Source organism: Mya arenaria, chromosome 7 (assembly GCF_026914265.1).
Source record: "Mya arenaria isolate MELC-2E11 chromosome 7, ASM2691426v1".
In the NCBI taxonomy this organism is placed as follows: domain Eukaryota; kingdom Metazoa; phylum Mollusca; class Bivalvia; order Myida; family Myidae; genus Mya; species Mya arenaria.
Genome location: NC_069128.1, coordinates 58367646 through 58511824, shown reverse-complemented (window position 1 = coordinate 58511824; position 144179 = coordinate 58367646). Strand labels below are relative to the sequence as shown.

At 34.2% G+C, this 144179-nt stretch overlaps 1 protein-coding gene and 2 long non-coding RNA genes across 3 annotated transcripts; 2 read left to right on the top strand and 1 right to left on the bottom strand.

The window, feature by feature from the left end:
• Positions 1–42428: 42428 nt before the first annotated feature.
• LOC128241293 (cadherin-7-like) lies at positions 42429–60278 on the top strand. The gene is made up of 6 exons (XM_052958229.1): positions 42429–42576; positions 42800–43098; positions 58197–58450; positions 58767–58894; positions 59604–59672; positions 59934–60278. The coding sequence occupies exons 1-6, from the start codon at positions 42429–42431 to the stop codon at positions 60176–60178; spliced, it is 1143 nt and encodes a 380-aa protein (XP_052814189.1). The 3' UTR covers positions 60179–60278.
• A 7546-nt stretch (positions 60279–67824) lies between these two features.
• On the top strand, positions 67825–110171 carry LOC128240609 (uncharacterized). The gene is made up of 3 exons (XR_008262219.1): positions 67825–67950; positions 69667–69720; positions 110004–110171. It is a non-coding gene; the product is annotated as an uncharacterized LOC128240609 (long non-coding RNA).
• An 11375-nt stretch (positions 110172–121546) lies between these two features.
• Positions 121547–132330, bottom strand: LOC128240605 (uncharacterized). Its single transcript, XR_008262215.1, has 4 exons — positions 132063–132330; positions 128667–128740; positions 123390–123512; positions 121547–122983 (listed from the first exon to the last, which is right to left on the bottom strand). It is a non-coding gene; the product is annotated as an uncharacterized LOC128240605 (long non-coding RNA).
• Positions 132331–144179: the final 11849 nt, after the last annotated feature.

Genomic DNA, 144179 nt, shown 5'->3' with positions numbered 1-144179 from the left:
GTTTTTCGGCCTTTCGCACTAATAAATGATATTGGTCCACAAAATATCTTCAAAGATTGTAATCTAAATATATGTAGTTTGTTGAGAAAGCCTTGTCTGGTGCATGTATCATCTGCCTGTATTGTTTTGGGTATCAGCCTTAGTTTTGAGCCTTTGAAAACGGTCCGATAACTGGCCTATAGCTTCTATTTAGATATTATTGTAGCAATACATCAGTAAAATATTAATTGCATTTTTACGGTTCAAAGATTTTAATTGATTGCATCAGTACAATGGAATGTGAAAGTACAGACCTGACAAACAAAATGCTTCACTATAGTCAATACTAAATGTATATAAAATAATACTGAGGTAAGAAACATACACCTATTTTGATATTACCTTCTTGATGATTATTGCTATACAAAACACATATGGTTTTCATGAATAATAATAATAATAATAATAATAATAATAATAATAATAACAATAATAATTATTGTTTTTATTATTATTATTATTATTATTATTATTATTATTATTATTATTATTATTATTATTATTCTAGAACTTTACTTTATTAATAAGAGACTTATTTAAGCATAAGGTATATATATATTTACCTGGCTGTATTTACCCCCATATATTTATCTTGTGTTTGCTCAGGTGCTTTGGCAAAACCGCCGGTGCAGGGCACAACCTGTACAGCGCCTCGTTATAAATGAATCGTGGTAACAATTCAAGATGCATCGTACCAACAAATGTTTTGTTCTGATTTTTTTTGTCAAAAAGGCATTGAATTAGTAACAAGCTGTGTGTGTATTGCATTTGTCATTAAAATCCCCGGGGACTGTCTGCAAATCTAATTGGTCCCTGGAACGGATAACAAAGTGTTCTTTCAGTTTCTTTTCAATGAAATATTTCCGGATACTCCGGTTTCCCGAACAGCACAAGTCCACACTCTCGTGGAACATCGTGCCGACGAGAGTGATTAATATAAGTTGCAAAAACTTGTTTCACAATCGTTGTAAATATGAATAAGTTTAAACAATATAATCATCGGTTCGGAATAAGGCGCCCGAACAAGCCATATTTCGGGGATAATTTAAGATTTTGAGAAATGAAGGATAACACAGGGAGCTGTAATAAATTGCTTTTGATTAGGCATGTGGGCATTCTTTTATAAAGTTTGAAAAGACTCTGTTACTTAATCCGTACAAGTACAACACTATCAGCATCGCTAAAACATTTTAGCATTGTTACTTGACTATTATCCTCCTTGTTTTCAATGACGTATTTAGCAGTTTCTAAAAAAATATGCTTAATTCAAAATTTCGATAATGCATTTTGATGTTAACGTTTACTTATACCGTACTCCTTCTCAAACATATTCCAGATTCGTAGATTGGGGCATTTGCTAATATCGCCATACTAATTTTATTTTGAAGTCACATATAGATATACCATGCTTATGAATCCTCACAAATAGAAAGTGTTATGTGAGCATTTTCGTTTATCTTGCCAGAGGCAGCTGTTAGTGGTTGGACAGCTCCAGGAGCTATAAGCGGCGCAGATGGCAGTTTTACGATTGTAGCCGCAGATGCAATAGTAGAAGACAGTCCTGCTGGGACAGCCCTCTTTACAGCTACAGCAACTGTTAGCGGTACTGCCTCCTATGTTCTCACTGATGATGCGAGTGGTAAAGGAACGATAGATGCAGCCACTGGCGTAGTGTCCTTGGCAACCGGCCAGACGCTTGATGTTTCAACGGCTGCAACCCATGTTTTTATAATTACGTACGTATTTTTTATAATTTCATTTACTTAAGAGTGCATTTTGCTTAATTATTTTATCATACTGTTATAATGATACGAATTCAGACAAGCGTGAGGTTGAATTCTCAAAAATTAGGGGACACTCTACGATAATTTAGTTTAGTTTAACCTGAAAAAAATGAAAATACATAATCTTTTTTAATTCCTTTAATATAAATTGATGCCATATGTTATACTTTCAGGGCTACTGATAGTGCAGATAACGCTGTTGGAACAGCCACCATAACCCTTCCTATTTCAAACAACATTGCACCAGCCTACGCAGAAGCACAATTCACTGCATGTGTTGAGGACAAGTCTGGCGCGGGTAAAGTGTATTCCGACATGAATTAACTTTCATTATGCGTCCTTTGTGTGGGGTTGTTTATAAAATGATGCTTAAAAGTACATACGAGCCGCGTCGCGCGATTTCAGGCCTTCGGACATATATTTGCTATTACACTGTTTATGGCATTTGAATGAAATGATATTTAATGTAGAAAACAATCTGAAAATTTCATGATGATATCACTTAAATTGCGTAAGAAACGTGATTACAAGTGAGACTGTGAATTGCGCATTTTGAATAATAAATTTTACGTCATTCAAATGACGTCTTAACGAAAGCACATTATTCAAATAACGTGCAAAATTAACGTATTAATATTACAACTACCTAAAATAATTCTTATCACATACTCTTTAAGGAACATAAATTAAGATACAAATAATGAATCATTTTGTATCTTAATACATTTTGCCGTTTTAAACTCAGGCTATTAATCCAGTTTAAATATGGTGGAACGAAATCCATGGTTGCTATGGAAACATGAGTAAACCAATGTTCATAAAGCGTCGAGAAATTGATGCACCAATGACCACATTTTTAAAGAAAGAAGACTGGAAGAAACTGATTTACATAGAAAAATTCATTATTTTGGGAGTTTTTTATCCATGATTATTTGCAAAAACGTGTCCGAAGACCCAAAGTCGCGCGATGCGGCTCATTACATGTGACAATGACGTCAATATGTAAACAATATTTGAACCATGACTTCGTGTTTCTGTCGGCCGAATATGAGAATACAATGATTCAATCAACTAAGAAACAGTAACTGGCATATATTGATTATAAAATATTAAATAATATATATAAGGATTGAGTCGGTAGCCAGTAGCTGATATTTTACCTCCATCCTTTACTGACGCCTTTCAGCAAAATATATCATTTTCTGTCAACAATCATAAACCATAGAGGTATATTTTTAAACTTCCGATAAAGTCGCATCCTTGTATAAAATCCATATTTGATCAACTAAAGCGTGAGCGGGCCCTTTACTGTTTGCAGTCAAATTTAAATATAGCGGCTATAGGTTAAATATTTCAAAAATGTTATTAGACTTTAATTGTTTTTTTAATGAACTTGGAACCCTGTATTTTTTGAAATCATTTTAATGGTTTATAACGATTGTGCATCATTTCAGACACGTTGGTGGGTACATACACAGCTACAGACGCAAGCAATACCATCACATACTCCATTAGCTGTAAGATAAGTTTTCAAAACAATTTTAAACTCGTATTTCTTTGTTTAAATATTTTGTTTTATCTTAAATTTTTCTAACTATAGTTTTAACTATGTAACTTTATCAAGCTCATTGATTAACATTGTTATTCATGCCGGATTAAATAACAAAAAACCTTAGTATTTCAATTAATATAATGTTATATCCATCATACATCTGCAAGCAAGTCATACTGCAACGTACGGTAGCTGTATAAATCTTGTTGCAATGAGGCCGCATATTAATCAGCTGGAATCTCGATGATGTTTGCAAAAATATACAGAACTCCCCTCGAGTCCATTAAAATATCGCGGTCAACGTTAAGATTTAAACACTTACAACATGTGTTTATTTTCAGCTGGAGACACCAACTCTGACTTCGTTTACGGGACAGATGGTACACTGAAAGTGGCGACCAGCAAGACGCTTGAAAAAAGCACAATGGCAACCTACACGTTGGTGCTTCATGCCGCTGATGCCGAGCCCCTTACTGGATCAGCAACGGTGACGTTGAGTGTCGAGTCAACATGCAGCGGCGCGGAAGCCTTCGGTGCCATGTTTGCGTCTGTGCTTCTTTCTGCGATTGTTTCTTATCTGATATAATTAAGTGAGTTTATAAGTTACTGAAGAGAATCTCTTTCAACAAAGCTGATATTTAAGATTAACGTATTTATGTAAAGAACTAACAATTATTATAATATTATGAAATAAAACAAACATAACGACCACAATTAAATTACACATAGGCCCATATTCCATGAAAATTCTAAAGACAAATCGATGCTTAGTTTTTTTTAAATTTTAAGCTGTTATTTTGTTAAACTTTCTGCTTTAATTATATGTCTGTAGTGATCAATGTTTTAAATTTGCATCTTATTATAAAACCTTTAGCAAATACCATTGGTTAAGACATATTTTTAAATAACAGTTCTCTGAACTTACGAGCCAATGTAATTTAAGCGAGGTTGCGAAACGCTCCGTCTACGTACACGAGGTTGCTTCTCTTCAAATGCTATACCTTCAAGTCATGGGCACAATTGATAAGTTATAAACGTGAAGCCGATATGAATCTTACTCCCATTGGTTTGAGAAAGTTAATGTAAACTCAATATACAAGGAACGCGCATCGATGTATTTGAGCCTACACGTACAAACAACTTTAGACACCAACTGCAACCTTAAGTGCACCTACACGCAGTGTTTCGCAAACGAGTTGTAAACTCTGTTTTATCTGAAGTGATGTGCTGCATACTTTCAATTTATGCTTTTATTATTATACCTATATATATATATATATTTGTGATCTTTATACAATGACAGTTTTGTTTCTTACGCATATGGTAATTGCATTTTGTTAAAAATTGTACCGTTTAATCTATTATAAGATCATATGATTCAGAGTTGTAAACATAATTTTTCATTAAAACTTAGTTGCTTAGATAGCCAGCATCCAAAATATGTGCTATAAAAAAGACAAACAAGTTGAATTCAACCGTTTGGTTTTGTACAACCGATTATGTGTTATATAACCCTTATTTCTTCTATTAAAGTGTGTAGTGTGTATATCAATTCCGGATGCCAGTCAGATTTACGGAAATTGTTCGATTAAAAAACATTCAAAAAACTTCTTTTTTTTCACAATGTAATGATTTTCCATTAAAGAGCCTAGGTACATCCAACATGAATTACTGACACAGTAACGACACTTGGATTTCTTAGAGTAGGACTTCAACATTTTGGTCACTCTCGAGACAATTTCTTCAGTGACAAGCTACCGATTGTGTGATAAAAATAAATGATATCAAACGCCATTGAACTTTGTTTTTAAAAATCTCATCATTATGTTCTTCCATAGAAAAAACGGGTATATTCCGACAGGAATACAGTGCAAATAATGGGCACTTTGATTTAACATCAAACTATTCTGGGACAACTGAAGATAGAAGTGCATTCATTGTATGCTTTAAAATGGCAACGAGTAGTGAAATTGGTACTCAAGTACTCTGACAATCTTCGGGTCGAGTACTCGGGTACTCGGAAAACTTGAATTGGTTTTCAAGAAAGACAAGTTCATGTATGTATATATGTATATATATATTGGCCATTTTCATCTTTCAATATGTCTGTCATTGTGTCATTTACACTCAATGCTGAACATAAATGAAATTTCATTGAACAAAATTGTATAAACATACATTAAAATTCAAGATACAACGAACATGTATCCAAAAATAATAAAAAAGCACATACGAAAAACTAGCATTCTCTCGACACCTAACAGCGTGCATTTCCACGACCCTGTCGGCTGCTCGTAATTGACGCTGATGGTTTTGCGAGCTGCATAATTGATACTACAATCTACTGCGATTGATGTTCAGTTGTTTACTATACACAATTTTATTACTAAGGGACAATTCGTCACATTGTAATACTGTTGTTAACATCATTACTATTCATAATTCCAAATTAAAATATCCACCAGTCAATTGTGCTGATCATTGCAAAATTACGCCTTTTAACTAATTAATGCTCCTATCTGTCGTTCCTAGTTCGCTTGTCAACATACATTGTTTGGAATAAAATAGTTGGTAAACAATACAAATTGTTTATACAATACAATACAATACAAAAAAGCTCAGTGCTTATTGCAAATTAGGTCCCTTTTTGACACTTTGTTTACTCTCACACCTGTCATGTAATAGTTAGATGATATGAAGTCCATTTATTAAGAAATTACTTTAGGTCATCTAACTGAATTAGAATACAACCTAATTCGTTGATACATTGACAGCGCAAAATCTGACGCAGGGAGTGTGTTTCGGATGAGTGGCAGTAGGCGGACCTTTAAACACTCGCGAAAGGTGAAATTCTTAATGGTTAAGTCTAGTACTTAATGATAGCCTATATGCAATGTCATTGGGTTAAAATGTAGGTTGTATTCTAATTAATAGTAAGGGTCAATTGTGTACATAGTGGGGATAAGAGGGACAGAACATTGTCCTATAAGCAATGCGCCAATACTGATACATAGTATGTATATCATGTATTTCGTGAATTTCAAACATTTTTTCCGAGTACTCGAGTAGTGAATTAATAGTCGGGTACTCGTTGCAATCGCTAAGTTATATAATAAAAATTAATAAGATGTAATGAAGATAAAATCAATATTTGACTCTCTTAAGCAATTAATTTTATGAAAGCAGACGAGCGCCCGTGCTAGCATTGAATTCAATTATATGAGAGCAGAAGGATGCTTACAAAAAGGAATTGGTGCTGCTACCTTGAAAAACTCCATAGCTAAAACCCTTTTTATTCTGACATAACCAGAATAATATGTTGCAATATTCCATAAGCTTCAAGCTCAAACGCCTTTACACTAACCACCGTGTCACCAATATACATACTAACTTGTACAAACGGATGTTGTGGTTGACCCTCACCATTGTCAGCGGCCTTATTTTACACAATTAAGAGAAGCTTCACTTCGTTCAGTCGTTTATATTCTTTTGTTTTTGTAGGTCTACCATTCCTATCAGTTCGTCGGGAATAGAGCACGAAACGAATAAAAAACCGACCCCTATTCGGGAAAAACATTCTTTAACCAAGAAAACATAAATATAGAAGTTCACTTGTTGAAGTACCTGCAATGTTACGAATGCTACAAAGGTGATGAATCATGTGCATACGCAAAACAGTTGTAACGCCTTCTATTTTTACATTGAATTACATCGCACTAAGGTAGCGAACTGTATACTTTGATACACACTAAACGATAAAGGCAGTACTGTCGTTTTATTGGGGATTAACATTGAATTATTACAAATTTTGTATTTGTATTTTGTATGGTCATAGGGTCTCAAATAATAACAATGTTTATATTTGAAAGTCACCAACAAGCTTTGTTCTTTTTCGATCATTTGATGGGAGTCATATAATAAATTTCATTTGTAATTCAGATCGTTTTCAAAATTTAAAATATGTTTTAAGCTTTTGAAAGTCCAGGAGCTTTTATTCACTACCTTGATTTTCGGACTAGCCATTAAAGCATTTTATTTAATCTAATTTGTATTATCGATCAATATTCTCTATGTGATTTGGAAAGTGTTGGTCTTTCAATTTGTAAGGCAGTTAAGTAAGGGAAAATACTCCAGTGAAGTCCACTGCAGAGTGTGGAAATGGTTATCATCAATTTAACAACCGTGATGATATGAAAGATAAATCGTTATTAGGTATTTTTAAGATTTGAGTCATGTTAAAAAAAGAGATCATTACCGTAGCCATTGGAATGAATATTCCTCATTACTGGGACTTTCGATCATTGGTCTCGTGTTAAAAGAAGTGACCACTAACATATGTTGAAATGACATCCGTAAAGTAATACAGAAATATACTTTACAGTCCTCGAAAGAAGTTTCAAAGTATCATTATTACAGAAAATCTAGTGATGACTATTTACGTAAGTTCATAACGACAAATTAACGGCGGTAGGTATAATACTGCTGATTAATAATTGGCATCAACAAACAAAAGAGTAATTATTATCCATATCGGTTATGACACAAATATCTGATTTGCATAGCTTCTTTAAATCAGCTCAGGTGTAAATAGCTGCGACAGCCGAGGTATTTGTTCCACGGTCAGTCGGCTTCACGGTACTCATCATGTTTGTCACGAAATACATCTTAACTGTACAAAAGAATGTTTTGTTTGACCAACAACCATGAAACGGGCTTTTTCTGCACATTTAACTGGAAACTTTTAAAGGTGGATACGTCTGCTAAATTTATGTAGGTTAACATGAAAATGAAAACTATGTTTGCAAAATTAGACATACCATTTACTGTCGTTGATATAGATAAAGGCATATCAGAATGGAATCTGGGAAAAAGTGGAGGCCCTGATAGAATAATTAATGAATTCTTGTATTATGGTAAGAATATATTTACTTTAGTATTAACAAACCTTTTTAATAAAATATTAGAAGTAGGCTATTTTCCTAAATCATAGGGAGAAAGCCATATAGTGCCTATACATAAGAAAGGAAATATTAGTGAAGTTAGTAATTTTAGAGGAGTAACCTTATTAAGTGTAATAGGAAAATGTTCACCAAAATTATTAATACTCTCTTACGTCGAAGCTCAAGCCGGTTTTAGAGCAAAGATGGGCACTGTTGACAATGTTTTTGTTCTAAATGCATTAATAAATCATTGCTTAAATAATAATGACAAGCTATATTGTTTATTTGTGGATTATTCCAAGGCATTGGATTATATTGTTAGGCCAAATATTTGGCAAAAGATATATAGACTAGGTATAAGAGGTAAATTATTTAATATTATAAAGTCAATGTATAATACTGTTAGCTCACGTGTTAAATTACTAGGTAAAACAGGTGATACCTTTGAATGTTTACTCGGTGTCAGGCAAGGTGAACGTTTGAGTCCATTTTTGTTGCAATGTATGTAAACGATTTAGAGGAAGAGCTTATGACAAAAGGTGCGAATGGCATTGATGTAAACACACTAAAAATATTCCTGTTGATGTATGCAGACGATATTGTTATTTTTTTCAACTACACCAGCAGATATGCAATCAAATTTAGATATTCTGGAGCAGTATTGTAAACGTTGGAAATTAGTTGTTAATAGAGATAAAACAAAGATAGTTTTGTTTAGGAAAGGCGGTAGACTGCCTAACGATTTGAACTTCCGTTATGAGGGTGGAAATATTGAGATTGTTAACAAATATTGTTATCTGGGTATTGTTTTCACGCCTGGTGGCTCGTTTCAAAATACATGCAAGACATTAGCTGGCCAAGCTCAAAAAGCCATTTTTAAGCTGAAGAGATACTTATTTCATTTCACTAATATTTCCGTAGAACATATTTTAGATCTTTTTGATAAGCTGGTTAAGCCTATCTTATTTTATGGAAGTGAGGTTTGGGGATTTACAGATGCATTGTGCGTAGAACGCGTACATACTTTATTTTGCAAATCAATATTGAAAGTCAAGACATCAACGCAGAACGATTTTGTATATAACGAGCTGGGACGCTTAGACTTTGTTCATCTTCGTTATGTATCTATTCTTAAATAATGGCTTAAAGTGATAGAGTGCTCGGATAGAAAATTTATTAACAATGTGTATAAAATGATGTTAAGAGACATTGATATTAGACCAAGAAAAAAGAACTGGGCCGCTAGTGTAAGAGACATGCTGTGTAATTTTGGGTTCAATGAGGTATGGTTAATACAAGGTGTTGGTGACATAAATCTATTTATCAGCTTGTTTAAGCAAAGAGTCAAAGATAATTTTATTCAAAATCTTAATAGTCTGATAAATTATTCATCTAGAGCAACGTTTTATAGGTCTTTCGGTAGATTTGAATACCAAGCATACTTGAACATTGTTAACGGAGGAAAATATAGAATTGCTCTGTCACGGTTAAGACTTAGTTCTCATCGTTTGCTTATAGAAACTGGACGATGGTCAAATGTACCAAGAGAAGATAGGATCTGCATTTTATGCCAGGTACTTGAAGATGAATACCATTTTTTGATGGAATGTAATATTTATAATACTATTAGAGATAAATATATAAAACGATATTATAGACTTAGGCCTAGTATGCATAAGACTGTACAACTTTTGCAGTCCGAAAACGTTAATACTGTAAGAAACTTATCAGCATACATATATCATGCTTTTGAAATAAGAAAATTAAAGATGCACTATTACTCCCAAATAAGATTTATCACAATTAATAATATTGTTTTAGTTTTTCAAAAGGGATGAATAAATGTCGAAAACAATGGTTCTTTTGAAGGATACTGAGTTTGATTTGAAAGAAATGAACATAAAACACGGTATTTCTACCTTATGAGACTATTGTAAATCACAGTAAATCTTTTAGCATTTACCAATCATTTAATATTTTTGCACTTTCTGCTTTTAAATACACGGTTACAATCTTCTTATCAGTTATATATAATTTCCATAAATGCATTATTTAGTATGCAGTTAAAGGTTTATAAGTCAAGATTTATGTTTGTTACACGTGTGTATGTATTGATTTTGAATAAGGGTGCCACTTTAAGTGTGCGTGTAAACACGACTTAGTGTACGGTTACATTGTATTTGAATAACGGTACTCTTTATGCTAGAAGTACAGTGTATATATGAAATACAACATATTAATAAATTATTCGAAATAAGTTGACACACATTAACCGGATAGTTGCGATGCCAACCATGCATATTTGTACGTACAAGCCTGATTTTTGTATTCCATAGACTATCTTTCTGTTAAAACCTTAGTCCAAACTAGCAAAACATTCCTGAAGTTATCTGTACATAATGAGTATAGTAGTAACGTTTATTGCTAATCAAAATTCACGATATCATTGTAGTGTTGTGCATAAGCCATGCGATTGATAGATATAAAGTTAAGTCATAACTCATAATCGGTAAAGGCAATTATATTAAATTGTATGAATAAAGTTGTTAAATCTATGAACCTATAAATCTAGTTAATCAATCTGTTCCGCCATATATATATATATATTAGTGATTGTATTACATTGATTTGATCACGGGTCATGTTGGCCTTTTTCAAATATGTATTGTGTGATATATTTCTTTGAATAAACTTTTTTCTTTCTTCTTTCTTTCATCTTTATCTGACCAATACATTTTGATAAACACTTCCTCGGGTTTTGGGGCACAAAACATGAATTTTTCGAATCCCTTTTCCATAAAAACGTAAAACACACAGGTACATTATTTAATGCCACATTGAATCACCTGAAAGTTTCAGGGTAGCTGCCCTTTTCAAACTCTACACACGTGTCGATTCAAGTCAAGGAGTTTCCAAGTAAATTGCATTCCATATGTTACATAATTAAAGCAATCCTGTCGTTTGAGTGGTAATAAAAGTTGATAAACATTTACTGTGTTTTATTTGACATTTCCACACGTATTTATTACAGTATGTATATGCCTTTTTATGCCTAAAGTTATGTTTATACCTTGCTTTCGAGTATCCCATTGCAAAAAAATGATAGGTTTCAACATTAATTTATGTTTTAGATAAAATCGTTTTCAAAATTCAGATTTTGCTTCAAGCTTTGAACGTACAACATCTATCGTTTAACTACCTTCATTTTAAGGACCTGTCTAATGCTATTGTTATTGAGCGATCAATAAACTCAGTGCCATCGGGAACATGTGTTTATAAATATTATGGCCTTCAACTAGTTCGGCGGTTAATTAAGGGGAAATACTCTGGTTTAGTCAATGGAAAGGATTGGAAAGGATTATTCTCACCTTCTACTACCATCACAACGGCTAATAATCTGATTAAATACCATGGTTATATGAATGACGATTCTTCGGTATAGCGCGATTTGTAAACAGCATTTTAATTCTGTCTTTTTACCATCACTATACCACCAGTTTAACTAATTTGTATGAGAAAAACATCACAAAAACAACAGTAATCGTAAATAAAAAAAACTTTACCAGGACAAGTGGGCGTGTGGCAGCCAAATGGAAATTCCACCTAAGTGGTGAAGTACGTATTTGGAAGGAAGGATTTCGGATGAAAAATCGACAAACCGTAAAAAATGACCTTTGTGATTTGTATAAATTTTCACTTCTATTAAACGGCGACGTTTCGCTTAACATTGGACCTTCTGGTAACAATTCGATTAATAATTGCAGTGTTTGCAAATATCATCATATTTATCTTAACTCTACCTGTTGTCACAGGATTTTTAAAAAATGTTCCCAACTAAAGGAAAGAAACAATCAAGATCTTAAATCAGTATTAAATAATAATCCATCTGATAACTCATTTACATGTTCTCCGTGTGCCATATGCCTGGCATATAACAATTGCTTTCATTTTTAAGACTCATTTTTTTATCCCTACACCAGAGAAAATATCACCCCCAGCGACGAGCTGGACCAGGATTATCTGCAACTGACAGTTGCAACCAGTTTTAGGATATAAATGACTCCCTTTTTCATCCTATTCCAGATCCTGAAGAAGACTGGCTACAACCTGGCGAGGACACAACAGCGGACACCACAACCCCTATGACTAATAGTTCTGTTTTATCTTGCTGCACAAAGAGCGACTCTTCAGATTTATTCGACAATCTTAAAACTCTCAAAAATAAAAACAATAGTCGTCCGGTAGGTATTTAATCTACCTAAATATTAAGAGCATACGGTACAGATTCCATGAAAATTCGTACAATCCTTGATGATAAACTTTCAGATCTGCTCGTAATTGCTGAAACCAAACTTGATGAGAGTCTCAACAACAACTTCCTCAATGCAGACGGATATAAGTTAGAAAGACGAGATCGCAACTGCCATGGTGAAGGACAGATGGCCTTTACCCGTGCTGATCTCCCCTTCAAACGCCGCAGGGACCTGGACAATGATCAACTTGAGTGCCTGTGCTACGAGGCGGAAATGGGGTATTCTGTGCTTGTATCGAAAACCGTCGATGTCAGATCCAGACTTTGAAAATTATACTTCCTAGTGTTTGGACAAAATGTTGATAACGTTTGAACATAATTATTATCTGCATATGAATTATGACTTACTCAACAGAGAAAAATGTAAACCTCTTCATAACATTGGTGATAACTTTAGCCTGGAAAATACTATCTCTGAATCTGTTTTATGAAAAATTGCAGACCCACACTTATTGATGTCATCGGCACAAATGCAAAGTCTTTCATGTGTAAAACTGTTAACTTTAAATGCGGCCTAAGCGACTATCCCAACCTCATAGCTACTAATTCAAGGGTACCATCTGAGCCATTTATGAAAAATAAGGTCACTTTCATGGCATACAAGAACTTTGACAAAAAATCATTTAATGAACATCTTTCTCAAGTACCGTTCCTTCTGGCCCATATCTTTGAGGACATGAACGATATTTATTGGGCTCACGAACACCTATTGAAACAATTTATCGACGAGCATGCCCCAGTAAAACAGAAAACCCCAAAAAGGAATCCACCACCTAATATAAACTCTACGTATTGTAAACCAATTTACAAGGCTCGTCGAGCAAGAAACACCTATAACAGAAATCAGTACATTGCCAACTGGTTAAACTACACTTATTTCAGAAATCTCAAAACTCAGGTAAAAAGAGAATCTTTAGCTGTTTATTTCCAAGAACAGTGTAGTGGAAGACCCAAATCTAAGGACTTCTGGCCGACAAGTAAACATTTTCTCTCACAGAAACCTACAAATAAATCACATTACCCAATTCTACTCAAAGACATCATTGGGAATTAGGTTCCTGATCAAAAGCTGGTGGCCAATAAAATTAATTCATTTTACATTAATATAGCAAAAAATATTGGATTATCTTGAACTCAGCTAAAATATAAACACTCTAGTCTTGACAAAATAACGGAGAACTGCAAAATATCACCTGACTTCACTTCATCCCGGTCACCGATAAAGATATTAAAAATACATTGACAGGTTAAATCCCCAAAAAGTTACTGGTATAGATTTGACTCCTGCCCAAAATCATCCTTGCTGGCAAAGATACTTTACAGGTTCCCATCCGAAACATGGCCAATGAAGTTATTAGCCAAGGATCATCTCCAAATAGTCTTAAGCTAGCACAAGTTTTCAAGAAAGATGACCCCTTTATTTAAAACAACTATAGACCAGTCAGAATTTTACCATTAATGTCCAAATTATATGAACGGGTCGTAAGTTATTAGTCATTTTCCATCCTTTCCTGGCAGCATTCAAAACAATTTTTGTATGTTAAACTACCCTGTTAAGGCTGTGGAAGACTGGAAAAGGGTCCTTGATGAGAACAAATATGCAGGCGCAGTTCTTATGAACCTTTGAAAAGCATTCGACTGCCTGCCCCATGATCTCATCTTAGATAAGTTAAATGCATACGATCTCTTAGCCCCAGCATGTAAACTTATGCACACCTATCTTACAAATAGAAAACAACGTGTCAAACTTGGTCAAATTACCAGTGAGTTGGACTCCATCCTGAAAGGCGTTCCACAAGGAGCAATATTAGGGCCTTTAGTTTTCAACATCTTCCTAGACGACATCTTCTACTTTATCAATAATGCAGCTCTGTATAATTATGCAGATGACAATACTCTTTCTGTGTGTGATAACAATCCTGATGTTGTTAAGACCACTCTTGAAGAAGAAAGTGTCATTTTGATTAAGTGGTATACTTCCAATCAAATGCAGGCTAACCCTGACAATTTTTAGGCAATTTAGGTTGGCTCAAGGTATGTAAAAGAAATAAGTTTAATAACACAATTCAAAATAATTAATCACACCATTGTCTGTGAAGAGAAAGTGAAACCTTTAGGTGTTGAGGTAGATTGTTTATTAAATTTTGATGCCCAGATTTCAAAACTGTGCAAAAAGCAGCTAAGCAATTAAATATTCTTCAAAGAATAAGCACATTTTTGACAACCAATACTAAGCTCAGTATCTTTAAATCTTTTATCAGATCAAATTTCAACTACTGTCCTGTCGTTTGGCATTTTTGTCCAACACAGAACAAATGGAAAAGATTCAATACAATGCTTCAAAAATGTTTTTAATGATTACACCTCATCTTACGAAAATATTCTTCATAGAGGTTAATTGCCAACAATACATTTGAGCAGGGTAAGATACATTGCTATTAAAACTTACAAATGTCTGTATGGTATCTCACCAGAATTTGGTCAAAACCTTTAACTTTTAAGACATGTAATATTAATCTGAGAAACGAAAACTGTGATTAACTAAATATGTGAAAAACTCTTTCCGCTTTGATGCCAGTCAGGTGTGGAACAGCCTTCCAAAGGAAATAAGGTGCTCCCACAACTACCTGGATTGGTCCCTCTTGTAAATGTTCGATGTGCAAATATTACCATTTTGCTTAATTTGTTTTTAGAAGAAATTGAAAATTATAAGATGTTTCACTGAATATCTTATATCCTTTGTCTTAACGGAAAAGGAGTTTTGTTTTCAGTTGGATGGCTTACACCCACTGAACAAGATATGGCATTCAAATACCAAAAAAGATTTTTTTATAAAAATAGCAACTTATTAAATTAAATAACATGGGCTAATATCTATTTATGATTGTTTCAAATTTGTATAACATCTGTCGAACACATTCGACTACTTGTGTTTTTCTTTCGGCAAGTATTCTGTTTAGGTGTTACGACTTTACCTTTTCAATTAACATTCTTTTACAGTGATAGGTGTAATATCAAAATAACATTATAATTATCATACCTCCTCTTAGCAATACTTTCCAAAGATTTTTCCTGTCAAGCTAAATAAATTGTAATTGTTTTTTACGAATTACACATCGATGAACAAAGCGGTTATTCCCTTGTATATCTTGCTACCTACAATTGTTCTATTCTAATGTATTTGATTACCCTTTAAGTTATACTTTTGAAACAACAATCCATTTCACAGTGGTATATCAACTAGTGGAACCGTGTGTGTGGACTGGCCGTACAGCCGGGAAAACTTGTTGATGTTATCACTGTTTTCGTTGCTATATTCAAATTTTCCTAATTGTTTGTATGCATGAATATGATAACAAACGGCTTTGCAAATACTTGGTCCAGTATGTGTTCATTTTAACATATATACTTTTATTTCCAGGTCACATGCTCATTGTTATTTATTGGATATGTCATGTATGTCTGTTATTCATGTCGGAAAATAGCTCATTGAGCTAAGGTTTCTTGTAAACACATAACCGACATTAAATAAAGATTCTTGTATCTTGTATCTTGTACTGTGATCTACTATAGTCCCATAAGGTAGAAATACCGTGCTGTATGCACATTACTTTCAAGTTAAACTCAGTAGCCTTTATAAGAACAATTGTTTTTGACATTAATCAGTCCTTTTTGGAATATTAAAACAATATTTAAATTGTGGTAAATCTTACTTGGGAATAAGAGTGCATCTTTAAGTTTTGGTCTCGTTTTAAAAAATGACCATATTTTGTTTCACTTTCATGGCAATAGGAGCTACTTTTCTCTATAATCTGGATAATGACCTTAGGAATGAATACTTATTATAGCCACTTTTGTCTTTTCGTCTCATGTTAAGATAAGTGACTGCATTCTATTTTAATACCATGTTAAAAGAAATGATTGTTCTTCATAAAGGGACTTTTGACCGTTGGTCGCATGATAAGTAAAGTGACAAAAAGCAAATGTTTCTATTTTGATAAAAGGACTGACGGATTTTTATAACTGGGAATTTAGACCTTTCGTCTCATGTAAAAGCAGTGACCACAATCTGTGTAACTACCGTGCTAATATAAACTAATATAAATGACTGTTATTTTTATATAGGACTGTTGACCTTTGGTCTGGTGTTAAGAGAAATGATTTCAATCTATGTAATTTCTATTTCAAGGTTTAAAATAAAATACAAAGTAGTATATTATATTAAATACATAAACAGTTTGATAATAATCAATAATTTCTATGAAATCAATCTAAACTATCAGGATTTGTCAATAGTAAATGAGTCTTTTTGGAACTGTGTGGCATGTTGACATTTCTCAAACCAAGGTTTTATTTTGCAATCATTCCATTTTCATTTTGTTAAATATCTACTTATAAAGGCCAGATGGCCAACTGTTTAAACATCAGAGTTAAAAAAACGCACGTACGAAAACATAACGGAGAACTTTACTTACCTAAGCAGCTGTTTAGCAAAAGCGTTTTTTATTACGAAAGAAAAACAAATATGCAAAAAGTGCGGGAAATGTCAAGCCTCGACTTGGACAAGGCCAAGCTTTGTTTATTTTTTATATAAATTTCAATTCAACAGCACGTTCACGAATACCCCTTTCTCGAAACAGCACCACAGAGAGTTAGGCGGGGCTTTTCTGTAATGACGCAGCAATTGATTTATTCTTCTGACTAATTCAACACAAACTGTATTTAATACCCCTATCGACATTCACACCAATTGTTTTACATGCAGATTTGATACAATTTAAAGCATATCATTTTTACCAATATTCTTTAAAACCATGCATTTTTCGAAGTATATTCTTTTTGATTGCATTTTAATCCATGATACGATTTATTACAATACAAGATACAAGAATCTTTTAGAAGTCGAGTATATGACACACAAAAAAGATAGACTTCCAAAAACATTTCATTTTGGTTCATACAAAATGTAAATTGTAGTTCTAAAATGATTACTGTGTTTTTTCTGTAAACTACAGTTTTCATCATTCCTTTTAATTCGTTAGTATATACTCATGAAATGGCTTGTCGATGTCAAGTAGAAACAATTTGACCGAAGTCGAGGAAAGAAAGAGTGACCGAGGTCGAAGGAGAACGAGCTAACTTTTGACATGGGTCGAAAAAGGACGAGCAAACTATTGCCTGAGGTCGAGAAGGACAAGTATACTATTGCCCGAGGCTGTGTTTTAAGTATAACTTGATATTTGAAAAAGGTTTCCGACTGTTCTTGTTAATTTATTGAAAAATAAATTTACCCGCACTGAAACATGAGAGTGTTGACCGGCAGACAATCTTTTGATCAGTGATTCAAAACGGACGCCATGTTATACATTTACATTATACAATTACAGACCCTCAAGGTGGAGCAAAATTTAAGAATTTGAAGGTCTGCCCGCTTCCATTGGCTACGTTATGCCCCGACCACATCGCAAAGCTATGTTAAAGAGGAAGAGACGTATATATGGTTGACATTTACCATCGCTAGCGGATGACGGCACATTCAGAACTCCTCAGCCATTATCCGTTGGAAACAATTGGAATCTATATGGACGGTTTACAATGTCAAAAAGCGTTACAGTTTAACTATGCTGCAAGTGTATAGCATAGAAATTTGGGGGTTAGACTTAATGAATTAACTCTTGGCAATGTTAATTGTTTATGCAATGATACATCTCACTGACAATCAATTTAAACTAACAGATACAAAATACACGTTAAACACTACACTTAATCAATGCAACTATTTATGTTTTATGAACCACCCCCACAGATGTACCCGCATACATCCGAGGTTGTTTTCCAATGGAAAATGGCCGATGAGTTCCGATTGGAAAGCGTCATTATGTACTCGAAGAGATAAAACACTTCTTTCAAAAATTGAGTAGCCAAATATTACCTTTGTGTCATTTCAAATTGGAGTGAAAATAAGGTATCTGTGTAATACATATAATACATAACCAAACCGATGCAAAGGACTATTCGACACTGTTAATCCATCTGTTTTATGTTAAATGCAAAGGAAACATAAATTACAGATAGACAAGACTAGACATTTATTTATGATTAAGGCCTCCAGCCCCTGACACAGTTATGCACACTATTGCAATATAAACACAGTACAGTGTTTTAAGTGAACATTTACACAAACATATATATATGAATGTACATGAACATGCATGACACACCTTTTAGGTTTTTCACTAAGACAGGACATCAAGTATATACTGTCGTCTCTTAAATGCAAGATATAAATAAAGAGCAATATTTTGAATAATACTCTCATTTCTAGATGCTAGTAAGATATGCATCTTATGGATATTTGTGTTAGTCCTGTATTTACTCGGTATAAGTGACACTCGCAAATCATCATACACCGGACACGAGAAGAGAAAGTGGTACTCATCTTGTACCTCCTGTTTAATATTACATAATTTACATAGTCTCTGGTTTCGAGGGGTGCCGGAATAACGTCCTCTTTCGATTTCCAACATATGGAAACCACTACGAAATTGAGCATAAGCATGTCTGTATTTTCTTAGCAAAAATATATCACAATATGTTTATCTTTCATAATTGCATTTGATGTTTTTATACACTATAAGCTTTGGTGATATTTCTAGATTACTGAACCATCTCTGAAGATGGGTGTCTTTTAATCGTTCGGTGAACTGATGCAGGAACAACTTTTCATTTACAACATCTTGGTTTATCCATATAAAGTTAAAACCATTATTTTGCAAAAGCTGCCGCACACAGCTTACCCAATTTACATATCCTACGTTATCTAGTTGTAATAACATATAATAGCATTTCTTTGGATATCTCTCATTTGGCATTCGAAGTAATCGGAGCCAGTATTTTACAGTCCTTTTCATACTCTCAATCCACATTGGAAACCTACCACAATTCCCTAACACAGATGCATTACATGACTTTATGTTAGTACAACAGGCGAAAAGCAAAATATTTTCAAAAGCATGTCGTTCACAAAATCCCCACAATTCCGAGCCATACAACATAATTGGGGAAATTTTTACATCAAATATTTTAAAAAAAGGTACTACTGGAAAGCTGACCATACTTATACAAACTAGAAAGGATATAATTGAGAACACGTTTCCCCTTTATCGCCTGCTCTGAAGTCATACAGTCAAGTGAAAGTTTAGGTGGGAATTCTGCACCCACATATGTAAATTTATTCACAACCTCAATGACAGTTCCATGGTAAGTCCAGCTTTCTGCCCTTGAGAGATGCCCGCCATTTTTAAAAACCATGACCTTTGTCTTCTCTGTGTTAACACACATACTATACTCAATACAAAAATTAGACAATATTTCTAGTTTTCTTTGTAAATCGACAACGCTATCAGCTAACAATGCAATGTCGTCCACAAACATGAGTAGTAATATTTCTAGTTCATTTGGTCCTAGTTGTATACCACTAATGGCACCATTTTGCATCATAAAGTCATTTATAAAAAATGTGAAAATATTTGGAGAAATTAGGCACCCTTGTTTCAGCCCAACTTTCACCTCAAACCAGTCACTACATATACCATTTGAGCGGACACATGATCTTACATGCGCATACATTGATTTAATTGTTTGCGGTAATCTGCCTTTAATATCTGCTTTTTGTAAGACTTCCCATAATTTATGTCTTTTGACCGAATCAAACGCAGTTTTAAAGTCAACAAAACAGACATATAGTTTCCGGCTCTTCATACACTTATACCTTTCAATCAAGGATTTCAGTATGAAAGCACTGTCTATGGTCGAGTAGTTTTCACGAAAACCTGACTGGGATTCTTCTATTTTACTAAACACATTTAAATGAAATCTTCTGTTTATTATATTTGTATATATTTTCCCCATTATACCCAATAGGCTTATACCTCGATAATTCTTTGTGATATAGGTGTCACCTTTTTAAATATAGGGACGATGATAGATTTGCTCAACGCCTCCGGAAAATATCCATCACTAAAGATTCTGTTAAACAGTTTTACCATTAGTGGGAGTATGTGGTTTATAGAAATCTTAAAGAACTCAGGTGGTAAATAATCTTCACCTGCTGCTTTTTCATCCTTCAGGGATTTCACACTTAGTAATACCTCTTCTTCCGTTATATGGGAATTAAAAATGCAATCCTCAATGTCACTTACTTCTTGTTCTTCAACCATGTCTACATAATCAAGATTAACTTTAATATCTGTTTCAAAAAGATCTTCAAAGTGTGTTTTCCATGCACTCAAACTAATATCATTTCCCACTGCAGTCATTCCTGAAATAAATCTAAGTTTTCTCCAAAAAGACTTTGGGTCATTATGTTTTGAGATAATTTCATCCAACTGATCCTGATAAAATCTACTGTTAGAAGACTCACATTTTGATTTAAACAATTTTTAAGACTTAACATAATCACTCAGGCTTTCATCAGATCTCCATTTTCTGAATCTTCTTAAGAACCTCAACATACTCTGTTTAAGCACATAACACTGGTTGTCAAACCATTTACTCTTCTGCCATTGTGATGCACATGTTTTAATGCATGGTTCTAAACAAGATTTAAAAACTGTGATCTTTCTCACAACATCATTTATATCAGTTTCACGGTTAGATACATCAAGCAATAAGTCGTTCATTACACTCTCATCAATACAATTGTGAAGTGACTCCTGTAATAAGTCCTCATTCCTGCCTTTAAGGATATACTTATGGCTAATAGCCTTTTTGTCTGATCCCCTAATAACTTGATCAACTTTATCAACTCTCAATTTCAAACAAACTTGGAAATGGCTTGATTTTGTTCTATCACACACTTTAAAGTCTATCAAGTTTCGAAAGAGATCTCTTGCTACAATGTGATAATCGATAACACTACATCCATGTGAACTTGCATATCTGAAGCGACCAGTGCTTTTATCATCCCCTGTTCTACCATTAATAATATATAGAGAATTTCCTTTGCAAAAGTTCAGTTATTTCTGACCTTGTGCATTTATTGTCAAATTACATGACCTTGCTGGGATACCTGAATCAAATATCTCATTATATTCTTCTAACTCTAGTACATTGTTAACCATTTCAATTAAATCAGACTCCGAGCTTGTACGAGCATTTAGATCACCAAATATTGCTATGTCAACATCTTCGATCTGAATGTCAAGCACATTTAAATAGAATTCGAACAAGTCTATTCCTACTCCTGGTTCCTCACGATAAGCTGGCGATGCAGTCGGTGGAAGATATATAAAACAAAAAAGAATATCTTTGGGGGTATTGAATAGTACCTTCTTAACCCTTAAAAAAAGACAAAATTTTCAGGGGGAATGTATCCTTGTAAAATGTTTTGCTAACATAGTTTTTACATAAACCGATATACCACACATAGCTCTACCAATATTTGCATATTTAAAAGCTGGCACGTTATACCCAGTATAACCATCTAAGAAAGGCAGTTCCTCACTATTCCAAGTTTCTAGTAAGCCTATGACATCATGCAGTTTTAAATAACTATTTACACTAGGATCATCAAGCTTGTTACAAAGACCCTCAATGTTCCAAGATAAAACCGAAAAGTTGTGTCAGGTTGACCTTGGCCACACCCCTATTGATTGGTTCCCCTTGATCTCCAAGATTGTTGACCACCACTTCATTTTGTAGCTCGACTTTAGTAGCCTCCTCGGGCCGCGGATCTGTAGCTATCGACGTATTGCGGGCTGTGTCAGCTCGGCGAGTGGCTCTAACAAATGTCCTAGATTGAATAACATTGTTTTCATTTAATGCTGTTGAATTAGCCTCTGTTTTGCGGATTTGTAATTTGCCTTTGTAGTAGTATTCTGCTTGGCCTTGGTTTTTTAGTGATTTCAAGGTGTGTCTTTGATTGTAGGTTAAGTCATCACTCACCTTAATACCACAATCACGAGGTTTATCTCTGCCATGGTCAATTCGAAATTTATCGTCCGTATAACGTAAATGGGCAATTACAAGAGGTGAAGACTGGCTTTGTTCACCAGAAATAATCTTAACAAATGCAATGTCATCATTAGACCAATCCACTGTAGGACATGCCACTTTTAATACTTTATCAACTATACACGATTTCTTTTCATCATTTGTTGAGACTATATTTAAATCCAGCCCAAATATTCTGACGTGGTTTTCAATACTTTTCCTGTTCAGTAACTCCAAATTTTCCTCAACAGCTGTGAGTTTTACCAGACCATCCGCAATACAGTCAATATCAAGTTGAGCGGACTATTTCCACTCTGGCAAAGAAGTCACAACTTTTTCAGCATTTTTGATAGCTGAGTCATGCTTGGTTTGTGTATCCTGCGTAGTAGCTATATTTGAATGGATATTCATTTGCTTTGATTTAAGTGACATCAGGTCACTTTTCATTTCTACTATAACATTTTTTACTGACCTTATTTCACTCAAAATGTATTTTCACTTTCTTTGATCGCCAATCGAATAGTTTCTTAAAAAGTAGGCGCTGGATTACTTTTTTATATTTGCGCAGAGCATTAGGAGTGTGTTTATGAGATCTATGTAAGCATATTCATTTAGTACAACATATGAATCAGTAGAAGTGACCAATATTGAGTGAAGAATGCCCGGTCCCCATTTCCTGCTGTTTTTGTTTCAGTTAAACAACCTGGTTTCATCCAATGATATGCTGTGGATATGGTTATAGACTGTGACATATATGAATGCCATGACCATGATGAATACCCCACAGATGAACATACCGTAATGGATGTCTGGCCATGATGTAAATGGTGTATAGATTTCAGCGCCATAACTGGAGCGAGTACTCCCACAGCTATGCCCACCACATAATGTCCCGATGCGAGCCCTGTATACACACAACTCGAAACCCATATTAATAGTCCAACTGGTACACCATAGATTACACAAAACTGTTCTGCATGTAATTATGTCAGTGTTAAGGATATACAAAGAACTGTAATACTTTGATACACACTTTGTAGACAGAACATCTCAGATATATAACATTCAAAATCAGTATTAGTTTTACGGTGTATTCATTGCCATTCAATGGCTTTGCATTCATCATATGAGCGATGCAAACCAAATAATACATTGTAGCATATAAACGTGTTTAAAATGGCATTCATGTTACCAGTCAATATGGTTTAAATAAGGTCACTCATAACATTTCGCGTAATAAAAAATGAAACATCGTTATAAGTAACTTTAATTAACTGTTTAAAATGGATACCTTCTACAGGTTTCATTTGTCACGTATATCCAACTATCGTGCCACCTATTGTCTCTAATTACTTATCATTTTGTCCGATACTGCGAGCGAGAGAGAGCAACATTTTTATTTGACTCACATGCTGCTATAATTTCTGACTCAAAACTCAATGTTAAAAACAACTTGTGCGTCTATGTATATAGCGTTTTACAATTAAACAGTGTTTTTCGGCCTTTCGCACTTGTAAATGATTTTGGTCCACAAAATATTTTTAAAGATTGTGATCGAAATCTATGTAATTTGTTTAAAAAAAGACCTTGTCTGGTGCATGCATGATCTGACTGTATTTTTTTGGGTGTCAACCTTAGTTTTGTGACGTTAAAAAGGATCCGCTAACTGGCATATGTATTCCAGTTTATAATTATTATAGCAAAACATCAGTGATATATTACTTGATTATTGCAGCATTTCACCGCTTCAGAGATTTTAAATGATAGTATCAGTGCATTTGAATATAAAAAGTACAGACTTGACAAACAAAATGCTTTCACTATCCTCAATACTAAATGTATATAAAAGAATACTGAGGTAAGAAACATACACCTATTTTGATTACGTTATTGATGTATATTGCTATACAAACCACATATGTTTTTCATTAATAATAATAATAATAATAATAATAATAATAATAATAATAATAATAATAATAATTATTATTATTATTATTATTATTATTATTATTATTATTATTATTATTATTATTATTATATTATTATTATTATTATTATTATTATTATTATTATCATTATTATAGAATTTTACTTTATTAATAAGATAATTACTTAAACATGAGTTACATATTTTCTTGGCTGTGTTTACCCGTTTGTTTTTTCCTGTGTTTGCCCAGGTGCTTTTGAAAAACCACCGGCGCAGGTCACAGCCTGTTAAGCGTACGTTCGTTGGTATTTGTTTATTTCATATATGCAAGGGCCTACTTGATATTAACTGATGGCGCATGCAAAAACAGTTAATAATCCCTTGAATATATTAAAGTCAATGTGTCCTCAGGTGTCAGTTTGTTTGCAATTGAAAAATAAAACTCATATTAAATCTATATAAATAATGTAATGTTGTCTTGCTGCCGTAGAAACCCTAGCATTCTGCAGTATAAATGGTCAGGTCGGGGCTGTAGTGCCTTACCGGCTGATTGAAAAACGCTGTACACACAACTGTGATATATTTAGGCGTGATATTTGGGGAAATTGCTTTCTCTGTTTTGGTGTTCTGTGGCGTTCGTTATCGTATTGTAAATAGTATTATCAAAAAGAGTACAAAAATGATGTTGAAAAACCTTTGTCTTAATGATATATAAAAGTAAAATATTAATGTTTACTTTAATGAATAAATGCTTTTCAGAAATCAGGTTGAAGTAAACACGAACCAATACAATTATATAATATATGAAATTGACATATAATTACCAGCATACGGTACAAGTTGTGTTTTACTTAACTACATTTTATGACTTTTAATCGCTTGTGTTTTACTACGCGGGCCCCGTACGATGTTAAAAAACATAAAGTGTATCTGACGGCTCTCACCCGTCCCAGTACCGTGAGGCAGCCGCATGAAATCACGCAATACCATTTTATCTTACTTACGCACTGTTCGCGATTGAATTTGCGAAAACATGATAAGGCATAACGCGGGTCCTGTTTCACACATTTTCCAAAGACCACTGACATCACGATTTGCCGAATTCTTAGAAATCCACCCTATGTAGAATAACAACGGGTTAGGTGGATAGCTGATTGTAGCATACGTCATTATTAATTCCATGTAAAGATTAACTTAACCTTTATAATAAACCTGGAATTATATCGAATAACTTCGTAAACGGACAGAAATGTGTTGTTGTAAATACATTGGCCGGATCAACACTATGGGTATATAAAAAGTGAAGCAAAACTACTGAAAAGCGACGACAACACGACTATTATTATCAACGTTCTGGTACGTCGGTATAATGCACAAACGATTATTTGTATGATATAGATTGAACATAAACCACCGAAATAACAAGATTATGCACATAAACATTATTATAAGAAGGAATTTATATATTAAAATAGAAACATAATCGAAACATGGCGTGCGTACACTCTTACTGATGCTTTTAATTGAAAATTAACCAAAACAATGATTCAAAATATTAATCTTGCATATATGCAAGCTCTTTTTTGCTTGCGGCAAACAGAGCACTCATTGAAACAATGATTCAATCAGGTTGATAAAATGAAAGATATAAATGGATATTTTGTCATTGAAATACGTTTCACTACTTAAATTAACTGCACATAATATTACCTTTACAGTATAATTTTAGGCAATCTTAGTGATCTGGAAAAGGACAGCGGCCATTTGAAAATTAAGGAAATCTTAAGGGGATCATTTTTAATGTATCTCAGTTATTTGACCAAACTAAAATTTTGCCTGCAATACTATAGTCTTTATTCTGTTTTCATTACCTACCAGAGGTGGTCAAGACAGAACATTGTATGTTATGATAACTCATTTTCGCAGGCAAACACGCTGCGCTTTATCAACATATCTTACCTGACGGCTGGTTCCTACCTACACTGTACCTCATCCCTCAATATAAAAAACTGACTATTTTCAATAAAGTTCGAATAGTTTTGTAAGAGGTTAAACTATTCCCAGTGACTTGTGATATAATTATATAATCTTTTTTTTTCGCTTAAGTAACTTTAGATTAAACTGACAGATGTCCTTTGTCACCTCAATGATTGTAAGACTGTTAGAACACGCTGTTTATGTATATTCACTATTCGATTATTCCGAAACAAAATACACATGATAAATTGTGTGCGGTAGATTCTAACTCTTGTATACAACGGGGTCTAAACATTCACACATAATATAACACAAAATTACAAAGCAATGTACATTAAGACATCAGTCAAAATTAACCCCTTATCATTGGTAAATTTTCACGTATGGTATAAACATGGCGATCGAGGATTATAGAGTTTATAAAAAGAAAGATAACAGTTTGAATGCATGAAATAAGATGAAATAGCATTCGAGTCGTCTATGGCATAATTTTGAATATTTTTTTTTATAGTTGTTTTTTTATGAAATATCTCAAATATTCAAATATATACATTGGTATCAATACACATGTTAGATTCAATATATTTTTCAAAACCATTGATAAACAAATTTAAACCAAACTCTTATTAAGTTAATTTGAAATATGCATATCGTCGAAAATGAACAAATAGTATCTTATACAATGAAAAATGTTGGAATTTGTTAATATGATTAACATTTACAGTTCTGATTTGGATGTTTAATTCGAAAGCATTATGTACAAAGATGGATAATTTCTGGCTCTAAAATGATATAGCTTTTAACATAAAGGATTGTCGACAAAAATATCCATGTGCGTACAAACAAGCAAATGCGATACCAACTATTAATTTTACAACAGAGATATATAGGAACTGTCATGAGTCGTCATATAGTACACAATTGTAGTCAACGAGTTCAGGAAATGTGTTAATAAGCGAGCATTTTGATATTCTTACTAAATTGTTCATATTAGAACGGGTTGAGTACGATTGTGTACCTGTAAATATATGATGAAACGAGTATCAGATTGTTTCATTACGTGCCCGTTTCTGTAAATAAATAACAAACAAATACGTACCTGTTTAACCTTTGCTAAAACCGACAAATCAGTGTTATTTTTCCGTGCTACATGCATTGCATAAATGATGTACCCGGATGAATTTTTTGAAGGATACGAGTTTAATTTGAAAGAAATGTGCATAAAAGACGGTATTTCTACGTTATGAGAATATTGTAGATCACAGTAAATCTTTTAGTATTCACCAATCATTTAATATTTTTGCGTTGTCCAGCTATTAAATACATGGTTACAATCGTGTTATCAGTTATTAACATTTTTCATTAATGCATTATTTAGTAAGTAGTTAAAGGTCTGTCACTAAACAATTATGTTTGTTATACTTGTGTATGTATTGATTTTGAATAAGAGTGTCACTTTAAAAAAAGACATATTTGGAAATAAACAACTTACGGTTCTTTAGAAAAAAAGGTCATCCCGTTTTTCAAATGTTTTCTTGATCTTGAAGCTGATTGTTAGAACATTTTGTTTTCATACCAAACAAATTACAGACGAAAACAACTGCTCGAACATAAATAAAATATTATATCATTATTCAAATATACTTTGAACTCTTTGTCGTTGTAAAACGTAATACGAACTTGGAAAATTCACACAACAATTTATAGATTAACTAATATTTTTTTACCATACCCACTCCACAAAACCTGTCTTCTAGCGTAATTGACTAGTCTCTAAAAGTGAGATGACTGAATATCCATGTATCATAAAACACACTCTTAAACTGAGAAAAATGTTTTATATCCAATGATTATCCGCAATTGTTTGCTTACACGTTCGACCTTTCAAAAATTCATTCAATAAATGGCGGCGTAGTTATTTGGTTATGCATTAATACCCCGTTTAATATGAAAGTGTTTTTGTTATTTTTTGGAACATAGATGCATTACTTAAACTTCATTGATTACTGTTCATAAAAGCTTTGCACTAAACAACGAGCAAACAATAAACAATAGAAAGGAATATCAGAAAACTTTTTCTCATCAAACCAGTACTCGAAAATTGACAACTATGTCATTAGCTATAATTTGCGTGAGGGGAGTCCCACGGGTAACGGCGTAAATAACACCCTTTTCAAAAAGGGGATATTTAAGAAAAAAAAATACACTATAACAAAAATCCGAAAATTCGCATGAAAGAAACAGACAATTAGTTTATTTCAGTGTAAGATCGTATCTAATTCCACTCGTGGTCATAGAAAAACTATATATTCATGAACATATGTTTTTCTATGAACTCGGTTAAAAATACGATCTTTCACTGAGATGAACTCTATTTTATCTTATGATTTAATGAAAATTTACTTCTTAATTCAAATAAATCTTGATCATAATGACAAAATGAGACATAAACGTATGAATTGATGGAATGCTAGCAAAAAAGCAATTATTGGCTGCAATAGAATTATTCAAAATAATTACGACCTTGTCACTTTAAAAAAAAAAAACTACATTCAAAATTTACTCGCCAAAATAATTTAAATAGTGTTACGCAATTCATCTACGTAAATATAGTGGGCTGCAACTTAACACTTTGCTAAATATAATAAAATTAAGTTAATAATTTTCATTAACTGTTTAAAATGGATATGTTTTACAGGTTTAATTTGTCACGTACATCCAATTATTGTGTCACTTATTTTTCAATAATAACCACTTTGCCCAATACTGCAAGAGAAAAGAACATCTGCTTGTGTCGAGGGTCTCACGTTTAGTGTATGTTAGCCTTAGTTTTATGTCTTTCAAATGTGGTCTTCATTTAATATTTGGAAACTGGTCTTATCTCTTTTGTGTTTAATTTCTTCGTAAAGCCTTATATTTGTAAATTAGAACAAACTAATTACGTAGTTTCTCCAGTAGAAATACTTTAATTGATTGCATTAGTGCAATGGAAGGTAAATTGCAAAATTGGCACAGAACATGTTTCCACTATACTCAATACGAAATTTAGAGAAAAAAGAATGTTACTTTATAAATATGAAAACTTTTTAAGGTTGAGTTGCAATTTATACAAAACGAGTACGCGGTACTCATATTTACCTGGCTGGTTATTGCCCTATGTTTTATTCTGTGTCGCTCAGGTGTATTCACACAGAGCACGGTCTGTTCAACGTCATTATAAATTAAAAGTCTTTACAATTCTAACTGCACCGTGCCAACATATACTTCCTTTTCTGTATAGACAAAAGGATATTAAATAATGAGAAGTTGTGTTTCTATTGCATGTGACTTGCATTTGTCATTCAAATCCCCGGGAGTCTGTCTGCAAAGAAAATGGGTCGAGGAACAGGGATGAAATAAAATACATTTTCATTCATTTTCCTTTCAAAGAAAATAACAGCATGAGCATGAGAATGTAATTATTCAAACATTTCATCTTCAAAACGCATACAGTTAAGTGTTTAACATTCATCAGTTTTGGGGGATTTTAGAGTCGCCTGGGTCTACTTTGTATTTATTTTTGATTGATAAAATATGAATAAACTTTTCGGGAAATTGTTGTCTGTACTTTGGTGTTCTGCGGCGTTCAGATATCTGGTATGTTGAAAACTTCATTACTAATATCTTACTCTAAATAATTTTAACATAAATAAATACAAATTAGTGAGTTGGAACGCCTCCGACTTGATTAACAATTCTCACTATTTGATTATTAGCAAATCTATGACAGACATGTACACTGAACGCCTTTGAAAACGCACCACTTACATTATCATAAATTTATTCAAAAACAGATCATCCAATGTATTCAAAATTTCTAGGTACAACAAACAATACGTTATAAATATTGTATGCAAATTCCATTGCCACATGTGTAAAACAACTTTAAACGTAAGACATGGTCGAACACCGCCAATCACAGTTGCTAGAATGGAGTGTATGACCCGTATACAGGCAAGACATTTACGCTTCATGGACAGTGTAAGAGCTGCTATGCAGTGCTGTGGGATGATGGCCCACTCCTGCACAAGAGCATTGCGTAATTCTGCAACATTGCATAGAGGAGGATTTCGTGCATAAACCCTCCTACCAAGCTCATCCCATAGATGAGCCATATCTAGAGACAACGACGGCCAGTCCAATACTGTTACATTGTTTTGAACAAAAATCTGAGTGGGTCTTCGGGCTGTATGGGCGGGAGCATTATCATGTTGAAACATGTTACGTCCATGTGGAAATTGACGTCGCACAAACGGCAAAAGAACTGGTTGAAGAACATTATCTATGTATGTTTTCGCCAAGTGGTGCGTTTTTAAAGGCGTTCAGTGCCATCTATAGGATAGTACCACTGGAACATCTGTACATAGTACTCATACCCAAAACTATGACATGCATTTATATAACCCTAGGGAAGGATCACTGGAACATCTGAATGAAGTACTCAAAAACAAAACTATGGCAGATGTATAGCCCTAGAATATAACCACTGAAACATGTTTATTAATTCATTCCTTAAAACAAGACTCTGACAAACATTTATATAACCCTAGGGTAAGACCAGTGGAACATCTGTACTATGTATGCAAACACGCTGCATATAAGACGTACCTATTACGTTTTCGTAATTTTACTTGCTTAATTCAAGCTACGACGTTTTCACCAGACTATATTCGCTAAGTTTGATCCGTTTGCTATTAGTTTTATAATGCATACCGTATTCCGGCGTTCAGTAGTAAGTAAAAGAAATAGTCCATGCTTGTAAATAACGAAAGTCGATAACAATCTTGTTTGTTTTCAGTAGTTGAGACATATCCATTTTATGTCAGTGTATTGGTAATGCATAATAACTATTTGTTTTAGACCATCATTGACAATGTTAGAATATGTGTCAATGTCTAAACATTCCAGATGCCACCTTTGATGTTGATCCAACTACTGGAGCTGTGACAACGGCTTCCGGTGTTACTCTCGACAAGGCCACAGCAGCCGAGCACACAGTCACCATTACAGGCGCGGTCACTAACGGTGAAAGCAACGACCTTACACTGACGGTGAAAGTCGGTGACTGCAGCGGGAAGGAAAAAAATGGCTGCCGTCCTCGGAAGCCTTCTTTTGTCTCTGCTAGCGTATACCATTCTTTCCCTGTAAAGGCTTTGGTGATTTTAGTTGGCCCGCCCTTCTAGATTCCTGCATTGTATATGTATATGTATCATGGATTTTACACAAAGTTCCCACAACTTTGTATACAAAAAGTGACACATGTTTTCGACGCTTAATAGTTTAAGTGCCATAGAGTGAACGACTTTTAATAGAAAATGTTTTTCTTATTATAGAATAATTTTGAGTAAATCAACAAACGAAGATTTATAACATAGGTTACAAGGTATTCATTAACATAGTTGATGTTGGTACCGATTGTTTTAAACTGCGTTTCAATTAAGCCTTATTATTTACAAGTTTCAACAAAAACCTTACAGTAATTATTCGAACACTTGTAATTATAAAAATATTTTGGCGAAACATTCGTGTATTTTGTGTAACATTTTAAGATAATAATAACAAAAGAAGTATAATTTGAACTTCCAATGATTATTTATTTAAAAAAGGCAATTTCATTGCATTTACCACGATACTAATTTAGTTGATATCTGACAACGAGTTTTTGTTATTATTACTAATGAAGTTCAGATTAAAATACATATAATTGAATACAATGGGATTGTGAGTCGAAGGGTGACCGTTTTGTTTATGCACAGGTTTATTTTATTTCTCTATAACCAGTGTACGGACTACTTTGATTTTGAACGTTTTGTTAAAAAGCTTAAAACTTAATTATTAGCTAATTCGATAATCAAATGTGTTATAAAATACAAATGACAATGCGTAGAGCAGTAAAAACATGTTGCAGACTGAATCTACGAAGACAAATGTCATTATACACGTGTACAAATTGTCAAATTTATCCAAAGAAAATATGTTTTGTCATGTTTTTGTTCGTCAACACTGGTCGTGTGTATTTGCTTATCTTCCTTCATTGAGAATTCTGCATTATGATGGCCATCGTGGTTCTGATTGCTGAATATCTCAGCCTTTTTCACAATTGTTCTATTTCTATCTTTCTTAAGCTTACAAAAAAGAAACGCTGATACATGATAACTATGCATGACTGTTATTAGATGAACACCAAGTGGTATAAGTTGATGTGATTTACGTTTTTGACACATACCAACCTATTCATTGTATTATATAGATTCCTAGTAAGATTATTGTAAATCTCTTTAAATTGAAGTAAACTACCCTGATGTGTTAAAAGCAAATATGTACTTGTATATTAATATTTGAGAAAAATAAAACATGTATCACAATTTAGGAGCTGTGTTCTTGCAAAACCTTACATTTGTACCATCTGGTTCCCACAACTGACATTGACCGAACTGCTTTCAATCAGTCAGTCATCATAATATATTTTGCAACTCATGAAGGTTTATCAAATTCAAAGCTAAAAATACAAGTGGTCTGCCTCTGAGGAACATTGTGTACGGTTTGTCTCGATAAATACCTGGTGCCTACAAACAGGTTCTTCATTAGGGTATGGCTATTGAGCTCGTTCTTGGTGAATAAAAAAAAACAAGCATCAAGCGTAAAACTTTAATTTCTTTGACGTCATACCCCACGCTGCGGATGCAGTCAACCTTAGGGTATTCGAAAGAAGAGAGATTTGATTCGTTTCGCACATGAGTATTTATAAAGCATTGTGTATCAATATGTTGTGGCTGAGCCTATGCCGTGAAGCTACTGAGCCCTGAGCTCGAGCTCCTGATTTGAAGTGTGTCGGCCTTAAGGTGTTTGTAACTTTAATTCCGCTAATTCATTTAGAATATGAAAAGCTGTATACACCCGAGCCAAAAAAGTCTGGTAGTTTGATCACGCTGATGCGCCTGTCCCTACAACCCAAGATCGACTGCAACAAATTGCGTGCTCAAGCTGCGTTTCAACAGCAACCCCTGGCTCGTTATGTTTATGCCAATCCCCGGAACGTCTTGGGCCCTCTTTTGCTCAGCTTCTAGTAATGGACGCATTTCGTCATTTTCGGAACAACTCTTAACCTCTTTTGTAGCTATAAGTGCTTAGTGCTCGTACAAAAAGCATAGCTAGGAGTTAATTTCCTCAACATACAAATAATCTTGTAGTTAAAACTGCCAGTGCAAAAATAAAGCCGTGTTATTAGCTAGTATTGTCTTAATGCTGGAGCCGATTTACTAAACCAAATGTACTCGGTGAACCTCGTTTCCGTAAAAAAACTATCTTACACTCAACAATCTGCGAGACCCGAGTTATTTGTTAGGAAGTTCAATCACCTTTATAGTATATACCAAAATAGTCCCCTGAATACATCTCAACTTGTACAAAGGAAGTATTAGGTTGACCGTCATCATTGTCAGCGGCCTTATTGTGCATAATTAAGGGGAGTCGGCAATCTTTCATTTTTTTATTTCCATACATATTTGTTACAGTGTGTCCATGTCTTTATATTTTTATATCTTATTATTACATCTTTGTATTTTGGACAATGTTACGTTTATATTTTTCGTAAGTCACTAACTTGCATTCTTGCGTTTGTCATAATAGATTTGAGTTTTCGAGTTCGGTTTACAATATCAGATTTTGCTCCAACCAATTGAACGTACAACATCTTTCGTCGCATCACCTTTATTAAAGGGACTGCCATTTAACGTTTGTTTTAACTATTTGTTATAAGCGATCAATATACTCAATGTCATAGGGTACATGTTCGTATCAATATTATGAACTTTAACGTGTTAGGCAATTAAGTAAGGGGAAATACTCCGGTTCAGTCATAGGAAAAGGTTGGGAAGGGTTATCATTTATACTACAACCATGATAAAGTCTCTTCTCCGTAATTGGGTACTTAGACAGTTTGATTCATGTTAATACAAGTGATAAATAATTCCATGTCATAGAAATAGGAATGACTATTCTTCAGAACTGGACATTTGGACGTAATGTTTCATGTAAAGAGTAATACTAACTTAAATTTTCTACCATGGTAATAGGAATGACTATTATTCATAACTGGGACTTTCACTTTTGGTCTGATGTTAAGAGCAGTGACCGTAATCTGTTTCTTGGACTCGGACTTGTACATCTGGTTTACTACCATCGTTATAGGAATGACAATAATCAAGTCTTTATACTTTTTGACTCATGTTAAGAAAAGTGCTCAAAACCTGATTCATTACCATAGTGATAGAAAAAACAACAACTGTATTTATAACTAAAGAAGAATCGGCATCAGCAAACATTAATAGTAATAAAGCACATTGGTTTAAAAAGGGCAGGACCCTGCAGAAGTCGGTCGGGTTGCTATGAGAAAAAAGGGAATATTTTATCCTGCTGTGAAGGACATTTCGAGATTCACGGAAAACTTTAGGATTTGTGTTTGAATGAAGTTCTGCCAAACACATGTATGTATTATTTGTTAATATTTATTATCATAATATAAGATTAAATCAAAACCAAATAAACATTTAATTTCCTTGAACGTTTTATTCTATGATGGCAGAAGGGTGCCAATGCATAATGGTGGAAGGGTGCTAAAAAGGACAGCACCCTTTCAAACTCTTAACGTAAAACCCGAATAATTAATCTAACATAATCAGAGAGCCATACATATCACATTTATAGTACTCTTTGCTTGATCAATATTCCATAATGCATGCTTTTACAGGAGTTTAATATCTGCGACAGTCGAGGTATTCGTTTTACGTACCACCGCCTTTATAGAAACCACCAAGTCACAAAAATACATCGCAACTTGTACAGTCGTCTGCAATCTGCTGTGCTAGTAGGTATATCATCTCTATCTGACCGATACATTTCCATAACAACATCCTTAGGATTAAGAGCACGAAAACATAAAACATACAGTTGCACTTATCGATGTCAGTTTGAAGTACCTGAATGTTTCAGTTACCTGTCCTCTTTAAACTTTACAGACAGGTCGAAGTACATGAGGTATCAAGTATAGACCTTTATATGCATTACATGATTAAAGCAATCCAGCCGTTTCTTTTTGCAAGATTCATAGGTGTCATCATTAATTCAAGTTTTAATTGAGATCGTTTTCAAATTTTAGATTTTGCTTTAAGCTATTGAAGGCACAGCATATATCGTACTTTGAGTTTAGAATCTGTCATTTAAGTTATGTGTTATCTATTTGTTATAAGCAATACATGTTCTCCGTGTCATAGGGAACATGCATGTTTACATATCATGACCTTCCATTTGTACGGCAGTTAGATAAGGGGTAAATACTCCGGTTAAGTCAGTTTGTAAAAAATGTTATTTTAACTTAATTCAAAAACATAAAACAACAAAAGTGTTACATCATCGCCAGTATGTATGTGCATTCGACGTCTCCTTATAAGTGTAGGGGCAGTGCCGGCTTTGAAAATCGGCAAACCATCAAATTCTGTACCCACTTCACACCAATTAAAATAAGGAACACTAAGTTCACTGCATGATAATTTTAAAAGTATGTTTCAAACTATCATTCGATTAATTAAGACTTTTTCTCTTCATTTAAGCTAAAGTATAGCCCATTCTTAAATTCAATGCATGCTTAGCATTTCATTATCTGAACGAGGCTTAGATGGGTCAGATGAAAGGAACTAGCTATGGCTGCTACAGGTGATAGCAGTGATCTAAATGTAGGAAAAGGCAATAAAATATCAAATTATTTCTGTTGTGTGCCTTTTTGTAACCCAAATGGTAGAAATGACTAACATTGAAAACATGCCAATAGTAGAATGAAAACGTAAAAAATGGATTGCCAAAACCAGGCGAGACAAAGGGCCTATGTTTTAGGAATCTTTATTATCCTTTAGCATGCTACGGGCGAACGCATTCGCCTATACCATAGCCTGCTGAAGTCGAACATATTCGACAGCATAAAAGTACTTCGACACGCTCGGGGCAAATACGTTCGTCGAGATTGGGCACTCGCTTGGAATATGGAAAATGTCATTACTTTAGACCCAACCCAAATATCCTTTTGCAAATGAGTGAGAATGTTTAACTTCCGTTTTATCGAAGAAATGTCAACAAAGAGTGAAAAATTGTCTTTCTACCTAGTTGTTTTCCCACCAATTACGAATTGACCGAATTGATGCAGGTGCTTGATAATTATTGACATTCGATGGATGCAGAAGCTGTTTTACGGGAAATATTCGCTGATAGTGGCAGTGAAAGTGATTTTTCTGAAGGTTTGTTAATTGTCTAAGTTTTTATTATTCATTTGTTTATAAGTTTGTTTATTTTTTGTCAAATTGGAGTTTGAAAGCAACAAAACAGTTGATCTTATTTCTTCTGACAGCTGATAAAATCTGTTAATGTAATTTGTTTACTTAGTTGCATCTATCAGGAGCACATCTTGCCAATATAAAATTTAACTGTATTTTATTTCCTGTATTTATTACTAAATACAATTTCAGACTCCGGCCCAGACAGTGGAGATGATGGCGATGCTGGTCGAAATGTCTTGCCTCGTGATGAACCAAACGAGGCCCCACCTAGAAATCCTGTGAATGAGTACAAGCATTATTATCCGTAGGAGTATTTCTGACAAACGAATAAATGCAAAAAAGTTTCGTTTGAAAATTGATCATGGATTTCTGCAAGGATATGTGAGGAAAAACGCAAACGGAGGCAGACCTGTAAATGAAGCACTGTGTCGACTTATCGTTGGTGAACATTTCCTTGCACTCAACCTAAAAAGGAAGGCAAACAACAAAAGATCCAACCCAGACTGCTGTGTTTGCTCAAACAGAGATAGAAGAAGACATCAGACAATATACATATGCAGGAAATGTGACTGGCCTATGTGTTTTGAACCATTTCACACATTGGTGAACTACAAGGTTGACTGTTCACCTGCAATTCACTAATAAAACTAAATGAAACTAACAGAAAAACCGAATTGAAATTTGCATAGAATACAAACATTGTGTTTTTTATTGAAAGACATGTACATTCTCAAAAAGATTATCAAAATGTATCCAATATGTGTGAGTTATTGTAATTATAGGATACATAAACTGTTCACTGTTCTGGAAAAGTAAGAACATTTGTAAATTTTGTCATATTTTGTGCTAAATATTGTAAATTGAAGTTTATAAATCTATAAGTATTCGTAAAACAAAGGTTCAAACTTTTTATTCTTTTGTAAAGCTGAATTATAAAACTGTATTGGATCAGTTGCCATTTCTAAGCATGTTCTTAGAAATAACACGGTTGCAGCCTGATAAAGTGTATACAGTGGCACTAGGTAGTACAGTGTATGGGGGCGGTAGCATGCTAAAGGTTATACATAATATCGTATATTTCATCAAATACACAGAAACATGTATGACATTCTTTCAACTGATTGAAATTACTTTTTGCTTTGATATTAAAGAGTTTTAATTCTAAAATGGTTTTTGGTGTGTTTTTTAATTGGAAAATAATTTAATACAGTACTAGAATGTTCTTATAACGACAATTAAGTTTATCAATGGTATACTGTAGATTTCTAAAACAACAGTGTTTTGCTGAAAACACTTCAACAAATATGACTATACTGGTTAGTCTCCAAACAGAAGACGTTTAAAGCCAGATGCTGTTCCTAGTATTTTTTGACTGGCAGAAGGAGACGCCAAAGAGAAGAAAGCTTAAGAGAAATATACTAGCACCATAAAACAGTAAGAACTTCACAAACGTATTCTACAAAAAAAAAATAATAGTTTTCACAAAGACAACCTTAAAATGAAAGTTTTAAATTACGAACAGTGCAATATTGAACATATGATCTTTCCTTTGCAGACAAAAGAGCAGCAGAGATGACGTAGTTTTGCTAGAGCAAGATTTGGCAGTACGATTCGTCTTTTTGGTAGAAAAAAAAATATGCTTCTTATTGATGAATTGTTCTTGCTTCTCCGTATGTTTAGGGTAGTTTTGCTAGAGCAAGATATTTTGTGAGAAAAAAGTTACCCTAAATACTCCACCATTTTAAACTTACATTATCAAATCCAAAAATAAAGAGACGGAACAAATTGCAAAGTTGCGTATCCATATCGAAAGAGTCAACAGAAGGATAAAAGAAATTCAACTATTTGATGCTCCATTGTCTTTACCAGGCTCAGCAAATCAGTTGTGAGCTGTTGCCTGTCAATTGTCAAACTTTACAGGACCTATTGCCCATTCATGGAAAAAAGAGTAATGCATAGTTATTTTGGGTTGAAATGAAACCAAACAATTTTGCTGTAAACGTTTGTGTGTATAGAGAATATCATGCAAGTACACACTATTTGCTCCGTTTAAGTGACGCAGTTAATTTTGTATTCTTAACGTACACGTTTATGCAAATAAAAGAGTCGAAATAGAATGTGGCCACTTTGTCTTTCACATTATTTTAAATATCTCGGTTGAGGTATATGGTTTTTTATGATAGTCATTCTCACACCATACCAAAACATCTCACCACTCACCTGTCACTGCCTTCTCAGATAGGACTTGATAGTGGTAATGATGGTTTTTCTTCAGTTTTAAGCTTTTCGTGGCATCGTTCTTGAGTCAAGATGCCTCTAGTACACTGCTCACTTGAGGACATTTTAATTTAAGAAGACCAAAAGGGATATCTTGTCGGATTATATACCTGTCAGTCTGGGCTTGCAGCTAGCCATGATGCTCATGGGTTGACAACAACATTATAAGGGTAGAGATTTACTTTTACGCCCATTGGCTTTGAATAGGCTATGGCTGCTGCTGGTTTATTGGCAATTTACTCTTCCCATGGCTTCAGTTTCAACTGGTCGTTTTGACCTCAGCTAATTTACTAACCTTTCAATATCTTTTCGTCGCTTAAAATTTTTGCTTACTTTTGAGGCAGTAATTCTGTGTTCTCATATACGATGCCAAAGACGACGTTGACTTTGAAGTCTTGTTTTCTCATCAAATTTGCTTATTTCATTTAGCGATAAATATACTCTTCTAATTTGACCATTTCAGCTGAAGTCAAAACGCGATTGTAAATTCCAGCAATCACATTTGATATGGGAAGGTTTGGAAAACCAACACCGTCAAAAACGTTCATAATAAATTCATCAGTTAACTAAGCTTGGATGTACCTATGGCTGTTATAATGTGCATCTGAAGAACTGCCACTACAAGAAGGTATGGTTCAGCCTCTGTCATCATCTTCAGACTTATACTGTCTGATCATTTGACAGGTGGTCCTCCAACAACATTGTAAAGGGACGACTGTATGCTGGGTGGTCTAGGCAGTGAAAATCCCGTATCTGTCGAACTTGTGAGTAACCACAACATCATGGGCAGCATTCCAAAGATTTTCTTTCATCTGGGCATATGCAATATTTGTGACTTTGATGTTTTGGCAACGTTCTCGGGTACAGCCTTTAATCTAAGTATTTTGTAATCGGTCACTTGGTATAAAAGACCTGTAACATATCCGCAGCATTCATTCAATGCATATGAGGTTCAATTTATGATGGGATCAGAATAGGTTTTGTTGCCAAAATCTACCTACAAAAGCAACAGAAAGGAATTCGTAAATATTAAAGAAATGGATTTTATATGTTCTTAATATATTTATAATCGAGCTATCAAATTATCACTGTTGTTTCATAAATAATGTTTGAAAATCATACCAAACCGGAAAAAGTACATTGTACCTGAACAGTGTATGGCCTTTCATTATTTCTTTGAAACTTGTGACATTTTGCTGACACTCTGCAACCAGACTTTGTTTGGTGAACTGTAAGGGATGTCTTAATTAGATGTAGTATGGTACCATACTTCTTTAGAAGTATGTGGGAAAGTGAGAAAAGCTCAGGAATCTTCACAACAGGTCAGTTTGACTCCTAGTGACCAACTGTATATAAATATTTGTTTCAGACACATGCATCTAGCTTGATATTGTGCTTTACAATAGGCTTAGACCTTACTATAGACAATAAACCTACATAGCTGTAAATATCATTAGCTAAATGTGCTGGCCTAATAATTAAGAGTTGTGGAGAGAAACTAAAAATACGTAAGATACGGTGTATTTGCTGATAGTATCAGGTCAACAGAGTAACAGAGAAAGCCAATTGAGGTTAATGTACATGTACTTTTATCATATGAACAAAACGTTTGGTATTACCTTTCAAATCATGAATATATCCCTGACCGTAGAACGTGTAGCCTTTGTGTATGGATTTGCGGAATAAGACTAACATCTCTATCGCTATAGCTTGCCATGTTGGCTTATCAGCTGTGTTTACATCCGTCTTAGCCTTGTTCTGAGTAAGCTCATGAATTATTAATGAGAGTTAATAAAGATGGGTGTATACTGATAATGACATAATTATCGAGGGTTTCAAATGACCCGGTAGACCTATTGGTGTAGGTCTATCTGGCTACCTTTTTACAATCCTTCTATACCCCAAATGGTCCTCAAGTCCTCACCTATTTTCACCTGAATAACCAGCTTCTTGCAAAAAAGGAAACTCCTGATTATGCAATACTTTTGCTTGGTATTCTAGACACTTATTATTTAATATTTGTGTTTTATATGACCAACAGAAATACTTCATAGTTATGGATGATTTATACATGCATAAAAGGATTACGTCGCGCTGATTATAAGTTGTGCTGATTATGTGTAGTGCTCCTTTCCTCCATTTCAATAAGCTGCAATGATCCGAGGACAGAACTCGGGATCTCATCTTCTTTCTGGAATGGTTGAATGAAAAAATATTTTCAATAAATTTACTTTCAAATCTATAAGAAACATACATTTATTTTCTTAACAGTCGTAATATGTTGTCCAGAGAGCAGTTCCTGTAAAATATAATAAGTCAACTCTTTTGTCAGTTTACCTTTAAACACATTGAAGTCTAGTCGAAATAAATCAGTGTTATGTAATTACGCGAGAAAAGCAGAAGAAACTGTATTGAATAAAAAACTGGTGATTACATGAAGGCAGGTCAAAGACAAGTAGCTGTATGAATGCTCTTGTATAAAAGGGGTGCATTTTAACCATAAACGCAATATATGTTTGTATAAAAAGTATGCTTAAAAGTAAAAACTATGGTCAAAACTTACCGTTTTTATATTGTATCTAGCACGCCGTTCCCAGAATTCCAGAGACCGTGTTGCTCTATTATTAACTTTGACATACATTGTCATAACGGCTGGAGAGTTCAAGATTGGAGTCGGTTTATACAGTGGTTTTCAAAAAATATGATTCAGTAAAACATCCGGTCACATCACTCATTTTCAAGATTGTGTGATAAAAGATGGCATATTTAAATATATTTTACAAACAAATAAAAACACCTTAATACATTTTAAAGGCTTATCTATTAATGCGATTTTGTGAACAAGTGAGATTAAGATTGAGAACACCTATTGAGAACCATATTAAATCAATTATACGTTAGCATTCTTTTGAACACCATTTAGTTAAACTAGAACACCTGTGAGATCAAATGTCTAAAATAGAACACGTCCGGACGTGGAAAATGAACGATAAGTTTGCAGTGTCGATATCTAAAAGAGAAGCCGAAATTGCTGACGATGATATAAGTTATAAATAAACACCGACTTCATTTAGTTTTAAGCTCGCCTGTTGATCACCTTTTATAAATAAATAGTGTAAATGGTTACACATACGCATAAAATACCTAAACACTTCTGAACTATGACACGTTTCCATAGACAGATGTCTACGTTCCGTTCGTGCCAATTAAGCATATTATTCATTTCCATCTAAGGAATGCTATCAATTTGATTATTGAAAATGAGTGGCGCCATGATGAGAGGCCTCTACAACGTTTACAAGACGCAGTCACGCAGCGACCAGGGGCCTCCTGGTAACAACTTCGACCAGCCGCACAACAAAATCGTACAGTCGTTCATCAAAAAGGGGACAACACGCGACAATACACGTAAGACGCGCAAGAACTCGTGACCACCTTGCCAGATTTTGACGCGCAACACACTGAAACCGCCGCACAACTAACAGCCACTATATAGCCGGGGACCACAAATGTCAACCATTGGTATGGAGCGCCGCAGTCTTGTCATGTCGTTCAGCTACCAGTGGCAGTAGATAATAAGCATCGCTTGCTGCACATATACCAGGAACAAACATACATCATCGGTCTGCAGTGGCTCTGCATCATCCTGTCGCACAATTACCTGTGGCCTCCGACAACCAACATCGGCCTGCAGCGTCTCAGCCCTTTGCATTTTCATCGAAAACTAGCATCGGCTTGCACCGCCTCAGCCTCGTGCATTGGCCGTCGAAAAAAAACACAAGGGCAAGTCCCGCCACAAACAAGTCCTGTCGCACATTTACTTCTGCAAGACTAGCAGCGACCAGGGCCTGTCAGAGTGCAACCTCAGCCTGCTCAGAAACAACAGGGCGCAGCTCAAAGGGATCGCCGAGACGCAGCCGCCGCTCTCATGTCGGAGATAAGCGATTCAAATGAAGCGTAATCTTAAAGGAGGCCAAAAATGCGCATTGTCGTCATTTTGAAATATATCATGAAATTAACTTCTCATTCAATACATGATGAAATAATATATGTTTCAATTGGTGCGCTGATGTTTCGTTCTTACTGGTTGGTGCCCTACCAAAGCGTCAGAACGACATGGCAAATTTCTTCCATTTTATCTACGTACGAGACTAGTTAGTGATCACTGCAATTGAGTGGATTTTACTTGGCTGGGCCACAAAGCTGGGGCAAAAGGCGCTACACATAAGCACAGAAGTGTGGCGAGTTTTGGGTCATGTCACGTGTTTTCGTATGTAAGCTTTTATCTGCATGCCGCCACGACGACAGACGATAGACAGTGATGTGTCAGAGTGCACAACGTTTTCTCTTAAAAGGATGTTATTGCGTTTGTGTATATTGAATAAAGTTAATACATTATTTGTATCATATTGCCACTTTAAATATAAGAGGTGATGGGTGATCGACATCTAGAAAAAGGATAGGGATAGTTAACACATCTTTAAAAGAAAGTAGTTTGGTTACAGTCTAGCTTTTAAATTTAAATGAATTATAGCAGGGCGCATTCGCTCAAAGCAAATGTTGACTGATAATCTTCACGCTATGAAGAGACGCCAATACTCTAAGCCTTCCTGTTATACTGATGGTATTAATTGCCAAAAATAATTTATTGCACAGATTCGTTCCCTGTGGTGAATAATTTACAGTTTAGTTTGAAGTACGTCCAAATCTATTACGCCCTAATATTTCCAATATAACCAAAGGCTTACAAATCATTCTTGATTTATTACAAATTTAATTTGTTTGTTTTTATGTTTTATGGATTCCGATGAACAATAATGTCATATTGTGATGTTTGCCTAGACCATATTAGTTTATCATCATTTGAAAGGGGTGGAGTTTGTGAATGAAAAATATGTGACTTTTATACTGACTCAAAAATTACAAAACACTGTGTTGACCCTAAATAATTGAACAATCGTCTTTTTCTCTTCCGATTTAAAAGCAAACAAACATTACGGTTTTGGATAGGTATATTCAGTTATTTATTTACATATAAGTAATCAGAAGTCATGACTTTTAAATAATACCAGCATCATATGTGGACACTAGGCATCAAAATTTAACATTATAAATAGTCAATGGCATAGTAAATCCATAATCTTCTTTTGTACTTAACCTTAATAGCAGTTTTCTATTGAAAACATCCTCTTTTCAACGTACGTATGTAAATCTTTTATACAATTGGTAATATTGATACAATACCATTATCTAGAATATATGGTGGAATATTACTGCCGTAAGATATCCAGATACTGTTCGCAAATTGTTGTTGTTAACCACTTAATGTTCGCGATAATTATCTAGCTGTCTGGTTAATATTTACGAAAAAAAATCAGTAAGATAATTTTCACTAGATTGCATGTTTGGCACTGATATCATTATCATAGTTCTGCTGTGTAATTTATTTACCTTTCTGTTTATTTTTTCTATGAATGCTTGATAAATATTACCTTCAGGAATATGTTTTTTATTCCGACATTGCGTCTTTGCATGCATTTTTCACTATTAATTGCTAGTTCAAATACTCTTTGCATGTACTTGACTGTATATGGACTTGCATTTATAATAATATACAATACAGATTCAGGTCCTGGAGTCATTGTCATTTAAGGATATTCAGATCTAGCTGACATTTAGTTTAATACAATTGAATTGGAGAACATCGTATGGTGCAAATTTAATAAGTTTAAATTTATGGTGTTCATGAGTATGTAAGGTGAGTTGATGTGTATAATGTAGAAGCAAACGCGGCAATCTTATCAGCAATCGTATCGTACGCGTGAAAATTCGTATCGTTCCTTCTTAAACGCAATGAGAATTGTTAAGCATTATTTGAATTTATAAAATTAAAATCTTATTATAATAATTGAGTTTTGAGTTATATATGTCGGTCGGTCCGTTGCTTTTTTCCTTGTCCGGAGCATAACTCGATGACATTTTGATAAAGGTCACTGATTTGTCCCGGTTTGCTCTCAAAAACCAACGTCAGCGCGCACACCGCTTTAAAACAATGTTCATATCATCATTTGTGGCATGAATTCTTGTGATCAGTACATTTTTCGGATTCAAAAATAGGTAAATGAGTTTTAAGCTTTAAGCAGATGATGAATGAAAACTAAAATTGTGTCAAAGAGACATGGATGCCCCAAATTCTTTTAACATAAATCAAATAACATAATTGCCACTTTGAAAGTAAGTTGTGCCATAGTCAGTACTATGGAAAGTGAACGAACATTTGACAAACAAAATGTACTCAATGCTTATATTAACGAAATATGCTGACGTTAAAAACGATCACCAATTTTGACGTTACACTCATAACCTATTTTGCTATGGAAACACATAAGCTTACATCCTTTGAATATATGAAAACGTGGTTCTTTATTTATAAGACAGATATTTAGGTAGAAGTTTAAATAAATCATAAAACGAGTACACTAGAGCTCATACTTGCTGTGTTTACCCCAACCACAACCACAGCACAAACCCCCCTTGTTTGCTCAGGTGATTTTGTAAATCCACGTGGGCATAGCAAAGCCTGTTCAGCGCGTTGTTATAAATTTAATCCCAATTAAATTGCTTCGTACCAAACATATAATTATGTTCTTGTTTTGTTAAAAAGTGTATTGAATTAATAACAAGTTTTGTTTGTATTGCGTCCGTCATAAACATCTCCGGGAGATTGTCTGTGATGCAAAATAAAACATTGACAGCTTGAGATTGTAAACAAGTACAAGTTTCAATTTCAAAACGCAGACAGTGCAGTATTTAACCACGTTAATTCGTTAGTATGTGTTTATTACAGAGCCTCCAGGGCCCACTTTGTATTTTTGAAGGCTCCTCAAAACAGATATAGCCCATTGATAATCCATAATTAATCCATTTAATATCCATTTATTATCCAAATAAAATAAAAATAGTCGTATATTAAAGTCAATGAGTCCTCAAGTGCTAGTGTGTTTGCAATTAAAATTTGCAACTCACATAGCATTTTGTCCAAATAAGGTAATGTTGCCTTGCTGCCGTAGAAACCCTAGCATTCTGCAGTATAACTTGATAGGTCGGGGCTGTAGCACTTTGTCGGCTGATTAAGAAACACTCCACACACAACTGCGATCCACTTTGTCACGATGTTTAGGGATATATTTTTCTGTGCTATGGTGTTCTGCGGCGTTCAGATATCTGGTATGTTTAAGGATTTAATTACGTTTGATTTCATTTTTAATGTTATAACAACCAGAAAGAACATTTAGAATATTTAACGGCTTTTGACTTCATGGTATCTTAAAATCAAAATCAGCATTATCTGGTTACGATGAAATCAGAGATGATTTATATCTACTTTAATGAGCGAGTATTTCTTGTTGAAAATAAGCTTAAACAAATAGAATAATACACTATTGGTGACATTATTTTACCTTCAAAACACAACAATATGTTTTTATATTATTAACTGCTATGAATATCAATCATTTGTGTTTTGCTAAAGTTTTAGTTTTTCTGATGCTATTTTACGCGGAGCAAAAAGGTCTAAAACGATCTTCATAGATTCAATATAAATAATTGAACAATCGTCTTTTTCTCTTCCGATTTAAAAGCAAACAAACATTACGGTTTTGGATAGGTATATTCAGTTATTTATTTACATATAAGTAATCAGAAGTCATGACTTTTAAATAATACCAGCATCATATGTGGACACTAGGCATCAAAATTTAACATTATAAATAGTCAATGGCATAGTAAATCCATAATCTTCTTTTGTACTTAACCTTAATAGCAGTTTTCTATTGAAAACATCCTCTTTTCAACGTACGTATGTAAATCTTTTATACAATTGGTAATATTGATACAATACCATTATCTAGAATATATGGTGGAATATTACTGCCGTAAGATATCCAGATACTGTTCGCAAATTGTTGTTGTTAACCACTTAATGTTCGCGATAATTATCTAGCTGTCTGGTTAATATTTACGAAAAAAAATCAGTAAGATAATTTTCACTAGATTGCATGTTTGGCACTGATATCATTATCATAGTTCTGCTGTGTAATTTATTTACCTTTCTGTTTATTTTTTCTATGAATGCTTGATAAATATTACCTTCAGGAATATGTTTTTTATTCCGACATTGCGTCTTTGCATGCATTTTTCACTATTAATTGCTAGTTCAAATACTCTTTGCATGTACTTGACTGTATATGGACTTGCATTTATAATAATATACAATACAGATTCAGGTCCTGGAGTCATTGTCATTTAAGGATATTCAGATCTAGCTGACATTTAGTTTAATACAATTGAATTGGAGAACATCGTATGGTGCAAATTTAATAAGTTTAAATTTATGGTGTTCATGAGTATGTAAGGTGAGTTGATGTGTATAATGTAGAAGCAAACGCGGCAATCTTATCAGCAATCGTATCGTACGCGTGAAAATTCGTATCGTTCCTTCTTAAACGCAATGAGAATTGTTAAGCATTATTTGAATTTATAAAATTAAAATCTTATTATAATAATTGAGTTTTGAGTTATATATGTCGGTCGGTCCGTTGCTTTTTTCCTTGTCCGGAGCATAACTCGATGACATTTTGATAAAGGTCACTGATTTGTCCCGGTTTGCTCTCAAAAACCAACGTCAGCGCGCACACCGCTTTAAAACAATGTTCATATCATCATTTGTGGCATGAATTCTTGTGATCAGTACATTTTTCGGATTCAAAAATAGGTAAATGAGTTTTAAGCTTTAAGCAGATGATGAATGAAAACTAAAATTGTGTCAAAGAGACATGGATGCCCCAAATTCTTTTAACATAAATCAAATAACATAATTGCCACTTTGAAAGTAAGTTGTGCCATAGTCAGTACTATGGAAAGTGAACGAACATTTGACAAACAAAATGTACTCAATGCTTATATTAACGAAATATGCTGACGTTAAAAACGATCACCAATTTTGACGTTATACTCATAACCTATTTTGCTATGGAAACACATAAGCTTACATCCTTTGAATATATGAAAACGTGGTTCTTTATTTATAAGACAGATATTTAGGTAGAAGTTTAAATAAATCATAAAACGAGTACACTAGAGCTCATACTTGCTGTGTTTACCCCAACCACAACCACAGCACAAACCCCCCTTGTTTGCTCAGGTGATTTTGTAAATCCACGTGGGCATAGCAAAGCCTGTTCAGCGCGTTGTTATAAATTTAATCCCAATTAAATTGCTTCGTACCAAACATATAATTATGTTCTTGTTTTGTTAAAAAGTGTATTGAATTAATAACAAGTTTTGTTTGTATTGCGTCCGTCATAAACATCTCCGGGAGATTGTCTGTGATGCAAAATAAAACATTGACAGCTTGAGATTGTAAACAAGTACAAGTTTCAATTTCAAAACGCAGACAGTGCAGTATTTAACCACGTTAATTCGTTAGTATGTGTTTATTACAGAGCCTCCAGGGCCCACTTTGTATTTTTGAAGGCTCCTCAAAACAGATATAGCCCATTGATAATCCATAATTAATCCATTTAATATCCATTTATTATCCAAATAAAATAAAAATAGTCGTATATTAAAGTCAATGAGTCCTCAAGTGCTAGTGTGTTTGCAATTAAAATTTGCAACTCACATAGCATTTTGTCCAAATAAGGTAATGTTGCCTTGCTGCCGTAGAAACCCTAGCATTCTGCAGTATAACTTGATAGGTCGGGGCTGTAGCACTTTGTCGGCTGATTAAGAAACACTCCACACACAACTGCGATCCACTTTGTCACGATGTTTAGGGATATATTTTTCTGTGCTATGGTGTTCTGCGGCGTTCAGATATCTGGTATGTTTAAGGATTTAATTACGTTTGATTTCATTTTTAATGTTATAACAACCAGAAAGAACATTTAGAATATTTAACGGCTTTTGACTTCATGGTATCTTAAAATCAAAATCAGCATTATCTGGTTACGATGAAATCAGAGATGATTTATATCTACTTTAATGAGCGAGTATTTCTTGTTGAAAATAAGCTTAAACAAATAGAATAATACACTATTGGTGACATTATTTTACCTTCAAAACACAACAATATGTTTTTATATTATTAACTGCTATGAATATCAATCATTTGTGTTTTGCTAAAGTTTTAGTTTTTCTGATGCTATTTTACGCGGAGCAAAAAGGTCTAAAACGATCTTCATAGATTCAATGTAGACCTTTGATACCAAGGATTCTAAAACAAATCAAGTTTATGTTTAAACCTTTGGCTATTGAGCTTGTACTTTTTATATAAATATTACATCAAATTGATTTATTTTGTTACACCCCGAAATCCTCCGATACCATATAGAATGCGTTTCTTTTTTTAAGATACTCAATTTGAAAACACACATTATGAACACGCATTTGTTGTCATGACTGACCATATTGCATACACGTCGAAGACAGCATTGTACTGGCGCAGAACAAGATTCGAGCGGATGCCGTACGAATTCGTAACGAACTTTTCGGAGTTTCGAATCCTACAAATCGTTTAAGTATCATACAATGTCCGTGCGAGTCCATCGCGAGCCCCGTACGATATTTAAAATTGTTCGTGTATCTGACATCTCTCGGCCGTCTCCCGTTTCCTCCACAAAAGAACAGGAATAATTTCGAATTACTTCTTAACAGACAGAATTGCGTGGTAGTAAATAAATAGACCGGATAAATGCTATGACAATATTAAAAAACCCCCAGAGCAAACTACTGAAAAGCGACGAAAACAAAGAATATCGTTATTAACGTTCGGGAACGTCGGTATTATGGAACAAAATAGTATTTTTATTTGTTTTTTTAGAATAAAATAAACCGCACTAATAGCAATAATAATTTTAAGAATTTAACTGCATTTGTATTAAATTTAAATATAATTTGAAATTTAAAACAAAACGTTCGGGACCTTGCGTTCACGCGAATTTATGTTTTAAAATGATAAAACAAATTTAAAATAAGAGATTTCTATCGTGCGGGGGACTAATGAAATGATTTAATACTAATAGTTTATAATAATAATAATAATAATAATAATAATAATAATAATAATAATAATAATAATAATAATTATAACAATAATCTGGAAGCGACCACGGCCATTTCGAAATAAATACAACATAAGATAGTCACAGAGTAAAAGCGGAATCTTAATGTAATGTTTCTTGGATATATCGACCAAAAAATACTCATTTATGACTGCATTTGAGTTTATACTCCCTTTTCAATATCATTTTGAGGTCGGCAAGAAAAAAAAAACACCAACAATTTGTTGTGATTTGTTGGTGTCAAACTTGGACATTGTTATTGTCTGCGGGCAAATATATCTTTAATAGGTTTTAATAATCCATTAATTTAGAAAACAAACATTCTGAAAAAGAATGTTTATTATCATGATTGAACATTTAAACTTGAGTGCGATGTGAGAAGATTTCTAACTGACCGTAGGCTAGCATACACGTTAGAGACAAAATTGCACCGGTCCAGTACGGCCCCAACATAATTCGGGCGGAAGCCGAATAATTTTGGGACGGACTGTTCTGAGTTTCTGGCTCTTCAAATCGTATAAGTATTCTACAATCTGATATACCTGTGTGATTCAATACCAAATTTGTCCACCACGAGCCCCGTGCGTTGTTAAAAATAGTACGTGTATCCGACGGCTCCCGCCATTCTCTCGTCCTAGTACCATGTAACGTCCGCATGAAATCCTGCGGCACCATTGTATCTTACTTATGGGCTCATCGCGATAAGATTCGCGAAAAAATGATAGGGCACAATGCGTGTCCAGCTTCACACGGTTGACCGGATAAGCACTTTTAGAATATAAAAAACAACAACAACAACTCAAAGGCGACGACAACACAAACTATCATTATTAACGTGGGAACTTCAGGAAAGTCAGATTTGTCGCACCTAGAGTTTTTTGGTTGATATAGAATAAACATAAACCATCGAAATAACAACATTATATACATGAACATTTGTTAAACAATTGTAGAATAAAAAAGGAATTTTAGAATTGAAATGGAAACAGAATCGAAATGTTCTGGAGCGTGCGTACACTTATATGGACGTTTTAAATTGAAAAACAACCAAAACAATTATCTAAAATATCAATCTTACGTAAATACAATGTGTTATTTGCTTGCGGAAATCAGAGCGTTCATTGATGAAATTCAATCAGATCGAAATAATGTAAGACATAAACGTAATATATATTGTATTTGAAAAATATTTCACTACTGAAATACACCTGTACATAATATAATTTTACAACATAATTTTAGGAAATCTCAGCAGTAGAAAATAACCGCGCCGATTTGAAAATTTAGGAAACAAAGGATAGTCGAAGAGTGAAAGTGAAATATCATTTTATTGTTTCTCAGTTATTTTAACCAAACTAAAATCAGTTGTGCCTGCATTATTTGGGCCGTTACTCCGTTTTCATGACACGCGGCGCTTTGTCAAAAGATCCTCCCAGGCGGCTTGTTCTTACACACACTGTACCCCATCCCACATTATGTCATTCCTTGTACATGCTGTGTGCTTCCGCATCGCGTACATCACGATTTAAATAATGTTGGGACTGGTGATGTGGGCATCCGATCCGTGGTGGAAACAATATAAGAAAGACCGGCGGCTATTTCTACACACAACAAAATTGCATTGAATCTAAAGATTAAAAACGACTTATAACATTTAGATAAACTCATATATGTCCTGTGTCACCTCATTCAGTTAGTGTATGGCTATTAGAACACTAACGTCTTAGCTGTGCATGTTTATTCACTGTTAATTTTTTAAACAAAATGTATATGAAAAAATATGTGCGGTAGCTTTCAACTCTTGTATACCTGCCTCGAAATTGTCCAAATAGCTACACGCGATAAAAGAAAATCAGATGTACACATTGTATTTAGATATACTAGTTTTGTTTTAAAGAAATATTTTGCCAAGGATTTTCGACAACATATTTAATACATAAATAATTGTGTATATATAACAATGTTCGTCCTTCAGTTTTATAATTATACCACACATTACTTAAAATTGCGGCTTAAATCAAAACAATCCAGGAGGCAAACCAGGTTTTTATACTGCTATGAAAGTGAATATATGTTAAGATTATTAAAGTCTGGAGATCTAGCCCTTTTTGATAAATTCAATAGCACGTTTAGATATATTGATGATATTCTAAGTTTAGATAATCCTGTGTTTACAGATAACATTCATTCGATATACCCTTCACAATTGCAACTTAATAAATCTAATACATCCGTTTTAAAAACATCCTATTTAGATTTGCAACTAGAAGTAAAGGATGATATATTGAGCATCAATCTTTATGATAAACGTGATGATTTTAATTTTAAAATAATTAATTACCCTTCTTTAGGTGGTGATGTTCCTATTTCACCATCGTATGGTGTTTTTATTGCACAGTTAATACGATTTGCTAGAATATGTACAGATGTAAAAAAAAAATCAGCTCTTGCAGTAAACTTATGACGCAAAAACTTCTAAAACAGGGTTTCCGATATTTTAAATTAAGAAAAACTTTCTCTAAATTTGTTAATGGTCATTATAATCTAATATCAAAGTACAATAGTAGTCTTAAATCGCTCATTGCTGATAGTATTGCTTATCCCGATTTTTATGGTGATGTTTTAAAGAAAATTCGTAAAATTAAAATGTTTCCAGCAGGCAGTTGGGCAGATAGACTTAATGAATTACTTGGATTTTATTTAAACCGTGAATATAAAGGCAATATTTTGAAGAGCACTTGCCTTCTTGCATTTGAAGATGAATACCTGAAACAAGATATTGGGTTGAATATAGCATCCTTTCATAACTAAACTTTCAGTGCTTTAATTTTTATGAAGAATTTGCTAATTCATGTTATCTTTAAAACCGTTTTTGGTGACACGTGTTGACTGACTCAGAGTGTTTTGGCTGTGACTTAAATTTCTTCAAATATTTTACGTTTTCAAATCATTTGGAAGGAGAAAATAGCATATACTAGTCGCTTTTATTTTTAATAATGTTTTTCTTCATTTGTTCCCAGTTTAAGTACAATGATGCTTTTTATTATGAAACTCTATGATCACACAGTTTTAAACCTTTTAAGGCAGACTGTGTGTGAAGCTTTTGGTTTCTAACGATGACTGCATCGTATCTTTGAAAAGTATTTGCATTAGATGCTCTGAATTTTTTCCTCCGTCTGCAGATAGAGTTGGGATCTCTAATCATTGAAGTACTTGGGGTTTACCTTTTCGTTTTTGTTATTATTTGTTTTATTGATAAGTTTCCTCAAGTTAATGCATACTTTGATAAGATTTATCTTTTGCGTTTTATCTTTATTAAGAATTGTTGGGATAAGAGTCAGGTTTGTGCACATAAACTGGTTTAAACCCCCAGTAAATTTACATTTTACTGACCGTTCCAAGGCGGTACCTAACAATTCTTGATAAACATACCAATTATTTATATATATAGTTGTGTGCTGTTCTATGTTTCTTGTTTGTGAATTTGTGTTCTATGTCTTTGGCGTTGCCCATTGCCACTAAACCGGGTTTATGTTTAAACTTTTTGCTACTGAGCATGTTTCTGTAGCTTTTTGCATATATATTTATATGACATATCCTGCAGAGAGAGCAGCATTTTTATTTGACTCACCTGCTGCTACAATTTCTAACTCGAAACTAAATGTTCAAAAAAACTTGTGCGTCTATGTATATAGCTGTTTACCATTAAACAGTGTTTTTCGGTCTTTCGCACTTGTAAATGATATTGGTCCACAAAATATTTTCAAAGATTGTGATCGAAATATATGTAGTTTGTTGCGAAAGCCTTGTCTGGTGCATGTATGATGTTTTAGGTATCAGCCTTAGTTTTGTGCCTTTAGAAAGGGTTCGAACTGGCCTATGGTTTCAATTTGAATATTATTATAGCAATACATCAGTGAAATATTAATTGCATTTTTCCGGTTCAGAGATTTTAATTGATTGCAGCAGTACAAGGGATTGGAAAAGTACAAAGTACCTGACAAACAAAATGCTTTCACTATATTGATTTATTGCTATACAAAACACATCTGGTTTTCATGAATAATAATAATAATAATAATAATAATAATAATAATAATAATAATAATAATAATAATTATTATAGAACTTTACTTTAAAAATAAGAGACTTATTTTAGCATGAGGTACATATTTACCTGGCTGTATTTACCCCCATATATTTATCTTGTGTTTGCTCAGGTGCTTTGGCAAAACAGCCGGCGCAGGACACAGCCTGTACAGCGCCTCGTTATAAATGAATCGTCGTAACAATTCAAGATGCATCGTACCAACAAATATTTTGTTCTGCTTTTTTTTTGTCAAAAAGGCATTGAATTAATAACAAGCTGTGTGTGTATTGCAGTCGTCATTAAAATCCCTGGAGACTGTCTGCAAATCTAATTGGTCCTTGAATACGGATAACAAAGTGTTCTTTCACTTTCTTTGCAATGTCAGGATGAGAATGTAAATATTTAAAACAATCATGTTCAAAACGCAGAGAGTGCAGTGTTTAACCTTGCACTTTCGTTGGTATTTGTTTATTCCAGGGCCTATTTGGTATTTATTGATGGCGCATGCAAAACTGTTGTAGCCCATTGAAAACAAATTGAATAAAATTACTCAAATATTAAAGTCCATGTGCTCTCAGGTGTCAGTTTATTTGCAATTGAAAAACACAACCCATATTAAATCTGTCTAAATAAGGTGATGTTGTCCTGCTGCCGTAGAAACCATAGCATTCTGCAGTATAAATTGTCAGGTCGGGGCGGTAGAGCCTTGCCGACAGAAAAAACGCTGCGATCTACTTTGGCATGATGTTTCGGGATATTACTTTCTTTTTATGGTGTCCTACGGCGTTCATAGATCTGGTGTGTGAAAAAATATATATCGTTATTGTTATCTTACTGTAAATAATAATTATCCAAAAAAAACAACATACAAAAGGATGTTGAAAGACCCTTGACTTAATGATATCTTAAAGTCATTTATGATTAGTAGATTCAGGCTTACATTAATGACCAAAATGCTTTTCAGAAATCAGATTAATCATGAAGTAAACACAAACGAATAAAAAGTATAATATATAAAATTGACATATTATTACCAGCACACGGCACAAGTTGCATTTTGTACATTTGTTGTTCATTTTATAAATTTCAATCGCGTGTGTTCTACTACGCTTTTTACATAAAGCGATATGGTCTTTTTGATTTTTATGGATCCAACGTAGACCTTTGGTACCATAGACCGAAAGCGAAATTAGGCTGTCTCTAGTTAGTCAATTGGTTTAAATTGGTTGAACTCCCGAATACTCTTGAAAGTATCAGGTGGGAGTTAAGCGTAAAGCTCATTTACGTCCTTTTAAAGTTACATTATTAATTTAATATAAACATTCGAAAATCGCATGTTTGTTGCATTGACGCTGCATTACTAAAACCCAACATCATATATCAGTTCGGATTAGGCCGGATTCCGGGAAAAGTTTGCAAAAACCTCACGGTGCAGAGATGTCTACAATTCCATCCCTCGCAGTAAACTTCGAACTAACAATACTTGATAAATACCCTTAGAGTGTTTAAACAGTATATATGTACCGAGTTGTTTTTGTGCTTTTTTGTGTTTGTGTTGTATGTATTTGACTTGTTTCTGTAGGTTTTCATATGGATACTGTATTTATTTCGAGAAGATGCATGGCGTGTTTTCTGTTTAATTAACCTCTCTCAAAACAACATCTTTCGTCTGAACAAAATGCGGGCTGACAACCTCCATTTAGAAATTTAAACAACTTAATGTTCAAAAATCTGTTCCATGTTAAGTATCATTACACAAATCCCATTGAGTACGCTCATATTAATACTAATGCAACGTGTGGCTGTTTTTACAACGCAATGAAATAACTTCTGAAACAAATTAAATATAAATAAAATAATATTCCTCCAGACTACACTGCTGTATGTTTTTTTCATTAGGATAAATAATCCCAAATTGATCTGACTTTACACATATAATACTATAATCATTGGGAATCGGGAAATCACATAAAAATCCCTTCAACTGACCTTAAACGTTCGGCGCTATGTCTCGGTACCAAGAGGCACTTTAATCACTGTCAATAATGTGGCGCTTTATGTGCCTTTATCCTCATTCCGCGAAATGGCATCTCGGACCTTCAAAAAAGTGTAAGTTTTAGTCCCCCGCGAGTGTATACAACATTTTATTGCAATATCGCAATATCTGCAGAGACCAAGTAATGCATCACTGGCACACATTATATAACCGGTATCATGGATGGATTGGACGAGTCCACTATGTGAGGTCATGGAAAGAGCAAATGGAAGATATGAATTATAACCAAACCGTTAAATAAAACTAAATGATTTACAAAACATTATAAGCTAAAGACGTGGGACAAATCCCAACATTCTCTAAACGATATACAGGTGACGTCACAAGACAACGGATATATAAAACAACTATTAACACACCTTTATTTTTTTGCATTGATTAAGATACTATAATTAAATGTCTAAGTATAAAGCGTAAAAATCACAATGAAAGTATTTTAAAGTGGAATTAGTTAATTTTACGTACACTTTTATTATTAAAAGTTTCATCAACAAGCTCAGTAGTCGAAAGTTTAAACATACACCCCGTTAAATGTCTTATAGTAAGTTCCAGTGATTGATGACCTAAGTGGAAATCACATCATTTATTGATAAACTTAAGCTTATTTGGTGCGTTTGTTGTCTATGTTTAAACGCTAATTAGTACGTAAATAATTTGATAAAAATCATTAACACCCCAACAAAGGTGTATTTAAAGTGACACTCTTATTCAAAATTAATACATACACATGTATAACAGACATATATTCTGAGTGATAAACCTTTAACTTCTTACTAAATAATGCATTTATGGAATATATGAATTACTGATAACATGATTGTAATCGTGTATTTAATAGCTGCAAACGCCAACATATTAAATGATTGGTGAGATATTTACTGTCATTTCCTATCGGCTCATTAGGATGAATTACTGATTTTTCTGCATCTTTCTTTCAAATTAAATTTAATAAGAACCATTGTTTTTGACATTTATTTGACCTTTTCGGTAAATTAAAACAATTATATTAATTGTCGTAAATCTAATTTGGGCATAATAGTGCATCTTAAAGCAAAGTAAAATAAGTTTCATGTACATTCATTCACGAACTGGTTTATGTTTACAATTAAAAGAAGGTACCTTTAAAACCAATGTTTAAAGTATCCTTACAACAGATACACCGATTTTAAACAACGCACACAATCACGTTTGATGTGCATCACTAATTTGACTGCTGGTTGGGTGTTTAAGATAAACTTTTTTAACTTATAAAAGAGTAAATTTAGTAAAGTGGTAAGATGCCGAAGATGCGTAGGTACGATAACCACCAGAGGGATGTGCTAATGGCCCTTCAAAAAAGGGAACTATTATTTGTTAACACCAAAGAAAAAGAACTAGGTGATACTTATCTCGGTAGAGCTATCTATATAAACATGATAACACAAATTAGTATTTACTAACAAGATGTAAGTGAACCTATAACAAACTCCGGTTCACGGATGACATCGCCCATGTGCTGTAGAGTCGCCATGCAAATAGTCCAATAGTCCAATAGTGGAGTCATTTATTTTATGATTCATATTAAATGTGATTCTTCAAAATAGCATTTTGCTTAATCAGGTACTAGAATTCGCCCGCTGTGATGAACTTATCATTTAATTCAAATATAGGTTGTAAGTCACTTTTCAAAAAGGCAGTAAATATACGATCCATATTATGGTTTTTGGCATTTGGATGTTGTAGTTTACTTAGGCAGAGGTAATTATCAAACACATTACAGATTGCAAGTAGTGCAGATGGCAGTATTGAGATTCCTGTCGGAAATGCAATAGCAGAAGACACCAATGCTGGGACAGCCCTCTTTACAGCCACAGCAACTATTGACAGCGGCGTGGCTAACGCTGCTGCCTCCTATAATCTTGTTGATGATGCAGGTGGTAAAGGAACAATAGATGCAGCCACTGGCGTAGTGTCCTTGGCAACCGGCCAAACACTGGATTTTGAAACGGCTCCAACTCTTATTTTTAAAATTAAGTACGTATGCATTTGATGATTTAATTTACCTTTCAAATTTAATCTTAAGAGTGCATTATACTGCTGTTCATATGATAATTATTTGGACAAATGTTAGTTATATTTAGCAGTTCTAAAATATTAACACAACTGGATTGCTTGGTACCATAAAACTATAAGAAAAACCTCAGATGCTAACGACTATTTTAAAGTCACTATATTGCATACTTAGTCATGGTTTTTTATTAACCGGGAAATTATTCGAATAGAATATTAAACTAAATGGTACTTTAACTTCTTTATTTTAAATTAACGCTAACTTGTTTATTCATTTCAGGGCTACTGATAGTGGTGACAGCGCTGTTGGAACAGCCACTATAACACTCACTATTACCGACGTCAACGAAGCACCAGCCTACGCAGAAGCACAATTCACAGCGTGTGTTGAGGACAAGTCTGGCGCTGGTAAATAGATATCTGAGTTAAATCAGTTTTCATAATGTGTTAATTGTCTTGGGTTGTTTTTTAAAAAAGCTAAATATTAAATGCTAAACGTTCTATTTATATAATCACGCTTTACTTACCATATGACAATGACGTCATATAAACAGCATCAGGACCATTTATATCGGACAGTTGTCGGGCGGATATGAGTATTTTCATGTTTTTGTTTTCCTTTTTTATGATCGAATAGTAACTGGAATACACTAATTAGAACAGCAATTTGTAAATTAAAGCCTAAAATGATTCAAGTATTAAAAGCATTATTTTAAGCATTATTATTTCAATCAGATACATTAAAACAAAATAAATACATATATCATTGTAAGAATTTAGATAGCTAGAAGCACGTATTTGCAACTCTATCATTTGCTGATGCCTTACGGCATAATGTACCATTTTGTCACATTTTCAATAATGATTAACAATTGAGTTCTTTTTGGTTTCAATATAAGATACATAATTTACAGCTTTCCTCTTCAACGAAGCGTTAGCTGATTTTGTTATCAATTGGTTAACACTGGAGCATTAAATCCAAGAGTCAAGACATCAATGATAATTTTATCGAATGATAAAACTATTGAAAGATTTATAAACTTAAACAATATATATAATATTCTTTGAATTCATTCATTGTTTACATTTAAAAAATATTGATCATGCACCATTTCAGACACGCTGGTAGGCACATACACAGCCACAGATCCGGACGCAAGCAATACCGTCACATACTCCATTGCCTGTATGTTATGATGAATTTTAAAAATATTTTTAAGCTGTTACTTGAAACAATATTGTATATTTTACTTCATGAAGTTGATTCTACAATCAAATTGATAAACATTGTAGCCTTCGGGCTGAAAAGAATTTTGAAAAAGCTTAAAAAAATAAAATTACAATGTTACATCCATAATACATCTGCAAGCAAGTGATATTGTAACGAATGTGCGGCCGCATTTTAATGTAAAGATATAAACGCATCATAACATGTGTTTATTTTCAGCTGGAGACACCAATTCTGAGTTCGCGTACGGGACTGATGGTCAACTGAAAGTGGCGCCAAGCAAGACGCTTGACAAAAGTGCAACGCCAACCTACACGTTGGTGCTTCATGCCGCTGACGCCGCATCCCTTACCGGAACAGCAACGGTGACGTTGAGCGTCGAGTCAACATGCAGCGGCGCGGAAGCCATCGGTGCCATGTTTGCGTCTGTGCTTCTGTCTGCAATTGTTTCTTATCTGATCTAAAATTGATGAGTTTTAAAACTACCTTTCAGAGAATGTTTTCAACAAGGCTGTGATTTGAGATTTAGAGACAAATATCGTGTGAAGAACTAGCAATTATTTAAAATTATGAAAAAATACAACAAAAAAACACACACAAATATTTCTAGAACAATTCTATGCTTATTTGTTCTAGTTTCAAGGCGTTGCTTCCTTAATATCCCTGCTAAAGATCAATGCATTTTTAACTTTCTAAAATATTCATATTTTCTAGCTGCAGTTGGAAATATTTTAATTTTGTATATTATTTGAGAGCCCCTTTACAAATACCATGGGTTGTGACTAGCTATATTTTCCATCTTCTGATAGTTCGCTGAACTGACGATCCGATTCTAAAATTAGCGGGGTTGCGAAACGCTACATGTACGTGCACGTGTTTGCCTCTAGTCAAATTCTATACATTCAAGTCATGGGCACAATTGATAAATTATAAACGTGTAGCCGATAGGAATCTTACTCCCATTGGTTTAAGAAAGTTAACGCAACTCAATATACACACGGTAACACTGGTAAAAAATTAAATATAATAACAAGGAACGCGCACCGATGCCTTTGAGCCTACACGTACAAACAACTTTTGACACCAACTGTAACCTTAAGTGCAACTACACGCAGTGTTTCGCAAACGAGTTGCAATTTCTGTTTTATCTGAAGTGATGTGCTGTATACTTTCAATTTTATGCTTTTATTATTATACTTTGATATATATATATGTGATCTTTGTACAATGACAGTTTTGTTTCTTACACATATGATAGTTGTATTTTGTTAAAAAAGTCAACTGTTTAATCTATTATAAAATCATACGATTCAGAGCTGTAAACATAAACCTAGGTTCTTAAATAGCCGCCATCCAACAAATGTGATATAAAAAAGACAAACAATTAGAATTCCATCGTTCGGCTTTGAACAACCGATTATGAGTTAAATTACCCATATTTCTTCTATTAAAGTGTGTAGTGTGTATACCAATGCCGGATGCCAGTCAGATTTACGGAGATTGTCTCGATTTGAAAACATTCAAATTACTTTTTCAAAATACATTATGAGTTTTCATGAAATAGCCTAGGTAAACCCAACATGAATTACTGGCACAGTAACGACACTTGGATTACTTAGAGCAGAACTTTAACATTTTGGTCACTCTCGAGACAATTTCTTTACTGACAAGCTACCGATTGTGTGATTAAAATAAATGATATAAAACGCCATTTAACTTTGTTTTTAAAATTCTCATCATTACGTTCATCCATAGAAAAAACGGGTATATTCCGACAAGAATACAGTGCTAATAATGGACAATTTTAACATCAAACTATTCTGGGACAACTGAAGATAGAAGTGCATTCACTGTATGCTTTAAAATGGCAACGAGTAGTGAAATTGTTACTCGAGCACTCGAACAATCTTCTGATCGAGTACTCGGGTACTCGGAAAACTTGAATTGGTTTTCAAGAAAGACAAGTTCATGTATGCATATATATATATATATATATATATATATATATATATATATATATATATATATATATTTTACAAAATTTTATAAACATACATTAAACTTCAAGATACAACGAACATGTATCCAAAAATAATAAAACAGCACATACGAAAAATTAGCACTCTCTCGACACCTAGCAGCGTGCATTTCCACGACTCTGTCGGCTGCTCGTAATTGACGCTGTGGGCTTTGCGAGCTGCATAATATACTGCGATTGATGTTCAGTTGTTTACTATACACAATATTACAACTAAGGGACAATTCATCATATTGTAATACTGTTGTTAACATCATTACAATTCATAATTCCAAATTAAAGATATCAACCAGTCAATTGTGCTGATCATTGCAAAAATACGCCTTTTAACGAATCAATGCTCATAACGGTCGTTCCTAGTTCGCTTGTCAACATACATTGTCTGGAAATAACTAGTTGGTAAACAATAAAAATTGTGTTTGAGATAGATTTCGCTAATTGATATCAGTGCTTATTGCAAATTAGGGCCCTTTATGACAGTTTGTTTACTCTCACAACTGTCATGTAATAGTTAGATGACATGAAGTCTATTCATTAAGCAATAACTTAAGGTCATCTAATTGACTTAGAATACAACCTCATTGGTTGATACATTGACAGCGCCAAATCTGACGCAGGGAGTGTGTATCGGATAAATGGCAGTAGGCGGACCTTTAAACACCCGCGAAAGGTGAAATTCTTAATGGTTAAGTCTAGTACTTAATGATAGCCTACATGCAATGTCATTGGCTAAAAATGTAGGGTGTATTCTAATAAATATTAAGGGTCAATTGTGTACATAATGGGGATTAGAGGGACAGTACATTGTCTTATAAGCAACGCGCCAATACTGATACATAGTATGTATATCATGTATTTTGTGAATTTCAAACAGTTTCTTTTCCGAGATCTCGAATAGTAAATTAATATTCGAATACTCGTTGCTATCCCTAATTTATATAATAAAAATGAATATGATGTAATGAAGACAAAATCAATATTTGACTCTCTAATTGAGCAATAAATTATATGAAAGCAGACGGGCGCCAAAGCTAGCATTGAATTCAATTATATGAGAGCAGAAGGATGGTTACATAAAGGACTTGGTGCAGCTACCTTCAAAAACTCCATAGGTAAAACCCTATTTATTATTCTGACATAACCAGAATGATATTTTGCAATATTCCATAAGCTTCACGCTCAAACGCCTTTACAGTAACCACCATGTCACCAATATACATACTAACTAACATACAAACGGATGTTGTGGTTGACCCTCACCATTGTCAGTGGCCTTATTTAACACAATTAAGAGAAGCTTCACTTCGTTGAGTCGTTTATATTCTTTTGTGTTTGTAGGTCTTCCATTCCTATCAGTTCGTCGGGAAATTAGCACGAAACGAATAAACAACCGACCCCTATTCGGGTAAAACCATCCTTTATCCAAGAAAACATAAATATACAAGTGCACTTGTTGAAGTACCTGCAATTTTATGAATGACTTTCCCCTTCAAATGCTACAAAGGTGATGAATCAGCGCATACGCAAAATTGTTATAACGCCTTCTATTTCTACATTGAATTACAACCGACTTGCACTAAGCTCGCGAACTGTATCCTTTTATACACACTAAACGATATGGGCGGTACTGCCGTTTTATTGGGGATTAACATTAAATTATTACAAATTTTGTATGGCCACACAGACGCAAATGCTAACAATGTTTATATTTGAAAGTTACTAACAAGCTTTATTCATTTTGATCATTTGGTAGGAGTCATATAATAAATTTCAGTTTTAATTAAGATCGTTTTTAAATTTAAAATTCTGCTTCAAGCTTTTGAGAGTCCTTCAGCTTTCGTTTACTACCTTGATTTACGGACTTGCCATTTAAGTAATTTACTTAATCTCATTGCTATTATCGATCAATACACTCAATGTCATTGGGCACGTGTTGGTATTTTAACTTGTAAGGCAGTTAAGTAAGGTGAACTACTCCAGTAAAGTCCAATGCAGAGTGTGGAAAGGGTTATTATCAATTTAACTACCATGATGATAGGAAAGATAAATCACAATTGGGTATTTTTGAGATTTGACCCTTGTAAAAAGAAGTGACCACAGTCTGTTTCATTACCATAGCCATAGGAATAATTATTTTTCATAACTGGGACTTTCGATCATTGGTCTCATGTTGCCTGAAAACAAAGACAATAAAGGTGCAAACAAAGGAAATGGCGCGGGCGCCACAGGCGGAGCAACTCCTAAACCACAGAAAGCTAAGACAAGGAACCGCCACCAAGTGTATGATAAACACCAATTCCACGGGCCCGGGAACTTCATTCCCCCTGACCCTGGTGCACAACCTACATATTTCTCTCAACCTGGATTCGGCGCGTTTCCGCCTACGCCTTCGCTCGGTGAAAAACTGCCGAGTATTTATGAACTTTTAAATGATATGAATTCCCGTTTGAAAATCTATGAAGTCAACACATGCAAGGGTTTTAGCTATGGAAAAAGATGTTTCTCACCTAAGATTAACAGTTGATAATATCCAGAATTTAAATAGTGCAACAACATCCAGGTAAGCTGATTGTGAAGCATTTTGCCAGTCTTTTAGTGATGTCACTGACGATAACATCCAAAACAAACGTAAAACAAATTAACAACTCTCCGATTTTAAAATACAAACCAATGTTTTATCTAAATATTGTTGAAATGTATAAGCAAGAAAACGCCGAATTATAATCCGAATGTTTACACATGAGAACACGCCTCATGGAAAACGATCATATTTTCTTTGGTGTCGATGAGGCTCGTCCGGACTCCACCAATGGTCAGGGAAATCGAACTCTCCCAGAAAAAAACTGAAAGCGAACTCAGGGAAATGTTGCAATCATCTTTAGAGGACAATGCAGTTGTATCCGATTAAATCAGCACCGATATAAAAGGTATCCTAATCAGCAAAGTGTACAAGGTTGGCAGACCGAAGGCACATCCTAGAAATAATGCACCTAGGCCGATAGTCGCCACTTTCGAACGTTATGTGCAAAGGGAGCAAATTTGCAAAGCAGGCCTCATTCTTAACAAATCCCAGGGAAAACATCAAATTTATGAACATTTTCCTCGAGAAGAAGAGGAAAAGAGAAAAGTGCTTTCTCCATTAGCTCGACAATACTGTGAAACTGGGAACAAGGTATCGATTGTAAAGGACAGGCTGTATGTAAACAGTTGGCTGTATGACCCCGAAACAAAGACTTTCGCGTGCTTAGGCCACCAGTTGTCTGCACTGGGCATGCGCGATCAGCCAACATTGCGACTGACAAACCAGGGACCACGGTCCGCTCTCCAGCCCCCACCTCGGGCACCTTCTCACGGACTAGGGATTCCGCAGACCCCCAGACCACCGCCTATGTATAATACCCACTACACGCCACAAACCAAACACCACCCATCGGGCCAACAAGGGCTTGGGGCACCTCCCAGCTATTACGACCCACAGACGCGTTCTCAGGTACGTCGACCGTTGTCGAGTTACGAAACCCCGAATCGCTTTGCCTCAATCGAGCCGGACAATTCAAACAAACGCAAAGCGGTTTCAAAAAGGTGTTACCAGGCACTCGGACAAGCCGTCAACAAATAGCGTCAATGACGGTCACATATCGTCTGCTCAACATTCGCCGTTACTAATGGGGACCCCCGAGGAACCTCCGTCCATCGAAGAGTCCCGTTTATAGAACAGTCACGGAGAGTCATGCTTGATCTCTGACCCAATATACAGAGGTGACTTAATTAATTAAGTTAATCGGTCTGTTGACCACACGGCGAATAGTAATTTGTCTTTTACCAGCAATCATGGTGAATATCTAATAATAATGAATGTTTGGAACCTTTTGTTCATGAGTATGTGTGCCAACTTATCATCCTTATTGTGCACATTATTTACATAATAGTTATGATTCTCGTTATAATACAAATATTTATACTACATGTAATATGTTGAAACCACCTAACGATACTCGTAAATTTTATAAAAATGATGCATTATTAAACTGATAACGGCAATTTGCGCTTTTTATCTTTAAATGTTTGTGGGCTGAAACCATGAAGCTTATGTGTCCTGAATTTAACGATATTTTGAGAACCATGATATTATCGGCTTGCAAGAAATGAAATTAGATGATCTTGATTGTATTGACATATTTGATACTGTTGTGATTTTCACGAAAAACAGACGAAGTGTCGTACTAAATTCCCGAAAGTAGGGTGTCCTAGCTCTGTTAGTGAAACAAAGTATATCTTAGTATGTACATGTTATTGACACTGATTGTAAAACGGTTTAGTATTTAAAAAGTGTATGTAAATTCTGATTCAGATATTTTATGTGGCATCGTGTATATTCCCCCTGAATATTCTTTATACTCTGTGGAGGACCCTTTTAATGATATTCAATTAGAGCTAAATGAATCTCTAAATATAAGCTTATTTGTATCTTTTGGGATAACACTAGTAGAACTAAAAATATACACGATATTATCCCAGTTGAAAAAGATTTGTCTAAAGTAAACCATTTCGAAGAGATATATGATGAGTATATACATGATCTAATTTAATAACTTGCTTCCTAGTATTATTTTGCTAAATTGATAGGTTTCATCATTAATTTATGTTTTAGATAAGATTGATTACAAAATTAAGATTCTGCTTCAAGCTTTGACCTTACATCATCGTTTAACTACCTTCATTTTAGGACCTGTCTAATATAATTGTTTTTGAGCTATCAATAAACTCGGTGCTATATAACCTTCAACGTGTAAGAATCCTTCTTAAGATAATATTAACCGTTAAAAATGCATTGAAATTTTCTTAAGGTCAAATAACATATCATTAAGTGTATAATAAACGATATATATTATTCATCATATCAATATTCAAAACTAAGAATACATTCATTTTAGAATCGGCTATCACTGGCTGGTGATGGCACAATAGCCGGGGCCGCGACTGGAACAATCACCCTTGCTGCACCACTGTCCGAGGACTCAGCTGTGGGAACAACTGTTGTTTCACTTACAGCAGCCACTGATGCCACCTCAGTCACATACACAGTCACAGGAACTCCAAGTAACGTGGTGGAAATAGCAACCGCTACTGTAGGAACTGTTACGCTTTCAGCCACAGTGGACTACGAAGCAAATGTAGAGTTGGTTCTTGAAATCGTGTAAGTTTAGAAAAATAAACAAATGGATTATATTAATATGTAAGTTTCAAAAGAAAAGATCATCCTATGCTATGTAGACATGTATCATCTTCTCCGATCTTGGCTGGCAAACTTTTCCCAGTAACGACTGGCTGTCAATTGTAGTGTCATTTGCTATATCAGTAAACAACGACTTTTTTCATATGAACGTGTGTTTCCGGTCATGTTACCAGTGCTGAAAAACCGTCTTACACCCCCATGAAAGATGAATCACGTGCAACAACGCGCCTCTTCCTATTTCTTTTATTGGATGAAAACTATAATATGCTATTTGAATTAAGCGCAATCAGATATAAAACCATGCAAGACATTTAATAAAAATTGAAAATAAATAATCGTAAAAACGCGATTTGTAGAGAATCTATTTGACGTCAATAGTGATTTAAAATTACTGTGCTCTATGACGTTAATAAACAAAGTCGCACGCGCTTGTTGGTAAAATGTACAAAAGTGCGTTTTCTTCGTCAATTCGTCCACAAATTGATAATTTTAGATATGCAAGAAAAATATCAATCAAGTTTTTCCGACTGGATCGAAAAATCCGTCCCTCGGACACGCTGCGTGGCCGTTAACTCGGCAAGCCTCGTTACGTCTTACGCGCGTGCCCTCAGGTCGGATGTTTCTATCGGAAACACATGATAGTACTTATAATCTATGCTAAGTTATTAACTTTTTTTCTATAAAAAACACCTTTATACCCTAACATACTTTGTTTCCGCCTTATCGATGACTTGCACTTTAAGACACACGAAAAATTACCATTTTTTCTTACTTATACTTACTGCTATCTCGTTCTTTCAATTGATGTCGAACGTTCTGACAAAATGTCGTTATTTTCAGAGCCACAGATGATGGGACTGCAACAGGAACAGCTACGGTCACCGTGCCAATTGGAGATGTCACTGTCGGCCCTTTTACCACAACCACAAAAGAGTTGTGCGTAGCGGATGGTTTAGGTCCAGGTCGGTAAAAATGTCAGATTTAACAAATTTACCAATGACAAACAGGATACTAAAATTCATTATTTAATTGTCAAAACTGTTTTTTAAACATAATCTATTAAATAACATGTTGTATCATACTGAAAAATAATTCCTATGTTTTTGTTCATGCATTCAGTATTATAACAGAACAATAATCATTAGTCAAATCTCTAATCATGCACTAATTAATGTAATGGATAACACAAATACGCACGATAAACGACACACTTAACTCAATATATATTTAGAAAGATAAATTGGCTTAAAGTTCAAACATTGCTGCGTTTATAAACATTGCCATATGCCGGCATACTTACTTTTATCACTTCAAAACGAGTACACGTAATAGATACTGAACTCGGTACTCGAGTTATTGAAATCACACACAGACGCTCGTAACATTATTAAGAGCAGCAATCAATGAGGAGCGAACGAATAAGTGAGTGGTATGAGTTATTGAAATCACACACAGACGCTCGTAATATTGTTAAGAGCAGCATTCAATGAGAAGCGAGCGAATAAGTGAGTGGTATGAGTTATTGAAATCACACACAGACGCTCGTAACATTGTTAAGAGCAGCATTCAATGAGGAGCGAACGAATAAGTGAGTGGTATGAGTTATTGAAATTACACACAGACGCTCGTAACATTGTTAAGAGCAGCATTCAATGAGGAGCGAGCGAATAAGTGAGTGGTATGAGTTATTGAAATCACACACAGACGCTCGTAATATTGTTAAGAGCAACATTCAATGAGGAGCGAGCGAATAAGTGAGTGGTATTAGTTATTGAAATCACACACAGACGCTCGTTATATTGTTAAGAGCAGCAATCAATGAGAAGCGAGCGAATAAGTGAGTGGTATGAGTTATTGAAATCACATACAGACGCTCGTAATATTGTTAAGAGCAGCATTCAATGAGAAGCGAGCGAATAAGTGAGTGGTGTGAGTTATTGAAATCACACACAGACGCTCGTAACATTGTGAAGAGCAGCATGTAATGAGAAGCGAGTGAATAAGTGAGTGGTATTGTTATTAGTCTGCCCTCTGAGAATAAATAAATTTAAACAACAACAACAACAACAACAACAACAACAACACTTCCCCAAATGTTATTGGGAATAGCAGTTATTCGAATAAGCTTACGATTAAAAACTGGAAATGAAAGTATAAAACATGCATTGAACTATTCCATTGTTGAAATTATGATATAAGGAAACTCCGATGTTACTATGTTAAACTTATCATTGACAATAAATTATGTTCTACGAAAATCTAATATGTTACTTAGCAATTCAGTATAAATGAGTGTACAACTTTCATTTATAATTATTTGTAATTTAGTGGATCAAAACACCTTATGTTAACCCCCGAAAAAAAATAATATTGCAATAAAAACGAAATCAGGTACCCAAAACAACACATTTAACCTTTCTCGAACTCATTGTGAAATACATGCCATTTAGCTAATTTGTGGCAGGTGATATACTCCAATTTCCAATAACAAACCAATTTCAAAATTTATGCGAAAAGCTACGGAAACAAGCTCCGTGGCAAATGTTTAAACAAAACACTCGGCTAATTGTTGATGCATGTGTCAAAACAACTGCCGAGGGATAGTATAACATGTTTGAAAACACTATATGAAAATAATTATTTGCTCAGTTAACAATCTAAACTTATTTTCTTAAAAGGGGAATCCGTTGGTGACGTTTCTGCTACCGGTGTCGCCTCATATGCGACCTCTGGTACGTATTTTAAAAAAAATGTTTTAACCTATTTACTTATGAAATTGTGAACTAAGTTTATATACCATTACAGCGATAACATTCGTTGATACGATGTTAATTACACGAGAGTGTGGTCTTGTGTTGTGGAGGAAAGCGGAGTAACCGGAGGAAACCCACTTGTCCGGCTTGGTGACAACAAACAAAACTCACTTTACCCATGTCGGTAATCGAACCCGGGATGCCCTAGTCAGGACATAGTGCACCGATCACTGTGCTATCCTTACAACTATAAATACAATAAGCACAATCACGGGACTTACTTGTGGATTTGGTTATAACATCTATAATTTAATAAACAGATAGGTTTTAGAAAGGTTTTAAAAAGCTAAGGATGCTACAAAAGAGGAACAAGGTGCTAAAGAGAAAAGGGCAAATTGTATCTGCTGTAAAATATGAAATATTATGAATTGGTCATAAAGTGTTAGGAATTCTGTTTAATATAAGAATTCAACAGCCAAATATATAATGTTTGTACGTATCTAGTTTAATATTATAAGTTGAAATCAGAAAAAAGGAAATAATTGATATTCTAAAGTATTTAAATTATTGAAGACAGAAAGATGCCCGTGCTGGTTTTGATAAGGGCATCAGGTTGTCCATTCTAGTATCCATGGTGTCAGCAGGGTGCCACCAAACGGCAAGGGTTCAGTACCCTTCTACATAACTCTTGACCTAACACCCCTTATACAAACAGCAGCAGTCCTGAAAGTATGATGTTTACACGAGCACGATACAGTTGTATTATAGCTAATTCAGTAATTTTACTTTCCTTTAGACACCTTTACATGACCAAACCAATATCAAATTTAGTACTGTGTTGCTAATATATTTATAATTATTTCATATAAATTTAAAAAAATGTTTGGAAGCATCGGTCATTACATATTATTATGAAATATGTTCGTTTTAAGCTTACAACTTAATTTGGACATTCAGTACGAAATGCAACTGAAATTATCAGCTTAGGAGTGGCATTCAGTAAGTAACGGAACTGGACAGATAATATGCGAGAGGTATTCGGTATGTTATATAGATCCCTATGATAAGACCACTTTTTCTTAGTTTTAGCCGATAAATAAAAACTAAGTTCCTTTCATATAATACTATAATATTATAATTTTTAGAGGGATTGAGCCTCGCAATATACAAGGTTCTAATTTATATTGCAAAACTAGTTTTAAATTTTCCCTAATTGCTCAGTGTGATAGAGTGATGTAGAAGAGCATTGGAACATGATCGATTCCTACGGGGTATCCATGCCTAAAATCATCGTGTAACCATTCCAGATTCCACCTTTGATGTTGATTCAACTACTGGAGCTGTGACAACGGCTGCTAGTGCTTCTGCCCTCGACAAGGCCACAAAAGACGAGCACACGGTCACCATAACCGGCACAGGAAACGGCGGTGAGACCAACGACCAACGGTGAAAGTCGGTGACTGCAGCGGGGAGGAAAAACTGACTGCCGCTCTCGGAAGCCTTCTGTTGTCTCTTCTTGCGTATACCTTTCTTTCCCTGTAAAAGACTTTGATAATTTTAATTAGTGCGCCCTTATCGATTCTCGCATTGTATATGTATATGTATCGTGGATTTAACCCAAAGTGCCAAAGACTTTGCATACCAAAAGTAACACATTTTTTAGACGCTTAATATTTTAGGTGCCATATTGTGGACGACTACTAATAACAAAGGCTTTTTATTTAAATTAATTAGTTTAAGTAAATCAACAAACGAAGATTTGAAAAACATCGAACGAGGGATTCATTCACTAAGTTGATGTTGGCAAGAAATGATTTAAACTGCGTTTCAATTGAGCTATATTATTTACAAGTTTCAACAAATACCTTACATTAATTATTAAAAATTGTAAGTTTATTTTCGAAATTGTTACGAACGTCTTTGCGAAACATTGCATTTTGTGTCACATTTAAAGATAATAATAACAAAGGGTTATAATTTGAACTTTAAATGATTAATTAAATAAAGGCAATTTTATCACATTTACCACGATACAAATATAGTTGATGTCTGACAACGAGTTTCTGTTATTATTACTAATGAAGTTCAGGTTAAAATACATATAATTGAATACAATGTGATTGTGAGTCGAAAGATAACCGTTTTGTTAATGCACAGGTTTATTTTATTTCTCTATAACCAGTGTACGGACTACTTTGATTGTGAACGTTTTGGTGAAAGGTTCAAAACCTAATAGAGTATTAGCTATTTGGATAATCAAATGTGTCATTCAATTCAAATGAAAATGCATAGAACAGTTAAAACATTTTGCGAACTGAATCTACGAAGACTATTGTCATTAGATAAAGGTACAAGTGTACAAATTGTCTAATGTATCCAAAAAAAATATGTTTTTTAATGTTTTTGTTCGTCCACACTGGTTTTGTGATTTTAGCTTATCTTCCTTCAATGAGAATTCTGCATTATGATGGCCATTGTGGTTCTGATTGCTGAATGTCTCAGCCTTTTTTCACAATTGTTCTATTTCCTTCTTTCTTAAGCTTACAAAATGGTTACGCTGATACATACTAACTAGCCATTCCTGACCTTAGATGAACACCTTGTCAATACAAAAACATAACCAAGTGGTATAAGTTGATGTGATTAACGTCTTTGACACATACCAACCTTTTCATTATATAAAATAAATGCGAAGTAAGATTATTGTTAATTACATATTAAAATTGAACTAAACTACCAAGATGTGTCAAAAGTAACATTAATTTTGTACTTGTATATACATAATTCAGAAAAATAAAACATGTATCACAATATATGAGTTGTGTTTGTTTTCTACATTTTATTTGAATTATGACGATGGACGATCCAGGAACATAGCAGAATGTCCAATATCGTCCTATATCGTTCACATGAGCTAAAACAAAACAATGATGATACAATGAACAAGTCCAGTAGTCAGTTATTTAAATATAAACCCTGTTGAGAGGCACAAGATGAGGGCCCAAACGACACTGAATAAGAGACACAAACACACTCTCATCAAAACCAGTCCAAATGATTAACACAGCGCTTTGGAACAGTCATTTAAAGACGAGGTCACTGTAACACGAGGTTACTGGGGTTTTTGAACTTGTTTATATGCGCAAAACCTTACACTTGTTCCCACTTGATCCAACATCTAACATTGCAGAACTGCTTTTAATCAGTCAGTCATCATAATATACTTTGAAACACATACAAGTAAGATGTATGTGTGGTCTGTTTCAGAAAACATTTTGTACGGTATGTCTGGATTAATATATGGTGCCTACAAACAGGTTTTTCGTTAAGGTATGGCTACTGAGCTTGTCCATGGTAAATCAAAGAAAAACAAATATCAAGGATTTATTTCAAATTCTTCTCACGTCATACGCCACGATGCGCATGCAGTAAACCTTTAAGGTATTCGAAACAAGAGAGTTTAATTCATTTCGTACATGAGTATATAAAGAGCAGCGTGTGTCAATAATTTGTGGCTGAGCCTATGCCGTAAAGCTACTGAGCCCTGAGCTCTTGGTTTTAGGCGTGTCGGCTCTAAGGTGTCTGTATTTTTGATTCCGCTAATCAATTGAAGTGGAATATGAAAAGTTATATACATACGAGCCAAAACACGTCTGGTCGTTGGATCACGTTGATGCACCTGTCCCTTCTACCCCTGATCGACCGCAACATATTGCTTGCTCAAGCTGCGTTCCAACAGCAGCCCCTGGCTCTTTCTGTCGATGCCAATGCCCGGAGCGTCTTAGGCCATCTATTGCTCCGATTCTAGTAGTGGACGCATTCCGTCATTTTCGGAACTACTCTGCACCTCAATGATGGGTATTGTAGCTATAAGTGCTCGCACAAAAATGCATCTAGAAGATAATTTTTTCAACATAAAAATACTCTTGTGGTTGGACTGCCAGTGCAACAATGAAGCCATAGGATTAGCAAGTTCTGTCTTAAAGCTGGAGCAAATTTACTAAACCCAAACTACAGTCAGGATAAGATGAACCTATCTTACACTCAACGACCTGCGACAGCCGAGTTATTCGTTTGAAGTTCAATCGGCCTTATAGTATATGCCAATTAAGTCCCCATAATACATCTCATCCTGTACAACGAAAGTGGGTGGTTGACCGACACCATTGTAAGCGGCCTTATTGTGCATTAAGGGGAGTCTGTAATCCTATAATTTATTATTTCCACACATATTTGTTACAGTTTGTCTATGACTTTATATCTTTTATAATTATTATTTCATATTTGTATTATAAAAAATGTTATGTTTATATTTTTCGTGAGTCACTAACTTGCTTTTTAATTATTTTTCAAAATTGTTTGTCATGATAAATTTGAGTGTTAAAGATCGGTTTACAATTGCAGATTTTACTTCAAGCTATTAAAAGTGAAAGATCTACTGTCTCATCACCTTCATTTTAGGGCCTGCCATTTAACATTTCGTCACCTTAGTGCAATAACTGAATAACAGCATATAGAAATAGAATCAGATATTGAGTTCTTGCACTAAGGTGACGATTTATTTATCTATTTGTTATCAGCGATCAATAAACGCAATGTCATAGGGAACATGTTCGTATAAATATTATGCACTTCAACTTATTAAGCAATTAAATAAGGGGAAATACTCCTGTTAGGTTGGGAAGGGTTATCATCAATATGACAACCATTGTTACGTAAAGCCTCTTCTTCATAATTGGGTACTTAGACATCTTGACTCATATTAATACAAGTGATCATAGTTTCAATGTCATGGTAATAGGAATGACTTCATAACTGGGACTTTTGACATAAGGTCTCATGTAAGGAGAAGTAATCATAATTTAATTTCCTACCATGGTAATTAGAATGACTAATATTCATAACTGGGACTTTTCACTTTTGGTCTGATGTTAAAAGTAATGACCATAATTTGTTTCTTGGACTTTTGAGTTTTGGTTTCATGTTAAGAGAAGTGACGAACATATGTTTCACTACCATGGTTATAGGAATAAATATTCTTCATAATTGGGTATTAAGACTTTTTGACTTGTGTTAAGAGAAGTGCTTAGAACCTGATTCACTACCATGGTTATAGGAAAACTATTATTTAAAACTGAACAACAATACTGGTAATAAACCTTAATAGTTTTAAAAGGGCAGGATGCTGCAGAAGTCGGTCCGGGTACTTTAGAGAAAAGTAAAATCCAATATTGTATCGTGCTGTGAAGAACATTTCGAGATTCACAGAAAATGTTAGGATTTGTGTTTGGATGAAGTACTACTATTAAGAATCATCTGCCAAAAAATGTATGTAAAGTTTAATACTTATTATCATAATATAAGATAAAATAAAAACCAAATAACCATTTGATTTTTTTGAGCGTTTTTTAAATGATGGTAGAAGGGTGCCAATGCTTACTCTCATAATGGTGGAAGGGTGATAAAAAGGGTACAGCACCCTTTCAAACTCTTAAGCTAATACCCGAATCATAAATCTGACATATTCAGAGAGACATACATATCACATTTGCAGTACTCTTTGCTTGGTATTCGTTCCACGCACCATCCCCTTTACAGTAACCATCAAGTCACCAAATACACCTTAACTTGTACAAAAGGATGTTAGGTTGAGCAACATCACTATACGCGGCCTAATTTTGCACAATTGATGAAAGCCGTTATACGCCGAGTCATCTAAAATATCCTGAGTTAGTAGGTATATTATCTCTATCTGCCTTATACATTTTTATACAATTAAAGGATTTAAGAGCAAAGAAACACATGGACTCCGATCACAACTCGAATTGAGGGATCCTTTCTGCACGAAAATATAAAACATACAGGTACACTTCTCCACGCCATTTTAAATCACCTAAATGTTCCAGAGTGCCTGCCCTCTTCAAACTCTACATGCTTGTCGATTCAATTGTAGGAATACACAGGTAAAACCCTATTAATCACAATGAATAATTAAAGAAATCCTGTCGTTTTATTAGGAACTTATATTTCATTTTGTTTTTTTATTTTAAATTTTTCACCCATATTTGTGACAGTGTGTCTATGACTTAAAAAATATAATGGTCATACTTTTAACAATGTTCATGTTTATATTTTGTAGGTCACTAACTAACTGCACTAGGTGTCATAATTATTATTAATCTTAATTAAGATCGTTTGAAATTTCAGATCTTCCTTCAAGGACCTACCAGGACCTACCATTTAAGTTTTGTTTTAACTATTTGTATAAGCGATCAATATATTTAGTGCTATAAATAGAATAAACTTGTAAAGCAGAGAAGAAAGAAGAAATTCTCCGGTTAAGTCAATTGAAGGGGTTTAAAAGTGTTATCATCAGTTATGTAATGACGACATAAATTCTTTTCTTTTTATACAGTCTTGACCTTGTGTCTCATGTTAAGAGAAGTGACCACACTATGTGGTACTTGTATATTATAACAAGGTTAAAAATAAAGTCGAAATTCGCCTAATATGAGGAATATGTCTTAAATCCGGAATAAAAATACAGTGCGGAACTGTTTGCTAAGGCTGACTAATTGTCACGAGTAAATGAAATTCATAATAACCATAGAATCCTGACATAAGATAACAACTGTTTTAAATAAGATTAAACTACCAAAGTTTTATTATAATGTTATTAATTGGGTGATTTCATATTGGCCCAGTAGATATTTGTCCGAGGTTAGCTGTATTTGCCTGAGCCCTTCGTGATTTCATATTGGCCCAGTAGATATTTGTCCGAGGAAAGCTGTATTTGCCTGAGCCCTTCGGGCTCAGGCAAATACAGCTGACAGAGGACAAATAACTGGGCCAATATGAAATCACATAATTAATAAGTATTTTATTAATTAACGTTTACCATTTTGGTTAAAAACATTCTTATAACTTACCTTTAGTTCACAGTGAAGCCGTATTTTTCCCTTATCCATTCATGGTGTCTGCTTTTCTAGACTTGACTTTGCTGATTTTGACATGCATCCTTAGAGTGACATTGCACATATTTATGAATAAAGCACTGTACATTGTAAGGAAGCATGTCTTTTCGTCTTAAATTCGTAAATCATTTGCCAATACGTCAAATTTTTCACCTTCGTCGTCCTTTTTGTCGGTGCACAAAATCGTAATAGTCGTAAAATCCACAAACGGGTGAAATGCAACTGTAATATCAAACCGTACACAGTGGTTCAATCATTCAATATGTTCAAGTATTCCAAATAGGTTTATAAGAAGCACAAACTTTTCAAAATATTCGGAAAACGAAAAACAAAATGACTACTATAATAATTTCCGACATATTTCTCATATTAGGCGAGTTTCGACAGCCAATGAAAATGGCCCATTTCTCAAATCCTATATTAGGCGAGTTTTTTAGCCAATCAAAACGGAGGAAACTCATATTAGACGAGTTTTGTTGATATTGGCCGAGTTTGGTCGATATTTAGCGAGTTCTGGCATATATTGTCTTCAATTGTCTGGTATTGGTACTGCTATTGTCTCTGTATCTCGCTAAATACGTAATAGTTGATTAATAATGGTTTATATGACATTCAGGTTTAAATACTAGCCTAGGGAATATTATGTTAGTCGGTTTATTAGCCTTGTATCACTTTGAGACTCTTGCGTCAAGTCCATATCGCATGAGAATCAACGAGAAGTGATACAACCCCACAGATCAACTGACTAGAATATCTTTTGATTTCTTTCAAAATTTAAAGTACTTTTAAATAGTATTAGTTTTATTTTCACAAAAGCAATTTAATTCGACGAAAACCGTACGTCCTATTTCTTTCAAATTGTATTGCTGAAGATTAGCGGAATCAGTAGACACAGTGTGCATTACACATTTTTCCGGGTTTAAATTTGAGACGGAAATTTAACATATATTTTACACTAATGAAATAAAACTCATTACTTACGAAAATTTCTTTCATGAAAAACAAATACTTAAGTTACGTTTTACACTTACTTTAGTCAGGTTATGAACAAAGTATAATACCGGAGTCTTACTGTAGCGACGTTATGTTCAAACAGTAGTCACGTTATGCTCAAACTGTAGTCGTGTTATGTTCAAACTGTAGTCACTTTATGCTCAAACTGAAGTTATGATATGCTCAAACTGTAGTCACTTTATGCTCAAACTGAAGTCACGTTTTGTTCAAACTGTTGCCACTTAATGCTCAAACTGTAGTCATGTTATGCTTAAACTGAAGTTATGATATGCTCAAACTGTAGTCACTTTATGCTCAAACTGAAGTCATGTTATGCTAAAACTGTAGTCATGTTATGCTCAAACTGAAGTTATGTTATGCTCAAACTGTAGTCACGTTATGCTCAAACTGTAGTCGTGTTATGCTCAAACTGTGGTCACGGTATACACATACTGTTGTCACGTTATACGCATACTGTTGTCATAGTCATATACAGCTGTCGCGTTATACGCATACTGTTGTCATAGACATATACAGCTGTCACGTTATACGCATACTGTTGTCATAGACATATGCAGCTGTCACGTTATACGCATACTGTTGTCATAGACATATACAGCTGTCGCATTATACGCATATTGTTATAATAGATATATACAACTGTCACGTTATACGCATACTGTTGTCATAGACGTATACAGCTGTCGCATTATACGCATACTGTTGTCATAGAAATATACTGCTATCTCATTATACACATACTGTTGTCACCGACATATACAGTCGTCCCATTATACACATACTGTTGTCATACTGTAATCACATCATACACATACTGCATTTATATGCAATTTAGTCACGCTATACACATATTTAGTCACATGCGCAGTTGAAGATCTGGTTATTAAAATGTAGCCAAACATTGCTTGTCTTGCAGGCGGGCAGTCAGGAGTTCTTGTTTGAGATGTCACCCAGCGCGGTGACTCCCCTGTCGAGTCTTACAGTGAAGGTGGGCGAGAGCGCCGTGTTCACATGTCGGATATGCGGTCGCCCCCGCCCCTATTGTCACATGGACGTTTAACAGCAACATGTCTGTGGTACCGGACCACCGAACAATCACGGCGTACAGGGAAGATGGCGTTGTTACTCTGCAGGTATTTGGACGAGCAAACAAGTTTTACAATCAGTTGTGCGATTATCGTGATTAGCTCTTCTGGCCAAATGGTAATGTGTACGTAGTATGTGCGTCCGTGCGTCCGTGCGTCTGTAAACAATTGCTTGTGAACACGATACAGTCTTCAGTTTTGATTGTATCTCGATGGAACTTGTACAGTATTTAGATATCCATAAGATCTCGGTTCCTTTTGAAAACCAGATCCGCCAATGCATGCCTAGATTATGGGTCATGAAAGTATAAAAAAATGCTATTTTTAGCTAAGTCTATTTTTAGCCAAGTCTACATGAGCAAAGTCTATCTTTAGCCAAGTTTACATGTAAAGTCGCAATTGCTTGTGAATATTTGTTCCAATTATGCCCCTGGGGTCATTACTGGCCATGCCCCGGGTTCACAGGTTTGGTATACTTAAATTGTGAAATGTTAAAAACTTTTTTGTCTGAAACAGCTATGCAGATCCTTACTATGCAGATCCTTGCTATTTTGAACAAGGCTTAATTTAGTGGTCCACTACCATGGTTGTTCAAATTATGCCCCTTGGGTCAAAACTTGCACTGTCCCGGGGGTCACAAGTTTCCTAGAGACTTATTTCAGAAATATTTTCAAACCACAAGGCCCATACCTTTGATATTTGTTGTGGAGCATCATATGATGACCGGCTAGCAAAACGTTTAAAATTATGCCCCTTGGGCAAAAGCTGGCCTCGACCATTTTGTCTTACTTTATTAATTCTTAAAGCTACAGTAATGAAATTTTGACCATGTGTACAGTTTTGCAAACGAGCATCAATGTTGTCCTCGGATGTCCTTGACTTTGACCTTTTGACCATTTTTTTTTTATTTTTAAAGCAACAGAAATGAAATTTTGACCATGAGTGCAGTTTTGAAAGCAACTATTTTCACCCTCTGATTACCTTTACTTGGCACATATTAAAATAGTTCATGCAACTAATCTGCTTACAACACTTTCTGTCCTCAGATGTTGAACGTGCAGCGTTTTCAGCTAACCCGAACACAAAAAGTGAACTATATATGTGTTGCCTTTTACTCATACGTACATGCTCTGGATTGAAAATGACCACAATAGCCATGCCAGTAGAGCATAGGCCCTTTTGGGCCTCTTATTGGTATATCTTGTGCGAATGAGCAGTTATTTCCGGAAGTACGGTTGCCAATAAACGGTATTTGTTACGCTTTAAACAAAATGACATTTCAATTAGTACTAATTTCAATGTGTATTAATGATTTTTTTTACAAAAAAACAGCATGCTTAAAGCTGCACTAATTTTATTTTTTGTCTTGGAACGAGCCAATTTATGCGAAAATGGATGTAAACCAGTGATATAAGACTGCTGACAAAACAAAAGATTGCAGATATTTATATTTAAGTTAAACAATTGATATTTTATGCAATTTTCTTAAACCGTTAGTAGCGGTTTTAGCCACAAAACATTAATTTTGGAACGGAAATCTGAAAATCTGCGATCTGATCTCTAGTCAGCAGTCTTTTATCACTGGTTTGCAGATATTTACGCAAAAATGTGCTCATTCCAAGAAAAAAAAAGTTATATTAACGGTAAATCTGTCATAGGGCAGCTTTAATAAAAATTAAGGAGATTTTGTTGTTCCTTTTCTATCATGATCGCTCCATCATTATGCTGTTTTTCGAAAAAAACAAAATATCCGAAAACTATATTCTTCCACATACGTTATACATGTAATGCGTTTCAAGTCCCCCTCTCCTGTTAACAGATCTCCCAGGTGACAGCGGCAGACAGCGGGGAGTACACATGCGTTGCCAATAGCGACATCGGCGGAGTCGTCACCAGGGCGACACTCACAGTATTGGCCGTCCCGACCCTCCCTCCAAACCGGACATGAAGACGCAGGTGGGAACTTCCGTCCACCGGGAGTGGCGCCCGCCTTTCATCGTATCTTGTAGACAGATACAGGTACAGCGCCTTTAATGTACATGTAGTTTAAAGTTGAGGACTTCTTCTACTTCTACCAGATACTTGCCACATTCAAAAAGGGGATAGCGCAATAAAGTAAAATAAAACTGAAGAAAAAGGTGAGAGTATGTATAGTGAAAGATAAAAATAAATAATAAAGAATCGAGATTAAGAGTTTGGATAGTTGAGCCTTATGGGGATTACCTATGCATCCATGAATCACAGTTGAGCTCGTATAAGGCGCATCCTGGAAAATGACTCGCTTTGTCGTAAGAACTCCTGCTGTGGTAGGTCATGTTTAACTATACTGGCCAATGACTTATGAGATGGTGCGGTGTCCGTTGTCCGTGCGTCCGTCCGTACACGAATGCTTATAAACGCGATTCAGTCTTCAGTTTCGATTTGTCTCAGTCAAACTTATACAGTAGTAAGATATCCATAAGAGCTCGGTTCTTTTCTTAAGTCAGTCAGATCCACCAACGCATGACTGGATTATGCCTTTGAAATGCTGCAGCTCTAACGAAAGTTTACTTTAAGGGAGACAACTTAACGTCTATTCTTATAAAGTTAATTTGCCCTTTGCAAAACATAATTCACTGATTGCTTCACTTTGAATGTGGGTTTAGTATATTGCCCATAACTAGTATGTACATTGTTTTGATAAAAACAATATCATAAATGTCATGGTAGTAGAGCATAGGCTCTCGTGGGCCTCTAGTTACTGGAAGTCGCCGGGTATACCCACTTACTAATTCGTCCGCTCTGATAGAACTTCATAGAAATGTAGTCAATCCCATGAACATTAATTATATACTACTATTACGTAAGTTCAATGTTCGTTGTTTCCAGGGTTACACAAAAGAGTTCAATGAGGTCGGTCTGGATTACTGGCAGGCTGGGATTCCCTACGTGCCCAACACCTCCCAGGTGATAGGAGACCTCTCCACCGGGGCCATATACCAGTTTAGGGTTCGAGCCAATCACAATCGGTATGAGCGACCCCAGCATCCCCTCCAACTTCGTCGCCATACCAACCGAGTCAGGTAGTTATAGTCCAATGGAGTTTTGTTATATTTCAAAAATATTATATAAATATCATATGGCAGCATGTGTGACATTGAAATTGTCAACCCGTGAGCAGAATGTCACCTGAGGCGTAAGTATTTTATTATACCGAACAAAATGAAGTACATAAAAGGTTTAAACATGTTTTTGTAATTAAACAGGTTTAACAAGGAAAACAAAATATAATATAATTATATCTAGGACCAAATTCCAACGTTAATTATGCTAAAATTCCTTAAAAAGCCCGACAGTTTCTGTCGTCTGATGTTTTTGTGTACAGATTGATTAGTGACGTCACTGCTGAATGTGTATAAGGGAGGCAATCACGTCATAATTTAGCTAAAATATTGACGCAGTTATTTGCCTTTATATGACATTCAAAATATCACTGCGGTCACATGACCTGACAATGAATTTTCGCTTGGTCACGTGTCAAAAAGATTAAAATGTTTCTGATAATCAAAATATCGTTTTCGGGTAATGGGATTTTACCATTGTAGACAAAAGTGAGGTAAAATAATAATATTTTGTGTTGATTATGCCCTGAAGTTTCTCGAATTGTATAATTGTGTTGTTCATGCCTTGAGTTTTAACTTCGCCACAATGTCGACAAGGAAGTACTTAAATGCTTTTGAGCCTGTATAACAGCGTTTATATTTACAAAATGAATCGCATCAATCATACAATAGTAAGTTGTTTTTTTAGCTCACCTAAGCACAAAGTGCTCAAGGTGAGCTACTGTGATCTGTCTATGTCCGGCGTTTGTCGTCCGTCGTTCGGCGACAACAATTGGTTATAATCATCTTCTTCTCCTAAACTGCTTGGACAATTTTCATTGATCCATGGTTGGTGCTTGATCAAAATTGTTCAAAGAAATGAACTCCAAGCAGAACTCTGGTTGCCATGGCAACCTAAAGGAAAGTGTCAACAATTGGTTATAATCATCATCTTCTCCTTTACCCCTTGGACAATTTTAATGAAACTTCAAATGAATGATCATTGGTTGGTGCCTTTTCAAAAGTGTTCAAAGAAATGAATTCCATGCAGAACTCTGGTTGCCATGGCAACCTAAAGGAAAAGTGTCAACAATTGGTTATAATCATTATCTTCTCCTAAACCCGTTAGACAATTTTAATGAAACTTCATAGGAATGATCAATGGTTGGTGCTTTTTCAAAATTGTTCAATGAAATGAATTCCATGCAGAACTCTGGTTGCCATGGCAACCTAAAGGAAAAGCGTTAACAAGTGGTTATAATCATTATCTTCTCCTAAACCCCTTGGACAATTTTAATGAAACTTCATAGGAATGATCCTTGGTTGGTGCTTTTTCAAAATTGTTCAAAGAAATGAATTCCATGCAGAGCTCTGGTTGACATGGCAACCTAAAGGAAAAGTGTCAACAATTGGTTATAATCATCATCTTCTCCTAAACCCCTTGGACAATCTTAATGAAGCTGCATAGGAGTGATCCTTGGTTGGTTCGTTTTCAAAATTGTTCAAAGAAACGAATTCCATGCAGAACTCTTGTTGCCATGGCAACCTAAAGGAAAAATTACAAAACTTTCTTTGGCAAATACTATGAGGCCTAGTGCTTAAATACTTGGTGTGTAACATTGTCTATTGGTTATCTACCATGTTTATTAAAATCTGATTGTTATGTAAAGTTTACTCTTGAAGAAAGGGCAGCAAGTCTTGCTATACGGTCTACCTTTTTGTTGGAGATTCCACTACTTTCTATTTTTAGTAACAAGGGAATAGATTTTAAATTTTATTAAGTCTTCAACATAGTCAGTTCTAAGATAATTATTGTTCTTTTTTTTAGGTTCATAGATTCAAATAATTATTATACACTTTATTCTTTAGAAGAAATTTTATTTTTAGTTTATGATAAATTTAATAATCAGACTTTTCCATTGAACTTCATGTAGATTATTGTAAACTTCATATAGATTATTCTAAGCTACAATCTTATCTTCTGTGTGGATAGTGAATAAGCCTTATATAAAGCAACATTTGGTTCTTAACATTTGAAGGAAGGTGGTGTTGTCCTAGATGGAAGTAGCGATAATATTAGTTGAAGGTGCTGAATGTGTTCTGATATTTGATTTTTAAAGCTTAAGGCAGTTTATTGATTTTATTGGATGGTGCACTGTTTGTTGTTTGTGTATCTATACTAAAAGTTCGTTCAGTGTGCAAGCAATTTAACATAGTTTTTTTTCAGTGTGCAGGCAATTGAACGAAGTCTTGTCAGATTGTAGGCAATTGAACAAAGTCCTGTCAGTGTGCAGGCAACTGAAAAAAGACCTGTCAGTGTGCATGTATCTGTACCAAGTGCTGTCAGTGTGCTGTCAATTATCAATTGTGCAGGCAACGGAACAAAGTCCTGTCGGTGTGCAGGTATAAGAATCAAATTATGTCAGTGTGCAATTAATTACCTAGTCCTGTCAGTGTGCAGGCAACTGAACAAAATCCTGTCAGTGTGCAGTCAATCACCAAGTCCTGTCAGTGTGCAGGAAACTGTGACAAGTCTTGTCAGTGATTATCCAGGCAACATGTTTGACCAGTATGTTTTTCAATATTTTTTGAGAACAAATATCAGGCAATATTGATAACAAAGGTTAAACTCTTTTACTTAGCTGAGCGATATAGGGCCATCATGTCCCTCTTGTTTATATTTTCACCTTTAATTAAACGATTAAATTAAAAAAAAAATCACAATAATTTTTTCATAAAAGGACCATAATATTTTATCATAAAGGCATGAAGCGGTTTGTTTTTGACGCTAATGGTCTTCCATACTTATCTTTAGAACTGACAGAGTACGCTGATGGCAAGTTTACCACGTGGAAAACCACATATTAGAATGACTTCACCGAACTCGAGGAGCTGGAAAAGGTATGATAGTTTTGTAACTCTCCGTAACATTATTACATGTAAATATTTTACTACGGGAAGGCATGTCAGTGAAACATACCGTAACATTACTACATGTAAATATTTAACTCCGGGAAGGCATGTCAGTGAAACATTCCGTAACATGATTACATGTAAATATTTTACTCTGGGAAGGCATCATGGTGAAACATTTCGTAACATGATTACATGTAAATATTTAACTCTGGGAAGGCATGCCAGTGAAACATTCCGTAACATGATTATATGTAAATATTTAACTCTGGGAAGACATGTCAGTAATACATTCCTTAACATTACTACATGTGTAGTCCAGTTGAAATTCTGAGAGTTTAAGGGAGACAATTCATGCATATTGATTTTGCTTTTTACCAGTCATTGGTTATTGTTTCCCTTAGACCATGATATGTTATATGGTTGAGTGAATTCTTTGAAATTGGTCAGGTGACTGTAATTATCATTGATGCAAAAATTTTCCCTCCATTGTTGAAAACGTTTGAGAAGTTGTGGAAGCTTTTAATTTGATCTGGTCGAGGTAAAGGAAAACTATTATGGTCAGTATTGGTTGCATTTGATCTTTTAACTATTCTATTTGTGTTTGCAATGTGTTGGAAATGTAATAATGCATTTGGTAGATTTGTTAGGCTGAAATATGTATTTTCGTGGTATTAGACTTTTGAGACTTGGTTTCAATATATCATAATCTGCTAATTGTTCTTTACATTTAATATTGCATTCATGGTTTTGGGTTTTCAGTTATAACCAGGATATGAAATGCATTCACCTGAGAGATGTGTGATTGAGAGTGAGAAGTTCAGTCCCTCAGACCTGTTAGGAGATTGATGTGAGCTGTTATGTACATGTTTGATTATTGCATATGTACATTGTATGCCATTGTATGTTATGTCATTTTAACGCCACTAGACAATAACCTGACGTATGTGTAATATCATATTTAAGTAACGCATATATTCTTTGTTTACTATGTACCTTATGTTTATATTACAAGAACAGTTATATATGTATTGTAATGACATTTTCTTATATTATATGGAATACGGTTATTGGAATCTACATGTTTATGATAACTGAAACGGTGCAATAAAGACTAAAAAACGAACCCGTGCCTTTCTAACATTCCCATAAGAACCATTTAATAAGCTTGGAAAGTTTAGACTGGTAATATTGGCGTCCAACGTAGCCCATAAACATTAAATGAATACAGGAGAAATCAGAAATTTAATTTTAAAGAATGGAAAGACAGTGGAAATATTATAATATATGCACCGTATTGAACATCTACATTGATAAAAGTGTACGATTTGGATTATCAGCCTGATTAACATATAGCAGTAATCGACTGCCATAACCAAGTTGATGAATTTGAACATATAGCCATATGGATCGGATTGGATCGTTTGGACTTTCGCTAACACCATATCGGATCGTTTTGTGGTCCAGGTTGTACGTGATGATGTGCCATCGTTCGGGAACCTTCTTTGAAATGCTGGGACGCATTTCAGGCCGCAGGGAGACAGGATGTGTATTGTGATCACCAGGAGACGTATTCTTCAATCATCAAGGACAGAAACTTTGTAGCAGTGAACTTTATTTGTGAATTGTGAATTAGGACTTATATATTTGTGTCTAGTGGCAGTAAAGATCAAGGTTTTCAAGATTACGTGAGTAAAATAAATATTGCATTATAATCTTTTCAGAAATTGCAGTTATTTCAGTAAATCTCTATTTATTTTTATTATTTTCTGATTTTAACGTTTTACTTTCACAAGGATAACTGCAGTTTTTGATTGAAAAGAGAATATTGATGTACATGTTTGTTGAGCTATTGTAGTGTGAAACCGAAAGTAAGAGTATTTTCACTTTGCATGTACTTTAAACCTAAAAAAGGACATTAACTTACTAAGTAACTAAGTTATTTTTAGCACTGTTTAACATTTAACACTATATTCTGACTATTTTCCGCTACATTGAAACCACTCTGATATTGATTTTAATCAGCTGAGTTTGTTTACGTTTGCATTCCAACACATGGTCTAATTTTTGCCCTACTATTGACCTAGTTGTGTATTGAATTATATTTGGCAATATTACCCCAGACATTTGATTTTCAAGCCTCAATTGTATTTGTCTTGTATTTAGTCGAGTTTTGGTGAGATCATTTGTGAATTTTGGTCATTTGTCATTGAATAAACTAGGGAATAGTTTCTGACATTTGAAGTACTGCTTTTTGACAGCTGTGTTAGCTATTCCGTTTTACCCCCACTTTAGTGACGTTTGCATATTAATTAGTAGAAGTTGACTTTCATTGGTTCTTAAATTAGAAGCTAAAGGTCATGTGACGTGTCAGGTGATTATTTAGTAGTAGAGTAACCTTATTTGGAAAGGTCATGACCCATGAACTTCATTCAACAGGTAATGAATTTACTATGAAGAGATTCTGCAATAAATACACATATACAATAGTAGTGATTTGTTTAGATAGACGCACTTGTAGAAAAGAATTAGCTTAGGTTATTTAGACGAATAGAGCTACTTAGTATATATTTTTGACTAAGAAGTATTAGAACCTATTGGGAAAATTATTTAATTGATTCATGCATTGAATCAATTAAACTTAGGATAAATCTGGAAACAACTGAGAATAATGAAATTGTTGTGAACAATCTCTGTATTCTTATTTGAGAACAAATGAGATTATATATAATCTGATTAGTTCGCATTGTACATAAAATACAGTTACCAAATTAATTTCTTTACTGAAACTAATTTGACTTAATTTGAACTTTGAATTGTCAGTATTTAAAATAAAACATTGTCATTATTTTAAATAAATTTAACTGGTCATATATTTATTTTACCCCACACTTGTTTTTGTATTTTGAAATGTTTAATATTTGTATTTAATTAACATAAGGGAACTTATTAATGAATTTGTAACTTAGAGTTGTGTCATTTTATGCAGTTGATGATTGTTTACATGAAGAGTGATCATAACAGATGAATATTGATTATTGATTTTTGGTGACTAATTATTGTGTGTGCAGTGCCTAGTGAAAAGGTACCTTGAATTTAAGCTGTGTATAATGAAAAGAGACACTTGCAATAGAAAATATTTTGAACTGCATTGATAGTTTTGCAAATTATTTTTTGTACTTAGACAATTTGCAATTATTCTATTGTGAATTATTGACACTTAGATTTGTTGTGCAATAATACAACATTACCAATGTGTTTCATTTATTAAAGGCTCATACATTAATTGATGCTTTAGATTTTATCTGAATGACCGATGACACATCTTGGTATAAAAATTTAGAGAAACTTTTTATTGCTACAATGTGATTAAGATTTTGAGTTATTTGATAACTTATTGGTGATAAAGTCTGGTGCATAGATAATGATTGAATGAATAAGCATTGATTTTAAGAGATGACTTAGGTACAGATGATGTTTTGCATGCTGAATTAATATCCCAATACGTGTAATTTGGGTGATAATTTGGACTTTGATGAGACAAGTTGTTTTGTCGCAATTGTACAATTGTGTATTACCTTTAAGCAATTGATGTGATATACTATATGTGATTGCACAAAGTGATAAGAAATATTGAATAGTAGATTTGTGTTACACGGGACATAAAATTCTGTGGAATTATATGAATACTAGTGACTAGTGTTCAGAAAGTATTTGTGTAATATGTTTGATTCGAAGATAGTGATTATGAATTGAAGTGAATGGAAAAATGAGAACTTCTAGTCTTTAAGAGAAAGACTTGTATGGTAGGATATCAGACATTTTAAAGTGACTTTGAGTTTGTGATTTGATAGTGATATGGTGTTGTGCTGTTGAAAGTGATTGGAATTATGGCAGAAGATTCAGAAGATAGTGAATTTGAGTGGGAATATGAATCTTATCTTTGTCCACGAATTTCAAACTTTATGGGAATAGTGAACAAGATGAAGTGTGCTGGGACACATTTAAATTTGAGGTGGAGATATTGTTGAATAGTAATGCATTTAGTGAAGATGTGGTCAAATTAGGTGTTTTGAAGGTTCTGAAGGGATCTGCACATAAGCTGCAAAAAGGCTTGGAACAGAAGCTACTCTGGGACAGATTTTGAACACAGTTGATTGTAGTTTTGGAAGTGTAGAGTCAAGGGAAGACATTTTAAGACAGTTTTACTTATTAAGTCAAGATACTGATGAAAGTATTAATAGTTACTCAAGGAGGGTTGAGGTATTGTTCACAAAGGCAGTGCAATTATGAGGTCTAAAGTCTTCAGATACAGAAAGTTTACAGAATGTATTGTATGCTGGATTGAGGAGAGGGATAAAATATAGGGTAAGGTATAAGTTTGACACAGTGAAAGTGTATGAAGATTTCATTTTTGAACTTAGAAGAATAGAAAAAGATTTTAAGCGAAGTTGAATAAGATGCACATAGTAATGAACATGATGCTTATTGTGGAGCTGGTGTGAAGATTGATGGATATGCTGAAATTGTAAGTGATGTTAAAACTGAACTTCAAATATTGCTAGATAGAATTAAAACTTTAGAGAAAGAACAACTAGGGGTAGAACAAAGAAGATGGTACAAGGCAAGCAGAAAGTACAGAAGATATTGTTAGCCTTCGATTTAAACTCCAAAGTTTAAGATTGAAACACGTGCGTGTTTGGAGGAACCTTAAGGATTTGTTCGCCCGGGCGTACTGGAGTACGCATATAGTCTTGATTTGTATAATGGTTGTTTCATTTTTGCATGTTTAGATTTTGAGTTTGCATAATTATGATTGACAGTTTACTACTTTGTGCTTTGCTGGGATTTATCAAACAATACAACGCTATAGCTTACCGTTGACAATGTGTTCTTTACAGTGTTACAAAGTAATTATGGTTCTGTATGCCTTGCTGACCTTAGACGAATGCGAAGAGAAGACTTCCTCCAACATTACGAGTAACAAATGTCTCCCTTGTCTATTAATCGTGTACATTGATATATACTGTAATGTAAATACCCTTTATCCGTATCCTCAGGGCGGTGGGTGTGGTACTGTACGTTATGCTAAGCGGCGTGTCCCCGTTTTTAGACGAAAGCGAAGAAGAAACTTGCTCTGACATTCTGAGGACCGACTTTTGCTTTCCCGACGAGTTCTTCGCCGGCGTCACTGCTGAGGCAAAGGAGTTTATTAAGACGCTGCTCGTCGATAACATGGGGTGTGTACATGTTGTCTTTGAACATTTTGACAATTATTTTTCATCTAAAGACCACGATACCCTAATAAAAGCAATCAACTATGTCTCTTGTTTAACGGGACCATGCCATATTACAAAACAAGGATAGCACACAACTGTAAGCACAATACACATGGACAGAATGTTGTTTTGTTTTTAGAAAGCGGCCCACTGCACATACGTGTCTGGATTCCGCCTGGCTGAAGAGGGCGGCGCTTCACCGAAGCAACCAGATTAGGCCCCGCCCTATCTCAACTGCCCGTCTTGCTTATTTCCTGGACAGAAGGCGACACCTGGTGAGATTTTAAATAATGGATCAATAGTTAAGGAATGATATTCGAGTTCAAGCCGATTTGAATGGATTGAAAAATAGGTTGTAATGTACACATGACAGTTGTATTTTGCTAATAAAATTGATTGAGCTTTAAAATTGTGTACTGGAAATTAGAGAGTAGTATTGGTTTGGCAGAGCGATATTCAGGGGCGGGCCCAGGAATTGACATAAGAAGGGGCGTAATTTAGGGGTGCAATCTTTTGACATGAATACCTCTATTATAATTATTTATTTATGTTTTAAAATGTTGGCAATGGGTTCTGAAATTTTAAACCATTAAAGTCAGAAATGATGCAGTATGAGCGTATTTTATTTCTTTTTTCCGATATTGACACATAAAGTGATTTTGAACGAATATTGTTAAATGAAATATCGGCACGTACCACGGTCGATATCGCTACTTCTGACCAACATTACGTAACATCGGATGAGCAGTATCGGTCCGGTAACGTCATGTTGGTCAGAAGGAGCAGTATCTACTCGGTTATGCAACATCGATCCGGGTACGCACTTTCCGCGCGCAATAATTTCCTAGCTGTTACCGTGCAAGGTACCCAAACATAATGATTGGTAATTATTTATATTTATAGAAAAATATGTGTTACTGTTAATAGTAAAAATATTATAATGGTTTTTTTTCAGGTTTTTGGCCACATCTGATAAGAAGCGACGTTTGTGCATCTGACGAAAGGCATATACCTCAATTCTTTATAATGACTTTGTGTGTATATAAGGTGTCTTTCAGCAGCCTTTTCTCACCTATTCCGTTACCTCAACATGTATAAGACCAGACCCCAGTGACTCGAACATACTCAAGTAATTTATCTTTACTAATCTCGACATTTTTTACAACTAAACAGCGAAACATGGGAAATGTTTTTTCTCTGTCAGATTTAAACTTATGGATTATTTTACTGTATATAGACTTGTTTGGAGAAACAGAAATGCACAAAATATGTTTAAGGGCTAGAAATGATCTTGCCAATGAGTAATAACTCGAACATTTAAAGCTGTACTCAACTGTTACAGATTGTTCTTCATTAATAATCAAGTTATAAAATGAAATACTCGCACAATTAAAATGATTAATAAAGCAATTATATGGAATAACTACATTGTATTTGATTTATACTCGGGTTTTTTTAAAAAAAACTTGAGAATTTTCAAGAAACTGGGGCTAGTTTTGTGTATATTCTACAAAACCAAACTGGACCCCTTAAGTGAAGCTAAAATCCGTGTTTAATACCAACTGTTCGAGCTGTAGTTAATTCAGTGCTTGTGTATAAATTCAATGACTCGGATTGTGAGTGCAGGCCCGAAAATATAAGAATTTGTAATAATTAATGGGAAGCCTTTTGAATACGGCCTGGCTTTTAAGTTTGAATGAATTATAACAAGGCTCATGCACTCAAAGCAAATGTTGACTGAAGAACGATTCTCTTTAAAGAGACGCCCATACACTAGCCTTCTTGTCATACTTTTGGTTTAAATGCCAAAATAGTTTATGGCACAGATTATTTCCTTGTACTGAACATTTTACAATTAAGTTTCAAACACGCCCAAGTCTATTACTCCCTAATATAACCATGGGCTTACAATCATTCATTTGATTTATTATAAATTGTGTTGCATGAGACTGGGGTTAAATGTATCCGATATTCAATAATGTGACATTTAAATGTATGGCGAACGCATATTGTTTGGTATCATCTGAAAAAAGGTTTAAAGGGACTAGACACCAGATAATACAATTGCATGAAAAAAAGGAAATTAACAAATGCTTACACACGATTAATATCGTTTTGCACAACGCATAGAATCTTACTTACTGATGTATCTTATCGCTAATGACACATGCATCTTTCGCAGGTTTTGCGTATTTATCCAATACGAAATTTACTGGTAAATACCAATAATTTGAAAATATGTTTCTGTACTAATCGCTCGACGTTCACATGCTTGATATACACACTTTAAACTGGAAAACCGTTATGATTTTTTTAAGGGTAAATTCAGCTGAGACAGCGACAAAATATTCTTTTTATCATGTAAAGTGATGTATTATCGTCTTAATACAAGCTCCTGTTGACAAGTATAGGCTTTTTGTGGACATACTGAGGTGGCAGATTTTGGGACCTTCTGGTGTCTAGTCCCTTTAATGTTTAAAGGAAAAATATGTAAACATGACACTGATACAAATATTGCAACATTAAAATATTGAAAAATCGACCGCTTCACTATCTGTAATGTATTTTCGATTTTTTATTTTATAAATTGGTAATCAGGGGTCAATACCCTTTGAAATGAAACCAGATTTATATAGGGTAATTGTACTTATCTCCCAGAGATGAATACAAAAATATTTCTAAATATTTAGAATGAATATGGGGCCCGATGCTTAAAGCAGTTGGCTGACAAATCAAACGAAAACCAAAACAAGACAAAACAAACACTATTAAAAGAACGAGTATTGTAAGCCCCGCCTCGAACCTGTCCACGTGGTTTTAGTTCATGTTTAGGTGCAAAGTTTCAATGCAACGATACAAAGCGGACGGTCGCTCTCAGCGAAGAAGCAAAGTTCTAGCCACAGAATATTACGGAGGGCACAAATGTAACATCCCATTACAAATGGTTCGTTCCATGGGCTTATGAAACGCACCATGATCTTATTCCCTTCCCTCCATACTCACACAGGCCAATTGCTTAACTTAGCTTAACTTTATACTGTTTCAAATAGTGGAATAACGTCAGCGCGCATGGGGTTTGGAACAATTTCATCGATCTTATTTCCAAAATGACGCTACGTTTCCACAAACTTGGCGCGTTTCTCTGAAAAACAGCGATTATTTGTAAATTTATATCCTTTTCATGCACATTACAAAAGTTTTCAAATATCATATTATTTGAACTCTCACCGAAACCCACATTTTTTTTATATCGTTGCTACGCCACTTTTGGTGCACACTTGGTGAAATACATAACAATCTATCTTCTATGTGGTGGCAAATAGTAAATTCCGTTACCGAGTAGCGTTTTGGTCGTAGCTACCTTCGAAATTGTTCGTTGAATGCCTTAACGCTTCCGACAAAATCAGAAACTGAAACATGTTTAACGTTCACTCTCGGATTAGAATTGATGAATGTTTTATAATACAATTAAGATTCAATACTCGCACTGTCTTTTTAATAATATAGTTAAGAAAGAGAATGTTTTATCACTAAACGGTCTCCGCTCGTGAAGGAGTGCCTTAAATCATATATCAGTGAGATAAATAAGCAGTAAAATATCGTTTTGATATCAGTCACTGCATGGCCAATTTGTCCCGTTTTGAAGTATTACATCAAACGTCAGCGCGCACAGAGCTGGAACAAAATATTAAGGACCTCATTTCCAGCATGATGTGACATTATCAATAGAGTTTCTGATTAAGAAACTGTTAAAGGTGTTTTAAGCATAAAACAGATATTATAGAAAACTTGAATTGTGTCTTAAGGACTCGGATGCCCAAACAATCTTGAATTCATCACATAATTGCCGCTTTGAAAGTTATTATGCCATAGTCAACGCAGTTAAATGTTTAAATGCACTTGACCTTAAAATGATCTTGCGAAACTCAATACAATATTTTTAGAAATGAGCTAACGTGAAAAACGAAAACCTATTTTGACAATACACTAACGACGTATTTTGGTATTTTTTATGCATTCAATTTATTAAAGAAAGGAACCTTTAAACAGTATTTTAGCATTAGTTAAAATATGTACAAAATATATCAATCTTGTTCGATTTAAATATCATTCAAATGAACGTATCTCAAAAGTCACAATCTTGCCAGCAGAATGAAAAAATAACCATCATGTCCCGGCCCATTTAATGCCCGCATTTATAAAATAATTTTGATACGCGAGCATGCAAACAGTCAAAATAGCATGTTTACACGCAACCTTCAGTTTGATACTGCGTTTGAAAAACCACCTGCACAGGTCATAGCCTGCTGTGCGCATTGTAATAATAAAGATTTTATACAAGGTTTTTAAGATAATGGTCCCTTCTTCGAGTTCCGTATTGAGGCCTGTTATCAGTTATTCATTTTCCCTTATTTTTCCATATGCACCGTACCAACGTTGTTATTATTATTTGTTTAGTTATCTCAAAATTTATGTAGTGAATGGCAAACTATTTGTATTGCATCTCCGAGGAGATAGCATGAAGTACTTAAACATATTTACTTGACCTTTCTTAACGAAAGAAACATTGACATGCCGAAACCGTAAATATTTGAAGTTTTCATCGTTTACTTCATCTTCTCAAAACGAAGAAAGTAAGTTGTTGAACTTTGCATTTGCCAGAGACTGCAAAAGAAGTTTCGCCCATTGAGACTATATGAGTAAAATTAATTAAATATTAAAATCAATGTACCCTAAAGTGTCTGTTTGCTATTAAAAATGTGCAACTCCTATGAAATTTTGTCTAAATAAGGTAATGTTGTCTTGCTGCCGTAGAAACCTTAGCTCTTTACAGTGTAAAATGTCAGGTCGGGGCTGTAGCGCCTTACCGGCTGACTGAAAACGTGTTCTGTGGCATTCAGATATCTGGAACGCACCCAAGATGTTATACCCTTCCCTCCATATTCATGCAAGCCAATTATTTACTTGCAGGAAACATTATTTTGGCAAAATTATTTAGAAAACAAGTCAAATTCGTCAATATACGTTCGGTTTGATTGCATCTAGATTAATGATTCAAATGGTCACAATGCATTTCGATCCATATTATAATTTGTGACAATGATACACTATCAATAATTTATCATTTGAATTTATATGGACATGCAGTTTGTGGTTATAACACTATTTAATACAAAGTTTTTTCTGTGAAATACAGGTTTCATTAATTTTACTTGTACATTTATATTTTTGTCATTGATATCATAATCACATTTCTGCTGTGTATTTAAATTGACATTTGTTTTTATTCTCTATAAACGCTTGATGAATGTAATATTTATGAACATGTTTTTTTACACTATTTATTGGTAGTTCAAATACTATTTGCTTGTATTTGAGTGTGTATATTGTATTGTATTTATAATAATAAACAATACGGATTCAGATGCTGTTATCATATTCATTTAATGTGTATTCAGACACACCTTTAAACAGCGGCGAGCTTCCACTAAACATATGTTCAAAAAGCGCGACAAACAATCAGCTAAGAACTATCGAACAGTGAACCTAGCATCTATAACAGGTAGAATATTGAAACACATTATATGTAGCCACCTATTGAAATTCTTTGAAAACAAACAATGTCTTGACATCACTTAACCATGATTATATATCTGGATTCTCTCCTGAAACACAGCTGCTGGTATTAAAGGATTACTTATCAAATGACTTTACATGGTCGAACCACATAGCAAATATCTACATAAAGACAAACATACTCTAAACTTGGATTCCTTCGGCGTAACTTGAAACATTATCCACTAGAATGAAAGAAAACCGCCTTCATTGCACTTGTTATATCTCAATAAAAAATAACTTAAACAATTACAAGACAAAGGAAGAAGGCTGTTTAACAGAACTGCTTAGTACACTGGAACTCAGCTCTCTCTACCAGGCCGTCGTGTATTCCTAGAAACAAAAGTTCTTACATAGATATATAGTTCTTACATAGATATATGTTTTGTCAAATGACATTTAAACATCATTTCTTTGAAGGTTTGACAGAAACGAGTTTGCTGCCTTTAGCACTAGACAATTTTCTTTTCTTACTACAAAATGCACAAGTGTCAACTGATCCTTTCCTGTTCTCAGATGCTTGGCTGACAATATGCTTACTTCTCGCAACATCATTAATTCTGTTCTTACTTAAATGTTTGCCTTCTTCCTGACACCTTTCTACACATTTTCTTCCCTTCTTAATTCTTCTTTCTGCACTCTCAAGCATTCCCTGCGCAACGTGCATTTCAACCTCATTTTGCATTTCGTTTTGTTTTCAGGGCTGCCCCCAGGTTTGATGTAGCTTCTTTTAGCAGTACTTCTGCCATTTTCATTACATTACTAATTTTATCTCCTTCATTTTTCAAGGCCTTCTCCTTTCTGTCAAAATTTGCATTTAGTTTTCTTACTTCTTTTTGTTCCATTTGTAACAGTTTTTTTTCCATCTTATTTTCCTCCATAGACATTTTCCTTCTGCCTGTTTCTTCCTTTTTTCTCAATCTTTCATTAAAAAGTTCTTTGCTTTTTGGGCCCAAATGACTTGTTTGTTGATATTCTGAACATTGTGCACACCCTTAACCTGACTTACTTAGTCCATTGTAGTCTCAGCCCATTGTTGGTCCCAAAGCTAAGGTCTGTTCTGTCTGGGGTAACAGTGTTTTTGTTGTCAGATAGTGGCCTTTCAACATCAGTATTTCCATGAGCAAGAGTCAGTGCTTACTTTACTACCTCGGTCATAATAGGGTACTTCAGATGACCACGTTTTGCCCTCTGGTCAGCCACCTTGTTCCAGTTCTGATAAATTCTTACTTACTTACCATCATCATCTTCTGACCAGTGTAGGAGAATGCCAAACGTGCTATAATATAACCATTAATTCATTAGGGATGGAAGCTCTTACATGAACAATAAATTTCATCTTATAGGGAAAGAGCACAACATTTCCCCTCAGTATTTCAATATTAGGGTAGCACCTGTAACATTTATATCATGCTCTTTTGTCTTACCTTTAAGAATTGATGTTCGGCATGCTCTTCATCAAAGGTGTCCAAATGGATAACCATGTGTGTAGAACAGCAATTCTGAATGATTGTGATGGTTCTGAGGCCAAATGACAGTATTTGACTGTAAATTAACAATATCTTAAGGCACAATCAATCCTTTGCATGTTTTCAAAATATAACGGCGTCACTTTTAAAAAAATAAAGGAACAAACTCTAAAATATAGGAATATATAGGAAAAATAGGAGGTTTTTTTAAAATGTAGTTAATTTCTCAAAGTTATAAGAAAATATAGGAATATAAGAGTTGGCTGACGGCCTTGTTTTGCCCAAACTGAACAGTATACACATTCATTTTTTCTCGGAAACACTCGTCAATTTAAACAACCTAGAATATAGTGCATCTACAGTCGAGGGCTCTCCCACAGCGCTACTAGAACCCCATCCGTAGATATATGCCAGAAAGGTCCTTCTACGTACTCGAACAGATACAGATATTGATCGGTCATAGACCTTATATTATTATTGATGTTTTATATATGAAGACTTGTAATAAATATAAATACACAATTACAGACCTTCGAGATGGTGCAAGTTTTAAAAGTTCAAAGGGCTCTTGCTATTATTGCAATATGTCGTGGCCAAACCGCACGGTGGTGTCGAAGAGACATTAGGAAGTATAAAAGGTGGACATTTAACATCACTAATAGCTAGCGAATGGCGTGTCTTATGTGAAATTGAAAACGTCGTTGTGTATTCGAAGAGCCAAACGTCAAAATACTTCTTTACCACCCGGATAACCCAATTTAACCTTGGTATCCTTGAAAATTGGGGTGCATTTGTGAAATATATGACAAAATCGATGATTAATCTTAAATTAAATATACAAAGGTCATGTTCAGTGCGAATAAATTACTAAAAAATATATGCCACTCAAATCAGAAGTAATAATTCCCGTTGTCGTATTATGATTATAAAAAAATAATTATTTCAATGCACGCTACTACAAACGACTCAAACACGGTATTAAATATTTACGATGAATTCATTGTCATTCAATAGATCCTCAATACCTCCTTATAGCATTGCACGTTTTTACTCATCCTCAATGCATCGTGTATAAAAGTAAATATTTGACAGACACACTGGTCACAAAGATAAACTTGAGTTGTCGTTTTTTGATTATCAAATGTATAATTATTCAGGGCGGATCACCGATCATCTGATAGATGCTCTAGTAGCTCAAGTGAGAAGTAAACAATGTTGTATTCACAGGGGCTGTAAGGATTTTACTTGTTTTGTTATAAATAACCTAAGATTGACACAATGAAGTATCAGTGTAACGAGTATTTACATGTCCATGTCTACAGACATCAACATTTTCTGCTTTATTATAAGAAATGGATAATCATCTACTCCCCTAGGATACTCACCAATATTTATTTTAAAAATATTTGGCTTGCTTTCAAATTCACATTCACGTTGCAATTTTAAAAACGTATTAAAACAAAGATACCTGATTTTGATTTGTGGTACTTACGTATGTAGGCTTGTCATGTGGTTTATACGGGCCGGAAGCGACAGGCATTTACGCATTCTACGGTTCACATGCATATAAAGCCTGAACGGGGACTACTTTCAAGCAGGGGTATGATGGACCTTCACATTTTCGGTTCAGCTAGAGGGAAGCAGAAAAGGTTGACAATTTGACCAATATCAAAGGCCTAACAGCCAATGGGAATTCGTACGGCAATACCTAATGATTCTTACACATAATATATACACACTACGTTTTTTAGTAGTTTTAACAAACATAGATTTATTATATGCTTGCAGCAGATTTATTTGAACCCGACACTAGCGATCTGGTGGATTGTGTCACGTTCAACCTTCACGACCTTAAGCGATTTACTAGTGAAATGAAAATAGAACTGCACTGTAATACTGTACTTTTTCAAATAACGCGAGCGCGCTAGGGGTTGGGAACAATTTCATCGACCGTATTTCCAAAATGACGTAAAGTTTGCACACAACTTGGCGCGTTTATTTTGAAAAATAGCGATTGTTTATATCCTTTACATCAACATAATAAAAACAAAAGAGGGCAAATAACATTGGATCCCTGACTTAAACCCACATTCTTATTTGTTTACATTGTTGCTACGTAACTTTTGGTGCATACTTGTTGAAAAACATAACGATCTATCTTCTATGCGGTGGCAAATAGTAAAATCGGTTCCTTACAATGTAGCGTTTTAGTCGTAGCTTCTTTCGAAATTAAGCATTGAATGCCTTAATGCGCTTTCGACAAAAATCAGAAACTGAAACATGTTTAATGTTCACTTTCGGATTAGAATTAATGAATGTTTAATAATTCATTTAAGATTCGATATCGCCTTAATTCATATATCAGTTAGATAAATAAGCAGTGAAATATCGTTTTAATATATGTCACTGCATGGCCAATTTGTCCCGTTTTGCTTTATTAAATTAAACGTCAGCGCGCACAGAGCTGGCCAAAATCCCAAGGACCTTAATTTCCGGCATGATGTGAGGTTATCAACAGAGGTTCTGATTAAGAACCTGTTAAAGGTGTTTTAAGTGTAAAACAGATATGAAAGAAATCCTGAATTGTGTCTTAAGGACACGGATACCCAAACAATCTTGAATTCATCATATAGTTATCGCGTTGAAAGTTATTAAGCCAAGGTCGACGCAGTGGAATGTTTAAGTGCACTTGACACTCAAAATGATCTCGCTAAACTCATGACCAACCTTTTAGAACATTTGCTGACGTGAAAAACGAAAATCTATTTTGACAATTCACTAACGACGTATTTTGGTATGTTTTTTCTGCATTCAATTTATTAAAGAATGGAACATTTAAAAATTATTTTAGCACGAGTTAAAATATGTACAAAACTTTATTTTTTGTTCGATTTAAACATCATTCAAATAAACGTTTCTTAAAAGTCACAGTCTTGCCAGTAGAATAAAAAAAAAACTCATGTCCCGGCCCATTTATAAAACTATTTTGATATGCGGGCATACCAACAGTCAAAATAACATGGCTATGTTTACACGCAACTCCCTGCTTTAGCCGGTGTCTGAATGAGTCCTTTTCGCAAAGCCGCATGCATAGGGCATAGCCTGTTAAGCGAGTTGTACAAATGAGAAGTTTTTATACTATACAAGTTTGATAACATGGTCTGCTGTTTGCGTTCCGTCCTGAGGCCGATTATAACCTTCCTTATGTTTTCCCATGCACCGCACCAACATTGTTATTATTATTTGTTTAGTTGTGTCAAAATAGTTGAAGTGAATGTCAAACTATTTGTATTGTATATACGGGAGATTGCCTGCAGGATCAAAGCGTATTTGCGGGCACTTTCTTAACAATAGAGTCATTGACATGCTGAGACCGTAAATATTTGAAATTAACATTTTTAGTGCATCTTTTCAAAACGTAGGCAGTACAGAGTTTCACTTTGTATATGCCAATGACTTCCCTGTAATTATTTACAGCTTCTGCAAGAGGCGTTGCCCATTGCTACCGTTTGAATAGAATTAAATAAATATTAAATTCAATGTGTCCTAAAGTGTCAATATGTTTGCAACTCACATAGCATTTTGTCTAAATAAGGTAATGTTGTCTGGCTGCCGTAGAAACCTTTAGCATTGTGCAGTATAAATTGTCAGGTCGGGCCTGTAGCGCCTTAAAGGCTGATTGAAAAACGTTCCACGCACACCTGCGATCTACTTTGCCAAGATGTTTCGGGAAATTGTTTTCTGTGCCATGATGTTCTGCGGCGTTCAGAGATCTGGTATGTTAAAACATTTGTTATTTAACTTTAAATAATATTATTTAGAAACAAATAAGGATGTTGAAAGGCCTTCGATTAAATGATGTCTTAAAGTCAGCGGAGTTACGCAGAACTCAGAGTTGGTTCATATCTTCTTTAATGAACGAGTGCTTTTGTTCAGAAATCGGGCAATTGGTAACACAAATAAATATAATCATATTGTATATGGAATTGACATAATGTTACCAACAATATATGCTAAAGAAAGCCGATCTAAGTTGATTTTAAATTGCGTAATATCATATTAATTTCAATCGCTTGTGTTTTAGTAAGCTTCTTTTTCAAACTTTGTTTTACATGGAGCGATGAAGTTAAAAGTATTTTTATGGACTCTATGCAGACGTTTGATACCGTGGATCATAAGCAAGTTTAATGTATTGCATTTATAAATTAATTTAAATTGGTTTTACTCCGAAATACTCCGATAAATTTAAGCCCACGTTAAGAGCATGTTACATAATGCTATATGTTTTAAATAAACCATTCATTCAGAAAAATAACGATCCGAACAAACATGTTTATTGTTATGACATTACTTATGAAATATGAGGCATGAAAAGTACTATGACTATCCTGTAGGCGCCTTGGTTTTTTTAATTATTAGCCGTGGGGCGCATCGGGAGTTGTTGTTGCGAAGTTAAAAGATTCCGATATGAGAAGATTTGTAACTGGCCGTAAGCAAGCTTACATGTTAAAGTCAGCATTGCATGATTTTGTCGTTCGTTGTTTCTTTATCATTACCTTCTAGAGGTGGTTGAGACAAAACTGTAATTATCTGATAACCCACGTCACCAGGCAAACACGCGGTGCTTTGTTTAAACCTCACGATTTAAATACTGTTGGTACTACTGCGTGTGCGCATCCAATCCGTGTCGGACATATTCGGGTTTGGTGGAAACAATATTAGAAAGACTGGCAAAAGTTATATTTTATGAACAATCAAAGAACTCAAATGCAAAGCATACAGATAATTACTTTAATAATGTCCTTATCATTTTGATATAGTCTTTTTTTTTCGATTGCGTATCAAATATCAGTTCGTGTTTATATTAATGTAAAAATGCGACTATTAAAATGAAGTCTTTTTTAAAAACCGACGATATTCTTCTTAGAAATACAATCATCTGTGTTATCAAGTAAATATGATCATAGTGTCATAGTAAAACTATGACCAGTGACTTGCGATATAAATATTTATATATAATTCATTTTTGTTCTGTTAGATTAATCTAACAGATGTCCTGTATTACCTCATTCTATAATTGTAAGACTGTTCGAACACTTAATATTAGCTGTTTATGTTCATTCACTGCTGGAATTTAAAAAAAATAAAATGCATATAATAAATTGTGTGCAGAAGAAATTTCGACAATTATAGATTTAATAAAATAAATAATTGTCTATTTATAACAATGTTCACTCTACAATTTTATAATTATGACGAATATTTACTAAAAATTCCGACCAAAATCAGAAGGTTTATATGACATGATTGTCCAACGGGAGGCACATTTACCCCAACTCAAGACTTTAATGGTAAATTTAAACATGTTTTTTTTTGCATTTATGTGGCCACATTTCTCACGAGGATAAATTTGCTCACGTCATATAAACGGGGTCTAAACATTCACACATAATATAACATAACATTTCACGCAATTGACATGAAGACATTAGTCAAAATTTTCCCCTTATCATTGATAAATTATCACGTATGCGTATAAACATGGCGATCGAGGTGTATAGGGTTTATAAAAAGAAAGATAACTGTTTGAATGCATGAAATACAATGAAAAACATTCGAGTCGTTTATGGCAAAATTAAGAATAAACTTTATACTTTGTTTCTTATGAAATATCTCAAATATTCAAATATATACATTGGTATTAATACACATGTTTGATTCGATATATTTTTCAAAGCCATTGATAAACAAATTTAAATTAAACTCTCATTAAGTTAATTGAAATATGCAAATCGGCGAAACTGAACAAATGGTATCTTAAACAATGTAAAATGTGGAATTTGTTAATATGACAGGGTTATTTACAGTTCTGAATTGGATGCTTTATATACAAGGATGGACATTTTTTTACTCTAAAAAGATATTGCTTTTAACATAAAGGGTCGTCGACAAAAATATCTTGGTACGTTCTAACAAGCAAATGCGATACCAACTATTTATTTTAAAACAGAGATATATAGGATCTTTCATGAGTCGTCATAAAGTACACAATTGTATTCAACGAGTTCAGGAAATATAGATAAATAAATTAAGCTCACTAAAATATTTATTATTGAAACGAGTTGAATACGAGTGTGTACCAAGTATATACATGATGAAACGAGTATCAGATATTTAAGTAAATAAAGTGGGTTGCAACATAACACTTCGCTAAATAAAAAAGTATGACATTACGTTATTAATAACTTTAAATTGTTGTTTAAAATGGATATGCTTAACAGTTTCCATTTGCCACGTACATCGAATTATCGTGTAACCTATTTTTCCCTAATAACGACTTTGCTCAATCTTGCAAAAGAAAAGAACATTTTTATTTGATGCACTTGTTGCTACAATTTGTTAAATGAAAACTTGACAGTCAAAAATAAATCTGAGGCGGTTATGTATATAGTGTTTTTCGGACCAACCCACTTGTAAATTATATCGGACCAAAACATATTTTCGAAGATTGTGATCGAAATGTATGTAGTTTGTTAGAGAAAGTGCGATTATAACATCTGTTTTAGTTTATGATGCATGTGTGATCTGCTTGTGTCGAGGGTCTCACGTTAAGTGTCTGTCTCAAAAAATATTGTCAACAGTCCTAATTGTCAATGCGGTGAAATTGAGAACCCTTTTTCTTCACCTGTCCATTATATAACGTCCAACGAAATCATCTCATTGGTCAGTTATCCACCGTTGGTCATTTGTCTCTTCTACTATTACTCTTTGGATCGAAGGAAGCTTAATATCAAACGAACAAACTTAGCTTTGACCACGTCCAGAACTATATACGCGAATCTAAACGTTTTTGAGTACAAATTCCAACAAACCTTATCCCGATCCCGATCTGACCAGTCCCTGTACCACTTTCCTTATTACACCTTCCTTTTCTTCAACCTTTATCCTTTCTTCCTTCTAACTAATTGATTACAAACTAAAACAACTTGTTTTTACACAGCATAGTTTGCACCATACGACTATAAGATTATATTTATTCGAGTCACTGCAACTTGTGTACTAGCCTAGCAGCGTGAATGACTTACAGAAGAGAGACATAGTATAAGCCTCAAGCCTTTCTTCTCAATTCTGTGTACACTATTGTTTTGTGCATAATTTACATGTTTTTCTTTTTCAATGCATTACGTATTTGGTATTTGTTAATCTTGATTATGCTCAAATTTGTAGAACTAAACTAATTGTAAATATTATATCGAAATAAATATTGTTTAAACCAAGTGTCTGTTAGCCTTACTCATATGTCTTTCAAATGTTGTCTTCATTTAATATTTGGCAACTGATCGTATCTCTTTTGTGTTCATTTTGTTCGTAAGGCCTCATATCAGTGAACTAGAACATAATAATTTTACCGGTTAAGTGATTTAAACTGGTTGCATCCGTGCTGCAATGGAAAGTAAATTGCAAAATTGACACACAACATGTTTCCACTATAATCAATACGAATTTTTATAAAATAAAAGTCGTTACAATTCAAAAGAACCGTGCCAACTTATACTTCCTTTTCTGTTTTGACAAAATGTTATACAATAATGACAAGTTGTGTTTGTATTGCATTTGTCATTGCATTTGTCATTCAAATTTCCGGGGGACTGTCTGCAAAGCAAATGGGTCGAGGAACAGGGATGAAATAAAATACATTTCCATTCACTTTCTTTTCAAAGAAAATAACAGCATGAGCATGAGGATGTAAATATTCAAACATTTCATCTTCAAAACGCATACAATAAAGTGTTAAACATTGATCTGGTTTTTTTTTTGTTAAATTTCAGAGGCGTCTGGGTCTACTTTTTATTTATTTATGATTGACAAAATATGAATAAAGATTTCGGGAAATTGTTTTCTGTGCTTTTGTGTTCTGCGACGTTCAGAGATGCTGTATTTTAAAAGGTTCTTTCTGTTATCTTACTCGTAATAATTTTAACATAAATACATACAAATTAGGGAGTTGGAACGCCTCCGACTTAGTGATATTTGAAAGTCAGCAGCGTTTTTGTGACGAAGAAATCATGGATGAATTATATCTACTTTAATAAAAGAGTGACTTTGTTCAGAATTCGGGTTGAACACAAACAAAGACAATCATATACTATGAAACTGACATGCTTTTACAAGCATACAGCACAAGCAACTTCTTTGAATTTTAAACAAGCATCTTTTTCGAATGCTATTTTTAGACGGAGCGATAAGGTCTAAAATGATCCTTATAGATAACATCAGCGAAATTAACTTGTATGTTAGACTAAATAAATTAAATTTGCTAAACTCCAAAATACTATTATTCTATTAAGAAATCGTTTAGAGAATGGTCCAGTATGCATTCTTTAGTTTTTAATAATCCATAAATTCAGAATACAAACATTCTGAAAACGCTTTAAGATAACAGTTACATATTCTTAGGTCATTAGTTGTTTGCCAGTATGTTACAAGTTATTGGAAAGTTTGCAAAATACCATGGCGGCAGCGAGGGTACCGTGTCTTTCTGGCGTGATTCTTTAGGTTCTTACTTAGCCGTAGAGCTCATCGGGAATGTGACGTTAAAAGAGTCCGATGTGATAAGATTTCTAGCTGACCGTAAGCTAGCATACACGTTAGACAATATTGCAAAGACCCAGGACGGCCCAATCAACAATCGAGCGAATTCCGTAAGATTTCCGGACTGACATTTTGGAGTTTCTTGCTCTTTAAATCGTTCAAGTATTTAACAAAGTCCATTGCGAGCACCGTACGATGTCTTAAAATCGTACGTGTATCAGACGACTCCCGCCCGTCTCCCGACCCAGTACCGTGCGGCATCCGCATGAATCCTGCGGTACCATTGCATCTTACTTACGGGCTCTTCGCGATTGGATTCGCTTAATACGGTTGCCGAAGTAGACTAAAAATGTGTACGGGTCAGGTGAACAGTTGATTAAATATTTTTTATTCCCTGTAAAGATTATTTTTCCTTTACAATAGAATAATAAATATTTCGAATAAAGTTGTTAACGGACAGAAATGCTTTGCAGAAATTAATTTGACACACACTGTGAGAATATAAAAAACAGGACAAAGTACTGAAAAGCGACGACAATATCATTATCAACGTTCGTGAATACATACGAGTATTTGTTTGGTCTACATTAATATTAATCCCACACATACAAAGACAATATGTTTAAGAATTTGATTACTATTTTATTTAAAAAGAAAAAAATGAAAATTAGAACAAAAATATTGGGGAGCGTGCCTATGATTTATTATGAAAATTACCAAAACATGTAACCTTTACAGGTGTATATTTAGCAAATTTTGGTTATCTGGAAAACGACCGCGTTTATTCCAAAATTATAGGAAACAGGATAGTAGCACTGTTAAAGCGGAGCTTTAATTAAATATGTCTCGGTTATTTTGACCAACAGAAAATCACTTATAACTGTATTATTTCAGTTGTTCAATTTTTAATATCATTTAAAGAAAAAACGATGCCGACGATCTGTTGTTAACGCATGTTGTGTTCTCATCAGTGGTCATGCTCGAGGTCGGCGCGCATAACCTTAATACTTGGCTTCAACTATGACACAATCGGTCAGTATATTGAAAATAGGCTGGACACTTATGTCCCTAGACACTTAACCATGGCCTGAAATATAGCAAAAATAATGTTTGATTTGTACCCTTTTAGCGAGCAAAACCGCTTTCGATGGTACTGTTTAGGTTGGAAATTTATTAAATGGAATATAGTACTCGTAGTAGTAGGATCTTTGTCATCGTCGTTTTGGAAGACATAAATAGTTGATGCAAGGTACATTATATAAAACGATATACTATTTTGAACAATGCAAAAACACTTACTTGTGCTAAAATGTTAAAATGTTTAAGTGCAAGTTAGACAGAGACATAACTGTAATATTGCATTTACTTTATTTGAAATAAAATTGCATATTTACAAAATGTTCTTATTTTACTAATTTCAAGTATTAATATTTATTCTTTAAACATTGATGATTCATTGCTAAGGCCACTTATTCTGTATTCTCGGCATTTATAATTCGTTGAACAGTTTATTATTCAGGAAGCCTTTTTGCGTTTTATGAACAATTACTTCCGGTTAGGAAAATGGACGAAAATAATGAAATAGTATAAAATAACGTAAAAATCCTTATTAAGATAATATAAGCCGTTTTAAATAAACAATGAAATATGCATAAATACATATCGTTATCATGTTTCAGTTCAATTGCCAACATTATCATTATCAATCTTCTAATCTAAGAAATGAATTTATTTTAGAATCAACTATCAGTGGTTGGACCGGTGACGGCACATTAGCCACGGCCGATGGAACAATAACACTTACTGCACCACTGTCCGAGGACTCACCTGTGGGAACAACAGTTGTTTCACTTACAGCGACCAGTAATGTCGCTGTCTCAGGATACACGGTCACTGGAACTCCAAGTGTCGTGGAAATAGTCACATCTACTGAAGGCATTGTAACTCTTACAGCCACAGTGGACTACGAATCAAACCCAAATTTGGTTCTTGAAATCATGTAAGTAAAAGAAAGACAAGCAAATGGAGTATATCAATATGTTAGTTTAGAAGGAAAACAATCATACTAGACTTTGTAGACATGTAACATATTTCCCGATCTTGACTGGCCAACTTCCCTCGTAACGACTGGCTGTCAATTGTGGTGTCATTGACTATATCGGCAAAGAAACGACTGTATATACTTTGTGATAAATAGTGTTTATTACTATAAACAAACCAACACATACCTATATAGAAAATGTTTTGACTTGTGAAAGACAACACACATACTTTGTTCTCGCCTTATGGATGACTTGCAATTTAAGACACACACAAAAGAGACAAAATAAGATAATTGCCAATGTATCATAGTCATACTATATGTGATCATGTTATATAATGGATGTCGAATGCTCTGACAAAATAATGTTATTTTCAGAGCCACAGATGCCGATGGTGGAACCGGAACAATTACGGTCACCGTGCCAATTGGAGATGTCACCGTCGGCCCCTTTACTACCACCACAAAAGAGTTATGCGTAGCGGATGGTTTAGGACCAGGTCGGTAGAAATGTCTAATGTAAACTTCAACAATATTTCCAGTGATAAATAGTATACTAAAATTCAGTATTCAGTATTGAATTGTCAAAACTGTTATAAGAACATTATATTTTAAAATACATGTTGTACCATATTAAAAAATCATTCCTGTGTTTTTGTTTATGCATTCAGTATTAAATCAGAAAGATAATCATTAGTCAGATGTCTAATCGTGCACTAATTAATGTGACGGATAACACGCAGACGTGTTATACGAAAATCAAATATGTTACTTAGCAATTCAGTATAAATGAATGTTCAACTTTCATTAATAATTATTTGCAATTCATTGGATCAAAACACGTTATGTCAAACCCACAATATAAAAATTAATTTAATAGGAACGGAATCAGGTACCCAAAACACATTCAACTTTTTTCGAAGTCATTGTGAAATTCATGCCATTTAGAAAATTTTGGCAGGTGATATACTTATTTCAATTTCAAAACATTCAGCCAATCGTTGATATATGTTTCAAAACAACTGCCGAGGGATAGTAAAACATGTTTTAAAACACTATTTGAAAATGATTATTTGCTCAGTTAACAAACCGAACTTTTTTTCTTCAAAAGGGGAATCCGTTGGTGATGTTTCTGCTACCGGTGTCGCCACATATGCGGACGCTGGTACGTATATATAAAATTTTATTTAATATTTTTTACTTATGAAATAAGTTTATAACACACTAAAGCTATCATACTCGTTGATACTATGTTAATTACACGAGAGTGTGGTCTTGTGTTGTGGAGGAAAACGGAGTACCCGGAGGAAACCCACTTGTTCGGCTTGGTGAAAAAAAAAACAACTCACATTTGCCCATGCCGATAATCGAACCCGGGATGCCTTTGTCAGAATCGAGTGCACCAACCACTAACAACTATCAATACAATAAGCAAAGACAAATATGTTTTAAAAAGCGCATGATGGTGCAAAAGAGGGACAAGGTGCTAAAGGAGAAAAGGGCAAATCGTATCTGCTGTGAAATCTGAAATATTATGAATTCAGTATGAAATCCAACTGAAATAACCAGTGTAGGAGAGGCATTCAGTAAGTTACGGAACTGAGCCGATACCATAAGAGAGACATTCAGCATGCTATGGAACTGAACCGATAATATACGAGAGGCATTCAGCATGTTACGGAACTGAACCGATATTATATACGCGAGGCATTCATCATGCTATGGAAATGAGCCGATAATATACGCGAGGCATTCAGCATTTTACGGAACTGAATCGATAATATACGAGAGGCATTCAACTTGTTTCGGAACTGAACCGAAAATGTACGAGAGGCATTCAGAATGTTATATATATATTCCTATAATAAGACCATATTTTCTAAGTTTTAGCCGATAAATAGAAACTAAGTTCCTTTCACTTAATACATAAATTCTAAGCTATTTTAATACAACTTTTAGAGGGATTGTGCTTCGCCTAATACCATGTTCTGATTTAGATTGCAAAACAAGTTTGTTTTAAATTGTCCATACTTGCTAACAAAATAAAATGTCGATGACTTAACATCTATTACTAAGTTAATTAGTTGAGACTTTCAGAATTATTGGCATTATAATTATCAGAATGATGTATAACAGCATTGGGATATGTTCGAATTCTAAGGTCAATCAATGACTAAAATAATCGCGTAACAATTTCAGATGCCACCTTTGATGTTGATTCAGCTACTGGAGCTGTGACAACGGCTTCCGGTGTTACTCTCGACAAGGCAACAAAAGCCGAGCATACGGTCACCATTACAGGCACGGGAAACGGCGGTGAAACCAATGACCTTACACTAACGGTGAAAGTTGGTGACTGCAGCGGGAAGGAAAAGATGGCTGCCGCTTTCGGAAGCCTTCTGTTGTCTCTGCTTGCGTATACCCTTCTTTCCCTGTAAACGACTTTGATAATTTTAGTTAGTGTGCCTTTTTCGAATCTCGCATTGCATTTGTATATGTATCATGGACTTTACCCAAAATGCCCAAGACTTTGCATACCAAAAGTGACACATTTTTTTACGCTTATTATTTGAGGTGCCATATTGTGGACGACTCCTAATAACAAAGGCTTTTTATTTAAATTAATTAGTTTACGTAAATCAACAAACGAAGATTTGAAAAACATCAAACGAGGGATTCATTCACATAGTTGATGTTGGCAAGGAAGGATTTAAACTTCGTTTCAATTGAGCTTTATTATTGACTAGTTTCAACAGTTATCTAACATCATTTAACACAATTATAATTATAAGTATATTTTCGAAAGTGTAACGAACGTCTTGGTGAAACATAGCATATTGTGTCACATTTAAAGATAATAATAACAAAAGGGTTATAATTTGAACTTTAAAAGTTTATTTGAATAAAGGGAATTTTATCACATTTACCACGATACTAATATAGTTGATGTCTGACAACGAGTTTATGTTATTATTACAAATGAAGATCAGGTTAAAATACATATATTTGAATACAATGTGATTGTGAGTCGAAAGATGACCGTTTTTTTATGCACAGATTTAATTTCTTTTCTCTATAACCAGTAAACGGACTACTTTGATTGTGAATGTTTTGGTGAATAGTTTAAATTTTAATAGAGTATTAGCTATTTCGATTATCAAATGTGTCATTCAATTCAAATGACAATGCATAACAGTTAAAACATTTTGCGAACTGAATCTACGAAGACTAATGTCATTAGATAAAGTTACAAGAGTACAAATTGTCTAATTTATCCAAAGAAAGTATGGTTTTTAATGTTTTTGTTCGTCAACACTGGTTTTGTGATTTGGCTTCTTCCTTCATTGAGAATTATGCATTATGATGGCCATTGTGGTTCTGATTGCTGAATATCTCAGCCTTTTTTCACAATTTTTATATTTCCTTCTTTCTTAAGCTTACAAAAAGGTTACGCTGATACATGATAACTAGCCATGCCTGACATCAGATGAACACCTTGTCAATGCAAAAAAAATAACCAAGTGGTATAAGTTGATGTCATTTACGTATTTGACACATACTTGCTTATTTATTATATAAAATAAATTCGAAGTAAGATTATTGTTAATTACATATTAAAATTGAACTAAACTACCAAGATGTGTCAAAAGTATTATTTGTACTTGTATATACCTAATTCAGAAAAATAAAACATGTATCACAATATATCAGTTGTGTTTGTTTTCTACATTGTATTTGAGTTATGACGATGGACGATCCAAGAACATAGCAGAATGGCCAATAACGTTCTATATGGTTCACATGCGCTGAAACAAAACAATGATAATACAATGAACAAGTCCAGTAGTCAGTTATTCAAAAATAAACCCTGTTGAGAGGCACAAGATGATGGCCCAAACGACACTGAATAAGAGACACAAACGCACTCTCATCAAAGCCAGACCAAACACTCGTCACAATAGCTTTATTAAAAATGATTGGCACAGCGCCTTGGAAAAGCCATTGAAAGACGAGTTCACTGTAACACGAGGTTACTGGAGGTTTGAAAATTGTTTATATGCGCAAAATCTTACACTTGTTCCAACCTGTTCTAATATCTAGCATTGACAGAACTGCTTTTAATCGGTCAGTCATCATAATATACTTTGAAACACATAAAGGTTTTCATTATCAAATTCAAAGCTAAAAATGCAAGACGTATGTGTGGTCTTTTTCTGCGGAACATTTTGTACGGTGTGTCTCGATTAATATCTGGTGCTACAATCAGGGTTTTCGTTAAGGTATGGCTACTGAGCTTGTCCATAAAAAACAAGCATCAAGCGTTTACGACGAATTCTTGATTGACATCATACGCCAAACTACGCATGCAGTCAACCATGAAGGTATTCGAAAAAAGAGAGTTTTGATTCGTTTCGTACATTAGTATATATAGAGCAGTGTGTGTCAATAGTTCGTGGCTGAGCCTATGCCGTGAAGCTACTGGGCCATGAGCTCTTGGTGTGAAGTGTGTCGGCCTTAAGGTGTAATTTTAATTCCGCTGATTCATTGAGGTTGAATATAAAAAGCTATATACGTACGAGCCGAAAAACGTCTGGTGGTTGGATCACGCTGATGCACATGTACCAACAACCCCTGATTGACTGCAACATATTGCTCAAGCTGCGTTCCAATAGCAACCAATGGCTCTTTATGTCGATGCCAATGTCCGGAGCGTCTCGGGCCTTCTATTGCTCAGCTTCTAGTAGTGAACGCCTTCCGTCATTATCGGAACGGCTCTGAGTGCTCGTACAAAAAGCGTAGCTAGGAGTTAATTTCCTTAACTTTAAAATACCGTTGTGGTTAAAACTGCCAGTGCAACAATAAGGCCTTAGTATTAGCTAATTCTGTCTTAACGCTGAAGCAAATTTACTGAACCAAATTTACTCGGTAAACCTCGTTTCCGCAAAAAAAACCTACAGTCGTGTTAAGGTTAACCTATCTTACACTCAACAATCTGCGACAGCCGCGTTATTCGTTTGAAGTTCAATCACCTTTATAGTATATACCAATAAGTCCCCTGAATACATCTCAACTTGTACAAAAGAAGTGTCTGATCGACCGACATCATTGTAAGCGGCCTTATTAAGCATAATTTAAGGGCGTCTGGAATCATTTATGTTTTATTTCCACACATATTTGTTACAGTGTGTCTATGACTTTATATTTTTTTATAATTATTCTCTCATATTTGTATTTTAAACAATGTTCATGTTTTTATGTTGGTAAATTACTAAAAGCTCTCTAGTTATTTTCCAAAAATGTTTGTCATGATTAATTTGAGTTTAAAAATCGGTTTAAAGTTTCAGATTTTGCTTCAAGCTATTGAACGTACACCATCTATCGTGTCATCACCTTAATTTTAGGGCCTGCCATTTAACATTTGTTGTATCTATTTGTTATTAGCGACCAATATACGCAATGTCATAGTAAACATGTTCGTATCAATATTAATAACATTAACCTAATAGGCAGTTACGTAAGGGAAAATACTCCGGTTAAGTCGTTGGAAAGGGTTGGAAGGGTTATCATCAATTTTAAAACTATTGTTACGTAAAGACTCTTCTTTATAATTGGGTACTTAGACATTGACTCATGTTAATACAAGTGATAATAGTTTCCATGTCATTTTAATTGGAATTACAATTATTCATGGACCGTTCACTTTTGGTCTGATGTTAAGATTAGTGACCATAATCTGTTTCTTGGTAAAGAGAAGTGACGAACATCTGTGTCACTACCATGGTTATAGGAATGACTATTCTTCATAATTGAGTGTTTAGACTGTTTGACTCATGTTAAGAGAAGTGCTCAATACCTGATTCTCTACCATGATAAAACTGTTATTTATAACTGAATAAGAATCGGCATCATCAAACAATAGTAGTAATAAAGCACATTTGTTTTAAAAGGGCAGGATGCTGCAAATATGGATCAGGGTACTAAAAGAGAAAAGGGAATATTGTATCGTGCTGTGAAGAACATTTCGAGATTCACAGAAAATGTTAGGATTTGTGTTTGAATGAAGTTCTATTAAGAATCATCTGCCAAATACAGGTATGTAAATATTTATTATCATAATATAAGATTAAATCAAAACCAAAAAAATATTTGATTTTCTTAAGCGTTTTATTACATGATGGCAGAAGGGTGCCAATGCTTACATTCATAATGGTGGAATAGTGCTAAAAAGGGTACAGCACCCTTTCAAACTCTTAAGCTAAAACCAGAAACATTAATCTACTCGATCAATATTCCATAAGGCATGTTTTACAGGACATTTATATCTGCGACAGCCGAGGTATTCGTCCAAGCACCATCGTCTTAACAGTAACCAGCAAGTCACTAAAATACATCTCAACTTGTACAAAAGGTTGACCAATATCATTGTACGCGGCCTTATTTTCCACAGTTAAAGAAAGCCGTTAAACGCCGAGTCATCGACAATCTTCTAATTTAGAAGGTATATTATCATTATCTTGCTGATACATTTATTTTAGAACTTCCCTAGGATTTGGAGCAAAGAAACACATGGTCTACCAATCTCAACTCAAATAGAAGGAATTTTTTCACGAAATCATAAAACTTCCAAGTGCACTGCTCCATACAATTTTGAAATGGGTCTCAGCAGGCGTGTCAATTTAATTGTAGGAAAATACAAGTATAGCCCTTTATACACAATGAATAATTAAAGCAATCCGTTCTTTTTATAAGGGATAAATATATTTTTTTATATATTTCACACATATTTGTGACAGCGTGTCCATGACTTTAAATGTGTTTTATTACTTTTTAAATGTTTATACGTTTAACAATGTTAATTGTTATATTTTGTAAGTCACTAACCAGTCGTCTTGTTTTCGTAAAACTTATAGGTGTCATAATCATTCGTTTCAATTTCAGATTTTGCTTCTAGTTAGGACCTTCCATTTAAGTTTTAATTTATCTAAATGTATGAGCGATCAATATTCTCAGTGTCATAAATAGAATAAACTTGTAAGGCAGATAAGTAAGGGAAAATACACCGGTCAAGTCAATGACAGGGGTTGGAATAGGTAATCATAAGTTTCACTACAAACAGCATCCGGATTAAGTTTGCAAATCCGGAATTTTTGCAAACTCATTTTTTTTATTTTTCACCCAATGTTTTTTATTTTTGTATTTTTAAAATGTGTTAGGTAATACTAATAAGAGATATTTTTTGTTTCCTGAAATTTAATTTAGAAATATGTTTTTTTGGCATTTAAAGTCAACTTTTCCAATGGGAGTCCCATTGGAAAATGGCCTTCCCATTGGAAAATGGCTTTTTCAAGCTTTTCCAATTGGAAAACTGGCTCTATTAAAATTGTGGGAGAATTTGGAACATAATTTTTAAAATTGAAATTGACTGTTTAATTAAGAATGTTTTACACTCACTACATGAAAAATAATATATTCATTAAAAATGAAGAACCGATAGATTCATTTAAGGCATTTGTTTGCGAATCCTTCCCATGAGTGAATCTTTCCAATTGGAGGATTCCCACATTCAAAGTGGGAAAGTATGAACATTGGAAAATTCCAATTGGAATATTTGGTTAATGGGAACATTCCAATTGGAGAATAAAGTTCAGTTTTAGAATGGGAAATTTCCAATTGGAAGGACAGGTAAGATTTTGTAATGGGAACATGTAGGAAATGGGAATAAAGAAAAATATTGCCATATTTAAAGCAAAAATTAGCAAAATGACACTTCTTACAATGTCCTTACCTGTCAACTGTCGACTTATCCATATTCCTCATCGCTGCTATACTATACAATGGTTAGCATGACGTCTAACCATCGTATTGCTTCATTAACCCTGTATCAGATACTAGTACAATATTTTATCCGATTGAAAAAAAAGACAAACAAAAAAAATCCATCTTTCATCAATGTCACAAAAACGCTGTCGTTAAGCTTGATTACAAACATCTTGCCATTTAACCGATTATTTTCAAGGTTAAAGGCAACTAAAATTTGGTCAAGAATTAGCATTAATGAAGTTCTTTGAAGTCGAAGATATAAACTTTTTTACACTTCTATCTTTGTTAAAGACCACATGATTATGTTCATATATTTACACAAATTATAAAGGAGTCGGAGAGGTGATGGAGATCTATTGTATGAAAAGGCTTAATTTATGGTATTTATGGGTAAAAATAGTGAAGGAACGACTCGCCATACTGTCATTATTTCATGTACATTGTGCTATATGAAATTATTCTCGTTCACCAGAGTGATGGTGCCATGCGTTACACATTTGATTTATCACTATCAAACCTCTTGTAAATGAGAATGTGTGAATATGGTGTTGATAAATCAATGAATGGTTTAAAAAATAAACATTTTGAATTTTGAAAAAAAGAAGCCTGAACTTGAAGAATACTGCCATGACTAATGAGATGCAATGTGCCAGGCCGCAAAAGTTTTATCAGTGAACATATTAACAGACAATTAAGATATTACATTCAAACAGGGAAAAAGTAATATGAAAACCTATCGCTGTCGCTAAAGTAATGCACCAGTCAATGGTAAGCATCCCCCCCACCCCAGGTCCGGGGGGACAGTCGGTGGTTTTGTGTTCGCGCCAAAATAGCGGGGAATTGGCCTTGGACCGACTGTGTAGCTCAGGGAATTTGGTCGAAGCGCTAGCGGTTTAAGCGCCCGGCGTGCACCACCTCTAAAATAATCGAAGTTTACTGTTTTCATCAATATCGGAGAAACAAAGGTAATAAAATAAGCTCATAATGCACCATTTCCGACTACATACATGAGGGAGTAACCCCAAATTCCCGTAAAACAGTTTATGCCATATACTTTCGGTTCTGAGGGAGGAGCACATGTCAAAAGTTGCGCCCCTAAGTTACTACCCCTCTAACATCAATTCCTGGATCCGCACCTGCGATGTGCCATGTTTCCGCAACCTGGGAGATTTAATAAAAACGCTTTTGTTTCTGGGGCTGTGATTACGAAGTTCGTAATCACTGGTTCTGCTGTAATAAACCAAGATGATACTTGACTTCTACTACTACAAGTTACCTAGATTCACGTGCATTATTTAGCACGTTATTGCTATGTGTTTCACAAGATTTATACCCTGTGTACTGCTAATATTTAGCATTCTAAAACATTTATTGTTGAATAAGATTTTAGCTGATAGCTATTTTCTATTTGTCTGAAGATGATGAAAAACATAATCTTATATATTCAACCTCAAGTCAGTTTCCTAGTCTGAATTTTGAGAGGATACAAAAAGTATTCCTGGTGGGTACAACCTTTAAGGTAAAAGACAGACACAAATACATGCATGCCATACTTTTGAGAGGCTTTGCAGTGGATTTTAGTCTGAATTCCAGGGAATATTGGTCTAAAGTCCAGCGGATTTTGGTCTTAACAATATCAACATTTATTATTTAAGACTAAATACAGAAATTTGAATGCATATTTACTTATATTTATTTAATGATCTAGAATACATACAATAAAAGAATAAATAATATATTATGAAATTATAATCAATTGTCAATGCATATGATAAATAAATAATACATAAAACAAGAGGGCCATGATGGCCCTGAGTAAAAGAGTTTAACCTTTGTTATTAATATAGCTTGTTTCTCAAAGAATATTGAACAAGAGCTGTCAAAGTATGTGACAAATGCCCCCCAATGTGACATTGATCTATGAACAAGTACATAACAAGAGCACCGCGAAACGGAGCATTATACGCCCGAAGAAGATTCGGCTTGAGGTCCTTTTAATGTAGTGATGATTTGTATAAAGTTATTTGAAAATCGCTTTATTAGTTACCAAGTTATGGCCCGGACACGGAATTGCTAACGGACTGAGTAACAAAGATGTGGCCCGGACACAGAATTGCTTATGCCCCCCCATGGTGATTCTAGTCTTTGAGGTATGGACCTGGAAATTGCGCGCAACACATCCTTTTAATGTAGTGATGATTTGTATAAAGTTATTTGAAAATCGCTTTATTAGTTACCAAGTTATGGCCCGGACACGGAATTGCTAACGGACGAGTTACAAAGATGTGGCCCGGACACAGAATTCCTAACGCCCCCCCATGGTGATTCTAGTCTTTGAGTTATGGCCTGGACATGGAATTGCTAACGTCCCCCCCATGGTGATTCTAGACTTTGAGGTATGGACCTGGAAATTGCATGTGACATCCTTTTAATGTAGTGATGATTTGTATAAAGTTATTTGAAAATCACTTTATTAGTAACAAAGATGTGGCCCAGACACAGAATTGCTAACGCCCCCCCCCCATGGTGATTCTAGTCTTTGAGGTATGGACCTGGAAATTACGCGCGAACACATCCTTTTAATGTAGTGATGATTTGTATAAAGCTATTTGAAAATCGCTTTATTAGTTACCAAGTTATGGCCCGGACACGGAATTGCTAACGGACGAGTAACAAAGATGTGGCCCGGAAACAGAATTGCTAACGCCCCCCCATGGTGATTCTAGTCTTTGAGTTATGGACCTGGTAATTGCGCGTGACACATCCTTTTGGACACGGAATTGCTAACAGACGAGTAACAAAGATGTGGCCAGGACACAGAATTGCTAACGCCCCCCATTGGTGATTCTAGTCTTTGATTTATGGCCTGGACATGGAATTGCTAACGTCCCCCCCATTGCTAACGGACGAGTAACAAAGATGTGGCCAGGACACAGAATTGCTAACGCCCCCCATTGGTGATTCTAGTCTTTGAGTTATGGCCTGGACATGGAATTGCTAACGTCCCCCCCATGGTGATTCTAGACTTTGAGGTATGGACCTGGAAATTGCATGTGACACATCCTTTTAATGTAGTGATGATTTGTATAAAGTTATTTGAAAATCACTTTATTAGTAACAAAGATGTGGCCGGACACAGAATTGCTAACGCCCCCCCCCATGGTGATTCTAGTGTTTGAGGTATGGACCTGGAAATTGCGCGCGACACATCCTTTTAATGTAATGATGCTTTGTATAAAGTTATTTGAAAATGACTTTATTAGTGACAAAGTTGTGGCCCGGACACGGAATTGCTAACGCACCCCCATGGTGATTCTAAGTCTTTAAGGTATGGACCTGGAAATTGCGCGCGACACATCCTTTTAATGTAGTGATGATTTGTATAAAGTTATTTGAAAATCGCTTTATTAGTTACCAAGTTATGGCCCGGACACGGAATTGCTAACGGACGGACAGACGACAGACGGACAGACGATGGAGGCCATAACATAATACGACCCTTCGGGCGTATAAAAAGTTTATCTTGCCTGTATGTGTCAAATACATATTGCAAGTTATATTAAATTGCCTCTGAGCAAAAAAAAAAACAATCATACTAAATGACAGCCAACACTCTTTATGTCCTCATATTCAGCATTCCATTGTGAATAAACACTTAGTGTATCTTTCACCTTAGAGGTAGGGACATGGGTCTTGCACACGACACATTGTCTTGGTATGTTGAAAACATATGGCATTTTCATTTTAAAATCTGTCCATATAAGAGAAAGTCACAGCGCGGACACGACAGCCTATAATTTCCTTCAGGTTGCCATGGCAACCAGAGTTCTGCAAGGAATTAATTTTTTTTAACAATTTTGAAAAAGCACCAACCAAGGATCATTCCTATGAAGTTTCATCAAAATTGTCCAAGCGGTTTAGGAGAAGATGATTGTAACCAATTGTTGACACTTTTCCTTTAGGTTGCCATGTCAACCAGAGTTCTAAATGGAATTAATTTCTTTGAACAATTTTGAAAAAGCACCAACCAAGGATCATTCCTATGAAGTTTCATCAAAATTGTCAAAGCGGTTTAGGAGAAGAAGATGATTATAACCAATTGTTGACATTTTCCTTTAGGTTGCCATGGCAACCGGGCCAAACAAAATTATGTGAACAAATTTAAGAGAGGTCCATGCAAGGACACTTCAAACCAAATTTGCTGAAGATCTATCAAGGGGTTCATGCGAAGAAAATGTTAAGTTTTTTTACTAATTTTAGCTCTGGTGGCCCTTAAAAGGGGCCAAACAAAATTATTTGAAAAGACCTGACAGAGGCCCATGCTAGGATGCTTCAGACTTGAAGATCCATCAAGCAGTTAATAAGATCAAGTTGTTTAAAGGTTTTTCTATTTTTTGCTCTGGTGACCCCTAAAAGGGGCCAAACAAAACCATTTGAACAAAGTTGAGAAAGGACCATGTAAGGATGCTACATATCAAGTATGGAGTCATTCTGACCTTTACTTTCAGAGGAAAAGATGTTCAGTGACAAGACAATGTAAAAACAAATGACCCATGAGCAAGGCCAATTTGACCCCGGGACAATAATTTGAATACCTTTGGTGTAGGTCCACTAGGTAACACTATATACCAAATATGAAAGCTCTAGGTCTTATATTTTGGAGAAGAGGATTTTTAAAGTTTTATTATATAAGACTATATAAAAACAAATAACTTTCAGGGCGGGGCCAATTTTGACCCTGTGGCAATAATTTGAACAACTTTGATAGAGGTCCACAAGATGATGTTGTATACCAAATATCTAATCTCCTGGCCTTACGGTTCTGGAGAAGAATATTTTTAAAGATTTACTATATAACACTACGTAAAAACAAGGACCCCCTAGGCGGGGTCAATTTTGACCCTGTGGCAATAATTTGAACAAATCTGGTAGAGGTCCACTAGATGATGCTGTATACCAAATATCTAAGCCCTGGGCCTTACAGTTTCGGAGAAGATTTTTAAAGATTTACTATATAACACTATGTAATGAAACTAGTGACCCCTGGGGCGGGGCCATTTTTGACCCCAGGAGAATAATATGAACAAATTTTGTAGAGGACCACTACATGATGACACATACCAATTTTCAAGGTTCTAGGCCTTGTGGTTTTTGAGAAGAAGATTTTCCCTATATAAGTCTATGTAAAACAAGTGACCCCCGGGGCAGGGCCATTTTTGACCCCAGGGGGATAGTTTTAACAATTTTGGTAGAGGACCACTAGATGATGCTATATACCAAATATTAAGGCTCTAGGCCTTGTGGTTTTGAAAAATAAGATTTTTAAAAGTTTTTCCTTTCCGTTGCCATGGCAACCAGAGTTCTGCATGGAATTCAATTCTTTGAACAATTTTCAAAGGGGACCACCCAAGGAACATTCCTGTAAAGTTTGGAAGAAATTGGCTAAGCGGTTTATGAGGAGATGTCGTTTAAAGTAAAAGTTTACGGACGGACGGACGACAGACGGACGCCGGACAAATTGTGATCACAAAAGCTCACCTTGTCACTATGTGACAGGTGAGCTAAAAATATTTACTTATTAACTTATTATAGCACTGCGCATAGTAATATACTTTTCATTTTTTCATTCCCCCCCCCCTCCCCCCCCCCGGGAATATATGGCATACACAAACCAAACTTATACTCTCAATTGTTTCAAATGAACATTATTATTTATTAACTATTTTGATTCAATTAGCATTCACATTTAGTCAAGTCACCATGATTTGCATTTGAATTTTTGCTATTTGTAACATTAGACATACCTTATATACTTCATTTGTACCAAAATTAAACAAATAACGATCTGTATTATAAGATAGCATAATTTGAAAAAAAGAAAAAAACAAACTTTTATTACTTAATTAATTGCTTAAACAATAAACATACATTTTTCCATCCTTTTTTATGAAATTCAAAAGCCATTGCATTACTCTTCATATTGACAAACAAGAAATAAAAATAGTTCATGTATGTAATCATCTATTTTATTTAATTTAAACAATCATTTGATATCATTATAATTTAGTTCTTACAAATCATGTAAGTAATTTCACTTTCAATAAATTGAGAGTTAATAAACAGTCACATGACAAATTCCTTTTATTGGATCTTCAATGTCAGATGGAAAGCTATTATTAAGGACCCAAGTGATGTTTGTTCCTGCATCTGAACTGCCTAAATGCAGCCAATTAGAAATTTTGCATTGAATGTTACATATTTGGGTTAATTAAGGGCTATAATCCCTGTCCCGACAATTTTGAAGATAGAACTTAAGAAAAGTTATTGACTGGCTAAAAGAAAAATATAAATTGAGGAATATAGGCAATGTAATCTTTACAGATATACAAAAATGATTCGCAGATACATATTTAGACTTATCGACATTTTACTTAATATCAGGTTCTTACAAATTATTTATAATATTATTCTTCATATACATACACATTATTTAGTAAACAGTACTGTTTCAACAATTCAAACAAATACATAGTTACAAATCAAATGTTGCTGTATTATGGCAAACACTTGGTGTTCTATCAGTACTTTAACTGAACTGGAACCTCAGATCAACCCATAAAGAAATGGAGTCTAGTAACTTCCCACTCGCCTGCCTCTTGGAACAACTGGGCCATGATTTTACCAGTTACCAGTAAGTGTTCTTTTAGACCATCATGTTGGTCAAAAATGTAATCAGACAAATCAAGACTGTCCGTAACTGGAAATCGGACCTGTTTCAATACATAGGCCACACTTTTTTTATCCAACTCCTTCCAAATGATGGGTAGTGACATGGACATTCCTCAATCTAACTTCTGCAGTGACTTCATTCATTCCTTTAGTCAAATACGGACAGTGTGAGCTGTTGAGATAGACAGCTCCTGTGACATCACATTTTATTGTGAAGAATGTCCAGCATAGATGGCTTGTCATCTAATGTAGCTAATATGTCCGCCCGGTCAGCTCAATCGGTAGAGCGTTGGACTCTGAATTGGACATCCCGGGTTCGATTCCCGGGCGGACCAGGTCACCTCTGTTGTGATTGGTTATGAAATCCTTTCTACGACCATTCGCACTGTACCACTGCACCTGGCATGTACAGAAGCTGTCAGTTCCTTGCAGAGGTGAAGGCACCTAGTACTGGTTCTGCCCAGGATAGGTGTGCGGTGGTTGAACTGTCACTCTGGGACCCTTCAATGTGCTCACGCCGGGACCCGGAGTATAAACTACTAACACCACCACCTGGCAGCCTGCTCTGAAGCTTGTCCATAGCCCCATATGTGTGGCCAGTCATCCATTATCCCCATTTTAATGATAATCTGAAAATAATCCCAAGCACATTTATATGCATATTTATTATATCATATCCACTTCTATACACTTATCTTCTCTAGGATGTTCAAACAGGCTTGATGTGACAATACAAAATGTGAAGACAAATAAACAGTGAGATACAACAAGTATATTGAATTTTCTGTCTGATTTAAAATGATTTGTAATATAAACAGGACAGGTGAAACTTCCTATTCAACAAATATCTTTTTTTTATTGTCATTTCCAAGCATTTTTTATGATTAGATTATTTAATATTTCACAACTTAAATACTATCAGGAAGTCATAAGATTAACCATCTATATATATATAATAAATCATATATATATATTTAATATATAAAAACAAGTCATTATACAAATGATATACACACATTAAAAAGGTATTTATACTTCTGAAACACTGTTGCACAAGCCACTGGGCACAAAGAGGTTGATGAAGGTTTTCCTGATGCCCTTTGAGGTTTCCCCACAATAATGAGAAAGATGACCTCTGAGAGAGATGGTGGTTATTTCCTGAAACATTAAATTTATACATGTTGTATATAATTTAAAAAAGGACACTTGACAATATACAGAATGTTGTACATAAAATTCATAAGTCCTATAAATAAATGCTTTTGAAAAATTCCAGAACATATAAACAGCAAAACCCAAAACCTCTTGATTTTGTTCTCAATTGGCCAACAGGGAAGTATTTTTTTTTTCAAGAATCCATGAAAACCAGTGATATAAAACTGCTGACAAAAAATTAGATCATGCATTTTTCTTTAACTGTTAGTAATAGTTTAACCCACAAAACATTGGCTTTCAAACGAAAATATGCAAATCTGCGATATGATCTATGTCAGCAGTCTTTTATCATTGGTTTGCAGATACTATTAAACCCAAAAATTTGCTCTTTCCAAGACAAAAAAAATAAAAAAGTTGTAAAAACGGTAAATTTGTGAGAGTGCATGCAGCTTTAATAATAATTAATATATTCTTGTAATGAAGCTGTTATGTGCTAAAAATAGAACCCAATGAAAAATAAGCATATCCTAATAAGCCTAGCTTTAATATTATGAAGTATTTACTGAATCAAATAGACATATATAGGCAAATGACTGAAAAGCTACCATAATTAAAGCTGCACTATCACAGATTAAACATTTCGACAACTTTTTAATTTTTGTCTTGGAACAAGCCAATTTTTGCTACAATCCATGGAAACCAGTTAATAAGACTGCTGACAAAAAATTAGATCGCGGATTTTTATATTTAAGTTCATAAATTGATGTTTTATGCATTTTTCTTAAACCGTTAGTAAGGTTTTAAGCTCTAACATTTTCGAAAATATGAAAATCTAAGATCTGTTTTTTTATCAACAATCTTACATCAATGGGTTGCAGATATTTACGCAAAAATTTGCTCTTTCCAAGACAAAAATAAAAAAGTTGTAAAATGGTAAATCTGTGAGAATGCAGCGTTAAGAGTATTTTTTAAACTTATAATGAAAGTCATTTGCATTTATTTTACATAAGCACGAAAACTAATGTGTTATTTATTCTGAACTCCTTTATAAAAATGTAGGACAAAACATCCCATGTCATTTTTGACTAAGGGGACAAAACACGTCCAACCCATTTAGACAGGGTTGACAAAACAACCCAGATCATTTTGACATGGTGGACAAAATAACCAGGAAAATATTGGCAGTTCAAAAAGTTAAGACCCCCCTCCCATCCTACCAACACTTGAAAGATTAAAACTAATTGGCCATTATCAAGATGTGTTTTATTACCCCCAATAAACACCCTTTTTCACTTAATTTATTAGGTTTAGAAATGTTACTATGGAGATCTTTATCACAGCATAAGGAAGACACAGTGACTTTAATCATAAGGATTTGCTACAAAGCTACAGTACAATATTAAGTTCAGCATTATGATAATCCTTACTTCAAAACACTCTTCTTAAAAAGGTGTTCAAGGCCAAAATCTAATATTCATATTCATTACAGGCTGCTTTGCATGACAATTATTAATTTCAGATATTTGCTTTAAGCAATTTATTTTTAATTATAAAAACACTTTCTCATAGTTTTCATCTTCTTTTTGATATTGACATGTTAATATTAAAGGGGCCTCATTTGTTTTTAATATTTACGTTAGTCTTATATTAAAGCTGCAACCTCACAGATTGAACGTTTTGACAACTTTTTTTTAAATTTTTTGTCTTCGAACAAGCGAATTTTTGCGTAAATATCTGCAAACAGCGATAAAAGACTGCTGACAAAATATCAGATTGCAGCTTTTCATACTTCCATCCAAAATTGATGTTTAAGCTGTAAAACATTAAATTTGGAATGGAAATATCAAATTCTGAAATCTAATCTTTAGTCAGCAGTCTTTTATCACATAAGCAGGTATTTACACAAAGAAATTCTAATACATAAAGTTTAAACAAAAAATTAAAAAGTTGGAAATCAATACATACACAAGTTGACTAACATATATTTTGAATAATAAACCTTAAATTACTTTCCAAAGAATGCATTTAAGGAAAAGTTACTTACTGAAAACAAGACTGTAACAATGCATGTATTTTAAAGTGAAAACGCATATATATTATGTATTTTAAAAATGTAATCCTTTATACTTTTTACTCTTTCTGTTTTTAAAAAGGATGTAACCCTAACCAAATCATTTTATTTTTGGCCCTACTATAACACAATCAAGAATTTAGCCCCACATTCCAGAATGCAGGGCTTAAATTGTGTTATCATTTTGATCACTGACATGACATCATTGACAAAATAAGGATTCAAAAATCTTTGTTTCCGCCCAACTGACCCTATTTTTATCCTTCTGATCCTTTTTTGTTTTTGGTGTTTTGATCAATATGTGCTTTTTTAGTAAAGACCTTAATAATTCCCTGATATAGGTCAGTTTGCCAAAGAAACATGGTCCTAAAAAAAAAAAACAGTTACCGTATGCCTACCTTTTTTGATATTTAACTGGAAACTATGAATACTTTTTTTTGGCCTAAGCAACAATTTTTGTTTGAAGCCAGTGTGCATGTGCATACTGTGTATTTTTTTACTTAATTACATTGTATTGTCTGCGAATTACCAATATCAAATCCATTGTCCTATTTAACAGGATAATGGTTTTGATATTGGTCCCATGTATTATCATTATAAAAAGTGTAGGAATTTTATTCAAGACCATTTGCAAGATGTGTCATGTTTGGTGTCAATTAAATATTATGCTTGAATGATCATATTTTATATTTGTCATTGTTAGATATTTAATTTGTATAAAAAAATGAGCAATAATAAAACCTCTAAAGTTTTTTCCTCAGTTGGTAAGAATTACACCTGTTGTTGTTGTTGTTGGGTTAATAAAAGTCTGCTTGCCTATGGCTCCATAAAGGCTTGACCCTGTCACACCCCCTAGTGTGACTGAAACATATTTGTGAGGCCAAAGGGGGATCTATCTTCATTGAATGTCAGTATTTATTTTAGCTCCACCCCTTTTACTTGACCTGGCATCGCCCCTTTCACTGAACCTGACATCTGATTGGCTGAATGAATATGCCTTTTAAAGGTTTCCTTATGACTGACAGCCCCCACCCCCCACAGAGAAAGACTGGTCATTTGAGACAATCACTATCATATTTTGAAAAGGCGGCTATATGCATGACTATGAATTCATAAAAAATTCATGTTCCTTATACTATGAAAATTTTGGAAGAAATACATGACTGTCAATTTAGAATTGAACTTAATTTCCATGTAAATATCCTTAAATTGTATAACATGTCGAAGGCAAACTACATTGTCACAGATTGATACAATTGCCAAAAGGCATGTTCATTTTTTCAAGATAATGACATTAATAGAAGGTTTCTACTTTGTGTAAGGTTTTCTGAATTTAAACATTTTTTTTTGTCTTCAAGTCTCTTAACATTACCAAATAAAAAGAACTGTCCTCCAGTTTGTATTATGTAGAATAAGATGTAATTTGGAAGTAACTGTAATTTGTTACAAAGATGGTTTAACCAAAACTTAATGAAAATCCCACATTGATTTTGTGCATTTATATATATATATATATATATATATATATATATATATATATATATATATATATATTAATACATATAGCCCGGAATAGTTGTAGCCCGGAATTATAGCTATTCTAGTTTTTCCGACCTAATCCTCCGGTACAAACAAAATTAAACCGTTGTAATATACACACATTACTTCGGAAACAATAGAGTCATTGGACTGTTACATGAATTTCAATAGCTCGAAATTCACCTTTTATTTGTTACTTCCGGGCTATATGTATTAACATAACAGGGTTTTCCCATGCTGGTACAAATAAAAGGCGAATTTCGAGCTATTGAAATTCGTGTAACAGTCCAATGACTCTATTGTTTCCTACGTATAATTCCGGGCTACAACTATTAAGAGCATATACTATCACACTCATCTGATATATTGGGGATTAAATTTATGTACCAGTACATTATCTTACAGAATGATAGTGATAGTCATTATCAAATTATTACCCTGATTAATAAGTAAGTTGTTGAGTGAAAACTATTTTTAAATTGAGACAATAAGGTGGATGACATGTTAAGTTATTGAAAGCTTTGAAGATTTTATACAAAAGTTATAAGTTGTCTCAATTTATGATTTCGAAAACCATTAAATTGGCAGGCCTAAGCATCATGAGCCACTCACAGACTTTGATGGAATTGGTAAAAGACAAAAAATAAATATTTACTTTCTTAGTGTTGCAATGCAAAAGATACTCGGCCTACTTTCTATCGAGTAAAACATTCTTAATATATATTTAGCTTTTTTCCATTTGCCAAATAATGGAAAATTATTTGAACTTGATTTTGAAAAATAATTATTTTCTATCCTGACTATATAATTATTTAGTCTTTAAAACAGACTCTCTTCCTTTTAAACTCTAAAATATCTTTAAAAATAAAATACATTTAAACCCATTAAGATTTAATTAATTATTTAAACAGGCCAGTCTGCACTGCCTTTTCAGTAAGGATTTTAGTCAAAATCATATCTTCGTAAGAACAAGACAGTACACCATAGGTAATTATGACCCCCCCCCCCTAATTATGCATATTATGCATATTTGTATACATGTATTAGCTAGACAATATACAACGATAAGTGTATTGTATATATTAGTGAGCAAATAAATGCATTAATAAATAAATAAATACAGATTTATACTGGTAAATAGATTTATAAATATAAATATTTTAGGAAAGATAAACATCAGATAAAAAATATTATCAAAGCCTTTTTAGCCATATTGTATTGGCTGGTGGGGTTACTCAAAATTACCGTGCATGGTCCGCTTACAACCAATTAAATATTTTCAATAGCTCTGAGAATGATTCATACAATCTTTGATATGATGTCAGTTTTTTTTACATGGCATGGCTTGACTTGATCAATATAAATTTTATATTATATGACTTGCACAATTCACATGAACTTTCATATATATCCTTTAAGTTTTGTGTGATAATAGATCTTTGATCTAAATTTGTGATTCAAAACATAAGATACATATATATATATATTTACTGCTTCGGAATCACACTTTACACACAAGACATGTTAAAATAGATTATTGTACTCACTGTTTTTTAATTTAAGTTTATTCATCAAACTCTGTCACTCTAGCTGTCTCTGTATTATCAGCATCACACATCAACTAAAACAAAAAATAATAAGAATTATAACAAGAAAGGTTCAAGTAGTTAGAAAATATATGGGCTGTCATTGCACATATAATATAACAATTTACCATGATTCCATGAAATATTTTTACAAACTAGCAAACCTGAACTCCTTTGTATTTTTTTACATCTTTGTGAGATTTTGCATAAAGCATCTATCTAATTCTTTGTTAATTTACCACATTAAAATTTATTGATTAACTGTACTTTTATTTATTTTATAAATATCTTATATGTTGTGCACCAGTCAATTGTAACCCTGGCGCCCCCAGGTCCAGGGAATAGCGGGGACTTTGACTTTCGGTCCAGCCAACCCTGGGTCTAATCCCCTCCCCTGCGGGAACGAACTGATGGTAAAACCCCGGCCAAATGCCCCTGCACACCAGAGACTCTATATAAGGCCCAATCTCAGCTAAATTTGGCTCAAAGACAAAACCACTGCGGTCACCCGGCCCTGCGTGGCCACATAGAAAGTAAAAACACGGCCCATTTCCCGACTATTCCCAGTATACCCCCAGACCGGGGGGTGTGCGTGGTTAGTAACCGTTACAATTGACTGGTGCATTGGTTATAATAACTGAGAGGCCTCAAAGATGCTCACATGACTGTGACCTTTTTGACCTTTTAGCAGATTAGAACAAAGAAAGGATTTTTAAGAAATATACTCAATGAAACAGAGTGAAACTTTATTCAGGGGCTATACACCGTATGATGAAATAGCGAAAGAAGAGAAAATTGTCGAAAACTGACATGAATTTGGTATCAATGTGTACAATGCATTGAAACTAACTAACTGAAGTACCACATAGTTTACAATTAATTGATTTTTCACATTTTTTTTCCATTAAAAAAGATTACTAGGTGGGTATACCTAGTATAATTAATTTTTATGTGTGATTGGCTAGTCGATGTTATCACTTAATGTTACCAAGCTAGGTATATATTAAATCAAATAAACAAATGTAAACTTTCATTTCCCGACTATTCCCAGTATACCCCCAGACCGGGGGGTGTGCGTGGTTAGTAACCGTTACAATTGACTGGTGCATTGGTTATAATAACTGAGAGGCCTCAAAGATGCTCACATGACTGTGACCTTTTTGACCTTTTAGCAGATTAGAACAAAGAAAGGATTTTTAAGAAATATACTCAATGAAACAGAGTGAAACTTTATTCAGGGGCTATACACCGTATGATGAAATAGCGAAAGAAGAGAAAATTGTCGAAAACTGACATGAATTTGGTATCAATGTGTACAATGCATTGAAACTAACTAACTGAAGTACCACATAGTTTACAATTAATTGATTTTTCACATTTTTTTTCCATTAAAAAAGATTACTAGGTGGGTATACCTAGTATAATTAATTTTTATGTGTGATTGGCTAGTCGATGTTATCACTTAATGTTACCAAGCTAGGTATATATTAAATCAAATAAACAAATGTAAACTTTCATAGCAGTGGATACAACACTGGACTGAATACTACCAAAATCCCCCTGAATTTTCAGACTTTTGAACATTAATCCCCCTGAATGGTCTCAAGAAAATATGGCATGTTTGGAAGCATCTTTTTATTTTCCATTTCATTAGCTTACATTTTTCAACAGTAGTTTTATTAGAAAATAGTTATTTTCTTATACCGAAGGTAAAACATACTGTTGTTTTTTTTTGCATAATGTTCCTAAAAGTTTAAAGATATTTCATATTGATAAGGAACAGGTCATGAGTATTTTTTTAACTTGTTGATTTCGCTGTAAAATGACATTCACAAGCTAAATCTTAGTAGACCAAAGAATTGTTTACGGATTTTTGTATCTTTTTTGATATGGCAAATCCTTCACATACAAATTGTTTAGTATCAAAAGTGGGTAGTTATTCCGATCGGGATTCTGGGTTAAAGCATTTAACATCTCAAAAATATCATAAAACAAGAAATATTACCAGATTATGTAATTTTATATCAGTTCCATACATAAAAATGTCATATCCTATGAATAATTATGAGTTTGACGTTTATTTTTCATTTCTTGCTGTCAAAACATAGCGATATATACATGAAGGGCACCTGCAAGGCTTCAGGGCACAATTTTTAAACAATTGGAACATTTCGGCCATGGCTGAGTTGTTACGATTGTATTTACGAGGTCTATCTAGAAGCTTGTCAGTGGTGGCCGAGTTATTACGATTGGGTCGAGTTGTTCCGCTTGGCATAATTGTTGTCTGTGTCAGTCAACTTTTGTTTTATTGGAAAGGTAAAAAATGTGTTTTAATGCAAAATAACTTTTCACTTACATGGTAAAGTATGAATATAAACCTTTATGATCAATTTAAACCATAAAATACTTCACTTAATACAATTTCAATATTTTTCAAAACACCCCCGGTTTTTGCACAAGCCCGTTTAGACGTTACTGGCTAAGGTCACAAATCCGAACACTTTCTGATGTTTTTTACAATTATCTTGGAGAGTTTATGTTGTAGTAAGTTAAACTTTCGTATGAAACATCTTTGGTTCATGTGAAAACAGCTGTCAAAGTACAGATTCACGATCTCGTCAATATTATGTCGAAAATCGTTCAATTTTATGGATAGTAAATCACCCTTCAAAATACGCTATGGAGGGCACAAATACCGAACACTTGAAAAGCGAAAATACATGGTCATACAATTATAATTAAAAAGTATGCTATAATAAATAAATGGCATTTTTTAGAAAAATGCTTGACAAAACAAGATGAAACTTCGCAAGTGTGACCAAGGCAAGCCTCTGTATTGATCTAGATCATCGAATAATCGATCACGGTAAACAAACGCGTGTTTTAGCCGGTGTTCAGGATTTGTGCCCTGTTAGGAAATGTACCGTCAACCAGTAAGGATTGGAAGAATGTATTACACGTCTATAATTTTAGACTGGGGGGCGGGGGGGGGGAGCTACAATAATAAGCGATTAGGGATACTTTTTTTATTATTTTGACATTTCATGTGTATCCCTGTAACTGCCATAGTCTTAAAATCGTCAAAAGACCCATTGACGGTCATTTAGGTGGACTATGGGGGGGGCATGGTTACAATTGACTGGTGCAACCACTGGGACACCATTTTTTATTATTTTGATATTTCTTAAAATACTCGTTGACGGCTATTTAGGCAGAGTAGCCCCACTCCCTGTCGAAGTGTGGATAAGAAGAGGACTGTTTCAAGTGAACGTTCTTTACGAGATGTCCTACTTATTGACTGTTTATATATTCAAAAATCAAGACAAAAAATTAAATGGAAAAGAATAAATGACTTACCAATGGGTGTTTGAGATATCCATTTGGCACCACTTTAGTGCCATTCATCGCTCTTCAAAGCTCCATAAAACAAAATCATTCGTCTAACACATTCCCGACATCTTAACACAGATGGTATTGATTACTGTGACATGTTGGTGTTAAACCGGTTTGAAGGTGCATTCACTCGAGTAATAAAGTCAAAGATGCACTCTTAAGTACTGCCAGATAAGGTTTACCACAATTAATAATGTTGTTTCAATATTCCTAAAAGAATGAATAAATGTCGAAAACAATGGTTCTTATGAAGGATATCGAGTTAAATTTGAAAGAAATGAGCATGAAACACGGTATTTCTACCTTATGAGACTATAGTAGACCACAATAAATCTTATAGCATTTACCAATCATTTAATATTTTTTGCGCTTTCTGCTATTAAAAACACGGTTACAATCTTGTTATCAGTAATAAATATTTTCAATAAATGCATTATTTAGTATGTAGTTAAAGGTTTATCAGTCACAATTGATGTTTGTTATATATGTGTATGTATTGATTTTGAATAACAGTGTCACTAAACAAAAAATAAACAAATTTACGCAATTTCACAACCTTTTTTCCAGTTCTTCTGGATTACCCTGTATCCCCTGCCTCGAAACGAAAAGTTAACTTGGACGACATCGGTACGTTGTGGTTGGGGGGGGGGGTCACCCCCCCCCCCTCCTTCTGGCCACTAGTGCAATTGCAAAATTAATTTTGATGCGTGAGGGATATACTTAAGCGACGATGTTAACCATTGCTTCAATATTTATGCATGCATATATGTACTTGTTGGCATTTTGGGTGCCTCATTTCTACATCAAAAATGCTCAACCAGGTATGAGTTTATTGTATAAGTTATAGCTCGTAGTTTGTAAAATGTGGTTCTTTAGCAAATTTGGTTTAAATACGAAATAAAAGGTGTTGCTTCCAAGGTATGCATGATCAAAATATCCATAAATTATGTATGAGTCCTTTTTGCTGAGTGGTTATGCTATTTATTTGTCCATGACGTAAAAAGCGTAGGTTCACCCCTGATTAAAACAAGACTTTATTTTCATACTTTCATTGTATTTTGTTCTGCAATTTCAGTATCAAAGAGTTAACTAATTATTTCAGACACATTACCTGGAAAATGATTATTTGGTGCCAATGAGGTACGAGTCCCTTTAAGAATGACAAAGTGTTTTTACAATCAGCTAGATAACAAGTTCATTTTTTCCACATATACAAGATGATTTACAAGTAATCATCATATGTGTATTTTTGCTTCACTGCTATCTTGTAGGATGACTGGCTTATATACTACTACCGGGTATGTAGTAAAGTGACAACATGGCATAAATTACCAATAGCGTTTATTTTGTAATGCAAAATTCACCAGCCTTACATGTTTGTACAGTTCGATATTTTTTTCTAAAACATATACTAGTATTACTGTTTGAGGAAGGCATTGGCACATGATGCATGTTAACATTCTAAAATGCCTTGCAGCATTTTTAATGGTGTTTAGCTTGGACCAGCTCAAAACCAAATAATAGGGGTTGGAAAGTCTTTGGTTTAGGAGTTAAAAAGTCTTTAATATGGTTATTAAAATAATTCAACTAGGGGTTGAAAAGTCTTTGTTATAGGAGTTAAAAAGTCCAAACAGGTAGGGGTTGAAAAGTCTTTGAAATAAGGGTTTAAAAGTCTAAGGGTTGAAAACTGAAAAGTGTTCTTTTTTAGAAGGGTTAAAAAGCCTCTTGGGGTTGAAAGGTCCTGCTCCCCTGCAGAACAGTGTGTATGAAATAAACTATTATCTTAGGTAAAACATTTCATATGGATTTCCATCAATTAATTACATCTTCATTAAAAATCAAGAAAATGGTACATTTTCTGTGTAAAGGTACTGACAACCGAAATAACATTTTCAAGCGTAAAAGTGAGTATAGCTTTGAAAAAATGAATAAGTTCTTAGTCGTTTGTAACCACAACTTAATCGATTAAAAATGGCGTCTGAGGAGATGAAACTAGTGTAAAGATATTTAAAAAATGGAATTTGTGTCACTGGTTGAGTAAGAATACTTCAGGTAATTTTTGATATGATTTATTGCATTCAAATTCATTAAAAGATGCTTAAATCTTATCGCTAAGATATCAGCACAGAAGTATTAGCTTGGAATTGGATGGATACAATGTCAGGACACAGGTAAACAATAAAACAAAACTTCAAATATATTCCTTAATAAATAAATAGGTGTTCTTTTAAGAGATTTAGGAAAGTTGAAATATTTTCCCATTAAAATTTATTGCCAGAACCTCCAATTGGATTAAGCCCATTGCCAATGTTACCAATTGGAAGATTCCAATGGGACAATGTTCCAATTGGAGTTTTCCAATTTCCTGACTTTTCCCATATTGAATTGTGGGAAATATCCAATTGGAAAAAATGGTCGACGGGATTTTTTTTTACAAAAAATGATAAAAAGTACTATAAACGCACTTTTTCTAGATAACATTATAACCATTAATGATAATGATTGTTATTAATCACTAATTCCTTTTTTGAAAATGTGGGAGAATTTTCCAACAAAAAATGTTGGGCTGATTTTCCAATTGGAAAAACCATTTTTCCAATGGGAAGGCCATTTTCCAATGGGACTCCCATTGGAAAAGTTGACTTTAAATGCCAAAAAAACATATTTCTAAATTAAATTTCAGGAAACAAAAAATATCTCTTATTAGTATTACCTAACACATTTTAAAAATACAAAAATAAAAAACATTGGGTGAAAAATAAAAAAAATAAGTTTGCAAAAATTCCGGATTTGCAAACTTAATCCGGATGCTGTTTACACTGGCGATAGACAATACGATCTTTATTATTGGGTATCTTGACTTTGTGCCTCATGTTAAGAGAAGTGACCACAATCTGTGGTTCTGGTATATTATAAAAAGGTTAGAATAAAGTCGGAATAAAGATACAATGGGGAACTGTTTGCTAAGACTGACTAATTGTCACCAGCTAATGAAATTTATAATAAACATACAATCCTTACATAAGATAACAATTGTTTTAAATAAGATAAAACTACCAAGGTTTTATTGGTTTAAATGATCCTAAGGGTCAAAAACTAACCTAAAATACATACAAAATTTGATAATTGTCAAAGATTTTCTTGAAATCAAATTTTACTGTCAGAATATGTCTATAGTATGTTGGTCTATATAGAGCAGTGTTCCCTGCGGATATTCTTCCCACCAATGTTACGAATTGAACGAATTTGCAATACATTTTTTCATCTACTGTAAAAGGCGTAGTGGTCATGTATCTAGACAACAACTTTAGAAAAAACGCACACGGAAAACATAACGTGTCTGTGTGACTGTATTCATCCTTCGTAGCAAAAATGATGTTTAAAGTTTATTTCTGAAAGTTCAATACAATAAATCCTGTGCAGGATCAAATCTGACTGTGTGTGAACATATTCCGTAGAAGAAAACGCTAGATGTTGTTAAACACCACATGTCTACGCTGCCGTCTGTGTACTGAGCTTGTCTGTGTAGTTTGTCACAAAGTATTGTCACAGATATAAATATTTAAGAAGAGTATTTGCTGAGTTAGTAGCTAATGCAACACACGCCAGCGGGACAGGATCCGAAAGGGGTTGAATAAGCTTGACAGAGGCTTTCTAGTTGATGCTAAATATTTCAACGGAGTCGTTACAACTCGGCCTTGTTCGAAAAGCCTCGGGATAAACCTCGTAAATGGGGTTCAAGATTAACAAACATGTGATGAAGTGGCCGGCGATGAACTCAATTATCATTTCGCTAAGTGGAATCATTCAATAACGCAATTCAAAAAAATGAGTGATTTTAATCCGTGTCTTAATAATGCTTTTAGTGAATTTGAAATAAGAATTAAATTCAAAGAAAAACAGCTAGATACTCTTCGTCCAATTCAGTATGCCCCTTGATGGTTGTAAACAAGTACAAAATTATTTTAATATGGGCGCCACCCTAATGGACTAATTCAAAAGACCCGTATTAGTTTCGAGTTCATATCTGTTGGATAAAGGCCGACGTTTATTGATTGATCTCGTTCCTTTTGTTTGCAGACAATACTATTTTTTAAGTACTTGCTACATTACTTGACGCAAAAGGCGTCGCAGGGCCGAGGACAGGAGTTAACCAGGCTTGATAAAGTCCTTCGAGTTGAAACTTAATATCAACATGTCTCAGCTGTATGCAGTAACACTTTCGTATGTAACTCGCTGTGATTTAGATGAGTTTAACAAGTAAATTGTCAATATTGAAAGAGTGCAAACACATTTCATGAATATGTTTTATTCTGCTTTAGCGCGAAATTAAAAGCGCGAAATAAAAACTATAAAGCTAAATCTTGGCAGACGATCTTGGACACGACACTGAACTATTGAACTTTGAGACACATTTGGATACGTAAGTGTTCACAATATTACGGCATCTGGGTTAATATAATTTTTGTATTTTTAGTCAAAACTTGTTGTTGAAAAAGGGTAAATTTAGATTAAATTGTTGCTTTTATATTACGGCTTTTGATAAGAGTTCATAAGCGTTTCTGCTTCAAAAACAGTTCTCAAAAGTTCTATTAGAGTTCTTATATTATGAGCCAAGACCAAGCCGTTATTCGTTGTAACTCCAATAAGTGTGCAATGTTGAATAACAATGACTAATGCTTTTCTATAATTTTACTGTTCATATCACCTACATATAACGAGGTGCACAATCTCAAAGGTAGCTCAAGCTGCCCTGTATCTTAAACATAGGACCCTCTACTTAAGATCACCTACATATAACAATGATTCCAGTACATTTCGATACAGTTGAATCTACATTCTGAAATATTACATAAACAATATTAAGTAAAATGCAACATTACATTAAGTTTTTTTATATAATGTTAAAGAAAATATTCAACTCATACAATACCTTTTATTGTTCAATGGCCCGTATTTACAAACGACTAATGAGATAAATGACATTCAGTAGAAAGTAAATAAAGTTGAATCTACACTCTGAAATATTACATAAACAATATTAAGTAAAATGCAACATTACATTAAGTTTTTTTATATAATGTTAAAGAAAATATTCAACTCATACAATACCTTTTATTGTTCAATGGCCCGTATTTACAAACGACTAATGAGATAAATGACATTCAGTAGAAAGTAAATAAAGTTGAATCTACACTCTGAAATATTACATAAACAATATTAAGTAAAATGCAACATTACATTAAGTTTTTTTATATAATGTTAAAGAAAATATTCAACTCATACAATACCTTTTATTGTTCAATGGCCCGTATTTACAAACGACTAATGAGATAAATGACATTCAATAGAAAGTAACTACAGTTGAATCTACACACTGAAATATTACATAAACAATATTAAGTAAAATGCAACATTACATTAAGTTTTTTTATATAATATTAAAGAAAATATTCAACTCATACAATACCTTTTATTGTTCAATGGCCCGTATTTACAAACGACTAATGAGATAAATGACATTCAGTAGAAAGTAAAACATATGGCAACAATAACAAACATGACATATACAGCTACATACAGTACACTTACAAGTTTATGGAACTGGGTCTTCTCACTGGTAACTATGGTTACTGCTTGGAAAAAAATATTCAAACAGTGAAACTTATGTAAAGGGTTACTTAAAAGAAGCTGCTATTTTGAAATACTGAGAATGAACAGAATAAACCAATCCTCCCAAAATACAGAATGCGCAACCAATACAACATATCTTAATTAATAAAATAAGAACCTAGAATAAGTTTAATACATACCTAACATGGAAATACTTCCAGAACTAAGTTAAAACAAAATAACTTTAAAATGCGCTTAAACGCTGCTGATTGTTATTCTCATAACATTAAATATCAGTCAGGGGAAGCAGTCAATACAAAAAAAACAACAAATGCAGCAGACAACACATGTAATAAATGTCGAAATATTCACAGGGCTAAATACACGTTTATGCCAATAAGGCATTGATTTACTGATAATTGTTTTGGGGCAAATAGTATTAAGAGTATTGCTGGTTTAACGTATCTGCGAACAAATCTCAATCAGTTGCCAATATCTCTGTGTTAGTGGACAATTTTGAAAACATGCAATATTCTTGCATTGTAAACCTCGGTGCTTCTCTGAAGATGGAAAAAACATCTAATAAGAGTATGTAGAAAAACAGTTTCACATGGAAAATAGGTCACATCAAACAATACTTATCAATGAATGCAACCAAATATTGTGTTTACTCTTTTGTTTGGATTATTGCAATGCTCTTATGTATGGAATTACCAAACTTTCAATGAACAAACTATGTGCAAAATACGGCAGTTCGAATCATTTCCAGAACATCTAGGTATGACCACATTACTCCCATGGATTCAATTGGCTTTCAGTACAGTGCAGACACAAGATTCTTACACATACTTATAAGGTCACTCAATGACCAAGCACCAACTTATGAAGTAAATATGATACAAATGTTCGTGCCATTCAATAACTTGAGATCCCAAAGCAACTCTTTAACACTTGCGGTGCCAAAAAGTTGAACGGTAAGATATGGTGACAGGAGCAACGCGCTTTTCTCTGGTATAAAGGACTGCAAAACGTTGCTAAATTTCAAAAAGACAATCAAAACACAGTATTTCACTAAAGTATTTGGGAGTTGAGGAGGTTTATCTATAACATCAAATTGAAATAAAAAGAAAATATACAAAACTATATCATATAAAAAAATTAATTGAGTTTAACAACTGTTATAATTATTGTGATATGTTTTACATGTTCTTTGCTATACATTTAATCAGATTTTAATTACAATTATGCATTCGAAATTTAGTTTAAGCAATATATTATCATGAAAGGTAATTTTGTATTCATTCATGGTATATTCATTAAACTCGCAAATCTTGAGTATACAGTATTCGATGTAAGGGCGTGTACTAACCCGAACATCCGTGTTATAATAAACATATCAATTCTGTAATCAATTTAGGTATTGTGGTGTTTAATTTGATAGCATATATGATATGAACGACATTAATACCATTTACTTAAAAAAAATCACTGTTACGTTGAAAAACAGGAAGGTGTCAGTAAAAATCACCTTTTGGAAAATTTAATGCTTTAATAGGTTTCGACAGGTTTTGGTGAAATTAGAAAGAGGTCTTAATGATAACAAATAAATAAATTGGACAATACTGAGTTGATTGACTAACGACTAGTTCTTATACTATTTTGATGGATGTACGTCACCATACATCTCCGTATATCTTGAGTGTACGGGCACGTACGATCTCCGTACACGTTAAAAATACGGGAATTTGTGCTCATCTGTACACTTTGAGAGTACGGGAATATACCATTCCCGTAAACGATGAATATACGGGCGTGAACATTTCCCGTACATTATGGATGTACGGAGATAAACAAGTTCCCGTACACACAAAGTGTACGGAAAAGTTACAATTCCCGTACACTATGGATATACGGATATGTACTCTTTCCCGTGCACCCATGTTATAAAATAGTTTTGAATTTTGTAATCAAGTAAGCTAATTTGTTGTGTTGTTTCCCGTACATGCTTAGTGTTCGGGAATGTTTCCCTGTTTCCCATGTTTCCCCGTATATGATAAATATACCCATGGGGCATATACGGTATGAGGGGATGGGTTCATTTCGACATGTTAGGACTTATATATATCAACACATAAGGCTATATCACTTTAAGTAAACCGTAGGAATTAACTAATACATTTTTCAGATCAAGTCCACAGACGACTGTTTCAATTTATGGGTCACCGAAGAAATAGAGTGCATATCTAATAAATGTTGTTTTTATATTGAAAGGTGGCACCTAATATATTTAAAAAGTGTCAGCACTGTCTTTTTCTTCGGTACTTTTATGGCCTTTCCAATTAGTGTATGTCGCGCGGAGATCATTTGTTACTATAACCACATGGCCAGTGGGTCATACATGTTCGAAACACAATTTATTAAAATTATTAATTTCATCGACAAACTGCGGAAAATATTATTATCATATTATCAGTGTGTGTATACCACGTGATAAATTGCGTCATAAATGCTACGTCGGAAGGCAATAGTTTGCTTCGATTGAATACCTCAAACAAAGATAACTTTTCATTTTATTTACCCTTTTAAATGAAACATATAGCAGTCTACGCTGCTTACGGAGCCCCGTTTTCGGTTTTTACCAGAGTTTGATTGAGACTTTAGTATTTTATAACACTTCGACAAACCTTTTCACAATACGGCCGTCTGACGGAGCACTGTCAAAACATTATTTGGGATACAGGTTTGTCGAAGTGTTTGATGAAACTTATCAAACTCCGGTTATAAAACAAAGGTGGGGCTCTTTAAGCGGCATAGACTGCCCTTGGTTTCATTCAAAATGGCTTAGTAAAAGAAAAGTTATTTTTGATTTAAATCCTCATTTTAAGCAAAATGTTGCCTTCCGACGTAGCATATATATGACGTAATTTATCACGTGGTATACACACACTTATTATGCATGAATTGATAAATAAATAAATAAATAAATAAATAAATAAATAAATAAATAAATAAATAAATAAATAAATAAATAAATAAATAAATATTATGAACTTCCTTTACATTGACCCTAAGTATCCCATTGGTACGAGGGGGTTGAAATAAAGATGCCCTCTCAAAGATTGAAACTTTTGACATTTTTTCTCTCATCTGCTGAATTTGGTATCAATGCCTTCGTTTCAGTCATATAAGATAACTCACAGTATAACGGATCTCAACCGTATTGAAAACTGCCGAAATATTTAGTTTTTTTTATGCGTTAGTATTGTAGTAACGCTTTTAGCTATAAAACATCAATTTTCAAACCTAAATAGAAAAACTGATCATTTGTCAGCAGTCTTATAACACTGAATTCCAGACATTTAGGCAGAATTGGCTCATTCCAAGACAAAAAAAGTTGTCAAAACGCTCAAAATGTGAGAGTGCAGTTTTAATACTCAGTAATTATTATGTATATAAAAGAAATATAGAGGAAGTCAAAATCAATGTAAATGTGTTAATGTCAGTATTTGGCTCTCCTTATTTGTCTTATATTTCTCTCAATTATGAAGAACACATATGTAATTAACATATAGAAAAAGGCGTATTACAATACTGAAGTGCAGATTGTCGGAGGTCATAGCGGATTGCAAAGGGCAACTGATAAGCCACGCCTTATTTTGACGCTGATTGGTCAGTCGGGTATTGGCCGGCTAGTTTGACTGACAGCCCGCGGCATGTCAATTCGTGACAAGATCATTTGCTTTGAAAAACCACATGGCCAGTGGGTCTTAAAAACTATACGAAATACAACTAAAACACACACACATTCTAAAACTTATTAATTAATTCGACAGACTGTGGGAAATTTTATGACGGAATTATATAAATTGAAATAATGACAAATAAATAAATATATGAATAGCCAGCTTCCTTATCTCACTAATTATGATATTTAAACAATTGTGAAAACTGTTTTAAAGAATGCTGATAAAATCTGCTCTGAGATCATATCTAAAATAGGGCATCTGTTTTTAAAGAAAAGAGACTGATTACTTATTAAAATTAAGAACAATAATTATTAATTTCAAGTTTCCATGTTACTGAAAGTCTTGAATTGAAACTTATTGTTCATCTTCGTAATTAAAAAAACAGTTAAACAATTTAATCAAAATTTAAGAAGCAGCAAATGGGATTTTTTTTTCTGTTCCTAAATTTATTTAAAACGGCTCTAATTGTTAGCTTACTTTTTCATAATTTGTTACCAATTATTAACTTTATTTTCATTGATAGCGGTTGACCCTAACCAACCATTGTCATTTAGGCCCTTGCCTTGTGACCATAAACAGGGTTTATTTTTGAATGTTCCACTACTGGGCTCTTCCCTGTAGTTTTCATTGTATTATTGTAAATATTTACTATCGTGGTTGCGATTTTCATGTACTTAATACATTCGAGAGGAGCATACGGATAAAAACCAAGGTGATAAAACTAGCATATACTGATCTTTTCAATGCACATTATCCGATGAAGGGTAGCTCCAAATTATGTAAATATGGTTAGGACGTCTGTACTTGGATGGAAACAAATTCAGACTTGTTCGTTCTGAACAATGCTCCATCTTCTATATGTGATGTAGATGGGAGTTACACGTGCATTGACCCCACCATAGTCAGTGCCAATGTCTTGCATTAGAAGATGTCATTGATGATGCTAGGATCACTATTCGTATCTGGTCTCGCTCCATAATGTTCAAATGGAGGGCCAAGCTAAATAGCTTTTGTAGTCTTTTGAGCCGAAAGCACAGACGGGAAATTCTTGGAGCCAAAACTTAAAACTGGCAATATTTCTGTGATTCAGCCAGGTCAAATAAGTCAAATAATAGTATAATAGATTTTTGGAACAAGGTGCACAATCTAGAAGGTAGCTCAAGCTGCCCTGTATCTTAAATATACCCCCCCCCCACACACAAACACTTAAGATTCCCTTTATTTCTCATTATAATGCTGTAGGTAGCGATTCTGATCGTCAACGATAATGTTTGACCTTCCAAAAGAATTCGAAACATTCATATATATTCCAAATGAGTGGGGGAACAGTATCAGGCCTCAAAATTTACCCTTTTTTCTTCCTGAGCTTAAGTCCGCCACTAGTAACTGGAGAAAATCCGCAATGAGCGAATTCAGGTTAAAATACTTCCGGCATTCGAAAGAATCTCAAAAAAGCTAATGTGAATTGCGGCATTCCTTTTCCAACTCAGCTTCAGGCTTATGGTCCCCATCGAAGACCAAAAAGAAAAATCACGTTTAAAAAATTCAGGTAAATCCATATAACCTTTGTATTTTTGGCAGGGTTTACAGGTGCAAAAAATAATACTGCGTCTATAACACATAAAAAACAATGTTTAGACTTAAAATTCATATGTTTTTTTTGTTTAACGCGAACGAACCTTGAAATACAACGCATACCACTCGAAATCCGATATACGATGTATTCATTGCCATTCAAAAGTCCATAAATACATCCTTAGGACGACGTAAACATCTTAATACCTTTTGAATACACCATGTTAATAGGTGATTCTCGTTTCAAGGATAGAATAAATTATTTTGATAATTTGATTTATAATGAAAATGCACAGGTATTTCAAGGTCAAATGGGGTAAACAAATATAAACAGTGAAATATGAAAATTTTGAAGGTTAGAATGTTTTGTTTTTATTCCAAATATTAAAAGAAAACAAAGTAAAATGGAAAAGAAGATAACTTTTTCCGTAGGTAGCTTAAGTCGGAATAAGTCTTGAACACCGAAACGTCACATTAGCTGAAAATATTAATTTCGCGCTCACTCAATGAAATAAGAATCACTTAATCAAACGAAAACCTTCGTTTTGTATATGCTTTGCGGTGGTTTGTATAGTGTACGGATTACATGTATATAGGATAAATGGCTTGCTTCGAAATCGTGCAGGAAAATGTTAAAAATTATCCCAATCGGCAAAGACTGAATAAGCTTAATTATATCGTTGTTAGATTAAAAATGAAACATTTTGAAAAAAGGTTAGTTTTGTGATTGCGTATCAAACACCAGTTCTTGAATCTGTAAATGTTAAAAAACCCTTCGACTTCTGAAACATAGCATTATCTGTATTATTTTTGCGGTACATGGATAACATTTTCCATGTGGGGCTAGTATGGCACATGACATAAACGATTCAAACCGAATCAGAAACAAGAGCTGTCCTGGTACAGCGCGCTCGACTATACGACGCTTTGCCCTAGAAATGAATACAATAATGATGTAATATGTGCCTGTCAAAAGCAACAAAAAGACAACATAAGTCAACAAACGCCGCAATTAACTCTTGCTTTATACCAAGTTTGGTCGCAATATGTCAACCTTAACTAAAGTTGTTCAGGACCGACCGTTTTTCTATTTTAGGAACAGTGACATTGACTCTCGGAGCCCAAGACAGAATACCATGAAATGTAT

Excerpts from the sequence above, each read along its gene's own strand:
- LOC128241293 (XM_052958229.1), top strand. The coding sequence starts at position 42,429 with ATGAGTGGCGCCATGATGAGAGGCCTCTACAACGTTTACAAGACGCAG. Across the intron at positions 43,099-58,196 it reads GACGCAGCCGCCGCTCTCAT|ATTGCAAGTAGTGCAGATGG; the intron begins GTCGGAGATAAG and ends AACACATTACAG. Across the intron at positions 59,673-59,933 it reads CGTCACATACTCCATTGCCT|CTGGAGACACCAATTCTGAG; the intron begins GTATGTTATGAT and ends GTTTATTTTCAG.